Genomic DNA, 144,179 nt, shown 5'->3' with positions numbered 1-144,179 from the left:
AGATATTTAGAATATTTATTTTAAATTTTGTTATTTTGTTTATATAAGTGTATTGCCTCTATGAATTCTAGATAAGAAAAATTAATGTACCCTATGGGAGCTAGATCCTCCTTTGTATGACGTTGATTTGTCCTGTATACGATTTTGTTGGCAAATAAAGGATATTATTATTATTTCAACAGTTTTATGCATTGGCCGATTACAATCTACAAAATGGTTTTATTTCTTCATGCATAAGAAAAAAAGACGTTCAAAGAAAACGAAACAACGCCGCTACTAACAAGCAGTTTAGTACTGAAATATACCTTCGACATAAGCGAGTGTGTAAGATATTTTTTCTCAAAACCCTTGACATAAGTAACAAAAGGTTTACAACGGTTTGTGCAATAACGGATATAAATCGCATATGCGCCAAGGACAAGAGAGGTATAGGTCCTGGCAGAAAAATGGAATCTGCACGTCGAAAATTAGTAGTGGAACATATCCAAATGTTTCCTAAGTACACATCCCATTACTCAAAAAAATCAAATTTAAACACCCGATATCTGGTATCAGACCTGAATTTAAAAAAAATGTATAGTTTGTACAATTATAGATTTCACAGTCTTATTCCTCTTAAATTTAAATTTTGCCTTATCTCGAAGTTTTATCCTAAATTTTACATTCTGTGTTATCCATGGAAGATTTTTTTTCTTTAATTTGAGGGTCTTTATAGGAGCATAAATGTCCATAAGCAAATTAATATCATTACAAAAATGTACTTTGTCATCAACATTATCCAAATCAAAAATATTATGCCAGGGGATCGATTTTAAAGAATCATAAATGCCCAATAGAATAACATTCCTTAAATCTTCCACAGATTCCACTTCCTCATTTACAGTCTCCAAGCTGAAAGATGCATAAATCAATTCGTGATCAGAAATGCCTGACCGTAAAAAGAATGACAAGAATAATCAGAGCTACATATCACGAAACCACCCCCTCGCTGCGATGCAATGAAGAGTTTCAAATGCCCTACTGGCGGAGTGAGACTATTCAAACAAACATTATAGAGGTGAAGAGAAAGAGAAGAAGATTTCAGAGAGAGACAAGAGACATGGAGCTGCGAGAAACATACAAAGAGTGCTACAAGCAGGCAAAGAAGGATCTAACATCTAAAATAAGAAATGCTAAAAAAAATCATGGGCAAAGCTATGCGACGAACTCTTTGCTCTCTATGCAATAGCATAGAGAGCAATACTACTCCTGGGAAAGAATCTCATTACGGATACATATTTAATACAGAATTTAATTTCAAATTTCACTGCCCTAATTCCGACACGTGCAGTAGGTGTGATAGCTATGCAAATATTATTAAACATTCTAAAGACGAAATTAAGATCAAGGAGGTAAAAGTACAACAGGACCTTTATCATAGAAAAGCTGAGAAGGCATTAGTACAGCCAACTCCCCACACTACTACCCACTCTACTTATAACCACCTCAAAAGTTTTTTATCTTAGGCAACTCTGGACTTATAACTTCTGTGTACATAACCTGGTAACTGGAAAATCGCATATGTATGTTTGGAACGAGACAGTTGCATCGAGAGGATCACAAGAAATTGGTTCATGTTTGATTCATTTTATCAATGAAGTTCTACCTCCAACTATCACTAAAATAATAGCTTATAGTGATTCCTGTGGTGGACAAAATAAAAATATAGCAAAATTATTTATGGTAAAATCTACTAAAATTCAAGAGATTCATCACAAATTTTTGGATTACCAGGAAATTTCATTTTTAAATGCAAGGCACCTACTTCTTCTAATACATACTATTGGCCTATTGAGGATTCATACAAAAATAAAATTTTCTTTAAATTTCCTGAAAGTGACATTATTAGGAGGTCCGAATGGCTTAAAATACTTGGTTTAAGCCCAACCTCAACAAGGTGTTATTTATGTCAAAACCATTTTGATGATATTTTATTTACTAGTACTATACATACTCATTTAAGAAAGTGTGCTTTCCCAATTGCTGGCCCAAGTATTATTCAAAATGCCCCAGTACTGGTTGAGGCACAAGTACCTTGGGAAGATACATTGACTTTATTACCTGCTATCATAATCCAGCAATCTCAATATAATGTTCAGAATGAACATAATTATGCTAGACCACTTTTTACTAGGTCTGACGAAAGGTATCATCAGTGCTTTGCTGCTAGGAAGTACCAAAAGCACAATAAGTGAAACAACTTCCATTCTACCAGGTCACTACTCAAAGAGGTACCTCACCTCGATAAGGTGGGAGTAAGATCCACGGATTCTCCTTGAATATTTAAGAAAAAGGACCGATGACATCTAGAATTTAGGGTATACATCAGTGTTAACTAATTTTTAATATCATACTCTCCATAATGAATATTTTAATTACAGGGTTAGTTTTTATATATTACCACTCCCCTAACATTTTTGGGTACCCTCTGTACAAAAAAGTAGGTAGTAAACGTAAAATTTTTATGGCATATTTTTGAGAAATATAGTTCTTATGTCTATAAATAATTAATTTATAAATTTGATAAATTGTAATTTTTGTATCATATCCTCAAAATGTAGAAAAAGCAAAATACATACCATGGACAGTGTTGTGCTAAAGCAGCACAAAAACAAATTGTATCAGGATCCCTTTTAAGACAATAAATTATAAACTTACTTTACAATTGACTTTAATTCTACCCCTACCCTTGTTAATTTGTTGATTAACAAGTGAAATTAACATTGTTAGTATTAAGCATTTAATTCTCAAAATAGGATTTAATATATTATACTTAAATCTCTAAAATATTGTCTTACATAATTGACCCATTAAATCTTTTTTTGATAGCGTATTGGGCTGTAAAATCTCTTTCACATTCTCTAAAAATCAATGAAAAAGTGCATTATTAACAATTTATTTTGAAGGGCGTTAATGCATTAACTTAACAGCTTAAAAGCAAATTTGATGAATTTAATGTCAAACAACTAACGAATTGAATTAAAAAATGTAAAAAATAAACTTAAATTACATACATTATCACTCTTAGCCTCTTCAAAAATTAAATTAATACACTTGCATTATTTCATAATTTTTTAGAGTTTGTGATCGAGATTCACAGCCTTTACGCTGTTAAAAATTGATTTAATGGGTCAATAGTTTTAAATTTCGCGCCATTCTAAAATTTTGAATATCACGCCTTTCTTTTCTATGACGGATCGGTATTACAGTAGACTATTTTACTGACTGTGACAAATGTCAATTATTTTAGTTCGGTTAGACCGCAACCGTACGCTGCAATCGAGTTTAGGGTAAAGATGGTGCCTACTTGTCACTATAGGATTGAACCCTCTCATACTTTTAATTACTCTATGGGTTAAACGTAAAATACCCCAAATTTTTATACCAGAACACTGGATGACCGTCATACAACAATCCTCTAAAGAATTTACAGTCCATGAGATGACAAGGGAAAACTTATAGTTTTGCTCAATTAAACCAAATTATAAGTGACTCTAAAAATGATATTGATAATCATGTAATCAGATGGAGGGAAAGTCAGTACTTCTTTTATTCAAAAGAGGCAGAGACATTTTCTTTTAAACACAAATCATTATTGGATCCAATAGTGCTATTTTATACATGTCTCTGTCCTTGCAAAACAACAGGTAGGCCAAATTTAAACTTTAGAAATGCATTTTCTTTGCTAAACGAAAGGGCTATAAAAATAAAAGAAGCTAAGTGGAAGAACTTACAATCCTTATTGGAGTTTATTCCTCCAATATATCACGAATTCTATAATAATATTGAATATGAAGGAAAGGGCAAAGGAAAAAGTAAAAAATAGAAAAGTTCTGGTAGTAAGGCGGCTGTTCCAATAGAAAAAAAAAAAGACATTAGCGGAAAAGCCAGAAGAACAGTTACCAGACACAAGTATGGCAGATGACGATGAAGAAGATACCGAAGATGTAGACCTGTTATTATATTCAGATAATGAATAGTGTTTCATTTATGTGTTTGTCTTAAGAGATTTTGGATGTTTAAGTTGAATAAAGAGCATTCTAAATCACTTTTAGAAGTATAATTATGTATCCAAAAACAATTAAAACGTTTAGAATAAAGTGGGTATAAGTACATTTTTAAAAATTTTTAAAAATTTATTTATTTATTAACGGAATCCATTTACAAAAGTATTACATAGCATACCCATACAAACATATATATTAAGATACAAAACTATCTATAAATCAGTGAAAGGTGTAGATGAGTTAATTAATTAAAGCCCCTATGAAATAATATTCTTTAACTGCCCTTTAAAAGATGTTATCCTAGAGTCAAAAAAGTTTATCTGTCCTGACAGACCATTAGCACTTCGAGCCATTCGTGTAATTGGCTCATTAATGCCATAATTGGTATGGTGGAATGGGACTGAAAATATTTCTGATTGTCTATTCAATCTGGAAGGCACCCTAAGTTTAAAAAGAGACAATAACTCGGGACAATCTATAGTAGCATTTAAAACCTTATGCATAAAACATAAGTCGAGTAATGTTCTTCGTGACTCTAATGTGGGTAAATTCAGGTTATCCCTGACCCACTGATAGTAATACTCCTGTCTCCTGTAACCATATCTAAAAGCCGCCACCCTTAAAAATTTATTTTGAGTTTTTTCAATCTGCTCAACGTAGCAGTTATATGACGGGAACCACACAATTGAGCCATACTCCAAAATGGGCCTAACAAGAGAGCAATAAAGTAATCTAAAAGTAAACAAAGACAAATCAGTTGTAGACCGTTGGATAAAACCCAGCATTTTCATTGCCCTACCAGTCACCTGATTGATGTGACTTTTAAAAGACAATCTGGAGTCAATAAATATTCCTAAGTCAGAAATCTCTGTTTTGACACCAACAGGATTAAATAAAGATTTAAAACTCCAGGCAATCCTATGACTGACCAGGCAGTCAAGCAGCTTTGGCAACTCAGATTGGTTACACACAGCCCGATAATTGGAAATTTCATTTCTACTACCAGATTTAAAAATGGGTTTTAGAAAACTTCTCTTCCAGAGAGTGGGATAAGAACCAGTACCTAGAGATTTGTTAAAAATGAACAGTATTGGTTTCGTAAGAACACAAACACATTTCTTTAGGAAGAATGCCGGAATCCCATCTGGTCCAGAGCAGAGCTTATTCTTAGAGGAAGTAATAACCTCATAAACATCCTGTGTTGACAGAGTTAAAGTGCTCAGACAAATTGATTTATCAAAATCAAAAGATGGTATGTCATTGACTTGCTCATCCGAATAGACGGATGAAAAGTATTCTGCAAACATATCCGCAGTATCCGAGATATTCATACTAATCCTGTTATTGTATGTCATTCTGGAGGGAAGACTAAAATCAGTTCTTTTATTTTGAATATATGACCAGAAGTACCTTGGATTGCCAGCGAGATTCATTTCCACCTTATTATTGTATTGTTGATCGCACAACTCTCTTAAGTACTCACATTGTTGTCTCAACAATACAAATTCATCATAATCCTGCTGTTGACCACTAATTTTAAACTTTTTGTGAATTTGTTTCTTTCTTATGATCAAACTGCGAAGCTCTGAAGAAAACCAAGATGGAAAAGAAGAACTATTGTACCTCTTTAGAGGAATAAACCTTTCCATTGAGGAATGGATCACATTATAGAAAATTGAAACTATGACATCAATAGATGTCTCTCCCAAAAACAATTGATTCCAGTCTATCCCAGCAAGACAATCGTTAATTGCTATGTAATCTCCCTTACCAAAATCATAAAAATATTCCTCATATATCATATCATCAGAATTTTCTGCACAACAAAGGTCAAAACTAATTGCTGTATGGTGTAAGCTATTCTCAAAAATTTTGTCTATTGCACATTCAACACTAATTAAATCTGAGCTACTAAATACGAGATCCAAGGCAACCCCGTTGGTATTTAGAACCCCATTTACCTGGATAAAGTTACGATAGCTTTAAGATAAAATATATTATACATTTTGAAAAAACAAACTAAACCCAAAAAATAACTGCCATAGTAACAGTTAGACCAACATAAAAGAGTTTTCTACCTTTTTTGCTGACTTTTTAAACACCAATAGACTAAATACAATTTTCTCAAAATGCTTATTTTTATACTTTATTTATTCATAATACGGGAAAACCCCATTAACTGTAAATTTTACAAAGCAATAATATTTACATAAACAACTTTCATAATCTAAACCTACTTAAAAAATTAATACTAAAGTAAAAAACACCTATACTACATATACTAGAAACAACCTTAATAATTTATATGCAAGAATGTAAATACAAAATTTTATGCACAATTATGAAGTAAGTGATCTCTTTAGATGCATTAAGGAACTTATGTTAAACACATCAATATTCGAATTGTTTAACAAATTCATATACCTATCCATAGGATTGTTAATTCCATAGGATGTTCTGTGGATTGGAATGTTAAAGGTTACATTATGGCGCAACCCGTGATGAGGAACATTAAATCGTATGCGACCCAACAGATCAGGGCAATCAATAAGCCTATTAACGATCTTATATATAAAACTAGCACCAGAAATATTACTTGCGACAGTGTCGGAATAGATAATTGACTTTCAATATAAGAATAGTCATGGTTCTCAATAACAGTTAAAGTTCTATGAGCACAATATCTCAGGAATTTATGTTGAACTCTTTCTAAAGCATCGATATGAATCTGGTGGTATGGAGACCAAACTACAGAGCAGTACTCCAATATAGTTCTTACTAGGGAGCAATAAACCCTTCTTGTTGGAGAGACTGAGAAATATGAACAGTTTCACATAACAAAACCTAGCAATTTTGATGCTTTTATAGAAATTGAATTAATATGATCAATAAATGTGAGTTTCTCATCAAAAATAACTCCTAAATCCCCAATAGATGCAACATAATTCAGTGGCTCATTATTAATGAAGTAATTGGATTGAAACCGGTTGATCCTGCGAGTGAAACTAATAACACAACATTTCCTAACATTTAAATGAAGATTGTTTTGTTCACACCAATTATTTAAGCGATCCATATCTGCTTGTAGTAATTCTTGATCCACAATACTACCAACCACCCTCCAAAATTTTAAGTCGTCTGCAAACATCAAACACTGACTATACAGGAAACAGTTAACTATATCATTAATAAATAAATTAAATAATAAGGGTGATGTATGCCCTCCCTGAGGGAGACCTGATGTTACGCTGATAGGATCAGAAAGATGTCCACCTACCCTGACCCTTTGAATACGGCCAGTTAAAGAATTTTTAATCCAACTCACAAAATCAACATGAAACCCTAAGAATAATCTTTGATTTTAAATAAGACATCACACGTTTTTGAACCAATTTTTCAATAATCTTTGAAAGTGTGGACAGAAGGGATATTGGTCTAAAGTTTGATGGTTCAGCTTATACTTATACCCCTTTCATTCTAGCCGCCTCTTTAAAACGGAAACTACCAACATAAACAGCAATTCCGAAGATTAGACGTGGAAAAAACTAAATAACAACCTGAATTTTGTATTAGCCACTCTTTCTGACACAAGGAATTTTGAAAAATTCTTTTATGTTGTTAATGGCTTTTACCATTTGGCAATCTTATGTTGGTGGTTTGTACTTTAAATTTTTGTCAATTAATTTTGTCGTATACTCGTTTTTAGAAAGTAATGTTTTTATGTGAAAACCTAGAGGAGACAGTTCTAAGGCTTTATTTTTTATGTTTTTTATTATGTCAATTTTTTGTTTAAAAGGAACTTTAGAAAACTTTTAGAAAAGGTGGGTTTGTGATACCAGTCTGTTTTAATTGTGTTATTTTTAGTTCTTATAATACATCCAAAAATGATATCTTATTATTTTTTTGCTGTTTCAGTATTAAATTGTAATTTAGCATAAACAGTTTGAACCTTGAAAGGCAGTTGTGACAAGCACTTATTTTGTAGTTCCAACATAATTATGTCGGCACAAACTGTGGAGAGACAATTACCCATTCCCAACCCAAAAATCTGTTTATAGAAATTACTCCAAAATTAAAATAATTATTTTCAAAGGTGAAATTTAATAATTGAACAAGTTGATCTATAGTCAGATTGCAATGTGATTGTATTTTTGACAGTGACTTTTTTATAAGTTGTATAGTTAGTATAGTTATTATAGATAGTTGTATAGTATTCGACAGATCCATTGTCGTGTTTCCACCGGAAATTGATAAACCTCTTTGATGTCTCTTTTCCCATGGTGAAAATTAGACCAAAAAAGAACAAGAAGTCATGTTTAACTAGGGGACTTAAAACTTCATGTAGAAATTTGAGATCACTTCACACATTAAGAAAGTTCACGAATTGCCCAGCCTTTCATCAATATTTTAACTCTTATAGGTCTTTGTATCGACGACTAATAAAAATCGCCAAAAGATCCTTCTACTCAAATTGCCTAAATAAGGCCACAAACAAGTCTAAAGAATGCTGGAAGATTGTTAATGATATCCGTCAATCATACAGCAATTATTCCATGGCAGTCCCTGAATGTTCTACTAGTCATATAAATGACTTTTTTATTGGAATTGCTGATAAAATCCATAAAGATATGGGTTTCCCAACAACAGATCCACTTACTTATTTATCACCAGTATTCAAGGATTATTTTTCTTTATACCTACAGACTTGGTTGAGCTTAAGGAGGTATTAACTTCTATAAAAAATAAAAACTCAGCCGGGGAGGATGGCCTATCTGCCAAAATACTCCTGAACATGCCGGACATCTCTCTGAGTGTCCTTGTTGAAGCTATAAATGCATCATGGGTTATGGGCACCTTTCCCGCTTGCCTAAAATCTGCTAAGGTTATCCCAATTCATAAGACGGGCAGCCTCGCTGAACCATCAAACTTTAGACCAATATCCCTTCTGTCCACACTTTCAAAGATTATTGAAAAATTGGTTAAAAAACGTGTGATGTCTTATTTAAAATCAAAGATTATTCTTAGTGGTTCTCAGTTTGGCTTTCAAGAAAATAAAAACACAAATGACGCAATGTTTAACTTTATGAGTGATGTCTACTGTCAGATTAACGGTGGTGGAGTTTCCGCTGCTGTGTTTTGTGACTTGTCGAAAGCCTTCGACTGCGTCAGTCACGAGGTTCTGCTGCGGAAGCTCTTCCACTATGGTTTTAGGGGCTTGGCGGCGAGTTGGTTTTGTTCATATCTAAAGGGTCGTCGTCAGAGAGTGTGTGTGGGGTCGGAGTATTCTGAATATCAATCTGTTGCCTGGGGAGTACCTCAAGGGTCGGTACTGGGACCAATACTTTTTCTCCTATATATTAATGACCTCTCCGACTTAATATCCAGGGAAAATTCACGCTCTTTGCTGACGACACCACCGTTCTCTGGCATGGGTATGATACCGACTCTTTGAGAATAGCCATGTTGGCTGATCTTCAACTTATATATGAGTGGTTCAGGACAAATTTACTATCATTAAATCCAGAGAAGACCAAACTAATTTGTTTTACAAATAATCGTAGTCTTGATAATATTCTTATTGCTAACTGCCCTGTCCCGCCTTATTCTAACAATAAGTTTTTGGGTCTGGTGATTGACAAGGAACTTAAGTTTGAAGACCATATACGGAGTCTCAGCAATAGCGTTTCTGCGGGTTGTTTTGCTGTTAGGGTGACCTGTCGGGAGCTTGGCATGGGGATTGGGAGAGCCGTGTACTTTTCCCTGATTGAGTCCCATCTCAGGTATGGTGTCTGCTTTTGGGGTAGTGCAAGCAACTATCTTCTACAGATGTTGTTTGTTCTACAGAAACGTGCTGTGCGTTATATATGCGGGATATCACCTAGGGAATCATGCCGACCATATTTTATCAGGGAGGGCATTCTTACAATCTACTGCCTATACATACAGGAGGTGGCATGCCTTGGTAAAGAGATCAATTTTTTATGAAGGTATAAAAATCTTTAACTACCTACCAGAAGACATTAGAGAGGCAAAATCTCTCATCAAATTTAAGTTTCTCTTGAGGAGATTTCTGAGTGGTCGAGCTTATTACTCTGTGGCTGAATATTTCAACGACAATCAGATTTTAATTAATTAAGGGAGACCTAGCTCTTTTCCTAAACTGTTTGTTTTAAATGTTTTTCTTTTTTTAACCCTAGATGTTGAACTGTACTTAGTTAAGAAAAGTTAGATATAGTTGATTTTATTAATTAAAAAAAAAAAATGTAAATTTTAACTGTTTAACTTTGATCTGACATTGTAACTTGTATTTTTAAATATAATTTTAACCTTGTAACTCTGTCTCTTTAGGATTAGGTGAAGCTTTGTTTATAACAATTTTTTGTTCAAACAATAAAGCATATTTGAATTTGAATTAGGTTAGTTGGAATATTGGTAAATAAGGACACCACATCTAGCAAAATCAGAATATGACTTGGGGGTATAATGAAATTCTGTATATAATATGTGTATGGGGTATAATAAGTGTTGAGACTAATTCAAAAGAATTTTTGATATACCTTTCATTTTTCTCAAAAGCATGCTGTAATAAATTAGCAAAATATTTAGGGAGATTATTTAGCAGAGAGCCTACAAAACTAACTATAGGCAGAAGTGGATGGTTTTTTTTGTAAGAAAATACATTTTAGGGAAAACACCATTTGTGCGTTTTAGTTTTTTTATTATTTGAAAATTAGATCTTGGATGTTATTTCAACTAATTCATTTAATTAAATTTGAATATTAATTGTAGGATCTTTAGGAAGGGAAATATAAGTGTTATTGTCTGCTAAAACCAAATTTGCTTTTGTTAAAAAATCATCATTTGTTAAAGCAACAGTAGTATTTCCTTTATCTGCTATTGTAATTATTATATTAGGGAATTAGGGTGTTCTTCTAAAAAACATTTGTTTTTTTAACTTTATTAGTTAAAATTTTATCTGAATTATGGGTAACACAACAACTATTATTTTGGTGGTTTGTTATGATATTAATAAGTTTATTTCTATTCTCAATTTTCAAATTTGCATCACTAACTTGGTCTAAAATATATTCATCATTTGTTGTATAAGAAATATTGAACTTCTTGCCAAGACTTAAAATATATTGCACCTGATCAGGAAACTCAGTAAATGTTAAATTAACAAACCATTTTTTATTAAAATATTGTTATTTTCACCATATATTAGTTTAAAACTAAAACTCAAACAAATTAATAAACTAAATCTCTTGTGCTGAAAGAATCTCTTGTGTGAATGAAAGATATATTAAGTTTTATGTTATAATATTTGAAAGTTCAAGAAAAAAAAAACACTAATTATGTTATAATTTAAATAAGCACCAATTACTTCCATTTCAGTGCCCTGAGGATGTCCTAATATAAGCCAAAATGTTGATAGTATTAAAATCTAAAACCAAAGTTTTATTTCACCCCAGATCCAACTCACTAAGCAAGAAGCATAAAATAAATAATGTGTTTCAAAGAAAGTGTTTTTATAGTACTTATCAATGCAAAGTGGCAAAACAAATTAAAAAAAAATACCAGTCAAAAATAAGTTATAACACATACAGGATGTTTGGTGCATCATGTGCCAAACTGAATTCAGTGATTGGGGAATTTGGCTACCTCTTCAGCCCTCATAAAAAAATCTTGCTCAAACAGATTTTTTTATACTGGGTTTTAATGGTTTTGAGTGAACATTTATTTAAAAAACATTCAAAATTTAAAAGTTGTTAACTTTTACTAAATTTTATTTTCGACCTTTTATTTGCAATGTTTAACGCTTCTTTTGAAACTAAAATTACCCGCCAACGACATCTAAGCTTAAACGTCAACTTTCGGTTTAAATTAAAAAAAAACTAAAAGTGATCATGATCTCCCAATTTTTTTAAAAACATCTCTAGTCTGTTTCCATTCCAATGATGTGCAATATGTCTTGTAATTGGTAACATAACTAATTTTCAAATTTACTAAACATCTCTCAGTCGCAATTTTCTAATATTCAACAGGTGAATAAAAACAAGTTTTTGTCTTAATCAGCGATTCAAAGCAGGGAAAATGACATTAAAAAACAAAAATAGCCTTTTAAACATTTATTTCATCATTTACAAATCCTGCTCAAATTGTTCACCTCTGTTTCGAATGCAGGCCCGACATCTTTGTCGTATTTCTACAGTTGTAGTCCGAAGTCCATTACATGGCGCAGTAGCCATGTAATCTTATTTTTTAGTTGAGACATCATTGCCTCTGCTGTCTAACGTGTGTGCTAGATTTCTGTACTCCACGATTCTTTCATTCGGTTGTATTTTCTCGTTAAGTTTTGTTGTTTTTTGTTACGTTTTATTAAGTTTCTGTTATTTTTAAACTTTGTTGACTATTTCGTTGTTGCAATGGCGACATACTCTAACGAAGAATATGCGGATATCATAATGATTTATGGTGAGGCCCGTGGTGTCGCTCGTGCAGCGCAACGGCTTTACCACGAACGCTTTCCTGGTCGACGATTGCCTGGCCGCAGAGTTTTCCCAGACACATACCGGCGATTACGCGAGACTGGGAGTGTCACTCTCCGTGAACCAAGGGGACATGTTGTGCGACATAATGTTGAAGTGGACGAAAGAATACTGGCATTATTTGAAGAAGAGGACACAAGAAGCATTAGAGATGTGGCGGCACAACTTAATATTTCAATATGGAAAGTGTGGAAGGTCCTTCGACAAAACGAAAAATATCCATTCCACGTGACTCCTGTTCAAGGTACGTAGTTTACGTAGTTATTTGACATTACCTTTGTTTAGCAGGTAATGAAAATTATGACGTCACTTTTAGCAATTTAATGGATATTATGTTATGACATGACACACTTGAAAATCTTTTAGTGCAATGATTTACTGCTCCAGAGGAATTAAAATGATTTTTGTTTGTTGCAGGTCTTGAGGGTGGTGACTTTGACAGACGAGTTCACTTTTGTCGGTTTTTGTTACACACAGATGTGGAAAATCCTGATTTTTTAAAAAGAATACTGTGGACGGACGAATCTAAATTTACCAGAGAAGGGATTTTTAACTTACACAACTTGCACCACTGGGCACCGAAACAGGAAAACCCACATGCCAAAAGACAAAACTCTTTTCAATATCGATTCAGTGTGAACGTTTGGGCAGGAGTGATTGGGAATCAGGTAATTGGACCACATTACCTACCCGATAACCTCAATGGCGATAATTATTTAGAGTTCCTGCAAAATGATCTGCCGGAATTATTGGCCGAGGTGCCCGTGTTTAATGAAGATGTGCCATATTGCATGGCCGCCACGTTCCCCAGGCTTAACTACAATAGATTTTTATGTCTGGGGACGTGCCAAAGAGCTGGTATATGCCATAGAAGTTCCAACGAGGGAGGTACTGATACAACGCATAGAAGCAGCCTTTAATACAATCAAAAACGAAATACGACTTCGGACTACAACTGTAGAAATACGACAAAGATGTCGGGCCTGCATTCGAAACAGAGGTGAACAATTTGAGCAGGATTTGTAAATGATGAAATAAATGTTTAAAAGGCTATTTTTGTTTTTTAATGTCATTTTCCCTGCTTTGAATCGCTGATTAAGACAAAACTTGTTTTTATTCACCTGTTGAATATTAGAAAATTGCGATTATGTTTAGTAAATTTGAAAATTAGTCATGTTACCAATTACTTTTTATGACATATTGCACATCATTAGAATGGAAACAGACTAGAGATGTTTTTAAAAAAATTGGGAGATCATGATCACTTTTAGTTTTTTTTTTATTTAAACCGAAAGTTGACGTTTAAGCTTATTTTTTACTGAAAAAAAATGTTTGCAGCGCTGTAAAAAAACACCTAGATGTCGCTGGCGGGTAATTTTAGTTTCAAAAGAAGCGTCAAACATTGCAAATAAAAGGTCGAAAATAAAATTTAGTAAAAGTTAACAACTTTTAAATTTTGAATGTTTTTTAAATAAATGTTCACTCAAAACCATTAAAACCCAGTATAAAAAAATCTGTTTGAGCAAGATTTTTTTATGAGGGCTGAAGAGGTAGCCAAAGACCTCCCCAATCACTGAATTCAGTTTGGCACACGATGCACCAAACACCCTGTATAATATTAGTAGCCCAAACTGCATAAATTACCACAAACTTTAGGTAAAAGTAATTTTTCCATCAAAATAAAAACAACCTCAAACTTGGCTAACCTTGAATGTTTAACATGGGAGCTCGTTTATAAATTGTGGGTTATGGGAGCATGCAATAAAATACTACTCTTCGCTAAGAAAGTATTCATGTTAAGATGAATGGCTATACTTACCATGAAATATTGTGCCTTACAACTTAGTTTCCTTTGTTTTTTTTTTTGTAATGATGAATTTTTTGTAAATCTCATACATTACAATATTAATTACAACATTACATTACATATGTTACAATATAGTAATGAAAGCCGCTGAGTGAAGAGTAGTGTTTTATTGCATCCTCCCATAACCCACAATTTACAAACTAGTTGCCTAATCTAGTGAGATAAAGAGTAAAAAAAAAATTAACATGGAACTTACCCTGTAAAAGGTAATATTTTTGTTGGCAGCAGTAAGCAGCTGCTCTCTTACAAGGCATTGTCCAAAATCATGTTTGTTCTGTATTCGTATAATCTTCTTCACAGTTTTTGGAGAAACTCTTGGAATTTCAAGAGCTGTTTGAAGTTCAAACAATATTTGTTGATACTCCTCTGAGTGGGTTGGCACTTGTTTTTGATCTCCATCAAATGGGCACCAGTAGTTTGGTGCATACTTATTTATCATGTCCACCATAGACATTTTTGGCCTGATTTTGGAATCTATAATGTGTTTAAATTGTGAAAGAAACAGAAACTAAATATGAACTTAAAAAAAGGGTGTTTAATACCACTTTAAACTTGATTTATTGCTGAATTTTATATATGCACTTTCTATTCATACCTCATTCTAGGATCAGCAATTCGGTTATTCCCCTATAAAAATACAAGACAAGTTTGCCAAACGACTGAACGTAAATATAAAGTATTTTGAAAAATGACAATGTCAAAAAGTTTAAGACTTAAAGCCACTTATACATGAGCGAATTGCGAATGCAGCTGCTGCGACATCCCCGTCTGCCTCTGTAGTCACAATGACTGTAGATAATATAGGTAGTATAGGGCGTATGGACCATCGCTATTTTGCGTTTTTATTATGTTGTGCTGAACATGTTTCACTTTTAATCAAAAAAATTCGTGGCGGAGTTGCAGTACACTGTCAAGACAATAGATCGCTGCAAACATTAAAAACTAGTTTAATTGCAAAAATGGGCAAAAAATATAATATTGATCAAGCTAAAAAATTTAATCCAAGATTAATCATAAAGGGAGTGCGTTTAGAAGGGTTAGATACACCGGACCAAATAATAGGCAACATAACGTCTTTAAATGATATCTCAGATTTAGCATCTGAAATCAAATATATTACCAAGTTAAAGCAACGCAATAACAAAATAGACCTTGTGATTGAAGTTTGCCCGGCACTTCGTAAGCGCCTTCTAGGAATAGGATCGGTTTTTGTGGGATGGAGCAAGTCAGTTGTGGAGGACTATCTGCGTGTTATTAAATGTTTTCGATGTTGTGCATATGGTCACACCGTAAAAGACTGTCGCGAACAAAAAGACACTTGTCCCAAATGCGGAAAAAATCATAAATTGAAAGAATGTATTTCTGAAGAAAAAATGTGTATTAATTGTGTTAAATTAGGTTCTTGTAACAAACATAATGTAAAGTCTATCTCTACTAACTACTATAGCTTTGATCAAGATTGTCTTTCCTATCAGAAATATCTTTTAAAGCTTGGATCTCAAATTAATTACGAATAACTTTTTTTACTGAGATAAATAGCTATTTTTATAGTTTATTTTATATTTATAGTTTATAAGAAATGGCTAACAAACAATTAAATTCTCATTTAAATGTAGCCAATTTAAATATTAGATCTTTATTGCCAAGTTTTCCGAATTTTCTCAATTTTGTAAACAATAAATATGATATTTTGGGTATAAGTGAAACGTGGCTGAATGAAAATATATTAAGCAGTGCGGTTTCTATGCCAGGTTATAATTTTTTTAGAAAGGATAGATTAGACAGAGTTGGGGGTGGTGTTGGCATCTATGTCAGGTTAATGTTTCAGTGCGAAATTGTAAATATTAATGTTAATAATGTAAACTTTGAATTTATGCTCCTAAATGTTAGAATTGGTATTCACAATATTGCAATACTTATAATATACAGGCCCCCTAAATCGAAAGCGTTTGAAATTATAAATTTCCTGGAAGAAGTTGTTCCACATCTTTTAGTGACCTATGATTATTCAGTAATTCTCGGAGATCTAAATATTGATATGTTAAAACCTAATTCATTATATTCTATGCTTAACTCTTTTGGGTACGTACAATTAATAAATGAACCAACTCGTATAACAAATACTACTGCAACATGCTTAGATCCCATTTTTATCAATACTAAAGATATTTGTCATAAAAGTGGCACCGTTGTTTCAGGTTTAAGTGATCACAATCAAATACCTTTCTGCACTTTAAAATTAGTAGTTAAAAGACAAAAACAAAAATTTATAACCATCCGCAATTTTAAACATTTCAATGAGATATATTTTAGGATCGATTTATCACAGATTTACTGGGATAATATTTATTATCTTGAGGACATAAATAAAAAAGTTCAATATTTAGAACAAAATATTAATTATTTATTTAATATTCATGCACCCTACAGAACTATAAGAGTCAGTAAAAAACCAGCTCCCTGGTTGACAGACACCTTAAGACTTATTTTAATGGAACGTAATAAGGCTTTGACTAAATACAAAAATCACAAGTGTTTAGAAAATTGGAGATATTACACGGAGTGTCGTAATTTTGCGTTGGCATCAATAAGACGAGAAAAAGCTGCATATCTTGCAAGCTTGGAGAGTGACAAAACTGGTAAAAAACTTTGGAAAGGTCTAGAAACTTTAAATATTAAAACAACCAAGAATAATAACGAGCTGCCGTTTAATATATCTGATCCAAATCAAATAAATGATTTTTTGTAAGTGTTTTTAATAAATCTGATAAATGTGTAACAAAATTAACTTCTACTCAAGTAATAAATTTACCTACGATAATTTTCATTTTTCTTTAGTAGACCAAAGTACTGTCGAAAAAACTATAAAAAATATTAGGTCCAATGCCTCTGGTGTGGATAACATAACTCGACGTATGTTACACTTATGTCTCCCTGATATACTGGATCATGTCACTCATATTATAAATTGTTGTTTGGAGGTAGGATATTTTCCTACGGCCTGGCGTGAATCAGTGGTATGTCCGATTCCCAAACCCTGAAGTCCTGAAAGTATTCAAGATTTGCGTCCGATAAGTTTGCTTCCCGTAATCTCCAAAGTTCTCGAAAGAATAGTCTATATGCAGCTGTCATCATTTTTAATGTCAAATAATATCCTCCCTTCCCATCAATCTGGTTTTAGGAAACATCATAGTACAGCTAGTTCACTTCTAAACGTCACCGATAATATCATGCGAGCTCTTGACTAAAAGATTTCAGCCATTATGATAGCTCTTGATTTCTCGAAAGCATTTGATGTCATCGATCATGATTTGCTTGTAGCGAAACTGAAATATTATGGCTGTAGTGAGGTTGTTTTGTCCTTTTTTAAAACTTACTTATGGCGTAGAACACAGAAAGTGAGGGTGAATAATGAATATTCTGCTTCGAAAAACATTATTTCTGGTGTCCTACAAGGGTCGATCCTAGGCCCATTATTATTTCTTATATATACTTCAGATTTACCCGGTCTAGTTGAAGATTCTGAAATACATCAGTATGCTGATGATACTCAATACATACATTATTTTGACTCTGCTAATTTTGATAACGTGGCTGATACTATTAACGCTGATCTGAACGTAATAAATCAATTTTCAAAAGAGCATAACCTTGTCATTAATCCTAATGAAACAAAAATGGTTTTGTTTTCAAACCGAGGATCACATAAAAATATAATGGAAACTGTTCACATTCAATTGGATAACGAAACTATTTTGTTCTCTGATGCTGTGAAGGTTCTGGGACTTACAATAGACAATTCTTTAAGGTTTAAGGAACATGTTAATACTCTTCTGCAGAGGTGTTATTTACGCATGCGTATGCTTTATACCAATAAACACATTTTAAATTTTAAAACTAGGAAAAAACTTGTAATGGCTCTTGTTTTATCTATTCTAAATTACTGCCTTATAGTTTATTATCCTTGCTTAGACCAAATAAATCGTTACCGCCTGCAACGCGTGCAGAATACTTGCTGTAGATTTATTTTTAACCTCGGAAAGTTTGATCATGTATCAGACTCTATACTTCAGTTGAGGTGGTTAACGCTACCTTACCTATTCAAATTCTTCACTTCTACTTTTCTTTATCGATTATATGTTAGTCAAAGACCTGAATATCTTTTTGAAAAGTTAATACCAAGAAACCATGTTCACACTCGAAATATTAGATACAATATCTTCACCATGCCGCACCATTCCACGGCTTTATTCGAGTGATCTTTTACTTATAATGCCGTTAAGTTCTTTAATACTTATAAACCAATATTTAATACTTCGTTAAATGTGTATAGGAAATATTATAAACTTTTGTTTTTAAATCAATCCAAAATATAGTCTAGTGTTCTAGAAGATAAATACTTTATATATACTTGTTTCTTTTTTTGTTTTTTTTTTCTCGTTTTCTCCATTTAAACTGTGAATGTTAGGAAGGTTAAGAGTTAAAGAGTAGCTTTAAGCTAATCTTCGCCTTCTTGGCAATGTAGTATTAAGTAATATTGTAAGATTAGTATTGCTTTTTTTTTATAAAGACATATTATTATTATTATTATTATTATTATTATTATTTAATTAACTAATAAATGCTAGGAATGTGCAGACTGCAGAGCTGGGGTAAAAGGCTTGGAACCGAAAACAGTCTGAACCTTAGCTTTTTTCAATTAAGATGATTTATTTGTTGTTAATAAATTCGCTATTAGAATAGATGTATCTGGATTTTCCGTCAGTCAGGAGGCATGTCAGCCACATAACACATAAGAATATATATTCTTATGTGTAATGTGATGTCAGCGTCATGAAACTTGATTGGCGAAAACAAAATTTGGATGGACGTCGGCCATCTTAGGGTTACTTAACGTTGGGTATGTACCGTTATCAACTGTCAGTACTGAATTTACTGGACGTCGTTCCGATATTTGTTTCAGTTTACTGATTCAGTACTAAATGAAGTCATAAATGCGTCAGTGACGTCATTAATCTTTACTGGTTTGACTGGGGATAAAAGGTACTGTAGGTACAGTAAAATCGTTGATTGAATATTTGGGAAGATACGCAACCTTATGGGCTAAAGCGTGACCGCAAATATGCGTGAAAAATAGATGGCGATTCTCTCCAGTATGCGCGAAAATAATTTCGTCCGTCGCTTCTCATTAGTAATCGGCCGATCATCCCTGAGTCGTGTGGGAGAGTTTTTGCACAGGTTCGTGTTTGCCGAATTGCAATTTGGTAGTTTTAAAAAATTTTCTTGGATATCATAATCACAAATAGATAGATATATGTAAATGTGTTTAGTTTGTGAGACGATGGCTCCTTTAGGTAAAATTAATCAGTGTGCGTATATTAATTAAGATTTTGATTTATAACAACCTAAAATGGGAATCTCAAAATCTTATTAGAAAATCTTTAAAAAAATCTAATTATAAACCTCACAGAAATTTATCTATTTTATCTACAAAAATCAATCTGAACTCTTAAAGATATTGTCTCTTCATGTCTATGAGAACCATTTTCTCTTTTTCTTTTTTTTACTTTAAGAAAATTTTAAATCAATATATTATGTTTATGGTCTTTAGTGTTTTAAGTATTTTCAATAATTGTTTTCATGATGAAATTCATTCATGAAAAAGATAAAAATAAAGCCTAAAAAGCCTTTAAAATTATTGAGAAACTGGTTATAGTACGAATGGTAACTTTCCTAATTAAAAAAAAATAACATATTAAATGAATGTCGAGTAATGTTTTCATTCCTGGAGAGATTATATTTGAGATTGAAGAAGGTCACTTTGCTGCAGCGGTATTCTTCGACTTCTCTAAAGACTTTGACTGTGTCAACCATGGAATACTGCTCGGTAAGCTTTCTAGATATGGGTTTAGGGGAGTTGTTCTAGAATGGTTAAAATTTTGTTTTGTTAGACAGAAAAAAGTTTGTTTAGCCAAATAACAGTTTGTCTGAACTTTGTGTAGTAAGCAGGGTTCGTTTCTCGGTCCTATTTTATTTCTATTGTATATAAATGACCTGGCGTCTCTCCAGATAAGAGGATTCTTCACTATTTTTGCAGATGACACCAATATCTTATGGGCAGACAATAATAAAAGCACATTAACAAGAACAATTTCTAAAGATTTATTAATGATTAAACAGTGGTTTGATGCTAATTTGTTGTCTTTAAACATAGATAAGACTAAATTGTTAAGTTTTTATGTTCAGAGCAGTTAATGATTCACAACAAAGAATTGGAAGTGAATAATTTTTAAAGATTTCTTGGAATTGTTATCGATCATAAACCTAAGTTTTATGGAGATATGTCAGGAGGCAAAAACTGGCTAAGACGATGTTATGCTGTTAGAGTGGTTTTAAATGAACTGTGATTGATATCTGCAAAAACGGTCTATTTTTTTTTTGTCGAAAGTTGGAACTTCCTTTCATACAAAAATACCTACAGTATGGAATAACATTTTGGAGTTGCATTAGTAAACGGCTTTTTGACTCGATGTTTGTTTTTAAAAAACGAGCCATTAAATATATGTGTCATAAATCCCCACAGGACATGCAGACCCCTATTTAAAGATACTTTCCTTGTGTTGCTTGTTTATTGTTGAGTCTGCTTGCCTAATATACAAAAAATATAAATTGTATCTTCAAAATAATGGCTCCTTAAAACATTATAATATCAGAAAAAATACAATATTCCAATGCCCATCCCGAAAAGTGAAGTAAGAATTCTCTTATTTACTTGAGCATAAAAATGTTTAATCATTTTCCAAATGTCATAAAAGTCTCTAGAAGTGCTCCTCGCTTTAAAAAGTCCTTAACAAAACTTCTTAAAAGCAAGTGTTTTTATAGCATTAGAATTTTTTGAAGATAGTTAGGAATAGGCCAATAGTATATAATTAGTTTTTAGTAAAAATGTAAAGGTTAGAATTTGTGATGTTACTCTAAAAAATTTTTAAGTCGTCTTGCTTTGAAATTGAAAATACATTTTGTGTTTATACTAGTATATTGAACCCATTATTGTATATTGTTTTTCAATTATGTGTTACTAATATGTCGATTAATGTGCCTATTTTATATCATAGAAGTACCATGTATTTATGAATAAAGTATGTTTTGAATTTTTTGAAATTCGAAATTGTATTTAAAAGAGAGAGAGGTATATAATATTTAATAGGAATGATTCCAACTACTCACTAGAAATTACCTCGTTGAAAAAGTAATTAAAAGGGTTATTCAAAACTGCAAGTGGCCAACATGGCGTCGACAAGAAGAAACAAAGTTGATTATGACTCTCTAAAGAAGGAACGTCGTATTTAAAAGTTAAAGATGTTAACTTGTAAATGAGAGAAAGTGTTTACAACAATGTATAAATGATTTTATTTTATATTTTCAAATAACGCCAGAAAAAAATAAAAAAAAACATTTTGCCAAATTTCACCTTTTTCCTGAATATTAGGAAGTATTTGGCATTTTTCCAATTTTTAGATTGCATTTATTCAATCATTGCATTTATATTGCGCAACTTTCGCCTAATTAAACCATTTACTGCTCATCCTTATTTTGGACATCCTGTATAATCGCGATGAGACCCTTCATACTGTTAAACAAAATATTTGTTTTTTTTTTTTATTAACTTTTTCTAGTTTTAAGAATTAGTAATTAAGTGTTTGCCTGTATTGCAAATTAAAATGTGGCCTATTTTCTATATTTTATAGTGTTGTTACACCCTTATTCAAAACCTTTTAAAGTTTGCGATTTTATTTTTATATTAATTGCAGTTAAAGGTATCTATTTTTCAATATTTTTGTCCAAAAAAAGTGTACTTCACAGATCTCACTACCCTACACAGTTTTTGAGATATTGGCTGGTTTCACAAACCCGTATTGTCAAAAATCACATTACGGGCTACTTTTTGCAAAAAATTATTGACTCTAAAAAACTATAGTACCGTATATAAATATTAAATCTTTAATTATTTAATTTACTCTTTATATTTACGTGAAACCTACCTATATCATCACCTTTATTTAATATTTTTGTTAATTTTCTAATTAATAGATAAAAGCTTATTGAATTTTTGTTTTGTTTTTATTTATTTATTTTTCTCTCAAAAAAGGATGTTGGTAAGTAATTTATTATTTGTTAATAAAATTTAAGTTGTAAGAGATAGCACCTTCCAATACATTACTTGACCACCACATTTATCTAGTTATTTATGCGAGATCACAGCGCATTTAAATATCGGCAATAACAAAATAAATAAAAGCGCTGTTATCATCATCGCCCTTGTCTTAAAAAAATAACAAAACAGCCGGGCGCCCAAAGATTCCCGCGTCGTTAAACTGCAAATGGTCAATATAGCGCCGACAAAGAAAAACAAAGTTGATGATGGCTCTTTAAGACAAAACGTCGTATTTTAAATTTAATGGTGTCATCGTATAGGCGAGAAAAAGTGGTCACAATAATTTATTCATTTAATAAATACTTTTGTCATATATTTTGAAATAACGCCAGAAAAAAAATAAAATGATTTTGCCAAATTTCAGTTTTTTGCAAAATTTAGGAAGTTTTTAGATTTTATTATAAAAGGACACTATATTGCTCAACTTTCCTCTAATTATACCACCTCTATTGACGTCCTGTATAACCGTGATGCGGGGTCTTTAAACAAAATGTTTTTTTTTGTTACTAGGTATCTTTTTATAGTTTTAAGTATAGTTGTAACAACTGGTAATTGAGAATTTTCCTGTGTCGCTTAAAACTTAAAATGTGGCCTATTTTCTATTTCTATTAACATCCTCACTCACAACCCCTTACTTTACAGATCTCACTACGCTGCACAATTTTTCAGATATTGAATCACATGACAAAATGGGTTACTTTTTACAAAAAATTATTGATCAAGAAGTTATATTACCATCGATATTAAGTCTTATGAATTATTTCAATTATTCTTTATAATATTTACGTGAAACCTACTTATATCTTAAAATGTGTTCCACATATTTTTTGTATATTAGTTTTTAGTTAATTAAGTGCAACGGGCTTTTTATTTAAAAACTTGACCGTCTTGAACAGAAAATGAAGGAAACATAATGTTTGTTGGAATTATAACTTGTATTAAACTTTGTTGGTAATTTTGTAAAAATAGCTTTTTATATATATTTTTGTATTAATTTTTGTCTCAAAAACATATTTTGGTAAGTAATTATTTGTTTATAAAATTTAACTTTTAAGACATTTCAATGTGCCTCCACCCTTAAGTATATCACTTATCACTTGACCACCACATAAATGACACCGTGTTGCATGTTCAAAAAAAATAATAAAAACATAGTCGGCAGCATCATCCCATATCTTAAAAAAATATCCAACACGGCCGCGTAACCGGGGATTCCAGCGTCGTTGAAAACCTGACTCAAAGAAGCCAAAAGCCAACTGAACTAACCAAACTGAACGGCAATCCGATAGTCGACCGAATACACTTTTTAACACAGGATTGCGTATCTTCCCAAATATTCAATCAACGGTAAAATAGTGGGGGAATGTCAAAACTGTCAAAAGTGTTGTTGATGTTGATTTCTTGAATCTTCTTGTTTACGTTGTGGGAATTATTTTCCAAGTTCAAAACATAAATTGTTCAAAATAAAAGCTATGGCTATGAGCCCAATAATGTAGCAGCCATGATAGTGGCAAACACCGTTTCTCTTTTATTATTAACCGATGATGAGAAAGATGAACTGGACCAAGAAGACTTTTATATTGCCCAATTACAGGCTCAAGGACAGGCCCGTATTCGCGTTCCAAATTATTTGGAAAACGTGATAAACCTATATTCCGAAGAGGAATTTAGAATGCATTTCAGGTACCTAGGTACAAATTCAAAAGATAATATAGTATATTACATTACTAGTGAAGAAAGTGATATTTTTCACTCAAGTGGTGATGTTTTTGAAATTCACACGAGTGTATGAAATTTACTTTTTTCATGAGTAATGAAAAAAGTAAATTTTTTAAACACAATTTTTCCTAAGAGCACAAATTTGCGCTCTTTAGCCCTTTAAAATTATTTAGGAAACTCTAAGTAATTATGCACATACTGCACTGCAGAAAGTAAAAGGCACAAAAGTACATGTGTATTTTACTTTCTCACAGGCGATATGTTTGTTCGAAAGTAAAAAGTACATGTGCGTTTTACTTTCTACAACCGTGCGGTATTTGGAGCTTTCTACAAAACAAAAAAGTGCAAAATTAATCATTTTCGTTTTATTCATTTTATTAACAAAAAATTTTATTATTATTATTTTTATTATAGTATTTAATTTTAAAATTTGAATTTCGCGCCTTTAGATATAACGTCATATGTGTTGACAGTTATTACGTTTTGTTAGGTTGGTAGAAGTGATGGAGAGATAAATTATGACGTGACTCGATTATGGCGAGACGCATTAATTGATGTATTTTTAAAATTATGGATTTATTAGTTGAGTTTTAATTGGTGTATTAGTTTAACTGAATAAAAGGCCATTTTACAGTTCAGGTGTGGGGTAAGATAAAATCTAACGGTCAAGCGACGACGGTATCATGGATAAAGGCAGCGCAAGAGAAAACAATTCCCAGAATGAAGACGATTCTGAGAATTACATAACACAAAATCTTCCAAATCAAGGTATTAGTGAGATTGGCGGTGAAAATGTGCATGCAATTGCGATGGATGACATAGTGCAGGCTACTGTTCGCGCTATTATGTCGTATGAGCGCGTCAGACAGCAAAATAGTGTTCCATTGTCACAACCTCATGAAACTTCCCCTACTTTTCATAAACACTTTTCAAATGCTGAGATTGCTAGTTTGTTGCCTGAATTTGCTGGTTTTGGTCAAGACATAGAAGTTTGGCTGCAGAGAGTGGATGCTGTCAAGAATACTTATGATGTACCCCTTCAAGTGATGACTCTTATTGCTGTTGGCAAATTTGTGGGTCAAGCAAAGTCCTGGTTTCACTCGAAAAATGATTTAGTAATTATGCTATGGGATGATTTGACTGTTGAGTTAAGACGAATGTTTGGTGCTAGGCCTGATAAGGTAGCTAGGATGAGAAAGTTTGAAGGTAGGAAATGGAAACGAGGAGAGAAGTTTTTCACTTATTTCCATGACAAAGTTTTATTGGGCAATAATGTGGGTATTTCAGAAGAGGATTTAATTGAATATATTATTGATGGTTTTACCAATGAGACATTACAGTCCCACGCACGCATGAAAGACTTCCACACACTTGATGAGTTGCTACGCATTATGTGTAATGTTAATATTATAGAAAGGAGCAACCCAACCCAAGGTCAAGGTCATGTCAGTTCTAGAGACAGCCTCAACCAGTCTCGCCCAAATCCAAATCCCCATCCTAGATATGTGTCCCAAGCCTAGAAGAGAGAAAGGTTCCTGTTTCAACTGTGGCAAGCAAGACCACCAAGTAAAGAACTGCCCGCAGAAGAGGAGCAGCAGAGTGGCTCCAGCAGACTTGACAACAAATACTACTATGGTTATTGGTGAACAGGCAGTGTTAGAGCCATTTAGAATTCCTTTTCAGAAGAGCCCTTTTGTCCAAGCTCTATGATGTAAAGTCCACTAAAACTATAGAAGTAATTCATAAACTAGAAGATTATTTCCGGGTTTATAGTCGTCCTTTAAGAATTGTATCTGATCGTGGTTCCGCGTTTACTTCTAATGAATTTTCTGACTTTTTAAAAGAAAATAATATTGAGCATGTTAAAATTGCTACAGGTTCTCCTAAATCGAATGGTCAGATTGAGAGAATAAATCGTGATTTAACCCCTATGTTAGCTAAATTAGCAGAACTTAAAAATAAATGGTGTAAGTTTCTTCCAGAAGTTGAATTCGCGATAAACAATACTTGTTGTCGATCAATTGGGACAACACCTTCAATGTTACTATTTGGTATTAATCAGAGGGATCCAAATGATGATATTCGATCATTTTTAGACAATGCCATTAATTCTGATAGAGATTTAAATCAAATTAGACAAGATGCTATGGAACAAAATTCTAAAGTGCAAGCATATAATAAACAATATTTTGACAAAAAACATAAGCAACCCTATAATTATAAAGTTGGCGACTATGTAATGATAAAAAATATAGATGTTAGTCCAAGCATAAACAAAAAACTTATTCCAAAGTTTCGAGGGCCATATGAAATTAAGAAGGTTTTAGAGAATGATAGGTATTTAATAATTGATGTTGAAAATTTCCATTTAACTCAAAGGCCCTTCGAAGGTGTTTGTAGTCCAGATAACATGAAATTGTGGTTGCATTGATATTATGATTAAGTTTGATGCAATTGCCTATTATGCCTTAATATTTATGACTTCTAATTTTATGTACTTATCTGATTTATGATTATGCTATGATGATTATGAGTTTCCAATTATGAGATTATTATAAGTAATATTCCATTATGTTATGCATTATTCATGTATTTAAGAATATATGTGAGATTATGCTTTAAACTGAAATTATGTGCCTATTATTATGGTTTTGATTATGTCTAAGTTATGTATTACATTTCTGATTATGTGTGATTATGATATCTTTTGTAAGATTATGTTATGAGAAATTATGTATTATTATATAGATTATGGCATCTTTGAGTTATGTATAAGGTTTAATTTTTATGTACTATCTATTTTTAATTGTTAAGATCGGGTCGATCTTTAGTCAGGTTAGGCCGAAACTGTAGTATTTAATTTTAAAATTTGAATTTCGCGCCTTTAGATATAACGTCATATGTGTTGACAGTTATTACGTTTTGTTAGGTTGGTAGAGGTGATGGAGAGATAGATTATGACGTGACTCGATTATGGCGAGACGCATTAATTGATGTATTTTTAAAATTATGGATTTATTAGTTGAGTTTTAATTGGTGTATTAGTTTAACTGAATAAAAGGCCATTCTACATTATTATTATTTTATTATTATTTAAATTTTATTTTTTAATTTTTAAAATTTTTTTTTATTCATTTTATTAACAAATGTGGTCTGGTTTTAATAAAGTAAAACACTGTACCGGAAAACAAAACAGAAACAGGTAATTTGGTTTTATAGGTTATGTTGTGGTTGTGAAAACAATGCTGAAAACTGTTCCTTTTTTGGAGCGAAACAGCACGCTGTATAAAATCGAAACGGCAAATTACAGTAAAATCAGCACAGTACAATCCTGTACTGACAGTTGAAAATGGTACATACCCGTTATAAAAATTTGACAGTAGTGATGTTATTGACATTCGTGACAGTTTTGACATTGAGTTTTTTTATTTTTAGTTTTGGGAAAAGTAAATATGTTTTGGGATTCTAAAATTACGACTCGACACGAAAATGAAAACCTGGTATGACTATTGATAAACAATCAATGAAACAAATACATTTAAAAAAGGATGCTGAAACATTATGCACGTATTAAATAAGAAGAAGGTATATCGTTTCCACCAGACAACAGGTTCATGAAACTTGATTCGCCAATTTTGCCAATTTCGCGGAATCTTAGGGTGACTTGACATTAGAAAAATTTGTAGAGATGTTAGTGACACTCTGAACAGTGTTGACGTTGACAGTTCCAGGTATTACTCTTTTTTATTTTTAGTGCTGGAAAGGCGTCGCTTCGTGGTCGCGATTCAAGAAAAGTTTTCTAGATTTGAGTTTTTTGATACCACAAGTATATTTTTTGTAACTTAAAAAATATAAAAAGGAAATGTGTTGAAAAGAACAAGTATTGATTAGAATCTGTTTTAATCAAGTGGAGTACCAGTAGGTAGTAGTAGTAGTTTTCTCAACTTCCGTCCTAGAACCAATTGTCTTAGAATACAAATTTCCCGCGCTTTATTGAATTCACACTTGGTGCCGGATTTGACCACGCTTTCTTTCAAATCTCATTGGTTAGACGGATTGCCAATAGTTATGGCTTACAAATGTCGAAATTAGTTCGAATTATTGCTCTTTCAGTAGAGGGCCAAAATTTCTTCGCGTTAACAAGGCAACCCGCATTTTCTCTATATTTGTGTTTTGTGCTTCGGAAGGCGTTGCCTCGTGGGTTAAGAAAAGTTTGTGGAAATTAATGGCTTTCTATTTACTGTAATTTCTAGTTTCAAGTTTGATTTTTTGTACAATTAGGATATAAAAGGGCATGTGGAATTTGGAATAGAGTAAGTTTTCTAGACATAGGGTTCTAGAAAAAAATAGGTCAAAATTATCATATAAATATTGTGTAAGAATATCTATGTTATTAATTGTCTAGGGGACACATTTCCTATAAGCCGTATGTTAAAACAAATTATGGAGATATGCCAGGTCAGTTCATTAAAGAATTGCAATAACTCTAAAGTTTGTTCCAACCATTTTGCTACTTCAAATTATAATAATCCTGATATTCCCTCCCTGAGTCAAGGTATAACTTCATCGACAATTCGATAGTCTCCGCTAAAACATCAGGTTCTGTTAGAACCCAGTTATTCTTCATTTTTTCCCAAAACCACGAAAATCATTTTCAGATTACCAACTTGTTGATAATAAAATTCAAGTTGCAAGTTCAGAGATTGTAGACACTAGTGATATATCCGCTTCAATTACCTCATCAGGTGATGTCCATTCAAATTGTTCGCCATCAATACCATCAAGGAGCTCTTGATACAATATTCCCACAAGTATTATTGATAAATTTATTTTTCTCTTAGAGAATAAAAAAAAGGCATGCTAAGGCCTGTCTTTCAAAAGATAGCTTAACTCGTGAGTAGAAAATTGGTATAAATCGAAAAGCAATGTATAGTGTTCATAAATCCACCATGAGCAAGTTATCTAAGCTGAAAAAAGAAAGAGCATATATTGCTTCTTTAAAGTCTCTTTATATTGATGGAAGGTTTCAGTTTCTAGAAGAGAATCTTAATAAAGTAAATAAAGAATTCATTAACTCTAAATTGCTAAATGCAAATCGTCCACCTTCTAGTCACAGGACAAGCCTTTGCCCTCTCAATTCGTAAATGCACTCCATGGCTATACAAGTATTTAAGCCACGTTTTTATTAACTAATTAATTACCATCTCTAAGAACTCCTAAAGCTATATTCTCCAATATACCTTTCAATTGTGAACAAATGAAACCAATTTTGGAGCACCTTAAATTGCAGGCAAAGTCTATGAGTGAAATAGATCGTTGTTGTGCCTTCATGTTTGATGAAATATCTTTAAGCTCTGAAATATCTTTAAGCTCTTTAACCAAGCAAATCATGCTCTTGTATTCATGATTCAAGGCCTTAAAAAATCAATTAAAATGCCAGTGTCCTATTTTTTACACAGCTTACAGTTAAAACAGAGGTTTTAAAAAACCTAATAATTAACTTCATTAAAGACTTGCACTCGATTGAGATGAAGGTCTGTGCAACTATGTGTGATTAAGGCAGTTAGTACTGCCATATAGCCAGATAACGAGCTAATTCATATGACTTTATTGTTAAGGGTTAATCTATTACTTTAAAATATAATGCTGTTAAACAACTAGTTGAACAATACATAATCCTATCTTTTTTGACCCAAACCAATGCAGATTATACCAGCAACTTATTAATATTAATAGGCCATGTCGTCTATAGGAATTATATATTTTTATATTAATTATTGTTGATTTTTCCAGTATATATAATTTATATATAATTTATAATATTTTTTGTTAATTGGTTTTAGAGAGTTTTAGGTTTAGTTTATATATTATTATTTTATTTTAAATTATTAAACTACATTTTACCTAATATTTTTTCTATGTTTAACTTAAGAGAAACAATGTTAAATATGATACTATTAGCTTTCCAATTGCTGTTCTTAACATATGACATTAGAATACTTGAAATCTTGTATTTTTATTATTTCGAAGATTAAATAATATAATTTTTGTTTACATAAAATCATAGAGTTGTATGTGTTTTATTTTCATACCTGTACTTTAAATAAATATTTTTACTAATTAAATATTCTTTTTTGTATATCACATATGTGTATCAATATTACCTGTGGACATTTTTTGAAGTAGAAAAAGTTGTTTAATGGTACAAACCTTTTTTAATTGTTTTGGTTCTAAAAGTTAAGTTTACAAGTTATATTATATGCATATTTGCCCAATTTAGGAAACTACTAGTACTATTAGTACCTCAAATTACACAGTCAACCGGTGTTCTGCTTGGTTAAAATAGATTTGTATAAGGTAAATTTATTTTTTTTGTGCAAATTCTTCCTATATTTTTTGTAACCTACAAAATTTTAAAAGGAAATGTATTGGAAAGAACATGTATTGATCACAATCTTTTTTAATCGAGTGGAGTACCTGTAGGTTGTGATATGTAGGAGTTTTCTCAAGTTGGGTCCGTCTTAGAGTTCGAATTTTCCGCTCTTAATTGAATTCAAATTTGGCGCTGGATTTGACCACGCCTTCTTTCAAATCTGAATGGATAGACGGGTTGCCAATAGTTACGGCTTACAAATGTCAAGATTAGTTCAAATTATTGCACCTTGAGTAGAGAGCTAAAATTTCTCCACGTTAACAAGGGAACTCGCATTTCTCTATATTTGTGTTTTGTGGTACATGTAAAATCGCCCCATGAAACTTGGCCATAGTGGAATTTCGGCCAGCAGCCATGTATAGATTAATATTTCTTAGATAGGAAACTCCCATAAGAGCCAATAGGGGTAGTACTAACCGGAAATAATAATGGGTTTGTGACGTCATAAAAGCGGGTAATTCAAAATTTGATTATGGCGCCAAATTTGAATTTTGCTCTACTATACCGTGCGCTTAAGATTAGTAGGAAATATGTAGTTTTTTCGGAAATTATAGTAGCCAGACTAAAAGAGTGTTAAATGGAGACTTTTAATGTCCTTATATTAATTAATATATAATAAGTCGTCGATTTGTCACATTTTATATTTGCGTACTATAATTTCTAAAAGACCCATATATTTCCTACTAGATACATAGGTCTGGGTTTAAGAAATTAAACAAGAATGATTCACAAAATTTATTACTATATCATAAGAAGAGATTATAGCAAAAAATTTACAAGTCATACAAATAAATTAACGTACACGCTTGTTAAAATATTAAATAAAATATAAAAATTCTTCTAAATTTCATAATGTATAAACTTACAACTTAATTTAATTACGAACTTTGTTGTATGAGGAACAAACTTTGTAAATTAGAATTTATTCAGGGTATTACAAAAGCTTATAGTAAATGTATAAAGGTCAATAAAAATTTAATAAAATCACCAAGAAATTTGCCGCATACTCAACTTACCTATAATGTTCCTTAGTAACTATTATAAATTAAATAACTATCAACAAATTAGCAATGAAAGAGGCAACAAGTAAAAATTATAGCAGCAGAAATAAAATATAATATAAAAATTCACAATTTATACAATTAAAATTAACAGTTATATATACATGCTTGTTAAAATATTAAATAAAATATAAAAATACTTCTAAATTCCATAATGTACAAACTTACAACTTAATTTAATGAAGAGCAAAGTTTGCAAAGTAGAATTTATATAGGATGTGACAAAAAGTAAATGTGCAAACACAATAAAAATTTTATAAAATCATCAAGAAATTACCCCCAAATCTGAATTGAAAATTTCAGACTCCAAGATTTGTATAAAATCCAAAATTGCTCATGCATTGAAACTGCTGAACTTGGCGTCGGAGTAAGTTTTGACATTGAGGCTGTCAAAAAGATCTCTATACGAAACAAGATGAATTCTGCTGCATATTGAGCTTCACTGGGTCATTTATTTTGGATTCTAATATCTAGAAATAGAAAGCATATTTTGAACTATTAATTTTCCAAATCATTCAAAAAATCAAATTTTGCTATATTATTTCCATTTATGATTCTATGGTACGAGTATTATTGGGTGCAGTTTTTAACTTTCAATTCATCAGAAGTAGTCAGTTCTTGATAATCGTGATCTGAAAAAAGACACTTTTAAATGCAATGTCCTATACATATTGGACTCAAAAAAATAAAATGCTATTATTTTATTGATTTCGAATATATCATACAAAATATCATTTGGCCACACAACATAGGTGTTAGTCTAAGAGGCACATTACTAAGTTAAGTATAATATTTTTTTACTACGATAAAGCTAAATTATTAATTAAAGAGCGAAGTTTGACCCAAACAGTTTATCATTAAATTTAACTTAAGCTTGCACCTCTGATGGGGTCACGTGTTATAAAGACTATTCTAACTTACCTTGTACGCCTGGGAGGTTAACAGAAGGTATAGTATCGGGGCTTAAGGCCTCTCCTTGAATTGAGCATGAACGAATGAGGAGTAAGTAAGTTTTCACATACATAGAATTTCAAATAGAATTCTTTATTATTGAGATTTTCATGGTTTCAAGGCTTAAAAATCTGAAGCCAAGTATTAGACATATTCTGCGTATTAAAAAACCAGAAAATCTGTGTCTTTTGCTCTCCACAGATTTAACACAGCTTCGTTTCCTTAGAATTCATTTCTTACTTTTGTTGTCTACATTTGCACTGGCCATTTCCACAAAAAAGTTGATTGCAATAACTACTTATGTAAATGCAATGTTACCAATGTCTATATTCGAGTTAAAGTTTTCACTGTTTATTTCTCTGTTCTTTTACAACAACACAATTCACTGCATTTTTAGAAATTTTCTTTTATCCTAGTACCAGTACATCTAAATGAAAACTAATCACAACTGACACAAGACCCTGAACTAAACACCTGGAAAATTTTTGTGCAAAATATAAGAACAGACGTTAAGATTTTTTGCAAAATTTGATAAATAAAAATCTGTCTATAATCGTCTGCAAGCTAAAGAACTGTGAAAAATGTTCGCATTTTATATGACATATCAGATACTTGACAGTCGATGTAGTCTCGAGGAGATAATTTCGCTCTTTTTCCGCCATCTATATGTCGATGAGTAGAAGCTTTTTCAGTGTTCCGTAAATTGCGCAAGCTTTCAAGGCCCTAAGAGCGACAAGTGACAAGATTTACAGGTATGACTGTCGATAACATTATCAACGTCAATATTAGCTGTTAATATCAAGTCCTAGTGATTGATGGTGACGCCGCTTTTTCTAGCCATTGGAACTACTAGCTGTCAAGTGTCAAAAATAAGACCGGAATGTGCTATGATTTTGATTTGAAGTCTTTCTTACTTTACATTCCCTATGCTTTCGCGTCATCCTTCACCCAGTCAACACATGGTCGTTCTTTGTCCTTTCCTGTCCTTTCCTATCCCTTGCTTTTGGCGACAACATGCAATTAAAAATTAAATTTTGTGAAAGTATCAATTCCACTTCCGCATCGTCCTTCACCCAGTCAACACGTGGTTGTTCTTTCCTTTCCCATCCTTCGAAACCCTTTCCTACTACTTGCCAATGGTAGCTGAACCTATTCACGCCGCGCCGATAGCCAGGCCAGATGATGCCGGATGCATCGGTGGAGAAGCTTCACCCTGAATTTCAGGATTAAGAATTGTTAAAATATATCGGGGAACAGGGTACATAGCCGACGGTTTTCCCAACCAGCCATCTTGTATGCGACCACCACTTCACTATACTTTTAGTAGTTGAGCCTACTGGGATGCTAAATTTGCAGTTGCTAAAGCATCATAGGGACCTTATGGATTGTGAAGATTATGGCTTAAACGAAAAAAAGTGAATGTTAAGTTTGTCATTTTGGTGGGGAGGTGAGCGTGTACAAATCTTCAAAACTGTAAAAAAAACAGTTACATGGAAGTGGTCTAGCGTGTCAGATTTTCATACATATAGTCATCTTGATGTCCTGGTCGTCCTAAATAATAATCTAACAATTATACATTGAGAAACATTGTTAATATAACAATTAGAAATTGTTTTTAATTACTGGATGTAATAAAACAATATACATTTATATTTTTTCAATTTTATCATTTAATGATATAAAACTAGATAGCAAAATCTTAAAAATAAGAATTTTATTCTTCATTCTCACTGGATTCATCTAAGAAGTTGGTTTCCACTTGGTCAATTTCTTCGTCATCTCGTGTTTCTGTAAGCAAACATGGTTATGAACTTTACAATGTTTTATTTATTTTATATCATAGTATTAAATGAAAAATGTACCTAAATGTAAAGTATCTCCTAAAATGTCAGTCTAAAATGTGTTATGACGATATCTTCGATGCTTCTGGAAGTTGGTTACCAAGAAACCAAGTCGGTTCTAATTTTTCATCTGCAGTTTATTGCAATTTTTGCAGTTTGTGTAACGATCATACTCGATATGATACGACAGTACCCAGTTATTTAGCTCAAAATAAATGTTGCCGTAGGTCTGATTGGCAAGGTGACAAATTACAAGCGTCGTAATTACGCACATTTAATAAGAAGGGTTGAGACGTATCCGATGCTTTATTGAATATTTCCATCTTAGTGTGGTTGATATCAGCTAGTTTTTTTATTCGTATGAAGGACAGATAAAAGATTCCATGATAGGCAATATCAAAAGCTTAAGATCCCAAATTTGCAAATGCTTCATGAAAAGTAGCAGATCTCATCAAAATATCAAAAGGCCTTTGTTGCTTCGCCTGTAAAAAGCTGGGTTATAATCACATCCTGTGAGTGCTTGTGAAAGAAGTAGGCCTAATTGAGCAGAAAGAGCGGCACTATCGGTAAATCGGTGTGCATTACTGACTCCACGATCAATCCAAATTTTTCCGAAGCTTTATTATGTGCCATGTTAGCAAATTACCCTGATATCTGTATCGGTAAGTACTGATGGTAACAGTAATGTCTTCTTTCATTTGACAAGCAAGAAATACAGGTTTTGTATGCCCTTCTTCATGATCGGGACAGTTCATGATCCATAATTCGCGGAACTTTATTGTCGATAACATTATATGCATACGTAACACGAATCTTGATTCAGAAATATAGTGTTGTTACCAATTATCGCTTTCATTTCCTGGTCAGCCCAAGGCTAAAGTAATACTGTATAAGATTAACTAAAGCATTCATGTATTTTAATGTATTTTACATCTCCAAAGATTTAAATTACTAATGTATTTTAAATCTCTGGAGAAGTTAGAAATTCTAATTTGTTAAGAACCAGCGATATAGAAATCATTATTATCCGAATAGCCTCTAAGGGTATACACACAATCTTTTATTGACAGTGTGAAGTAACGATCAAATACAGTGTACCCTATCAGCTAAAGGATTTATAAGAGATTGCAAAATCTTTTCCGATAAATCCCCAAAACTGTGCGGAATTTGCTCAAAAGTATTCTTGTTCCATTTCTTCAACTATTTTTCTAGTTCTCGAATCAGTATCGATTTTGTAGTCTTATTAATCAAACAATCCCAAAGAAGAGCCCAGCATACTGAAGTGGCTCTGTAAAAAACTTAAATAATATTTCACTTGTGCATTTTATTATCATGCAGCACACTGATAAGGAGTGTATGTCATATTATCTTATTGATTACTGTAAACCAAATAATCCTAATCTAAATTTTTAAGAGGACAAGCAACAAAAACAAAGAACCCGTCCTAGAAACAAGCAGTAAACATATATAATAAATAAATAATAATAAAAAAAAACGACTTTATTTTATACTCGGTGAGATTCAGCACAGCTGTTGCTAGCCGAGTATTCATAGCAAAAACAAAATATAAGATTTCAATAATTACAACAACGTCGAAACATACAGTAAGGTAAATTAAATATTCAAATAAATAGAAAATACAACTGAAAATAGTCCCTAAAAAATCTACAAAACAAAAAGTAAATCAAAAGCAAAAAAATAAGGCAAAATTCTCTCCAGAATCCACAAGACAAAAACAAGTGATTAATCAAAAAAAAAAAAAACAATAAATAAAATAAATAAAGTGATTAGTATTTAGAAAAAAGGTAACTTTTATACTTCTTTTTAAAAGTCGAAGTTGATTGATTAAACATTTTTATGTTTCCAGGTAAATGATTTAATAAATTAACAGAAGTATAGCTAAAGCAAGATTTAAAGAAGCTTCCCTTATGCCTTGGAATTTCATAATAGTCTCTATATCTAGTATCTCGGTTATGAAAGCTTGATCTAGGTGTAATTTTTGCAAATAGATAGTTTGCGTAATAATATAAGCAAATAATATATGCATTTCTATCATTGCAATGCAAGGACAACGGTACCCTATCACTGTTTTTTCTTAACATTCAATCTCTGCGACACAAGACAAGTGAATTGAGCCTATTGTTGCACGATATGTGTGACCCTAATATTGGAATGCTCACTGAGCAGTAATTAAAACCATATGAACTGTTTAATGTAAGTACCTAATTATGTAGTACTGTCGAAGTCTTGCATCGCATGATAGATCCATGATTTTATTTCATAACGAATGTTTAAAGCAGAGCTCTTTTCAAAAAATAGATAAATATTATAATCTATTTAGGGAGTCCACTTTTCAGTTTACTATGATTTATTAGAAAACCAAAGATCTGTATGTTATATGTATTTACCGTTTATCACTATCTGACTGCAGTGAATTTCTTTTTAGTCTAGAAACCCTTTAGGCTCAAGTACCATGCTCCGCTTTTATTATACTTTCGGGCGACTTTAACATCAATTTTGAAGACCATTTTCACACACCGATTAGGTTATTTGCTAACTGCCTTTTATCTGCAGATGCATGTTGAGGCTTACACTCGTGTAACTCAGTATACTGGTAGTATTGTTGACAATGTGTGTTCAAACTTACCAGATAACATTGTAAACTTTATAGCTGCTAATTCTGTCTGATCATGAGTTTGTATTGTGTAAGATATGTAATATTGATGGCAGCCACTATGTTGTACCTGTGAATCGCTTCGACCGAATATTAAGTAGCTATAACTTGAATGAGTTTTGCCGTGGATCGCCTCTTGTCAACTTGGGGACTATACTGACCACATTAGATCCAATATCTCAGTTTTATAGTAGGCTGATTGATCTCTTTGATACTTCTAACAAATCGAAAGGGAGCTGAAAAATCATTAGTGATATTACCGGAGTCTGTAATAACCAGAGATTGTCAATCCCTGAAATAGTTGCTGATGAATTGAACAACTTTTTTTCAACTGTTTCTCCCACCTTGGAACAAAATATCGATTTGCCAATAGATCCATTTTCTTTTTTGCAATTTCCTGTATAAAATTCTGTTTTATTTTAAATTCTACTAGTTTATCTAAAGTGAAGGAGGTTTTATACTCCATCAAAAATAAAAAAAACTGCAGAGGAAGATGGTATCTCAATTAAGTATTAAGTGTTTACAAGCTTGCAAATACTGCATCAACGGTATTGGCTGATACAATCAATGATTCATGGAAAACGGTAGCTGTCCACCATGCCTAAAGTTGGTTAAAGTTGTTCCAATTAACAAAACTGGTGCACTTGATGATCCCTCAAACTTTAGACCAATATCGCTCTTGCCTACCTTGTAAAAAATCATGGAAGTATTGGTAAAAAAATCGGGTATTATCGTTTATAAGACACAATAATATTTTAAACAGATTTCAGTTTGGTTTCTAACGGAACGCTGGCACAAGTCATGTACAACTTTCTTCATAACCTCTACTGCGCAATTAATGGTGTTCTGCCGCAGTGTTTTATGATTTGCCAAAAGCATTTGACTGTGTCAGTCTCGAGATTCTATTGCGGAAGCTACCCCATTATAGTTTTAGAGGGGTAGTTTTCTTCCTATTTGGGAGGGCATCGCCAGCGTCTATGTGTAGGTTCTAAGGAATATCACGTCCTCATTCGGGGAGTGTTCAGTCCTGTTTCTCCTGTACATCAATGATGTAAAAAACCTCGCTGTACAGGGGAAAATGGTGATTTTCAGATGGAGACATTGTTTACGCTTCAAAAGCGTGCCGTGCGATATATCTGTGGAGCTAAGCCGAGAGATACCTATCGTCCACTATTTATAAAAGAATGTATAAGTACTTATAATCTTCTGCCTTTATATGCAAAAAGTGGCATGTATAATTTATAAAAATATACATAGATTCATGATAATTAATCCAAGATATCCTACTTGGCATCAGAAAGGTTTACATCTCCCAATAAATTTCAACATCAACAATCAAGAACTCAATTTTCTATGAGGGAATAAAGATTTTTAACGACGCCTCACGTCTTGTAAAATGTGTTCCATTTGGTGTTTGTTTTTTTTTTAGTTTGGCGTAAATAAAATATTCATTATTTCTAGACATTTTCGCTAACTATTTGCTTACACATTTACCGATTTCATTTTTTTTTGATACCCTTGAATACAGAATTTTACGCTGCTTACTATGATGTATCATACGATGGGGATTCCCATTTGACATATTAAAGTGAGGTTAGCTGGAGGTGAGGAGGTGATTGACAGAACTTCAGTAAATGCATAATTAAACGTCCCCCTGTATATCTAATTTGACGTGTTTTTTTTTTTTTTTTTTTAAGAAAGTTATGAAGGGTGGATTGTTTTGAAATGAAAACACTGTATATAACTCTATATCTTGTTATGTTTAAAGTTGTTTATATATGCATTTAATTTAACTTTAATATTCATATTTTATTAAGTTAGTATTAAGCTCCAAATATATTGTATTCGTTAAGTCACCTGTACTGTTTACACATTATATTATAATATTATACTGTTTTTTTTTCAGCAGTGGTTAGGTAGAATAGCTATGGTAGACCTCACCAAACTTAAATTTTGCCTCCATTTAACCCACTTCGTATCTTTATTAATTGCCGAGATCCCAATGGTGAGGCTCGAATTCCGCACACCTGTACAACCTGTATATATGCATAACGCCTAATAATATTGGTTTTAATTTAATATATTTTCTAACATTTTAGAGAATATCAACTCAAAACCCTAAACAATTGCTGACGGGGTTGGAAACAGATTGTTCTTTTGTGTTTTAATATATTTTGTAAGAAATGCTAATTTCAATTTTGTTTTTCGTAAGAATGGATTTATAGACAATGTAATTTGTTTTATTTTTGGTAGCTGATATTTATTTGTACTTTTTAAAAAATATTATTTCCCATAAATAGGTGACTCTTGCAAATGAAGAACTACTTATTTATCTCATTTTAATAAAGCAATGGTTAAAAATCATTATCCATGTCTAACAGATACAGATTCAACTGTGAAGAACATTTTTAATCAATTTAGTAGATTTAGAAATTTTAACTTCACTAAAAAATATATTGTGGCAAATTCCAAATAGAGGAAGTAAGTTCTATGCTATTTAAATGCACAATGTGTCAAATTATAATTTACCCCAATAGACATCATTTAATACAAAAATAAAACCAATACCAAACCAAGTCTGTAAACATTAAGATTTTAAATAATAAAACCAAAAGGAGGGGTCAAATACCCCACTGTGGATGTAAAAGGGGCAATTCGACGTGGCGTCTCGCCAGCACCTGCACATCTAAACCGGGAAATAAAGTTTTTTGTTTTTTCTGCGTCTGGCCCTGTATTTCTATGTTGTCGACCTCAGCTGACTGTCTACAACGTTGTCGTTAATTTGGCGGAATTTTCTTTAAAATGGTTTTTCGATTTAGGATCATTTTATTACATGGTATAATCCAATTTTTGGCAAAGGAAAATTTGCTTTGTGATGTAATCCCCTAGCTTATTCCATAATATTGTTTTATTGTTTTCTATAAAAAAAAATAAATAAAAGCCCCTATTAAACAAGTAAATCTATTTATATTAACAACATTATTTCAGTAATGTTTAAATTTAATATTTCCTTTACCTTCATACTTAAGATTATATACTTATAAAATTTTTTTTAATATTACTAGTATTATGTAACTCCTTAAGATAGGTAACTTTGACTTCATAAATTCTAATATAAGAATATAAATATATTAAAAATATTCTCATGTTACAAGATCTAAACGATAAGATATTTTTTGAAAAGAGCTCTGATTTAAAAATTCTTCATAAAATAAAATCATGGATCTACCATGCGATGAAAGACTTCGACAGTACTACATAATTAGGTACATTAAACAGTTCATTTTAACCAGTGCTTAGTGAGCATTCCAATATTAGGGTCACACATATCATGCAACAATAGGCTCAATTCAGTTGTCGTGTGTCGCAGAGATTGAATGTTAGGGAAAAACAGTGATAGGTTACCGTTGTCCTTGCATTACAATGAGATGATAGAAATGCATATCCTTCTGGGACCTAGCGTCCATTTAAATGGACATGCCAGTTTTATGTTTCCAGTTTCGTTGTATATCTTTCGTTGTATACCTCGCATCCACTTCGTTGGACACTTCGGTGCTGCCTCCCAGTCCGATTCGGTCGACTTTAATTGTGCACATGTCCTGGGTATCAGTTGTTTGTTTTCTGTTGTGATGGCGGCTGCACGTGGTTCTCGTTATGATGGTATGTAGCCTATTTTTTAACGTTATATATATGTGATAAATTTTTGTAATGATTTTTGTGAAAGTTTTTATTTGCAAATGTTTAATAGACAAATTTAAATAACATTACAATAATAAAAAAATTAAATAAGTTTTGTATTAGCCTAAGTTATTCGCGTCCATTTAAATGGATATTGGGTCTATCTCATGCACTTTTTCAATTAACTCATAAAATTTATTTTAGGAATTTTTGGCAATCAAAGAGTGCTTCGGCCAGGGGAAGATGACGAAAAATGGAAAAATTGAAATTGGAGCAAATACTAAAAATCATTGGAAATGATGATTCTGACATTGAAATGTCTGATGATGAAGAAGAAATTCAAACTATGGATAATTTAATGGGGAGAGAAGAAGAAATAATTAATGAAGAACTAGTAAGCAGCAGTGAGGACGAAGAAGAAGAAGATAAAATTCCTCTTAGTGTCCTGAGAGAAAACTTAAAATTGGCCAAACAATCTGTGGATCCTTTAAAGCGAAAGTCTTGGAGAAGAGATGTTACTTTTGCACCTCCAAATTTTGAAGGCCCCTCTAGTGAATGCAGCGCAGAGCTCCGGTATGATTGGACTGCAAAATCATATTTAGCCATGTACTTTGAAGATAAGTTATTCCAAAAAGTGTGTGATTGCACAAATGCAAGGTACGTTGAACTTAAAGGAGTATCTCTTAAATTGACTCTTAATGAGATTAAACATTTCTTTGGAATAGTTTGATGTCTTGTCTAAAATATCCCAAAATATGTACTGGGCAAAAACCACTAAGGTTTCAGCTATTGCAGATACAATGACTCGAGATAAATTTTTTTGCCATAAGAAGTAACCTTAAAATCGTCATTGATGGCAGCATCGCTGAAGAGGTACGCAGGTCTGACAAATTTTGGAAAGTACGTCCTATTATAAAAGCAGTATGGCAGGGATATTTGCAGCTATCTAGAGAGAAAGTGGTTGCTGTAGATGAACAGATGATCCCATTTACAGGGACTTGTAAAATGAAGCAGTTCGTTAGAGGACAGCCAAATCCACAGGGCTTGAAAAATTTTGTTGTTGCTGCCCCTGATGGTCTTGTCGACTTTGAATTATATCAAGGAAAAGATACTTTTCCAGATGATTCTGTAAAACGACTTGGTGTTGGACCTTCTGCTGTTGTTCGCTTTGGAAGGACATTATTTCCTGGAAGTCATGTGTACTGTGATATATATTTCACGACAATACCACTTCTCGAATATCTTCGTCAACAAGAGAAATATTGTACTGGAACCATTATGAAATCTCGTGTACCAGCGGCAGCAAATTTAACTTCGGAAAAAATGATGGCCAAGATAGGTAGAGGCAGCTCGGAACAAACTGTAAGACAAGATGGCGAAATAGTAGTTGTACAATGGTATGATCTGAAATCTGTACTTTTGGCATCTACTGCTCTAGGAATTCAACCTAGCGATGACTGTAAAAAGTGGTCTAAGAAAGACTCTAAATACTTTCAGGTTAAAAGACCTTACGTTGTTGCTAAGTACAACGATTGTATGGGAGGAATAGACTTGATAGACCGAATGATTAGCTATTATAGAATTCGAGCCAGATCAAAAAAATGGACTGTAAGGGTCATTTTCCATTTCTTTGATCTAGCAATGGCTAACTCATGGATTTTTTATCGAAGAGATAAAAAAATATTTAAAATCCCTCCACGCAAAATACAACAATATATAGATTTTAAAATCGAAATTGCCACTTAACTTTTGACAAATACACCCAATCCACCAAGTGAAACCCAAGAAAACATCCAAGGTGTAGGTACTAGAAGAAATGCTGAGGAAAATATCTTTGTCGATTCACCGTCATCGTCATCAGGCACCGAAAGAAAACGGAAACAACACTTTCCAGAAATTGCCACAGTCTTAAAAAATTGGGTTGGATGTAAAAATGTGCCAAAAAAAACAAGTTTTTTTGTAATACATGCAGCACATTTTTGTGCATTACTGGCAACAGAAACTGTTTCATGGAGTTTCATAGCACATAAATTTAAGTTTACATTTATTTTCTGCGTTTTCATAGGTTTAAACTAAAATGTTATTGAAAAAAAAATTATATATTAGGAATTTTTGTTTAGGTTAAGACCCAATGTCCATTTTACGATACATGAACGTCAAGTGTATCTGTCAAAATAAGAAAAAAAAAAAAAAAAACAGTTATTAGTAAACAATGTTTATTTATGTATTTTTTATTATATTTAAAAGCCTCACAACCCTAACTTAACAAAAATAAATCCGGGTCCCAGGAGGATATATTTTTACTGCTTGTTTCTAGGACGGGTTCTTTGTTTTTGTTGCTTGTCCTTTTTAAAATGTAGATTAGGATTATTTGGTTTACAGTAATTAATAAAGTACAGTAATTATAAGATTACATTCCTTATCAATTACACTCCTTATCAATACGCTGCATGATAATAAAATGTACAAGTGAAATGTTATTTAAGTTTTTCACATAGTTTGCCACTTCAGTATATTGGGCTCTTCAGTATGAATTGGTTAAGTATTGAGCGTTTATGAAACAGAGGAGGCGATATTGAAATAGCATTAGTGTTACTGATTTTATTAAGGCGCTGTAGAACTGCTTCTTTATTAAGGCGATTGCCCAACACAGATAAAAACATATATATATATATATATATATATATATAATATATATTTTTTTTACATTACCTTAGCCCTTACATACTGATAACTGTTTTCAGTTTTAGGTGTGTTACCTTAACTTGATTGACGCACATGAAACTAATAACATCCGCTTAACATGAGATTTCTATGTGGGAATATTATGTAAGCAAAAATTTTACTGCACATGTCAGCCAATTGACATAATCGATATTTGACATGCAAAATTACGATAAATTATTACTGTCTATTATATGTAGCTATGTACTACTTTTTCATTTTTGTGACCCTACTGCTTTAAACATACAGAGTGTTTCAAATTAGACTCTCAACATGGCGATCTCGAAATCTATAAGAGATACGAAGATGTTTAAATTACGGCAAAGTGAGAACTTTTAAGCCTAGCAATATGCCGTTTAAAATAATAAAAAATTTCGAATGGTTCCGAAGATATTCGAAAAAATATGAAATTTTAAAAAATCGATTTTATTTTTACCTGAGCTTATTTTTTATGTATTTTCAAATAATTTGCACTTTTGCATTGTCACTTTTTTCGTCCTACATGATGGATTTTTAGATTTTGAATACGACGTTTCATCTTTAGCCAAACATCATTTTTCTGTTTTTCTTATAGGCGCCATATTGGATTTTTACATCTTTAAAATCTCTGCAAAATTACCTTCTTAACGATGTGTCACAAGTAATATTTATTTTTCGAAAAAACCCGAATTTTTGGAAAAAACGTAATTTGCCGCAGTAGGCTGTGAAAACTGTCAAGACAATATTCAAACTGTCATATATATCATGTTTTTAATAATTTGTATGATTTGTTAGTATTGTAGTACAAAGTGAGGGATATTTTACTAATAAATTAAGCAATTATGGTTTAAATGAAGAAAAGCGAAATATGATTAAAATTTATTATAGATACGATAGAAATGCCAGAAAGAAATCCAGACGTCAGAAATGTATTTGTTGATGTATCCGGAGCGACAGCAACCGCATACTTTACTTAAAATCCCCCACATAATACAGGACAAGTTTTTAATTATCTTACAGAAAGGTTTGGTGACACGTGGATTGGAAATAATGGTCCAGTAAGATGGCCGGCAAAGTTTCCTGATTTGAATATTTTAGATCGATTTTTTTGGGTTATTAGATACATATTGTGTCCGGAAAAAAGAGGCCAGTCCGCCGGCCACATATAGGGTGGACCAAAATAATGCGACTTTCGTTATGCCATTTTTTAATTGGGCGCTCAGTATTCAATATACAGGGCGTCAAAATGAGAAATATAAAATCGCTTTTTTGAAGTAAGTCGAGTGTTTCATAAGATATTAAATTAAAATTTAGTGTGAGGTGTTTTTTGGAACGAGAAATTGAAATCCGTTCACGGATCCGTTATACCTTGCAGAGGGCGCCACCTGCGGTATGTGTTAAAAATACCAAAACTGTTTTGTACCTCTGGATAATAAAGTTCTAGTGAAAAATTATCATTATCCAAACTTTTCTTGTAAAAAAAGTATTCTTAGTAAATGTCGGCCTAAGAATCCGTTTATTAGATATCTTAATTTTAAAATGTAGATACATTTTAACAAGTTAACAAAATAAACCTAAATTATTTTTTTCTAAATTAATGCTAAATTACTTATTATAATAAAAATCATAGAATATTGACCCTAAATTATTTGTTCTACGTGACCTCCATTCATTTGTATACACATAGAAGCCCTCTTTATTAAAGAATATCTAAGGCTTTGAAAATTATTTGGTTTCAACCTGAAATGCTCTCCAGCTGCAATGATTCTTTCCCTTAAATGATTCTCGTTTAAAATCGAACCCATATACACAAAATATTTAATTCCCAGACTGAAAAATCCAAAGGTGTAAGGTAGGGCGAACGGAACAGGAGCATCTCGATATCAATCAATCCAGCGATTGGGAAATACTTGATGTAAATAGTTCCTAACATTTATAGCAAAATGAGCCGGAGCACCGTCGAGTTGAAACCAAAGATTTTGTCTTAAATTTAGAGGCAAATAATCAAGCAAATTGGGCAGTATTTATTGTAGAAACAACAGAAATGAATCACCAGTCAAATTACCTTGTAAAATGACAGGTCTTAAAAGAAAGTTATTCACAACACCTGCCCACACATTGACTTTTAAATTTACTTGACGTGTGTGTGTCTCAACTATGGCCCTAGGATTCTCATCAGCCCATATGTGTGCGTTATGGATATTTGTCATGTCGTTTCTTGCGAACGTGGCTTTGTTAGTAAATAGAATTCCCCTTATAAAATCCACATTTCTATTATTTATGTCACATAACCATCTACAAAAAGCAAGTCTTGCCTCGGGATCGTAGGGTAAAAGACCCTGTACTTTTTGAAGATGAAATGGGTAAAGTTGTTGACTGCGTAAAATATTATGTATCTCGGTTTTCTCAATATTTCTCACCCGTTCAGCCAAAACCCTAGAACTAATGTTTGGTGGTTCTTCGACAATTCTTAAAATTTCTTCCTCTTGCCCTGGTTGAACCGCACGAGGTCGGCTGCAATTACCCTTCCATCTTTCGCTGAAACTTTCAGCCTCCCTTAGGCGGTTAATCAAATTTAAAAAATATTTTCTTTTGGGATAAAATCGGGTTGAAAATATCTGGGCATAGCGGCTAAACTAGCATTGGAGTCACATTTTCCTGGTTGAGAATTGACAGGTATTTAGTGTTTACAATAATATTTAAAACTTACTAAACATCAAAACCATATCCGCCATTTCGAAAAAGGGTACATTTCTTGGTCTATAAGCCATTATGGTTTTATAAGTTGTAAGAAAACACACCAAATACAAATATGTAATTAAAATAATTATACAGGGGTACAAAAATGTTTTAGTATTTTTAACTCATGCAATATATCGCAGGTGGCGCTCTGTGCAAGGTATAGCGAATCCGTGAACGAATCTCAATTTCTCGTTCCAAAAAACCCCCTCACACCAAATTTTAAATCAATATCTTATGAAACACTTGAACTTCAAAACTATGAAACACAAAAAAAAGATTTTATATTTCTCATTTTCACGCCCTAGATATTGAATACCGAGCGCCCGTAATTAAAAAATGGCATTATTTTGGTCCACCCTATATGTGGCCGGCGGATTGGCCTCCTTTTTCGGGACACCCTATATTATCAACACTAAAGAATCGAATTTATGCGAGGGGAGAATTTCAAAATATTGAGGAGATGCGGTTAATTACTATTAGGGAGTGTAACAGATAAGTGGATGAGAAATAAATCGCGCGGTGCTCAATATTCATAAAAGAGTGCAATTGTATCTTGATACACAGGGACAACAATTTGAGCAATTAATTTTATTTTAAGATAAATGTTTTTTGTTGTTAAATTTAGTGTTTTTTTTTTATTTATTTACCAAGGGTTTTAAGCTCAATATGAAATAAAATTGTTAATAAAGTTTTCCTAGTTTTGTTTGGAGTAAATAGATTAATTTAGTCTCTTTTGAAATATTTACAGCAGTTCGAAAATATTAAGGGTGTAGCCCAGAAGTAATATGTGCACTACTATTTATAGGGTATTGCATTGCTAGTATTTCTGTCTATCTTGTATTGATAACGTGTAACATATATTGACAGATTAAATATTCTTTTGTCTGTTTAGGCTGTGCATAAAACACACCTCGGCAAATTTAGTTTTTTCTAAGAACAAATATTACCTGTGATATATTATAAAAAGGGAATTTTGCAAAGATTTTAAATATGGCTCCTATAAGAAAAAACAAAATTGATGACGATTGAAACCCCGTCATGTAGCACGAAAAAAGTGGCAATGCAAAAGTGCAAATTATTTTCAAATCGAATAAGATATAAGTATACAAACTCATAAAAAAATTATCGATTTTTCAATATTTCGTATTTCTTTGAATATCGTCGGAACCATTACAAAAAAGAATTTTTAATTTTTTTAAACGGCATAGCTATTGCTAAGCTCAAAAATTCTCAACTTTGCCGATTCCGAGATCCTCATATATGTTGAAGGTCGCATTTGAATCACCCTATAAATGTAAATATTTTTTTATAGTCACAATTTATAGTTTAATATTTATAATTATTCGTTATCTAACCTGTCTGTCATTTATTTTTGGACTTCTCTGTAATTTAAGTTATTACTTTATTTAGCATTTTTAAAACCCTAGCTTTGTCAATAGAATTATATTATATAATTAAAGATAATATGCTTATGCTTATGCAGTCACCGTATGATGCCTAATAATTAAATATGTATTGAGATGAATGTAAATTGGATTTTTTTCCAGTCTCTTTTCATTTAGATTGTGTCATATCACTGTACTGGGTCAAGTCTACACTTACATTTTCGTTTCGCATTTAACAAGATATACCTGTATCATATTATTTATATTCATATACATATATTGGATCTGTTTCCTCTCCTGCGCTTCCCTGATTCAGTCCATGGCCGGATTAAGGTTTAATGGGGCCTGGGACTAATAAAGGATCAAGGGGCCCCTTATAAATAAAATGCAAAAAATATTATTTATAACACTACATATATATTACTTATATAAAAGAAACAGTTTTTTTGAAAATAGGAATATTAAAACACCTTTTCGTAATTTCAGTTTTACAAAATCTTCTATTACGTCATTAAACTCTAAATCCTTTTCTGAAAAAAGCCTAACTCTTTTTTCACTCTTTATCTTAGAAACAGCTGCTTTTATTCACAAAATTCCCAAACTATCCTCTGACACTGGCCATTTGACTCGTCGTGTAAATGATGTTCCCCTACCTATTCCTACGTCTTCCCTTACCAAAAACTCATTAATTTACATAAGTAAAAAAATTTACAATCATGTTCCTCTGTGTGTTAGACATATATCGGATATTAAGAAATTTAAAAGAGAATTAAAGTCGCTTTTATTTTCTAAGGCATATTATAACCTGGATGACTTTTTTAATGATAGGTTTTAACCTTGGACATGTTGGAAAGTTTTCTTTTTTTCCTTTTTTCTTCTCTAGTTTTGTCAATAAGTTTACCTTTATTTAGTAATTGATTGTTTTATTTAGTTATCTTTAATTTAAGTATGTTCAAAAAGTTATGTCTTCTTGTGTTTAATTTTGTTCATTGTTTTGTCAATTTTTGAAATTGTATTTGTGTTTTGTTTTTTTAGCTTGTAGGATGCTTGTACACAAGATTATTCTTACGTAATATAGCACATTTTCTTTCTTTCTTTCTTTCTTTCAAAACGTCCCTTTCTAAACACATGAATGTTAAAGAAGACAGACGTTCCTCCTGCATTGTGGCTCTATATTTATTTTTTATATAAACTAGCTTGGAAAAGGAACGTTCAGACTCACGATTTGCTATTGGTATCGATAGAAACATTTTCAAAAGCGTATATACGTTAGGAAACATGTCAATTAATTGGTGTTCTAAAATATATCTTAAAAGATCAAGTGGATTGCAGATTTTTTCGGAAGAGGTTTTAAGAAGTTCCGAGAAAAATACCAGCTCATCTGTTAAATTAATATTTAGGTCATCTGCGTACACGCTTATTACTTTTGCAGAAAACTCTTCAACTTCTGATTTAGATAAACATACATTAGAGCTGAGTTTTAAAATCAAACCAAACAACTGGGCAAGATCTGAATATGCATTACACCGTCGTTCTAATTCATTGACCAGCTTATCTACTATTACTAAAAATGACTGCGTACGAAATAATTCTCTTTCATTCAATAATATTTCATTTTTACCGTTCGGGTATTTTTTTTTGTCGCTTTGACCTGCTCATAGAATACTCATATTCTTCCTGTGGTAGTAAATTTTTGGCTTCTTCTTCAAACAAGTCAAATTGGTCTCGGAAACAGGAAACACTTCTGATTAGCCCTTTTAAAATGTTTTCACCAAACAACAAATCCAGACCTGGCTTTTGAAGTATATTGGAAGCTTCCCCAAAAAGTCTTAAAATTTTGCTCCAAAAGGTATCCATTACAAGAGTCTCCATTTTTATCATTTGTTTAGAAAGTCCCATGGCTTCTAACTTGGTGTCTTTTTTTTCTGATGGATCATCCGACATCATTTTTAAGCAGCTGTTTTTTTGGACATTTGCTTTTTTTGCCAATATTATTTAAAAGCAAATGCCATCGATGTGTGGAGGACCCAAAAAAAGCATACAATTTTTGCAAAAAATTAAAAACCTTTGTAGCATCAAGGCAATTGTCCTCAGCACATTCTCCAACTAAATTTAAAGAGTGTGCAAAACATGGCACGTAAAAAGCTACCTTTGCAATTTCTTTTATATATGCTTGAAGGCCATTATACTGCCCCGACATATTACTAGCATTGTCGTATGACTGTCCACGACAAAATTTTAAATCCAGCGTATTTTTTGTCAAAAATTTTATAACAACCTCCGACAGGGATTTACCAGTATGACCAGTATGAAAATAGTTACAAATCCTAAAAATCTCTCATATACTTGCCCACCCTTTTCACTAGAGCAAAAGCGGATAATTATCGATAACTGATCTACGTGCGATAAATCTGGAGTCGAATCCACTATTATTGAAAAATATTTTGATGCTATTATATCTTCTATAATCTTTTTTAGTACTTTATCGGACATTATTTGGAAAAACTCCTCGCAGATAGTCTTAGACAAATGAGAAACAGTGCCTTTACCTTTATTCCCATAATTCTTAATATGATTATCTTATTAAAAGGATCAAATTTGGCAATTAGTTCCAACATTCCCATGTAAAGACCATTAGATGGTGACCCAAAAAACTCATTATCACCACGAAAAGGCAGACCTCTTTCTACCAGAAATTTAATTACAACTATAATTCTTTTAAAAACATCAATCCAATAATTATTTTCTTTCTGAAAGGCTTCTGCAATAGTTTTGTCTACTCGTTCTTTTAAATTAATTCTCAAAGAAGTTTATTCATACAAGTCCTATGCTCTTTGCTGTTTTCGTGTAGTTCGATTTTTTCAGGACCCTTTTTCCAATCTGAGAACCCACAACAAAATGAAGCACTTTTGTTAAAATTAAAAAGTTTGCAAGAAAAGCAGCAAATATTGCCGGTGCTGGGAGAATATAAAATCCACTGCCTCCTTACCGTTTCCCCGTTTACCAAAATTTTGTATACCATTGATATTCCAAATTTTCTATTTTGGGATTTGTACGATCTTAATGAAGCTTTAAAACTTTTATTAGAGTCAAAATTTTGAAAATATTCGACTCCTTTTTCCAAATAAAAATCTATTAAATTATCGCTAATTATCTCTGGCCATTTCGCCGGATCCTTATTAGGTGGCAATAAACTACGTTCAAGGGAAAAGGTTGAATCCGATTTACCTGTTGAAGGCCCTAAAATAAAAATATTAATTGAAAATGTAAAATTAATTTTAGGTACCATTAAAACTCTGGAAAATTTTAACCCATTTTTTTAAATAAAAAAAAAATTAAAATTCTTTAAAAAACTTTGCTTTAAATTAAATTAAGTAATACCTGATTCTGCTGAATTTTCTTTTAAATTTCCATCTTGCGAATTATCATCATTAGTGCCGCTTATTATAGTACCATCACTACTCTTAATGTTTGCGTTTCCTAAGTCAGAACTATTTTCAGTGGAATCCTTTTCAATTGGAGGTTTAGGTTTACTTAAAAAACTTGTTATTTTGGGCAGTTTCTTTACTCTTTCTAACTTTTCCTCGGCTGCCTTAAATAATTATTTTTAGTTATTCTCATAAATTGAAGCCATGCTCTTTATAGCAATATAGAACTAATCAAACTGTACTTACTTTTCTTTTTTGAGCGCCGCTTTTGTGTCGGCTCAATTTTGATTGGTTACTATCCATTATGTTGGCACGGGCCACGGGCACCGAATTAGAATAAATATATCAGTGTTCAAGTTCAATGGGTGCGTAAACGTATTTTCTATTGTCTTCCTCTATAATATTTAAAACACATTTAACAAATTTAAAATAAAATGATTAGTGTAAAATGATAAGCAGCTTTTATAAATCTGTGATCCCCACTTACCACACGACTCAGAACGCAGCAACGCTGACTATTTATTTATAGCTAGGCTATAGCTTATAAGGTCAAAAGTAAAAAAGTTAATAACGTATAATCACTGCTTCCAACTTCCAACAGACTCAAAACTCTCCCAAGAGCGGATGCGAAGCTCTGAAACTATACAGAATAAACCGATACCAATAACGCAGCGTCTATGTATGTTTCATCAGCGGCTGCGGTATTTCCCCTAGATCTGAAATCAATCAGATCTCTGGATAAAAAGCACTGTCTAAAACAACATCAAAACAAGCCATAGAAAAGGAATAATATAGAAAGAACAAAGATGCCTTTAAAAAACTCGAGCGTCTCGCCGCAGGAATAATTTTAGTATAAATGGTTTTGTAAAAAAACAAAGAACATCGAAGCCTAGAAAACCAGCAATACCAATAAAAAGCAGATCCAAGTATATAATAATATAAATCGTAAATTAAAATAAGCAGAAAACCTAAATAAATAAACACCTGCAAAACTGCAAATATAAATTCTTTTCAACTCCGGGTTTATTGCCTATTGACCAAATTGTTAAGGGGAAATGCAGGCGTCAAAAATTATTGTTTTTAGCCGGTTTTTTAAAATTTAATAACACAAAATCTAATAAAGTTAGAGTCAGTCTGTAAACGCATTTTGATAGATAGTCTTTTTAAGAGTGCTGGAAAGTTACGTATTCAGTGGGGCCCCTCTGAATGACGGGGCCCGGGGCTCCAGCCCCTTTAGCCCCATGGGTAATCCAGGCCTGATTCAGTCGCTGCCTACCCCTGCCCTGTGTACATAAATATAAATAAATTGTATTTCTTTAATTTTTTTTAAGCTCTCACTATCAAAATGAATCGAAAAAATATTCTTACCTAAGGTTTTTTTATTTATTTTTTATTTTGTTTCCTTTCTTGTTGCTTTTTCTTGAGGATGTATCACTTAAAAATGCGTCTTGGAGAGGTACTTTTGAGAAACGGTTTTTATAATCGAGATGCATTCCTATTTGCTAACTTCACTTACATCATAAGTACAACTGTTTTGTAATTTTTGATATTGGCAAATAAACTTTTTTGAATTTGAATAAAGCATTTTTGAGTTTGAACACAGGTATATTTTAGTTTTTTGTTTACTTTTAAAGTCCGTTCCTGAATCTTTTTTTCAGGTACTTAGATAAGATTTTCAGATTTTTAATGAACATTCATATCATCCGGCAACGTGGCTTTTCCATGATGTTTTTGTTTGGAAACAGTCAGGCCAATAGCAGCATCGAACTGACAAAGATCTTTTACGCTATTGGCCAATCGCGTGTCGCCTTTTTGATTTTTGAAGGACATTCAACCAGTTCGAAAACCGTGGTTCATGTGGCAGTCGGTTTTGGGCAAGAAAATCGCTGAATATTTCGACTGTTTTCTTGGAAAATTTTCGGAAAACTTATAGAAACAGGTAAGCCTTAAGCCTAGATTGTCACTGCAATTTTGTAAGTTTACATTTAAAATCTTGCTTTGTTTTGACATTTCTGCTTGCCATTGTTTGATAGCGAACAGCTGATTTCGGCCAAAGCCTCTGATATATTTGTGATTGTTTTGATTCCGTTTCCGAAATAACGTCGTTTGTTTTTAATTCTAATCGCGTCGAATTGCAAAATTGGAGTTGCGACTGTTTTTTTGTGTTTTTAGATACGCGGATTAGCATGTGACGCTATAATTTTTGGTAAATATAATCTCTTTGTTCTAGTGTTATTCTCCATATTAATATTAAACATGTCTGCCTTTATTGACTAGAAAATTGCGCTTCACTTTTCAAATTTAGGTCATTTTATGCATTTTTCATTGCAATAAATTGCTAATTACCTCAAAAAAATGTTTATTAGGTATCACAAGCACCTCTTTACTATATAAATCTAGTTGTCACTCAATTATTTTCTATAATTTACACTTTTTTTCGAACACCTTATATGGCAATTTTTCACAACATTTATTCCCATTTTTTAAAATAATTCATGTACTTATGTTAATGGGAAATGTAAATTTACCATGTCTATGTATTTTTAGGTTTCCATGAACTGTGTCATGGAGAAAAATCAATAATTGTAATTTTTCTTTGTTTGGATGAAAAGTTACATTTTTCATTACACAAGCAGTTTGATCTAGGACATTTTTCCAAAAATTTATCTACTAATAAAATTGGTAAGTTTTTTGTATTTATTTACTATAGGAAATATTTAATGCTATAATAAAAAAGCCATTTATTTTATACCCCAATATGATTGACTTATTACAGTGTCAGCTGATTCTTATCACACCTGCATTATTTACTTTTTTATTAAAGCAAAATTGCAACAGTAACACTCCTATTTTTATTGGCAATTTAAAATACCAAATCAACATATATAAATAATTATTAGTTTGGAACCTATTTAGATAAATGTGTATTTTCATAACTTGTAGGATAAAAATAAAATAAGTTAATTTTTTTTAGTTAATTATTTGCCAATTTACAAAATTATTTCTTATAATATAAACTTCCTAATTAATTGCAAATAGGCAAGTTACCCAGAAGCATAAGTAATTTATGCTTGTAAGGGATAAGAAAGGGTTATGTAATAGATAATTAATAATTTTTCATAGTTCCAGTCACTTTTGGGTATAGTGAACATTTATTGGGGTATATTCAAATTCAAAAAAGTAGCTTTATTGTGTACTTATTGACAAAGCCTTATTAAATCTAATTCAGTAAAACTTATAATGATAATAATAAGCCTTTATTTCCAACAGGCAACTTGCCCAATAACAGGAGACAGTTGCAAAATAATGAAAAATATAGTTAAAAAAACACACAAAAATAAACCTAAAAGAATGAAAAGAAAAGAACAAAAGTAAAGTAAAGTCACAATCTCAAAAGTTATCCAAAAAATTAGAATAAATAACTATTAATATGATATAAAAACCCAATTATAAAAGTTTAACAAGATAATCACATATTCAACAAAATTAAATTAAATTAACTGCAATATACCTACTAACTATAACATAAACACATGGGTCTTAATCCCAAGAGTAACGATCCACCAAGATATTGACAATCACATGAACTGGAGAGAAATTTATATCGCACATGTGACAGATCTGATTAAATATAGCGCGTATTGTATATAGTGGCGATTTCAACAGGATGTTAGTATGAGGCCTTGGCAGAAAGAATGTTAGGGGATGTGGGATGTCTAGCATTAAGCCTAGGCACCATGAAACGTACACCAGAAAGAAGTACAGGACTATCAATGAATCCATTCAGTAACCCATGCAGGAATCTTACAGAGAAGATCATTCTTCTGAGATGTAATGGATGTAGATTGAAGCATCCCAATAGTTGCCGATGATCAAACCTCTTACCAGATATATGCCATCCTGCCTGAAGGTCAAAAACTTCGCAAATCTAAGCTGAACAGATTCAAGGAGACCAACATGATTCTGATAGAGTGGGTTCCATATAATGCAGCCAAACTCCAGTTTTGATCTCACAAAGCCACAGAACAGCAGTCTTAATGTAGATTCCAAAGTAAAACTCTGACAACTTCTAATTATGAATTCAAGCCTTCTCAGGGCTGACTTGACTATGTTGTTGAAGTGTGGAACGAATGTAAATTCAGAGTCAAAGGTGATACCAAGATCAGTAATTTGCTCTAATCTACTCAAAATAGTATCATTAATAAAGTAATTAAAATTTAAGGGTGTTTTTGATCTAGAGTAACTGACCACACTACATTTAGCCGCATTCAAGCCTAACCTGTTAACAGCGCACCATACCTCCAATGTATTTAGACAGTTCTGAAGAAAAACACAATCCTCCAAACCATATACATTTAAATATAGCTTCAAATCATCGGCAAAAGCCAGCCTATGACAAGTGAATGACTCAATCAAGTCATTTATAAAAAAACTAAACAGGAGCGGACCCAGGTTCGAGCCCTGTGGCACACCCGACGTTACGTTAAAAGGTTTCAAATTTAAAGCCCTCATATTCAACATATTGAGATCTACCAATCAAGTAGGAATAAAATAAATTAAATAATCTCCCTGAAAAACCATACTGAGTTAATTTATGCAGCAAAATATAGTGGTCTATCCGATCAAAGGCTTTTTGGAAGTCGGTATAAATAACATTGACTTGATTATTAACATCAAGTGATTCACAGATGTGGCTGGACAGACAGGATAAGTTAGTAACACAAGATCGCCTGCTAAAAAATCCATGCTGGTCTACAGAGATGAGTTCTTTTGCGTGACTAAATAGCGACCAATTCAGGATAATTTCGAAAATTTTTGAGAAGTTACAGAGTAATGAGATTGGCCTGTAGTTCACGATTTGATCAGAGTCTCCAGCTTTTAAAATAGGTATTATTTTAGCAGTCTTCCAAATTTCAGGAATTTGTTCTGTTGACAGTATTAAGTTGAAAATGTAGGTCAGTGGATCAGTCAGGACACCAATGCAATCTTTAACCAAGAAACTAGGTACACCGTCTACACCAGATGTTAACTTATTTTTGAGTTTTTTACTAGCCAAAATAATCTGGGAAGCATCAACGTTGGAAATGTCAAAGTGAGGCACATTATCAGACGTCGACGAATGGTTAATGACATTTGATTGTATAAATGCCTCACCATACAGTGCAAAAGCATCAACTATGTCTTGTGGATCTTTAATTACCACGTCATCGGGTAGCCTCATCATACCAGGAATCCTGGTGCCAGCCTTCTTAGAACCAATAAAATTCCAAAAGCTAGATGGGTCCAAAGAAATATTCCTTTCTGTGTTTGATATATACAACTTATATTCATTGCGTATTTGTAGTTTGATAAGGCGTTTAAGAGAATGGAATTTATTTTGAAAGAATGGAGAATTGTACATTTTAAAGTCCTTGAAAGCCTTTTCTTTCCTATAAATGTTCTTAATCAATTCTCGAGAATAATATTTTGGAAATCTTCTTTTACATTGCTGCTTAAGAGGAATGTGTGCGGCAAATATGCCATTCAATATATCATATAGGGCTCCACATGCATCATTAATGTTAGAGGATAAATACACAGTAGACCAGTCAGCTTCAAGGATCAAGTCATAAAGGAGGTGGAAGTTGGCCTTTCTAAAGTTAAAAGAATGAGATATGTTTTTATTAAGCTGAAAATTATGGACATGTTGGCCTGAGACAGTAAAATCAATTGCCATATATATCCGAATATCACCATTTAGTTCCTTATACCAGCAAGACACACACCATACTGTTCTGTTTATCTTTTTCATTTCAGTTATTTTGTGTATTTCAACATGTATATGTCCTGTGGAAAATTTATTGTTTTTGTGTTTGAACAAGAAGTCACAGTTGGATATAAGTATTTTACTATTTTTAGTTTTTTTTTAATAGCATCAATTTTTTTTTAATTTTAACCTATCTTTTGTTTTTTTACTGCGGAAAATCAATTTTATTTTTTATGTATTTTATTGCCTTATTTTTCTTTTATTTATTAATTTGTGTATTTTTTTCTTTTTTATATATTCTGTTTTTTCTGAGTCTATTGCTTTATTTTATAAATGTACATTTCTTGAATATTCCCATTTAGGAAATACAGTTTTGTTATTTCTACCCTTTCTTGAATTGAATTAAAAAAAAATAAAATCATTTTTCGATAATTGTCATAACTAGGTAGGGAACATAACAATTTGAAATCCAAAACAAAGTTTTTCGATGACATATAATGACACTGACTGATGCTAAATGTTCTTGCTGGTGTCTATGTAGTATTAAGTTTGTTGAATTTCATTAATCCAAATATATTCACAATAATTGAAGATAGTATAAACATTACTTTGGCATGACACTGACACCAAGAGATTAAGGAATATTGTTGATGAAGATTTAATTCTTGTAAAGTCATGGTGTGAATCTAATAGATTAACTTTTAATATTTCTAAAACTAATATTTTAACTTTTAAATGTAACCTTGGAACTGTCACTTTGCAAAATGAAACAATAAGTCCTTCTGAAACATGCAAATTTTTGGGCCTGACGATTGATAAGCAATTAAAATTTGAAAATCATATCTCCTCTTTATTAGGGAAGTTATCATCCAACTGTTATGCTATTAGAGTAATAACACATTCTCTGGGACGTGATGTGGCCAAAATTGCCTACCATGCTCTTATAGAGTCTTATCTGAGATACGGTATTGTGTTTTGGGGTGTGTGCTCTCAGTATTTGTTCAGTTCTCTATTTATTTTGCAAAAAAGAGCCATACGCTATATGTGTGCAGCTCCCTTTCGTAGCCCCTGTAGGCCATTGTTTTTAAAACACTCTGTCCTGACATTGCCATGCCTTTTTATTTTAGAGACTGTTTGTCTTATCCACAAAAAATATCGCCATCAACTTGGCCCCCCCTCCTCGGGTTACAATCTCCGAACAACCTTCTCTTTACCTCTACCTATCCCAAAAAGTGAGCAGATTAAGTCCTCTTTTGTATATGGGGGCAGAAGGCTTTTTAACCACCTACCCCTTTATATAAGGCTAATAAATTGTGAAAAACGTTTTAGGAAAAATATAAAGAAACTCTTGCTTGCTAAAGCATTTTATTCTGTAGACGAGTTTTTAAATACAATCTTTTGACAGTGAAGAATTTTGCGCAGCGTAATGTGAATTCTTACTACCCTTTCTTTGGGTGTGTTCTATATTCTATGTATGTAAGAATTGTTAAAATTTTTATATTTTTGTAAAAGATTATGTTGTCAACTATCTTTAAGATTTTATATAATGCTTTGTTAACAACAGATGATGTTATGTAACAATAAAGCTATTTTTGACTTTGACTTTGACTTTGACTTTATATAAAAGTTATTAAAAATTCATGGAGAATTGAAAATCCAAAGTGTAACGCAATATCTTATTTTCGAATTACTCTACATTATACGGTTGTAGATTGTCGTGTCCCTGCGTTTTTCCGAAAATATACCAGGCAACTCACAAGTAGGGGTGCAACCTTTTGTTGGACCACCCTGTATATTTTTTATAAAGTGCTATGAATAATAAAAGTAAAATATTAAATTTCAGTCAACTAAAAATGGGAAAATAATTTTACTCATGTTTTTTTTGTGCCCTACTATTAAAAATAAGAAACATCTATTTTTAGCGCTCGATATTTTTTTCAAACAGCATCGTAATGGGAACAATTACTTTTTAGACATATATTTTTTTCAGAATATAATCTTTATTTATTGAATTATAATCTTACAAGTTGCAGTTGTTTTATCAGCATTTTTTATAGAAATATGTGATAATATGCTAGGTATCCTCCTAATTGCTTAAAAAGCAAAAAAGTTATTGTGTTTGTGGTATGGGTAGGAAAATTTAATTTTAAAATTTTAGAAAGCGTCCATTAACATTGGAATAAGTTTTAAGTCTTACTTTATGATCATTGTAATACCATTAGTATATTCCCAGTTCTTAATGGGATATAAATCTGATAACTGTGAAGGCCACTGCAAAACATTGATATTATTTTTCTAAGCCAAATTTGGATTTATGTTTGGGGTCCTTATTGTTATGAAAAATATTTTTTAAAAGCATTGCTTAATTCATCGTTTAATATGTTAAGGTATTTAATTTCACTAAACTGCTACTTGAAATTAACTCTTCAATAAAAACACAAATTTAAATGTGCATAAACCGAAAATTTCACTTGTATATCCTTGAATATAATGTCCTGAAAATAATCAATTATTTTAAAATGTTTGATATTAAAAATAGTTCAATTAAAAATTTAATTATCATTTTGTTATAAAAAAAAAAACAATGATTAAAATAATTTTTTTTCTGAAATTTGAGATCAAAACAAAGATTTGAAAATATCTACGCTCTTTTAATAAATCAAATATTAATTGGACAATAGCAATATAGCTATAACCAAAAATCTTCTCTGAAACACTACAGTAGTATGTAGTGATAATACTAGTTTATTTCAATTTTTTATGGGTCTCACTAATAAATTTGAAAACTACGTAATTTTTGAATAATATTTAAAATATTATTTATTTGCCACACTGATATACAGGGTTTCAATTTGAAAACGTACCACCCTCAATGTTTTGGTATCTGTAGAAAAACTAAAAATATGCAAATACAGGTGAAACTTATTTTTAAGGGGGATATAGAAATAAATCTAAAGGCGATAAGTCGGGTGGTTTTGTGCCATTCTATTGCTCCTCTTTGACTAATCCACCTATTAGGAAATTTGTCACTCTCTAACTGGAAGAGTAATTGTGGTAGAGCTAATTAATGAGATTTTCTTTAGTTAATGACGGTTTAATAATAGTATTCCCGATAAAACTAGACAAACCTAAGACTTTGGTTTTAGAAACGTTAATGTACAAAAGATTTTAATAGCACCAAGATTTAATGAGGACTAGGTCATCTTATTCGGTTTTAATAAACCAGCATTTTCTTAATCTTTTAACAGCAGATCTAATGACTATAGAATTGACGAGACTATAGAATTTTACGAAAACAACAAATTCAGCGCATCGAAAAAATTAAACTTTCCATGTGTTCTATAGAAGATATTCATAAAATTATTTAAAGCATAAAAACGAATGCTTGTGGCACAGATAAAATCATGTTATCTATATAAAAAAATTGCAGCCCATTTATTGATCCTTACATAACTAATAATATTAACAGTTGCATAGAACAAAATTATTTTCCTCAAATTTGGAAAACTGCAATAGGAATACCTTTACCAAAAAAAAACAGAGACCTTTAATGACTTGCGCATTATTGCAATTTTACATGCCATTTCGAAAACAATAGAGAAAATATTATACAGCCAGATGAACTCATATTTAAATGATAATGGTATGATCTCAGAATTGCAAAACGAGTTTCGTAAGGGGCATTCCGCATGCTCCGCCTTGGCTGTGGTAACTGATGATATAATTGAGGCATTGGATCATGGACTTAAAAGGATTCTTATACTATTCGATTACTCCAAGCCCTTTGACACTATAAATCATCGACTCTTGTTGGCAAAGCCAACAAGAAAAAACAAAACCCCCTTGCCTATCCATCTATTTGGAAAAGTAATATTTAAATAATCACGCAGCTCTCGACTATAGTGCGGAAGAATAGAGTTCTTGAAACCATACTTGTCTGTAGTTTGGACCGGCCAAATGTCTAATTTCAGGAACAGTGCGAAGCATTTACTTAAATACTTTAATAAATTCAGGTTTCTCTCGATAAAGTACAGGTCATTTATGTGGATTGCAAATATCGCAGCCCATACATTAACTTTGTGGTGATACTGAGTAAGCACTTCCCGCATCCATTGTGGATTTTCATTGGTCCAGTACCTGAAATTTTGGTAGTTTAAAATGCTATGAAGCATAAGCGTAGCTTCATCCGAAAACACAATGTTCATCCGAAAACTTAATAAGGTCTGATCTTGCTTTTGCCATGATTATTTCACGAAAAATTCGACGTTCGAATTTATTTTGTTTTAAAATCAGTTCAACTGATGATTTAGGCATGCCAATTTCTTGAGCGTTTTTTCGCAGCAAACTGTGGGGGGGTCTTGTCGACTTAAATATCTCCGATTTTGCAATATTTTAAAATTGGAGCATAAAGAGTACTTTGAAACGAATAGATTAAGAGAACAAAATTTGCGGATTATTCACTTAGGGCCAAATTACGGACCAGCTGGTAAAGTTCTTGTGTGTTATCAGACAGATAAATTCTATCCTCTCGGTAAACCTATCAATAGTTGTAGGAGGAATTATGAACCAAATTTTAACCCGTTGTTAGCTAGCAGAAGGTTTACAGTTTGGCAACAACATAATTGTTGTGGCCGGTATAATAATCTTAAGAAAAAAAGAAAGATTAGGGTTATGAATATCCGGTCCTGAGAAAATAAACAAAAATAATGGAAGTGTTTGGTTTTTAATTTGTGATAATAGTTATAGGTACTCATATACTTGTTTTGTGCTAAACATTTGCATTTTTGCTAATTGTTTGTAAGCATCCCACCAGACATTTGCCAGTGGATTTTAGAAACTGTATACTGTGCAGTGAATTTGGTAGAATTTTAATCATTTTTTTTTACATTATTTTTTTAGAGGATGTCTCAATAACCTAATAAAGAAAGAGGTCGGTAACTTTTCTGAAAAAGAAGTTATTTTGCTCTGTAATTTACTAAGTCAATATGGGGCTACAATTGAATCAAAAAAGACTGATGCAACATCTTGGAAAGAAAAGATCAGGGCTGGGAAAAAATTGACAGCAGAGCTTAATGTAAAAAACTCTGTATTAGGGGTGGTTCGAACCCTGAATAATCTTCGAATAAAGTATGAGGGTATAAAAAAATCTAAGAAAAAAAGTAGCCAAGAACAGGAAATATTTAAAACTGGTAGCTGGTATTTAAGTACCACCTCAAATTTGACGTTTTTATATGGGATTTCTTAGATGTATGTTTTCTTTTCATTTCTTAGTCACATAACAGTGGCATAGTCAGCAAAGAGAGGCAAGTGAGGGAAGGGTGTAACCTTAAGTTGGGCATTATCATATTAAATAGAGAGAAATAGATAACCAGATAAAAAATAACAAAATACTCATACGGATTAAGAGCAAAATTTAGAATATTACACACAAACTTCTTGCAAAACTATGCAAGCTCCAACTCTTTGAAAAATTTGAGGTTATAAATTTCCTGGTAGACCTTTTATACACTGCTTTTTCCTCTTGTTAACTTATTCTACTGGTAAGAAAAAATTATTCTGCTGGTAAGACAAACAAGAAGTTCATAATTCAATTTTTAATGTTACCAGCAGGATAATTTTTCCAGACACTTTACCAGCCGGTCCATAATTTGGCCCTTAGGACGCTAAAAAATAATATTTAATTTCTTTATATTATGTCAAAAAAGACGTCTACTCTAGTCTATTTGATGATCGAAACTCGTTACTATTGATAATTACATTGTCAAACTTTTGACGCAGTCAAAATGTTCTGGCAGTTGCCAAATTGTGTATATTTTCTATAATAAACATAACTATTTTTCTAAAGCTCAATGTAGGTAATAAGAAACAAGCATATCTAAAAACCATATCCTATATAAGAAGAGAAAACACGAAAGACATCTAAATCTATATGCCAAAATTATTTTAGATTGTTTTTACATTGTAATAGTGAATGGGTTTAACATATCCTGCTGGTAAACATATTGGTACACAAGCAAAAAATTCATACCCGCAGAGGTTCGTAGCCTCCATATTTTCTAACATTTTAAGATTCTATTAATATAAATAAAAATATATAGAGGGCTCGTAAATGTCGAGCACATGGGGGCCTTAAGCCCAATCCCTCCCTCAACATCCTAACGCAAAATAATTTATCCCAACCCATCCTATCCCATCCCAACACACACGAACACGGGGGGCTTACGCCACCAGTGTGCTAACGCAACCTAGAATCAACCCAGTACAATTCAACCGATCCCAAAACACTAAAAAATTCATATAGAAGAAATACAAAATTCTTTAATCAAAGAACATGTATGGCGACGCTGTCACCTCGCGGCGTTATGTCAAACGTCAATAAAAAAGAATAATAAAGGAAGGTGCATGAACCAAAGAATTAACAGAAGTAACGGTAATCAATTAGAATCTTTTTTATTGAAAAACCAACATTGTATACTTAACACCAACATATCCACAAGAATCACACCATATAGTCCTCGCGATTTGACATTACCAGCAATGACATCCGAGCCTTAGATGGGAATGGGATCTAGTACAATCTTGAACTGGCTTCAGCCACCACATCCCAACAATAGTCAAAATAAAAAAAACAGCAATAGAATAAATTTAAATTAATACAGGGTTAACACAATAACCAAAAGAGTCTTTTATAAACCAGGCTGGAAACTATACCATGATACAATTTTAAATGACATCTTAGACAAGAACAACCCATATGAAGAAACTAGCTGAATGCCCGCGGCGTTGCTCGCGTGAAAATAAAAGAAAAGTCGGAGAAGGCCTCCAATAGTAAATGAAACCCACAATACACAAAAATAAAATCGGAAGCCACGGCTCAATGATTGTACATGCAACCCACAATGCACAAAAATAAACTCCGAAGCCTCGCCTCATTGATAGTACATGCAACCCACAATTGCCACGCCGTTTTTCTTGAGGTCAAGGGGCGCGATTAATATAATATAATTAATAATAATAATATAATTAATAAAGACCAAGACACAAATAATCTTAAAAAATGATTCGTTAGATGCAGAGCGAGCGGTAAGACTGAGTCGAGTCACCTCTCGGGTATCAGTCTCGCATGGACCCGCCTTGTTGTTATGTCTACCAAGATATAAATAATACAGAGGCAATTTTTTAATCGTATTTATTAATCAGTTTTATGCCGCTATACGATATAACACCCCTTATCGGTGGAATTTTAAAAAGTTCGTTCATATCCGGGGCCTACATTATAAAAAAACGTTGTTGCAGTTCATTTTTTTTTCCTTAAGTTGATGCCTGCGACTCGTTGGTGCGGGCAGTCTCCATTCAAACTCCGAAGCCACCCCCTTAGTTCTCGAGGTCACGGGTAACAATTTTCCCATTTTTTACCTGTTATCGGTGGAATTTCGAAAAATCCGTTCTTATCCGGTGACTACATTATAAAAGGAACCCGTTGGCAAAATTTCACGTTTCTAGCTATTGTAGTTTGGGCTCTGCGATGATGAGTCAGTCAGTCAGGACAAACTCTTTTATATATATAGATACAACAAACATTACACAAGGCTGTAGAAAGAGCAATACCACAAACACAAAGTACCAATAAACCCAAAACAAGCAACCCATGGTGGGACTCAGAATGCACAGAGAGGATAAATAAAAGAAAAGAAGCTGTAAAAACATATCCAAATAACATAAGCACTGAAAATCTATTAAACTTGAAAAAAACAATTCCTAAAACACGAGATTCTTAAGAAAAATTAATCTATTGACTTCTGTGAATCCTTGAGCAGAAACTCTAGGCATAATTGATGTTTGGAAAAAGGTTAAAAAATTCTCGCGAAAATATAAGAATGAAAGATCCGCGAATCCTACAAATGAAATAAGGGAAGAAATAATCTACAAAATGGCAAGCATAAATATACAACCAACATTTCAAATGGAAAAATGCACAAAATTTAAACCTTTCACCATTTATGAGCTGAACATAGCCATAAGAAACAAAAAAGACTCAGCTGTTGGCCTAGATGAAGTTTCATATTCTATGATAAAAAATGTACCACAAAGAACCACATCAGCAATTTTAACCTTATACAACAATATCCTGACCGAGAAAACCCCAATAGCGGAAAAGCTAAAAAAATATCTCATAATAATTATATGCAAACCTGGACAAAACCCAAAAATTGCCAGAAGTTACCGGCCAATAGTCCTCTCATCCTGTATATTAAAAATAATGGAAATCATGATTAAACAAAGAATTGAATGGCAGATGGAAAATTAAAAATAATCTTCAAACCGGCTTCAGAAAAAAATAGGAATACAATATAGCTTTCATAACATCATATATAAACCTAGCATTTACGCAGAATATGGTGCCACAGCTGTGTATCTGGGCATAAAAGCAGCTTTTGACTTCATAGATATACACAAACTTTAACACATAACTACAAGGGGTCTCCCCCAAGGGTCCCCCTTAAGCACTATATTGTTTAATATTTACCTGTCGGAACTCTACACTATATTTCCAGGTGAAATTAAACTAATGGGATATGCAGGCGACCTAGCAATTGCCGTTAAAGGAAAATCGCAGAAAAAAAATTAAACACTAAACACCCAAAAAATCAATAACGCTCTTAAAACTATTGACAACTGGTTAATAAAAAATAACCTAATATTGGCTCCAGAAAAATGTGATTTAGTCAGGTTTAGCAGGGGAAAAAGGGAAGACATCAGGGATGAAATTAAAATTGGACAAAAAAATACATAATTTCATAAAATTTAGATACCTGGGAATGATAATGGACTTAAACCTAAAATGGACAAGTCATATAGAACATATCACTAATAAAGCAGAAAAAGGAATAAACATTCTAAAAACTGTGCAGAATCTGGTGGGGCTGAGACCCACATACTCTCCAAATTGCTAAATAAAAAAACTTAGGACTAGTCAGATCACACCTAGACTTCGGAGCTTTTCTTCTTAACCCCATAAACAAAAATAACCAAGAAAAATTACAAAAAGTGCAATATCAAAGTCTAAGGATCATACTAGGGTGTATGAGATCAACCGCCAAAAACGTACTATTGGCGGAAGCAGGAGAAAAATCATTAGAATACAGAAGAAGATGGCTGGGAACAAAACTTCTATCAAAAATCATCTGTATGAAAAACCACCCACTCGTTAACCCCATATTAAAATCCATACAAATACTACAAATGCAAGACGCAAACTATTGGCGAAGAAAAAACATCCCATATCTGGTCACAGCGTTAAACTATTTTCTACCATGTTCAAAGGAAACATCACAAACACGACATATTATCCTGCTTTACGATAGACGTGGAATCACAAATTGAACCTATACCAATAGTACAGCTAAACTTACAAAAAGGAGACAACAATACAAGGCAAAAGTTTGATGACATCACAGAAGAATTGCAGAAAGAATACACAATCATATATTTACACGGATAGGTCGAAAAAAAATGGTAAAACAGTATTTGGTATACATTGTGAGATATGTAACCACAACTTCTCATTTAGACTATCAGATGAACTTACCAGGTGAAGTCGCCTGAGAGGGAAAATGTTCGGAGCAACAAAGTTAAAGATCTGGACTGGGACAACGTGCAAGCCTTTATTAAAGTGCCGACTCAGTGGAGACCGCGCATTGGGAGTGGAGGCGTAGGGGTGGGTGATTCTGGGGTTGGCGAAAAGGGACTGCTCAGGCCTACTTGCCGAGCTCTAGCTCCCCCACTCTTACTACTACTACTACTACTACTACTACTACTACTACTACTACTACGTACTACTATGAATTTAAAAAAAACTCACTCACGTCATCATGTGCACAGACTCAAAGAGCGCCATCCAGAGAATAAGCAAAACCGACATCGATCCCACAAGACAAATTACAACCTTAAACACAAAAAAACATATTAACGCAGCTAAAATACAGGGGACTGAAATATTAACTAGCATGGGTACCAGGTCACTCTCAAATAAAGGGAAACGAAAAAGTGGATCAGCTAGCCAATATAGGAACTATACTCAATAGACCGAAAAATACCCCCCTAGAAAGTCAACACACAAAACACAACATATCACAAGGACATGAACAAAATTAGAACATGAAAAAAACTGGAAAGGGGTATAAAAAAGTACAAGAAAGTTTCCCAAAAAATAAATGGCACTTGAAGGTCAATTACATAAATCGTAAATACATTACTACCATAACAAGAATTAGGACATTGCACTGCCTTAGAGGCCAACACCTACACAGAATTGGAATAAGGGATTCCTCATTCTGCGAGTGTGGCCAAATCGTAGACTTAAACCACTTATTTTTGGAATGCCCTATAAACAAATTAGACAATATGGACATGTATGAGGAATTCAGAAAACTAAAACCAACGCGGCCACTAAGCATATACACAGTTCTAGGCAGTATAAACATTCAAATAGCTAACTAACTAAATAATTAACAAAATTAAACTTTGACTCTGCAAAATGTAAATGGAAAGTAGTAAGAGATTGAAAAGGAGAGCTCATTGGGCGCCTCGGTGTACAGACCGCGACCAACAGTACGGACTACACAGTCCGCATGACGAAAGATTTCACAATCAATAAATCAATAGGGGGGGGGGGGGGGGCTGAACACTGAGGAGCTCATTGACTCGAAAGAGGAAAGTAAGAACCAATATACACTTGATTTGACCTTGATATAGACTAAACCGAGGATGAAAGAACCAACAAACCAAAACATGCTAATAGGTAGAAATAGAAAACCAGAGATGATTTTTTTAATTGTTTTTATTGATGTTTTTTTTCTTTTCTCACATTTTTATCAGCCAGATAGAATCTTATTCATTTGTCTAGAATCAGACAAAACCCTATACACTAATCAAATAGCGCTGGCTAATTGCGACACCACACAGAAGCCAAGAACTCAAGACTGAACTGAACTGAAGGAAGGTGGAAGGGAATTTTGTTTTTGTATGAAAAATAAATTTTTTAGACTTAATTTTGTTTTAAATAAAATATGCCTATATTTAATATTATTTTTAATTCTGACCAAAATCAAAACAATAAATAATACATTATAGGCGTCTTCGGTATGTTTTTTTACACGAAAATAAAGGGACTTAGTTACAAGAAAAGGTAAAAACAATTTTTTTTTATCTTATATAAACAATTTCCTCTTTTTGATAATTTTTTATGCATAATTTCATTAAAATTAAATAATTTTTCCAAAATTACAAAATTCTTAGTTGCAAAATAATAAAAAAAGTAAAACTAGCACAGTTCAAATCTGAACCCAGGCCGCCCGGCTCATAGTTCACTTTCATTACCATAAAGTCATGAAGCGCTTGCGGCGAATATTCGAAAACGAGTTCATATCGTACATAGGTGCTCATTGTCATGTGCTATTTTTTATTATTTTATTAAAGAAAATGTTATTCATCCTCCAATTTTTTTTTGCTTAAAATAGTCCAAAGAAGAATAACTTAACTATTTCATACTCAAAAATGTTAAAAATTGCAGACACCTAAAGTCGACTAGAACCCTGTGGGAATTTTCAACGAAACATTGTAAAACTTCCAAACTTCCTTTATCATTTGTTGAGGATTTTTGTCGACCTGATCTAGTTCTTTCTTTAATGATGCCAGTTTCGTCGAACCTCTTTACTATTTTCTGAGTAGTTAAAAAGGAATTGGATTTCGATTTGGAAATAAATCATTAAATAAATTAGGAACCTTTTTATGGTCTAATACGATCTCCATAACTCCTTATTATGTAATTTTTTCTCTTTCATTTAATTGAGCCATTTTGGACAATATTGAACTTAGCGAAGATGTCAAATCTATTAATCAAAGTCAAACATGCCACCTGTGACACAAAAAAGTACCAAAAGGTGAATAATTTAGATTTTAAAGCCTGGTAGAGTTTTAAAAAATTTGTAATTTTTTTAATTGTTATTTCGAAAACAGTTTAAGATTGATATTGTTATATATGAAATGTGCGTTTAGAATTTATCATAGAATCCAAAAATGCATTAATAAATGATAAAGTTGACACCTGCGCAGTCTTCTTGATGCACCCTGTATATTTTACGAGTGCGATTTGATATAGAGGTATTGCTCTATTTTACCAGGTTGATACCGAGATCTATTAGTAAGTGTTTAATTTGTTTGTAACTTTCGAATTTTCATATTGGTTATAAAGGTTTTTCAAGATTTTAAAATAAGGTATAAGGATGTAATGGGCCAAATGCGTGTAAATAAATTGTATTTTTAATAATTATAAGATATACCCCCTCATTAGACAAACAACTTTTCGCAGTAAGTTAAAATCATGCAAAAGTTACTGAAAAAAACATTTTTGAAAGGTTACATACTAATTATTAAAGAAAGATTAAAAAACATATGTTTTGGTTTTAATGTTATTCAACTAGAAATAAGCTCGACGAGTTTTATTTTAAAAAGTAAGATTCAGTGATCTGATCTGCACCGGTGATGCTATATACAGTGCGTGTCAGCCAAATGGAATAAATTAGCTAATAAATAGATGGGACCGTGTCCTATACCTACCTATCTTTAACTGTTTCGGAAATATTAAGTAAAATTCAAAAAATAACATATAATACTTCTTGTCCATTTAGGTCTTGGTAATGATAAAGCAAGCAAAAACTATTTCAGCATTCTTTTTTATTGATATGAGAATAAAAAAAACTAAAAATTGTTGTTTACTTTGGTTTAAAATGCCAGACTTAATGTTGATTCATGTTGCATGACAGAAGTAGTCGTCAGTGCTATAGTCGTTAAAATTTCATTAACTACAAGCCAAAAAAATGGTTCATTTGACAGAAATGCACAAAATAACAATTCTACAGTTGATTGGCTATGGAGATAATACACGGACGCAAATGGAAGTAGCTCTCTTATTTCACGAAAAAATTCCATATTTGCCGCCTTTAAACCAAGGCACAATTAGTAAAATAGAAATGCAATTCCGCAAGCTGGGCCATGTTAGACAGGTCAAAAAAGCAGCTGCCAATGCAATAAGTGAGGATACCAAATTGGCTGTTATGCTTGAGTTTGAGGAACACCCACATACATCTACTCGGAAAGCAGCCCCTGTACTCGATATTAGCTATTCATCAGTTATTAGAATATTAAAAGAAAACAAAATGCATCCCTATAAAATTATACCCACCAATGTATTTTTGTGAACAAATGATGGCAATGTTAGACAGCAATGTGATCCAATTAGAACATGCTATGTTTTCAGATGAGTGCACCTTTACTCTTCACGGTCATGCCAATCGTCAAAATTGCCGCTATTGGTCCAGGGAAAATCCTCGCTGGACGAGAGAAGACAATACTCAATACCCTGACAAGTTAACGTGTAGGCAGGAATTATTGAAGATCAGATCATAGGTCCCTTTTTTATTGAGGGCAATTTGAATGGCGATAATTATTTAGAATTGCTTCAAAATAATGTAGTGCCAACGTTGTCCAACTTGTATCCTGATCCAGGAAACCCACAAGTTCCAGCGAATATGATATGGGTTCAACAAGATGGAGCACCACCCCACTACCAAACAAATGTCCGGCAGTACCTCAACCAAATATTTCCAGATCGGTGGATAGGGAGGCGAGGATCGATGGAATGGCCAGCACGGTCTCCCGATCTGACGCCATTAGACTTTTTCTTATGCGAATATGTGAAAACTATTGTATACAAAACTAAACCCACTGACTTAGCTGACTTACGACGACGAATAACCCTGCCAATTAGATCGATCACACCTGAGATGTTGAATAACGTTAGAAGAAATTTCTATTTACGGGTAGGGTGTTGCCAAGACGTTCGTGGCGAGCATTTTGAACATCTCCTACATTGACATTATTGTTTAGATTTGTATTATGTATCAGTTTTTGAATATGTTGTAACAATTTTCGGCAAATAAATCATTTTCTTTTCTAAATGTTAATTTTTTAATTTTACTTAATATTTCCGAAACAGTTAAAGATAGGTATAGGACATTGTATACAAAATATGTCTAAAATGATCTAAGGAATAATTAGTGTATGTTAATTAAAAATTAATTAACATACAGGGTGTTATGTTTAAACTAAGCAAGTTGGTCTTGCCCACCGTTATCTGATACTCCCTGTATAAAAAGTTTTTATGAAAAAAAATGCGCAACTATAAAAACCAAATCGAACACGTCGAGCGTTTTTTCCAATATGCTCCCGTCTATTTATTAGCTAATTTATTCCATTTGGCTGACACACACTGTATACTTTTAATGTAACATTCACCTCGAAATACCTTAAATAATAATTTTTATTTCAGGAAAATGCTATAAGATAGCATTTATTTATTCATTTATCAAGACTCCGATTTATTTCCTAGAAAACGGCAAATTTCTCAATTAAGTATTTATACAACAGTTGGCATAACAAGGTGGCGACCGGGAGGCAGCGTAGTAGCCGTCGATCTGTCAAGATGGCAGTAGATGGATCCAAATTTCAGGTAAAAAAACAATTAGATTACAAATTTGATTTTAATAATGGGTCAGATCGATAAAAAACTACAAATTGTATACATAGAAAGTATTTATAGTATAGGATATAATTAGAATATACAGAACTATTTTGAGTTCTTATTTGATTATTATATTATCTGTTAGAAACAATTTATCGTATCAATAATCCAATATAAGAGAAATCATTTACTACGCATATTTAATTTACAAACTATTCATTTTTATAGTTTTAAACGCGTTAGTGATATTCTGTTGAAGTGGTGAATTTGTAGGATTCTTTTTCCAGTTAGTGTTTTACTACAGTTGTTAAAAAGAAAAATAAAAAAATAAAAAAAAGTATTTTTATTCTTTAGTTAACCAGTATAGCTTGGTCGTTACATCATAAAATAATAATACAACACATTATGCTTACAACAAAAATGCACATGCATGAAATAAAAAACCTAGTCTCCAATTTCAGCATTTTAATTTTATTAAATATTTATCTATGTCTTATATTTCAAGCACTACTTTTACGGTGCAGTGTGTATACCATTTTATAAATTGTGTAAATAATGTGGCATGCGTCAGCATTGGTGCTATCATATAAAAATATTGATATGATTTTGTTAGATGTAAGGAATAGTTTTCGCTGTAATATTTTATTTTTTTAACATTAACTGTATAACTCATAGATCACAAGGGAGTCAGACGAGGCCCTGATAAACCGAAAACTTCCAAAAGAGCTGCTCCTTAGAATATTCTCATTCCTTGACGTAGTCTCCCTCTGCAGGTGTGCTCAAGTATCGAAAGCCTGGAACGTCCTTGCTTTAGACGGCTCAAATTGGCAAAAAATCGACCTATTTACTTTTCAGACAGACGTAGAAGTAATAAAACCTTTCTTTAACCAAACTTCAAATGTTTATTAAAAAAAAAAACACATATTTTAGGGTCCCATTTTAGAAAATATTTCTAGAAGATGTGGCGGTTTCTTGAGGAAACTATCTTTATTTGGATGCCAGTCAGTTAGGGATGGCTCAATGAAAACCTTAGCTCAACTATGTCAAAATATTGAAGATTTAAACTTGCAGGACTGCAAAAAGGTAAGAGTTTTTTAGATTTCTATTAAATTTAAACTTCCATACAATAATCATACAGTAGTACAGTATGGAATTATTATTGACTTTTGACTTTGTCGCGCTCTATGTTAAGAAAATACAATTGTCACCGTTAATTTTCTTCTATATAGTGCTGATTAATGGCAGTACCACAACTTTGCATTGAATAATCCAGGAACTTTTGAAAACAATCATAATTTTTAAGTCTGCCTTATGGGACGTAATAACGATAGTCAAATTTTACGTAAAATATTACAAAGTTACAAAATTTACGTCGATAGTTTTACTATAATTCTACATCTTTTTTGTTTAACACTTTTCACTATAAATTGTCAAATTAGGATAGGAGGGAAGGAGGAAATTTATACAAGTATTTGTAATTTTGGTTTCGCACAAGCGAATTTGTAGAACTTAATATCGTTTAAGAAAAGAAGTTAGGTAGTTAACAGAAATTAATTTTCTAATCTGATTTTCTCAATTCCCTCAACAGAGGGCGTTATTTAAAGAAACTATCTTTTCTGATTCATTAATTATTATTAACCTATTGTCGTAATGATGTAATTTTAAAGTTTTTGTAAATCCATGTTTGGTCCCATTCTCATGTATCTTAATTCGTTTTAACATTTTAACCTTGTCTGAGGCACTAGATCTATAAGATATATTGACGGAACCCATTAATTTGTTACCCCTGATGGACATGTGCGAAACATGTCGGATTAATATTTTTTAAATAAATTTAATGGAGGATCACCGAAGTATCTTTAGTTACCCATTCACCTATTAACTCCACTTGAAAAAAGGACTACTTCTTCAACTTTTTTTAATTTTCTGGAAACTTAAGTCGAGTGCCATAATTATTATATCATAATCAAAAAGTAGAATAATTAATATGCAATAAAAAATGTAAAGCTTCCCTTAAACTTTATTTAGGCTTAGCAATAGTCCTAACCATATAAGATTTGAATCGTGTTTAAAAGACAAGTAAAAAACATCAATGAAAACAGAAAACGAGTTTTAAATCTTACGTTTTTTATTCAAATTTATTTTACTTTTCGTATAGCAATTTATCATTTAAAATTAGTAAAATCAGCTAATATTCAAAAATCAAAAAAAAAAATTAATAGAGATCTCTTACAGTCAATTGTATAGTTTAGTAATTTTAGTTATTGTTTAAAATTCAGCCATGTTTCATTGGTTGTCTGCTTGTAAGTAGTTTTAGTTTAGTTTTAATCGTTACCCGAATATGCTAACATTGTTAGCGAAACAGATATCGACAGTAAAATAAAGAGGTTTGGTTAGTGGTAAAAGTCTTTGGGATATAATTGAATAAGTTATCACACAAGCATCCAGCACAAGGTATTTCTATTCTCTTTTTTTTGATTCACTGAAGAAGTTAATATATAAGTAACAGATATTGTTTTTAGGTCTGATGGCTCTTTTGATATCAAAAAATTAAATTTAAGCTCTAAAAAATACAGCATTGCAAAAAATGTTGAACAATTGAAATTTTATATGAAAAACAATTATCCACCAATTTTATTGCTCATGCAGTACATTATATTGAACTTAAGATTTGCAGCTTGGAACTATGTACAGGGTGGTGCGATTTCGACTGTTTTAACAGAAAACTCGTATTTTTCGAACAGATAGAAAAAAATTGACTTAGATGTCATGAGTTGAAATTTTGTAAAAAAAAAATTTAAAGTTATCAAAATTTTACTATGTCAAACTGTTTGGCCGCTAGGGGGCGTTTCTTGAATTTGGTCGATTTCGGTAAGTAGCCATAACTTTTTTGCTATTAAAGATAATTGACTTCTGAAAACACTTTCTCAAAGTACTTTTTAATGATAAATATTTTTATGTTATATATTTTTATACAGGGTACTTCATAAAGTTGATATTCCAAAATTTTTTTTTTATGGAACACATATTATTTTTTTTATAAATTCTTAAAGCCCTTGAAATCCTCTTTTCAAAAATATATAACACCATATCTCTCATTTTAGCTGTTTCCGATATTACATTGTCATTTTTCCATTTTCCAAGTCTTTTAATTTTTATAGAAGTAGGCTATGGAAAAATTTACTTCACTTAGATTATAAACTTAATATTTTTCGACATATTATAAAAAAATAAAGCAATTAACAATAATTTCTAGGCATATTTACAGAGTTTAATAATAATTATAAAGTAATATTACAAACTAGAACCATTTTTTTCAAAGTAGGTGTTCAAACTGAACACCTCCTTCTCGAATACATAATAAACACCTTTTTCTAACTGATTTACAAGCGTTTATAAGCTCAAGAGGTCTAATAGCACGAAAAGTTTGCCTAGTCGCTACTTGCAACTCTTCCCGTGTTTCGATAGTTCTTCCTTTAAAAACTAAATCCTTCAATCTCCCTCATAAAAAAAAAATCTAACGGCGTTAGGTCGTAAGACCTAGCAGGCCACAATATAGTACCAATCCAATGATCCCGAAATTCCTGATTTAAAAAATCAGTCGTAATTCGTGCGTTGTGCGAAGGATAACCGTCTTGCTGATAATACGTGTTTCCAACTCTCGCTAATGGTAAATTTTCCAAAAATGGTGCAACATATGTTTGTAAACTATTTACATAATCTTGGGCAGTCAAAGTTTCATTAAAAAAATGAGGACCTAAAAATCTACCTCGAAAAGTTGCAACCCAAATATTGAAGCCCAGCCGTCCCTGCCTGTTCGCGCGTACTACAACATGTGGGTTTTCTGTAGTCCAGTAATAGGAATTATACCTATTATATATTCCTGAAGTGTCTATTCGGCTTTCATCTGTCCAAATAATGTTATTATGGAAGTTCTCGTCCAATCTGCACTTATTGACATACCAATCACAAAATGCAATTCTTCTCCGAAAGTCGCCATCCTGAAGGTGATGAACTTTCCTAACCCTGTAGGGTTTAAATTTGTGCTTTTTAAGCGTTTTTAAAACTCTGGTTTTCTCAACACCTATTTTCTCTGCTACTGCTCAATGAGACTTGTTAGGATGATCTAAAACCTCACCTATTATATTAAGTTCCTGAATTTCAGCTTCAACATCAACAGCATAAGTTTTGGGCCTTGGCTTTTTAAAACTTCCGTGCTTCACAAGATTTAATTTTAACACTGGAAATATTCTTTTATCTGGTTGACGACGTTCAGGAAAGGTATTTAAATATAATTCACTGGCTGCCTCGGAATTTTCATTAGACAGAAAATAGCACTTTAACATGTCAACTTTTTCGTAATTTTTATATTTTTTTTTTAATTCTCTAAATATTTGAGCACTATATAGCTCTAAATACAGCAAATTCAAATATGTTACTGATAGGAGAAATAAACAATTTTCTATCTGGCTGTCACATATGACATGTGCTGTTTTTTACCAAAGCCTACTTCTATAAAAATTAAAAGACTTGGAAAATGGAAAAATGACAATGTAATATCGGAAATATCGGAAACAGCTTAAATGAGATATATGGTGTTATATATTTTTGAAAAGAGGATTTCAAGGGCTTTAAGAATTTATAAAAAAATAATATATGTTCCATAAGAAAAAAAAAATGTTGGAATATCAACTTTATGAAACACCCTGTATAAAAATATATAACATACAAATATTTATCATTAAAAAGTACTTTGAGAAAGTGTCTTCAGAAGTCAATTATCTTTAATAGCAAAAAAGTTATGGCTAATTACCGAAATCGACCAAATTCAAGAAACGCTCTCTAGCGGCCAAACAGTTTGACATAGTAAAATTTTGATAACTTAAATTTTTTTTTTACAAAATTTGAGCTCATGACATATAAGTCAATTTTTTTCTATCTGTTCGGAAAATACGAGTTTTCTGTTAAAACAGTCGCATTCGACGACCCTGTACATGTTTTAGATTTTAGCAAGGCTTTTGACACCCTAAGCCATAAAATTTTTTAAGTATTATCTGAATATCTATCTGATTATCTAGGAATAAAAGTCGAGCAGTTTCCTACAATGCCAATTTACCTAGTTTTTAATCTGTTATCACCGGTGTTCCGTAGGGATCCAGTGGGCGTAAAAATTTAATAATTAATTTTTGAATTAAAAAAAAATCGTTTTTTTTTAATTCAAAAATTTTTGGGTGCGAGCGCTTTTGTTTTGTAAATCAAGAACCTCTAAAAACTAGCGCTAAAAGTTTTAAACAATGGTATTGTTTCAAAATCTTTGACACGCTGCCATACTGCGAAAACTCAAGTTAGCAATTTCAAACTTGGCAGTTGTAACTGGAATAAAAAGACCATTAAAATAAGCTCAATTATCAAATCATTTGACCGCCACTCCTATTTAAGATTTTGAGGGTGGTTGCAACCCCCGCCAAGGGGTTGATGTTAAGAGGTTGAAAGTATTAAAAAAAATTGCCCCCTAAAATCAAAAATCGACGGGTCTGAGCATTTTTAAAATTTTTTTTTAAAAAAAGGTCCCTAAACTTTGCTGAACTGTTTTCCATGGTCCACCCTGTATATACAAGCTCACTAAGGCTTTCCTATCTTGTAAGCACCAAATGCGCCAAAGAAACTCAAATATTTTTTTTCCTTATTTACAATGGACTTGCGTCGTATTTCGACGGCCATCCAATCTTGTTGTTTATTATGGACCTGCAGTTTAACGTGGGTTCCGAACCACGTGTGTTTTGTTTATAAGACAAACACAAACAACCATGCTCATGCCAGGATTCGAACCTGAGACCACACAATCGCATCGTGAACAGTTTGCCTACGGTGCTACTTGGTAAGCTCTAGTATATTTCTTGACTTGAACAAATATATTTGCCTTTCTATATATTAGACAATTATACAGATATATTCTACAATCAGGCTGTAACAGCAATTAATTTTGCCTTAAATGTATTTTCTAACAAAGCAAAAATTCACAACCTCATAGTTAGCCTTAAAAAAAAACGTTGTATGAGTAAGAATAAATAACGTACGATTACACTATAAGGTTGTTTTATATTACTTAAATCTTGGCCGTATTTATACATCACATTCGATTTCAACCTGATATTCATAATACAGGGTGTCCAACAGTCTACCATGAAAATCTTAAAAAATAAATTTTTTAGCCAAAAACGGTCGAATACGTCAAATTTAGTATTAAGAGGGACATTTGGTAGAAATTGCGTTTCTCTGACGTCATCCCCTCGCTCCCCAGAGCCCTCATGTCAATTTTTTTAAATGGGAATAGGGGTCGAGTGATTTTAATTCGACATTGAATTAAACGTAATTTCATTCGTAAGACCTAGTATTTCTAACTTGTTTTCTAACTTGAGGATAGCAGTGTAAATGAGATTATTGTAAATTCTTTCAAAGAGGAAGGAAATATAACTAAACGCCTAAGTTTTTGAAACCATTTTTAATAGTCAAATGGGAAAAAAAGTATATAGACTAAAATCACGGCGATTCAAATATACGAAATTGTATCTGAAATAATATACTTAAGTTGAGGTTATTTAATTGTTCAAAAAAGTAAAGCCAACTTGCTTAAATTTGGCAAAATTATTAATATCGCTATAATATTGTTATTTTTAGACTCAGGCCTTTAGTGTAAAAAAACTTTTTTATTAAGAAAATTATTGTTTTTTTAATTTATGTAAAAGTATACAGGCGATTCTGTTTAACATTTATTACATTTTCTCTAAACCCGAAGTCTAATTTCTTTTCTGTCTTCACCATTTTAATCAGCAGAAAAAATCCTACTATACTCTATTTCAGAAGTGTGTAGAGCAATAAAACCTCATTAGGTATGCAAAAGTGGTACCTGGTGATCCACCAATATTTTATGCCACTACCTTAGTTGGGTATTAGTTTCAATGTAAAATTCTTTCTTTTCAGATGACAGTATTCCGTTGATAAGTAGAAAACTTTTATGGACAACGTTAAAAAATATGGATTTTGCCTGGGAAAAGCATAACCGCAAAGCACTTTTACTGGAGAGCGACGAAATTGTTTGTTGGAGACGACAATACTTGAGAAGTATCAAGCAGTACCGCAGGGAGCAAAAGAAAGTTTTTTATCTTGATGAGACGTGGATTAACGAAGGTTATATAGTCCAAAAAATGTGGCAAGACAAAAATATAACCAGTGCTCGCCAAGCTTTCATAGAAGGCCTGTCTACGGGTATTAAAGTACCTTCGGGAAAAGGAAAAAGACTTATAATCACACATATTGGAAGCGAAGAGGGATTTTTAAAAGAAGGTCTGCTAACCTTTGAGTCGACTCGCACAGGAGATTACCATTAAGACATGAACTCAGACGTTTTCGAGGACTATTTTGGTGAAATGATAAAATTTCTTCCGGCTAATTCGGTGGTGGTTATGGATAACGCAAGCTATCATTCACGGCGAATAGAGAAGACGCCAACTTCAAGTTGGAGAAAGCAAGAAATTATCGATTGGCTGACTGCAAAAGGTATTGCGTTTGAAGCAAATTTGATAAAAAAAGAACTGCTGGCAATAGCAAACTTACACAAAACTCGTTTCATGAAATACGCCGTGGAAGATATAGCCGAAAAATATAATATAACTGTACTGCGCTTACCGCCATATCATTGCGAACTAAATCCTATAGAACTGATATGGGCGCAGGTAAAAGGATTTGTAGCAAGACAAAACACGACTTTTAAAATGAAAGATGTTAAGCTACTGTTTGATCAAGCCATTACGGAAGCGACACCAGAGAATTGGCGAAAAGCAGTCCAGCATGTAATTAAGCAAGAGGACAAAATGTGGGATCTTGACAACCTCATCGATCAGACAGTCGATCCTTTAATTATAATGTCAAGAGGTGATGACAGTTCGTCAGATGGCGAAGAAGACTACAATCTATTATAATTTAAAATTGTTATACACTGTTCAAAAAGTGCCAGATCCAAAAGTGACATTTTCAACTGTTTTACTCTACATATTATGTTCAATAAATTTGTGAAAAAAATATATTATTCCATTTAAACAAAAGTAACTTTCTAAAATAAAATAGCATTTATACTCTATTTCAGAAGTGTGTAGAGCAATAAAACCTCATTAGGTATGCATAAGTGGCATCTCTTCTTTCTAAGTTTAAGTTTTAAAGTTTTATAAGTTTTCTACTTATCAACGGAATACTGTCATCTCGGCCAAGCTCCATTAAAATTTTGTCTAGGGTGGGTATTTCCTTTTTAAAATAAAAAGAGTGAACTTTTCTTCGAATTATACATTTAGCATTTTCATCAAGGACTTTTGTAGGTCGTCCTGGCTTTTGCTTGGGAGATTCCACTTGACCTGCTACTTTTCTTTCCCGCAACAATTTGAAAATGGTGGACTTTCCAATTCCACTCATTCGAGAACATTTTTCAACAATTTCTTGCACAGTAAAACTAGGGTAATCGTGTTTTATGCAATCATGTACATTTAAAATAATAACTTTTTCACTCAGCGATAGTGGAGAATTTTTAGTACATCTTTTCGTTGGACTGAATACCTCCATTTTTTAAATATTGAGATAATAATATTGTGATTACACTACAGCGTAGCAGTGACTACTAACGTTTAAAATATGATTTAAAAGTATTTATAGTCTGTATATATTACCTGACCCCATTTTTGCATGTTACAAAGCGTTAAAAGATAGGTACCTATACAAAAGGATTAAAAGTATTTATTTAGTATTTAATCTCTTTCAAAATAAAGACATTTAATCCGTGAAAATTAAATTCATAAATATTATAAGTACCTGCGCCTATGAACTACCACGAAATGTAGCCAAACAGAACGGAATTCCCCAGTTTATTGCTCTATACACTTCTGAAATAGAGTATAATTTAATAATTTATACCAATAGTGCCTACTTAAGTACTCGTGCTACTGTGGAAGCACCTTGCATTTTATCATTTAACTAATATGGTTTTAAAAAAAAAAGTGGTACATAGAAGGCCCTAATTAAACTGTGTGATCAAATTATTAATGGTTTCAACAACAAAAAGAAGTGTATGGTTATTTTTCTTGACTTAGTTAAGGCCTTTGACATTGTCACACCGTTTGTAGCTAGAGCGGCCTAAGAAAATGGGAATAAAAGGTCTTCCTTAAAAACTGTTTAAATCTTATTTGGAAGATCGCTAATAAATGAAACTTTGAGTCAGAAAGAAATCACTATGTAACTGGATACAAAAAGTTCAGTCTGTAAACTGATTCTTTCTTGGCATAAAATTATTATTTATTTATATTTACTTTTATGGTAAACTTACATAGGTATTGGGTTAAATTAGGGTCATATTTACAACTTTCTTCTTCTTATTATCGCTATTAATATTATTATTATTTATATATTATTGCTTTTAAATGTTAGTCAGCGGAACAAAATGCGTCAACTTTTCTAATTTAAGCCGACTTCATGGTGTACATACCATTTAAATTCAGTACATTGTTACAGTTTTTTTTTTATGAGCATAACACTTTAACTCAATTTATTTAAATTTGAAATATTTTAATATAATTTAATAAAGCTTCTTTCATTTATCAAAGTCTCAGATTAGTGGTTATAAAAGTAGAGAGCAAACAGGGTTTGGGCTTATTAGAAAGGGTAATCTCCATAGAAAAATCAACCATAATTGTATAGGTTTCAATAATTATAAAATTTTGATCCGTTTAGAAAATAACCATGTTTATTGTAAATGTATTTAAATGGCAAATATATGTATAAATATATCAAAACAGAATATAAACATTAATGAATAGGATATTTTGTTTTATAACAGTAACTACTTATTAAGAATACAATTCATATTAAAGCATAATCTTGACTAGGTTGATATTGTTGGTACCTTTTTCTTGCATTGTGAGGTTGTACAGGTGTCTGATTTCTTTCGGTTGCTTTGGTCAATGTCGTTCTGAAAATTAGAATGAGACTTTATTATGTGTCATGTCTGCAATAGTCAGTTGAGCAAAATTTGTTGCTCTTTCATTTAACATAATTTTATGGTAGGAAAGTTAGTGAATCTTCATTTCAATAAAATTGTAAACAAAGTAACTGTCAAACCCAAATATTGATTTTCTTCTCAAGACCTCTTTAAGTTTTATTGTGGCTGGTACATACTTACAGTACTACTTATTTCATGCAGTAATTGTCTATATTTTCAGTAAGATTCCAAGGTTGACAGATGACTTAAACATGGTAAAATCTGGAGGGGAACTATTTCGACAGATTTGGGTTAATGGGTCATTTTTCAGCTGAGAGTTGAAGACTTCAGCCGGTTTCGCTTTGAGCGGATTTACAAAGGAAATACCTTATCTAGGTCTGATTTTTTTTGTGAGTTAAATTAAAGTTTTGCCGAGGGCAGTTTTAAAGAAACAGACTAAAGAGTTTTTAAGGCTTCCTGTGTTATTTTGTCATAAAAATTCCAAAGAAAGGCCACATTCCAACCTAGGTAAGTTGCACATGGCACATGGTCAGTTTATTCTTATTATTTTTCTTATAACCCATTAAATATTTGCATTTATTTTATTTTAATTTAAAGTTTATAAAGACTCCAACTTTTTATCCAAATAATATCCAACTTTTTAAAGCGAAATTTTAATAAAAAATTATTTTGCTCACCTTAGAAATTCCTCAGTTCGGTCTCTCACATGTAGTTTTGTTTTTAGGCCTTTTCTCTCTTTTTCTCTTTCTTCTTCTTTTCCGAATTGCCCCCTTTTAACTACCACTTGGGCTTCCTCATATATTAGTTCAATTCATCACTGATATTGTGAAGGATTTGATGGAATTTAATGATCTGAGCCCCATCGATTACACTTGAGCTTCTTCTGGATATCCTGAAATCCATCATAGGGTGTAGTACTGGCTGGATCACTTTGTCCAACCACCACAGAAGACACTGTCCTTCCTGAGACACACCAGGTAGGCCCCATGACCGTCTAGTCATCAACCAGGGTGAGAACAAGGATCACAGGTATCAGAGAATAATATAACCATTTAGAAGTGCAAAACAAAGGTCACACACATTATTTTTGCCATGTTAATACTCATTGAATAACTTATTTCATACATATTTACTAGTTTTACTTTAAGTTGTGAGGCACCTTGCTGCCATAATCTTTGTTGGGAACTAAGTGTATACCTATTATATGCGAGGTATATTATAAATTGTACCATATTTATTTATCCATAAACCGCCGATCACTTTATTTAACTTTTTTTATCACTTTATTTAACTTTTACAAATTGCTTAATTCTAGTGAACTTGTAGATTTCATATGATTAATATCAGTTTCTATATTTAGCCTTTGACACACACACATTTAAACTTTGATAATTAGAGGTTAGGTTATTTGTCTGTATTTGTCTGTAATATACTAAATCTGAATTTACGGATTACCTTTTAATACTTACTTTTGCTGACCTAAATTAATGGTGGTTTAAATTATCTAGAAATATTTCCTGCTTTCGGTTCAGGGCCATATTAAGGCAAAATTTTGAGGGTATCTTTGCACGAGGGTAGCAAAGCAGGTGGCGCTTATAGATATATATTCAGTAAAGTTCACCCACACCACTCTCGTGAGCTAGCTGGAGGCAATTTTAAACCCCGGATACCCCGATTTTGCCATAAGCCACCCTTAATTTGATTAAATAATTTAATAAAAAACAACAATATTCATTCTATTTTTTTTTTCTGTAATAACGTAAACTGATTCTTTCCGTAAACTTATCCTATTTTTTTGTATTAATTTAAATTTTCCTGTATTTTATATTTTAATTGTCATGTTCGTCTTTTCCTAATAAATGTTTTTAATGATTTTATTTATTTGGTATAGATTTCCGATGCAACATGTAACGCCCTCTCGAAACACTGCTCGAAGCTGCAAAAATTAAATCTGGACGGTTGCGCTCTTATCACCGACTTTGCACTGAAAGCTCTGAGTGACGGCTGTCCAAACTTGACTCATATCAACATTGGTTGGTGTAACATAGCTGAGAATGGAGTTGAAGCCTTGGCAAGAGGTCAGATCAGATGACGATTAAATTTTGTAATATTTAGAATAGCAAATTATGATTTGTGATAAACATGCCATTAGATCTTTATAGATAACATAAACATCTATTACTTTTTTTAGGATGTCCAAAGTTAAAAAGCTTTCTAAGCAAGAACTGCAGGATGATTAGTTCGAAGGCAATCATATGCTTGGCTAAATACTGTACGCAGTTAGAAGTTGTAAATTTAAGTAAATGTGTTGTAAGTATTACTTAAGGTTTTGTTTGAATAGTTTTATTCAAAAAACAAATCATATTAAGAATATTAGAGATGACGCGATTCAGGCCCTAGCAGAGAACTGTCCAAAATTACACTATCTCTGTCTTTCTTACTGTTCCATCTTAACGGATGCTTCACTAATAGCGCTGGCCCAACACTGCATCTTGTTATCGACGCTTGAGGTGGCCAGCTGCTCGCTTTTTACTGATGCAGGATTTCAAGCGTTAGCGAGGGTAAGCCATTTTTTAGCATTGGTATTATATTATGTTGCTTATGGGGTCTTGTTGGTCGGTTGTATTTCGGGGCATGGGGCTGGGGTTCTGCGGCATATAATCAAAATCGCAATTTATTAATTTTTGATGGTCCATAAGACCGGTGGGAGTTACCAGAGAACATTTGAGAGGCCTCTATCTGTTACTCGTCTTAATATAAAATCTCTGAATACTGGGTTTGATGCATTCATATATTATATGAATTACTATAAATTTGACATAATTGGGCTTACAGAAACATCGTTTCTGTAAGCGACTTTATGTGTTTTGACATGAAAATTACGAATTTTGTGGTGAATTTAGCATTTTTTATATAGAGCATTAGTTACACCCTGTTACTTCGGTAAATTACAACATATTTTTTTTGCCTAATGAGTTATGGCTAAAAGGACTAGAAAATCTAAAAGGTAGGTCAAATTTGAATAAAAAAGGTACTCCTGTTTATTTCATGTAACTATCAGTTTTTAAGTTATTTGCATTTTAAACATTCAGCTAAAAAACATCTAAGCCACCGTTATAACATTTTTTATTATTTTTATATTTTATATACTAATTTGATTTGTTCTAATTCTAGAATTACATCAAGTTTTGGTATATTTAATTCTCTATATAGAGTGTTTGTACTAGTTAGTCTATCATAATTGAATAAAATTTTAAAAACTTTATTTTATAAAATTTGAGGTGCATTAAAATTTAGTTTACCGCATGTATCCCAAATTGGTATTAAATATCTAAAATGCGAGAGAAAAAAAGCTTTATAAATGTTAAGTTTTGTTTTGTTACTTATAAAAGATGTACATTTGTATATAATTGGAATCATTGCTAAAATTTTTTTGATAGATGTTCAATGTGTTGTCCCCAATTCAAGTTAATGTCTATTATTAAGCCTAAATATTTAATGCTGTCTACTTTTTCTAATGACGTATTAATATTGATGTTAAAATAATTTTGAGAAGTAACATTTTTTTGCGTAAATAACATATATTTTGTTTTAGTTGCATTGATTTTTAACCTATTATAGTAAAGCCATTGTATGTATATATTTAAATCATTATTGACTAAATTGCACAAATCAGTTTCATTTGTAACTGTGTATAATAAGACAGTATCGTCGGCAAAAGTACCGTGCCTGTAGATTTGCAAGTTTAAGACAAAGTACATACAAGAAATACAATAAGGAACCTAAAACAGAGCCTTGAGGAGCTCCATACCGTAGCCGATCGAGAGTTCTAGCCGTGACACTGGTTTCGAGGCGTCAAAATTGAAGCCGAGATTTGGTGGCGCACGCCGTACAGTGGAACGAAGTGGAGATACCGCGGGACCTAATATTTTACATTTTACAAGATAATATATTTTTTTTATTATTATGTATTTTTAGGTATATGACAAATGTTTTAAATATTTATTATTATTTATTTTATTGGAAAAATATACATATAAAACGGTGTTTCAAATTCGTCTACCCTCAAAATACGAAAATGGATAATTTACCCCAAGGTTGCACATTATTTACTTATAAAAGAATATGCCATATAAAATATATATATATATATATAAGTATATATATATATATATATATATATATTATGTGGTTTTGAAAATTATTGAAAAAAAAACAAATTTTCAAAAACTTATTCTTGACACTTTTGTGGGTTGGGTTGGGTTCTTGCGTTTTCGTATTAATCTTGGTTGCTATGGGAAAGTTTTTTTATTGCTGTATTACTTTTTCGTAAAAATGTTAATGCCGAAAATAAAATTAGGTAGGTACCTACGCCAAATTTTAGTTGCTTTTTTAAAAAATCGAAAATTTGAATGATTCCGAAGATAATCAAAAAAAATTAAAAATCCATTTAAATTTTTTCTGAGCTTAAACAGTAGCACAGTAATGAGAAATTCGCGCAGCTCTATCTCCCACAAGATACATACATACATATTAATATTATTTTTAATTGTTTTAGAGTTTTTACTTTAAATGGTTGGATAAGGTTAAAAACGAGGAATAAATTAATTATTATTCAATAAATGCTATAAATTGGTTTTATTTTATCTAATACATAATGGTATATAAAACCATAACCAAAATATTCTTAATAGTTATGGTAAAATAAAATATATAAAAAAAGAAAAACAAAACATACATATGGTATATGAAACTAAGCGCATTGGTTACGCTGTTAATATTTTAAGTTTTTTACAGCCTCGTTTTAATAATCCTTATTTTAAGTTTTCTACAGCCATTTAGTTTTTATTATTTAACCTATAGTCAATATTTTAATTATTCTTACTCTTATAGCACATAATTACAAAAATATGTATTAACAACAATCAAAACATTTCTATACTACTTGAACACCATATTTAAAACAATATCTAAACAATAATAAAAACAAGACATATATATTCTATACAAAAATAAATAATGTATTTAATTCCATACTGTCATACCGTTACTTACTTTTCAGTTTTTTTACAGCCCTTTGTTTTTTATTTACCTGACTAGATTGAAAAGTTGAATTTTTACTTTTACAGTAATTATTTAAAAGAATGTTTGCCATATGAACAATACATTGTTTGAATATTTGATTCCTATCATCTCCGCAAGAAAAAGAAGAAATTGGAAAAATGATTTTATATTTTAACATTTTTATGGACAAGCTTTGTAAAATACCCCTTTGAGACTTGAATTTTAAGAAAAGCGATTCGCATGTATCACTAATTAAAATTTTAAATAGTAAAAATATATTGGAAATTATTTCTACAATTATGTCTTTTGGCCACTTTAAACCTCCCCGATCCAATTTATCAATGTAGGAAAAATCTGAACTTTCTGGATAATCAATATCTAATTGATTTTGAAAGCAAATAAATAAGGTGCAATCTTCACATTTTATTTTTGTATTAATACTTCTAGCAATATATCCTGCTATATAAATTAAAACCCGTTTTTCATTTTCATTTATAGTTTCGTCATTTGTCAACAATAAAGCATCAAGAAGAAAATCGTCAAGTTCTGTTAATTCTTTAATATTAAAATTATCTTGAGTATTAAGATCAAAGTTTTTCAAAGAAAAATCGCCATTGAGTGAAGATTTTAATTTTAAAACGCTTATTAATTTTAATTTTCTCTCGGATTCCAAAACTTGAACTACTGAAATATGGTAATTAGCCCCCGACATTAATCTGTACTGTCCAAATCTACCCTCTAAATCATCGGTTTGAAACTTTCCCAGTAAGACATATTCAAATTTTAAATCGTTTATCAGGTATTTACACATGTCTGACAAAGCCTTACAAGTATGTGTTAATGAAAAGTGTGTTTGATTTGAAAGTTTTCTATTTCTTGTACTCTCTGGTTCACCCTGAATAGTTAATTCGTTCCATAGTTCTAACCATTTAATAAAATTTCTTAAAAATATAATATTTTTGTCAAATTCTGGATCTCTTATACAATCATAATGCGAGTCTCGAAAACGTATACCTTTAAATTGAGATTTACAATTTAAGATTTTCCACCATTTTGAAATTAAATCTAAAAATTTAATGGTTCCACTCACTGTAGTTGGATTGTCTTTATTATATTCTTGTAATGCAGCAATATTTTTATTATCAAAAAGCCTGACGTATAAGTTAACATTTTGTCTTTCTATTGACGAAGGATATAACACTTTTCTTGAGAGCGACGGTGCTAATTTAACAACCCGATTTTCTTCATAAGAAAATTTTTTTTTTTAACTATTTACACATGCCGTTATTTTAGTTATATTGGCAACTTCTGGAAATGTTTGTAAACTTTGCATATCATTGGGAATATCGGGCAAAAAACAAGTTTGTAGATTATCCTTTTGATTTTATCAATTTTTTCTGATGGATTTCAAAATGTGAACCGTGTCAAAAAAAATAAATACTTTTTGAGAGACATTTGTATAGGGATTTAAAAAATAGGTTTGTATTGTACCACCGCAAAGTAAACTGAACATGTTTTTATTAACCGCATTATTGTCCGAAATAATGGCAATTACATGGTAGTCCATATCTGTCAGAAGTTTTAAAATTTTCTTAGTTAATTCATGTAGAATGTCGCATTTAAGAGTTGAAATAGGAAATAAGCCAACCATATCTTTATGGTGATGAAAATAAAGATGATATCATAAATGCTTGAATTGTCGTTGCTGGTATCATTTTTTTATCATCACCTAAATTTGAATTATTATTCGAGGCAAAACCCTCTATTTTCCCACTTTTATATGATATGTCAGACCGAATATAAATTTCGTCTAACATTAAAACGACATATTTTTCTCTGTCGGTTAGGTTCTTTTTTTTCTCTGACAAATATTTAAGATGACATTCATCTACACCTACATCTATTGGACCCTAATTTTAATAATAGTCTTTTTAAATGGCGGGGACTGGGAAGTATTAATGTATTACTATCCCTTAGTAAAAAATATGCCCCTGGAAAGGTTAAAAAAATAGTGCTGGCCCAAATTAATGTTTCCGGAGAATACACCACTTTACTACTTTTCATTAAGGTTATTTGCTCCCTAACAAACTTCAATTTTCTTATAATATTATGCTCTTCAGAATTTTGTTTTATTAAAATATCTTGTAATATTTTTTCAATGTAAGTAAAATTATCCTCAAAATCATTCTCTGGTAAAACCTGAATAGAATATTTTTGGACAAAATTTAAAAGATTTAATAAAATAGACCACCTATTACATATTTTCGATTTCCCTAAAATGCTATTTAATTCACTATTGGCTACCTCCCTATCTTTATAAAAAAAAGTAGTTTTAAAATTTTTATTTATTACTACCCCCTTAAGAATAACTGGCAAACTGGTTAAATCACTTTCAGTAACATAAAAATATTGATATGATCAGTAGATATTTTAAAATTAAAATAATTGCTAAAATTTTTTTGAACTATATGCAAAATACTACCTGTTAGTTCTTCAAATGTATTTATACAATCTTTTTGCTCCTTATTTTCTTGATTTATCATTTGTGGCTCAAGTTCTAACTCCTGTAAGACCCGTGATTTTTTTTTGTAGGGGTATGGGTTGTGAATGGCTGATTCTCAAATATTGTAGGGCAGGCATCTTCTGACAGCTTTACTCTTTTTCGAGAAACCTTTAAAATTGTTCCATCCTTCCTAGCCACTATATCCTCACGAATAATGACACGTTTAGAAAAATGTTTTATGCAGATCCTTGATGATTCTTTTATCACTACGTCGTCTCTTTCAATGCCTCTAACCATCTTTTCCTTTGATCCGGGTCATTGGGAAAACGAAAAATGGTAACTCTCTCGGTATCTTTATAATTGCTTTTGCACCCAGGAATGCAGCAAGAGGTAGGCATTATTCTAAATAAAATTAAGATTGTAAAATGTAAGTTAAAAATAAAATTGTTAACTTACCCACCTAATTTAAATACCGAATTTTTATTCTTTTTAAAACTCAAAGCGAGTATCAAAATAGTTTGGTAGTTTAAAATTTTAAATGCGTAAGCTTACTATAAACTACAATAATAACTGCAGTAAAATATTATTTCGAATCAACGCAAAATATGTCCCCAGCGCGGAATTTTTGCCATCGCGATGCGGTGGTCGCCCCGCATGATTTCGGCTTCTGTTGTGAGGTATCGATGGAAGCGGGGATAAGTGTCCAGGCTAGAACTATCGATCGGCTACGTCCATACTCATTAGTTAAACTAAACAAACATATTGGGTTCTATTGTACAAATATGATTTTATTAGATTGTATGCCACTCCTCTAAATCCTAATTTATATTATTTTTCTTATATCCACCACAACAAAAGCCTTATTAAGGTCAACAAACACAGCAAAAATTATCTTTTTATCATCCAGGGCTTTTAAAACGTAATCCACTAGATCTACTGTAGCACTTAGGGTACTACTATACTCTACAAAGCCATATTAAAATTTATCTGTTTCAGTAAATTCGTTAATGTAACACATCATTCTTTTTTTTTAACTTTTTCGACAATTTTTTAAATACACTTATGACAGAAATTGGCCTATAATTATTCATATTATCTTTACAACCAGACTTAAAGATTGGGCACACTTTGCTTATTTTTAATGCTGTAGGGAATTATCTCTTATGTTCAACATATTTAGTAGTTCTTCAGTTATCCATTCATTATTTTTACGTATTTTTAGTTCCTTTATTTCATGGCATTCTTCTTTGCATGTTGTGATTCCATTAATAAGTTGTTCAAAAGTCTAAATATTGTTATGGCTTACATAAATGTCAAAAGTATTAGAACATTTTTTTGTGATCTATGGATTTTACTTTATGTGTTATTTTGGGTTTGAATGTTTTACCTATGCGTATTAAATTAAATGTAAATTCGTGCTCGGTTAAGGGTGTACTTTCTATATTAACGGGGTTCTCAGCATTAGAAATAATATGTTTACTGGACTTATCAATTAAAATATGGTCTATAATTGTTTTTAAATTATTTGTGATACGTGTGGCATTGGTTTCAGATATGTTATTTACAATTTTAAAATAACTTAACTCTAACATATTATTATACAGTTTTACTATGCTACAATCATCTAACAAATTTATGTTCATATCCCCGATTATTAAATGTTTTTTTTGGATGTTTGTTTATTATTACTTCTAAATTGTTGATAAAATCAGTACTTTTATATGCTGGAGGTCTATAAATTCCGCTCACCTTAACACCAATTTCGCCCACAGATACACATACCCAGTTACACACATCCTCCATAGCCGATATTTCAACCTATTGAACTTTATATCTTCGTTGATATATACAGAAACTCCTCTCCTACTGTCTACAAGAATGAACTGCTTGGGAGTTATTTAATTTGTAAAAGTTACTTTCTTCGTATACCGACTTTGTATGTTCATGTAGGCAACAGAGACTTTATTTGGTGGGACTGTTAGTTTTTTAGTTGGTCCTTATTCTTTACTAAAAATGTCTTGCTGTTTTCGTCTTTTCTGAGTAGAATATTGCCATTATTAATCCATAAAATTTATATCCTTTATCGGCTTTATATTGCCTTGCAGCCTTAAAAATTTCCAAGTTGGTCTTTGTTCAAGTCATGATTCATATAATTTTTTTTACGATCTCCAAGCCCCAAGTCGGTTGATGTTAGGGTAAATCTTTTCTTTTATTTAAGTAATCGAGATTTTTGTTGATCATCTGAAAAAATTACCTTTATAGGTCGACATTCAGAGGCATCAGTCTCTGTGGTACTCTTACCGACTCTATAAGCTGTAAATTGATTCCCTAGAGGATGCAGATCTAGCTTTTCTACAATTTTATTAATTACCTCCTTTAAATTTTTATTTCGACTTTGTGGAACGTCTTGTATGATCAAATTATTATTTAAGGTATTTTGCTCCTGGGTATTAAGTTGATCCTTGATCTTATTAATCTCCTTTTCGAGTCTTGAGTTTATTTCTATTTGTTCATTAAATTTGTTCAGAAGTGCATCATATTTCCTATTCATATCATTCAATTTGTTCATCAGGTCTGCCAGTTTATTTATCACGTCAGCATTACAAACAGTTGAACTTACTGGAATTTTGCAGCTTTCACAAATCCATGGCTGAGAAAATTTTCTTATTTGTTGATAGGCCCCTGCTGTCATTTTAATGCAAACTCTGTACACTAAACATTTTTCACACAGTAAACCATCCCGATTTTCGGCCACAGTTTTATTGCATAAATTACACACATTAATTTCCGACATCCTGCTCTTTTTCGGTCAGTGTGGCAACACCGCCGACGTACTTAATTAAATTAAATATCGCACTGGGAAGCCGGGTACTGGTCACTACCAAAATGCGGTTAATTGGAATGTAACAGAAATAATTACAAGTACTGTTTATAAAATAAATTCGGCTGAGCAAATTTGCGAAGTTGTTGCATTTTATTTGCTAGTAATTTATATGAATTTTGACATGCTGAAACTATGATTAATATTCTGAGGATTGTTCTTCATATTGCCTAATACACCGACTATTAAAACCACTATACTCTAGATCTAAATATTTCACACGCCTTTTTCATTTTATCAGATCCGTCTGAGAAAAAAAAACTATCAAATTTACAATTCACTCAAATTTAGAGTATGAACTTACTCTGTTTCTTTAGAAAACAATATCAAGTTTTTAATCTTTCTGAGCTTGTTGCGTAGTGAAAAATGCGATAATTTGGCAGTTCTCCACGGCAAAATTTCTGTGCAAACAATCGATAGTGATGCCTAAATTTATAATAAATTGCCCGAAGAGCATCTTTCTGTTAATAGATGTAACAAAATCCACACGTACGCATCCACATTATTAGAATATTTCATTAGGAAATACTATAATGTATAATATTAACATGCCACATTAATATGCGATCTTCCTTAATTTCAGATTTAGGCTTTGCAGATATCAATTTTTTATTTATTTACTACTTTAGTTTTATATTTATATCGCTTGTCAGTACTGCGGTTCTCTTCATGCGCTGATAATTTTTTCGGTTTTCTGACCTTGTTGAACAAATTGTCTGGTTAATTGCTCATGACTTGGATTTAAGAAATAAACACCTTATAAATTCTCCCAGATCAGGCAGTTTTTTTGATAGGAGTTTTAAGTAGATATTGTATTTATTTTTCGTATAATAAATTATAACCTCGGTTAAAATGTCTTCCTTTTGCCTTGTTATTTAAATTCAATATAAGTAGAAAGAAGTCGTCCATTTTTTCAAAGAGACCTAACAATAACCTGTGTTTCGCTCATATTAAGAGCATCAGACCTGAAAATTAAAAACAAAGAAACTAAATACAATAACAACCTTAAAGTTAGATAAAATTGGTACCCTAAAAATCGACTACAAACAGTACATGCTTTACGGTCACATTATACACACATACTAAATAAAATAAATTCTTAGGAATGTAATACGCCACAAGTTTGTAAAAAACCAAAACAACTAAATTAAAACTGATAAAATACAAAAATTGAAATTATTGTTCTATGCGAGATTCGAACCTACTGCTAGTCTTGAAAAACACGTCAGTTAAGCAATGTTAACTACTGCGCTACCAGGTCCTTGGAGATATTTCTAGTAGAAGTGGAGTATGTCAGGCAATATTGTTAAAAATGAGTCCGGGTTCAAAATTAAAAACGTCGTTAACACAGTCTAGGATTGGGCTTTTCTTGGCTTTGGTGATTTCTAATTTTTCAAGAGGGTCCAGTTTTCTGCTTTTTTGGCATTCATGCACGACTGATACATTATCAGGAACAGTAAAATTGTGGCCCGAGGACCATAAATATGTAGCAAAGGCCGACTTGGTCTCAATAGTACCTAAACTTATTCACCAGGCTCAAATGTTCTTGTATTCTAGTGGAAATTCTCCTGCCTAACTGACCTATATAAATAGCGGGACAATCGGCACATTGTAAGCTATAAACCCCAGATTTAGATAGAGGGTTTTCGATTGAGAATTCCATAGACTTTGCGAACTACTTAAAGAATATCAACATCCCCAGTAATGCCCTTTTGTTCTCCGTAGACGTTAAAAATCTTTTCCCAGGTAGAAGGTATACTTAGGAAAAGATTTTTAATGCCAGAGTGCACAGTCCTGGTAGAAGACCTGCTTAATCTAACTAGCCTTCCAAAATTGATCATTAAAAACTTTATTTCTCTCTTATCGTTAGTCTTAGATCAAAACTTTTTTAAATTCAACGAAAAGTTTTATAGACAAACTACGGGTCTCGCCATGGGCTCTTGTCTCTCCCCCTTCCTGAGCGAAGTGTTTATTGGAAAATTAGAAAAGAAAATAATGGCTAGTAAAATTTCTCAATTTATCATTGCCTATAAGAGGTACGTTGACGATGTTTGTCTCGTTTGGGGAGGTAACGATAATGATTTGCCCGAATTTTTAACGTTTATTAACTTCCTACACAAAAACTTTTACGCTGGAAAGGGAGGTAAATCAATATCTGCCATTTTTTGACTTACTTTTGCAAAGAAAGGACAGTACCATTTCCTTTGAAGTCTATAGAAAACCTACCGCAACGGACAACATAATTCAATTTGACTCTCTTTCTCCTGGACAACATAAATTTGCTGCATTTAATTCTTTGCTATACAGATTATTTAAAATACCTCTGTCTAACGCAGCACTTCAAAAAGAATTTAACATCATAAAATCTATTGCTTTTAATAATAAATTCCCTATTTCAAGCTTAAATAACATTTACTTTAAATATTATAATAAGTTCAAACTCTCTTATCATATTGTCCAGGAAAAGAAGGAACGTAACAAAAACTTTAAATGTTTGCACTTTGGAGATATCTCACATCAGCTGGCTAAGTTCTTTAAGCCCCTTGACATATCTATTGGTTTTAAAACTTCAAATTCGTTAAAAAGAAATTTGGTAAGACCAGTAGATTAACAAGACCCTCTATCTAAATCTAGGGGTTTATAGCTTATAATGTGCCTATTGTCCCGCTATTTATGTAGATCAGTCATGCAGGACAATTTCCACAAGAATACAAGAACATTTGATTCTGGTGAATAAGTTTAGAGACACTGATACTATTGAATATTTATGGTCCTCGGGCCAAGATTTTACTGTTCCTGATAATGTATCAGTCGTGCATGAATGCCAAAAAAGCAGAAAACCCGTCTTGAAAAATTAGAAATCACCAAAGCCACGAAAAGCCTAATCCTAGACTGTGTTAACGACATTTTTAATTTTCTAGTCGATTTTTAAGGTACCAATTTTATCTAACTTTAAGGTTACTGTATTTAGTTTCTTTGTTTTCAATTTTTAGGTCTGATGATACTCTTATGCTAATATGAGCGAAACACGTGTAACCTATTGTTAGAATTAATAAATACTTTTGAGACCTAGACTTTGTGTAGTTCCCTTTAGATTATGCAATATAAGTAATCATTTTACTGGCATTCCTTAGTCACTGATATTTTTTTTTGTTTCTCTTAATCAAAACTTTTAGTTTAGACAAATATGTTAAATATAGATATTTATGATATTACTATAGAGTATGTTTAACAGCGATTTTTATAAAGTTAAATAATGGTTCAACTTCGCCGTTTTTGATTAACTTTTATAGTAAATTATAACACTAACAATAAAATAATAAAAAAATCATCACGCATTAAAATTCTATAAATTAATACCGTTTCAGAGTTGCCGATATTTGGAAAAAATGGATTTAGATGAATGTGTGCAGATCACTGATGCAACCTTAATCCACTTGTCAATGGGCTGTCCTAGATTAGAATATCTGGTAAGTGTTAAAAAGTACATTACTTCCCTTTCTTAATATATTTAGAAAATGAGATTAAATGAGACAATGAGAAGCACTGATCATTTTTGAACAACGAAAATTATATTAACATATAAAATATTATTAACATTTTTACAATAATTTAATAAATATAAAATCATTAATTTTTTAACTTAGTAAGTTAATAAAATATAGCTTTATTATCATATATTTTATTAGAATCAGCAGGGTTCAGAATGCCAAGACTGGTGTTGTCAGAATTAAGAGTATTACTCTCTTCACTTTCCGATCAAGAATTTTGCACCTCTGAGGTCAAAATAAACACAGTATCCTTTTGAAACAATAGAGTTGACAATCTCGTCAAAAGTCTCTACAGGTGTTATGACTTTTACAGTATCTTACAAAGGGTGAGCATCCAAGCTAGTAGGATCCACTGTGACTGAGTCTTCTAAAAATACAACATCTTTGGCTATCTTTAAATTATGGTTACTTCAAATTAAATCAAATCAAAATGGTTTATTTGTCAAAATCAAAAAAATTGTTTGTTATTTGTTACAGTTTTATAGGTCAATAAAAATTACAAGGAAAAAAAAATTATATCCAAAACTCGATATCCAACACTATTTTCACAGTAAGCCACGATGTATTCCTTGCTCTTAGCATCCAATTTCCTTCGTTTCACGTCTGGTATGTGAACATAAGCCCGACACCCAAATATCCTTAGATGGCTTATATTAACCTTTTTGCCAGTCCATTTTTCTTCTGGCGTAAATCTAGGTATTTTTTTTGTTGCAGAACGATTTAATAAATATAGCGCTGTGTTGGCTGCTTCCGCACACATTTCCTTTGGACTATTAGAATCAATCAGCATAGAACGAACTCTTTGAAGTATGGAACGATTGTATCGTTCCGCTACTCCATTCTGTTGAGGACTGTACGGCACTGTCAATTCATGCTTAATCCCACAATCACGCAAGAATTTTTCTAATTTTTTGTTGCAATATTCACCGCCATTATCCGTTCTTTAATTCTTCGTTCTACTTGATTTGCCAGCATACAGCAAAACTCCTTGAATTTTTAAGGAACCGCATTTTTTGTCCTTAAAATAACAAAATATTTTTCTGCTGTTATCATCTATTAAGGTAAATATATATTTTTTACCACCAAAAGATTCAACTTCCATAGGTCCCATAAGATCTGAGTGAATAAGGTCCAATTTATATGACACAACCTCTTTGTCTTTTTTATAGGGAAACCGTTTTCTTGCTTGTTGACCTTTAAGACAACTTTTCTGAGTAAGAAATACCTGTTGCCAACCCATTTTGTAGCCAGTTTCATGCTATAATGGTTAAGATGTCCTAATCTTCCGTGCCACAGCATCTGTGTATTTGAGATACTTGCGGCGTTGACATAATCTGGAATTACATCCAGTTTATATATGCCATCAACATTTGTCGCCGTAGCCACCGGTTCTTCACTTTCCTGATCAACAATTTTGCACCCCTGAGTTCAAAATAAACACAGTATCCTTTTGAAACAATAGAGTTGACAGATAAAAAATTAACAGAAGGATCTGGAACATACTTTACTTCTACATTCCATTTCCCTGCCATCTACCCCTAGTTTCACAACACTATTGCCGGTTCCATTGACACAAAGTTTAGAGTCATTTGCAACTATAATTTCCTGTCCTCAGTGCAAATCAGTAATGTCTTTCAGCAAACTACGATTTCCTGTCATGTGAGAGGACGCACCACTGTCAACATACCAAGCCGATGCTTTCATATTAACACCCAGAGCAGCAGCAAATAAAACACTTTTTCCTCCCCGATTATCCCTATTTTTGCTAGGATTTGAGGATTTATCATGGACTGAATCCTTTTTATTTCGAGCAGGATATTGATTTTTATAATGGCCCTTTTGTTTGCAGCTCCAGCACCACGGAGGTTTTTTTGTATTTCCTGGCAGCTAAAGCATTAGCATTATCACCGCTTAATTTGCCATTTTTCCACTTTTTGTCTTGACAAAGTCCGACGTTATATCAACAGCCGAATTTTCAAGAGCCATAACCATCGGCTCATATTCTTCAGTGAGTCGCTGCAACATTATAACGCCTAGAAATTCATCATCTAGAGGTTTACTAATGGATATAAGGCTGAGAAAGGGCTATAACTTCATTGACATACTCTTTCATGGTACTAAAATTTTCCAATTTTATTGAGCACAAACTTCTTAGTAGTCTTAATCTTTTATGCAAGCCTTTATCTTCAAACGCTTTTTCAAGTGCACTCCATGCATCTTTAGCATTTTCAGCTTGCATTACATGCGGAAACGTTCACTTGTCAAGGGAAAGAATTATTTTGGACAAAGCTTTCTCCTCACGTCGCACTATTAACATCTACAGCCCATTGTCCGGTAATACAATTCCAAAGTCCGTTTAACTTTAATAACGCACTCATTTGAAACTTCCATACCGAATAATTTTCACGTCCTTTAAGTTTATCAATCGACGAACCGATTATCGCGCTTTCGTTATTCGCCATTATATTTTTTTTACGACGATGACACGACTAAACAAACTCAAAACTTAAAAAACTTAAAAAAAAAGTGTCATGCGCTTCTGGGCCCATAACTTTTTAGAATCAGCAGGATTTAGAATGCAATGACAAGACAAAAAATAGTTTAATAAAGTTATTTATTCAAGAAAATATTAAATTAGAAAATATAATAATGATTATACAATGAGCTCCTCCAGACTACTACATTATACAAAATATACTTTTAAAGGCGACACATATTTGCTTAATAAATCTGATAATGCTTAAAGATTGGTAGAAGGCCACTAACCAGAGGATAAAAATACAGAATCCTAAGCTCGGCAAAAAAATATTACAGTAACGAAATGAGAAAACGTTGAGCCCGATAAATATTATTTATATTATTTTGACCTTACATATTGAAATAACAACATATTTGAAGTTCATTGGCAAGAAGAAAAAACAAACCAACAACAATGACAGCAGCCAGAAGAAGAAATAAATTATCAGTACAATTATTTGATCCAAAGTTCAATCATCTCTTCAATACAGGGGGTCTGTGAAAAGTCTTTACAAAAGCCACATATGTGTCAGATGAAAATTAGGGATTTAAGTAACTTTACCTTAGTACAAATTTACTCAGTTTGGACGCTAGCCTGCGTTGAAATGAAATGAGTTTTAAAATCTTTCTTCTCGATTCATTCAAAAATTGCTTATACATTCTCTATTTCCGAAACTTGGTAAATTGGCATTGCTTTAGGGGACAAAGAAAAAAAAATATGTTACAGTTATTATACGGTCCATGAACGTGGAAACGCCAGGTTTTAAGAGTAATAATTGCTTGCTTTAGGTTTCTACGCCAACCAACTTATTTGCTTTAAAAGAAGTACTCGATTCCTCGAACGGTTTTCCAAAAATTTGAAGTACTTTTTACCAAATGTCTCTAAAAGATTTGTCTAAAAAAGCTCATTGCATATTAATTTGTTAGACTAAAATTAGTCTACAGGGTTTCCATCTATAACCTGACACATTTTAACTGCTTATAAGTCGAGAACGGAAAATGACAACAATGTGCGGTTTTCACAGAACTTCATCAATATTTTTAAAGTTTTTTTTGACAGTGTTACCAAGTTTCAAAATTTACCTGAAATAGGAGGAAAAAAATTGATGATTTCCAAAGGCCGATTTCTTAAAAATTTTAAATGTAACACCCTGTACTTTTTAATTTCACATGAAAGTCTGTTAAATCCCCTTTCCGAAAATTATAAATTGTCTTAAATTAATTTTTTGTAGAGCCAATTTTAGTAAATGACACCTTATTGAAAATTTTCCTACAATAAATATCATTCTCGGTATCAAGTGACAACAATAACAATTGTAGCTTGTCAAGGAGGCTGTGAGTTGCACAATTTGTTTTGTGGGCTTCAACTACTGTCAAATCTTTTTAACGTCATTCATTGGGAGTCCCAATAATTTGATTTCTATATGTATTTTTGCATTTTTTAAAGATTTTGAAAGGTTTAAATATGTTTACCACCTGGGAAAAGGTACGTTGCGTGTTATTATTTAGTGAATGCAAATCAGTTACGCAGACGACAAGAAGATTTAGGCTGATTTTTGAAAGGGCTCCACCTTCACGCAATTCTACACTTCATTGGGTACGCCAATTTTCCCAGCAGGGGAACAGTTAAAAGAAAAGTTAGAACAAACTTAAATGCTCAAGATAATCTGTTGGATGATATTTTGCTGGTAAAAGAAGTGTTGTCCTTAAACAATAACCAAATATCTATTAGGAAGATAAGCTCAAACGACAAATATGTCAAAAATTAAAGTACATAAAATTCTAAAAATAATTAAGTTTAAACCCTACAAAATTCAAACTTTCCAAAAAATAAAAAATCGCGCCCTTGAAAAAAGATATTTAATGTGCGAAACACTACTAGATCTTTTTAGAAATGAGCTGGATACCAATTTAATAATGTCTGATGAGGCAACATTTCACATCAGTGGTCGAGTAAATAAGCATAACTGCCGAATTTGGGGAGATGAAAATCCTCAAGTGTATAACGAATTTGAAAGAGATTCTCCTAAGCTGAACGTTTGGTGTGCAGTATCGAAATCTAAAATTTATGAGCCATTTTTTTTTCAAGAAGCAACAGTGAATGAAAACAATTACACCGATATGTTGGAAACATATTTTTTTATCCTCAACTTCAGCAGGATGGAATTTTAGACACGGTCTACTTCCAGCAAGACGGTGCACCACCACACTTCTCCAGGGTCCCAAAGGATTCCTTAGATATTACTTTTGGAAACAGATGGATAGGGCGAGCAGGTCCAATCGAGTGGGCACCTTATTCTCCCGATCTAACAATTCCAGATTTTTGTATATGGGGATATGTAAAAGACCGTTGCTACAATCCAACCCCAAGAAATTTGGATGAACTGCGCAACAACATAGTAAACGTTTTCAACCAAATTACACCGCGAATGCTACAAAACGCCTTCGGCAACTTATTTCTCCGTCTACATTTGTATTCCGAGCAAAATGGGGATCATATTCAGCAGTTAATTTATAAGTTATAAATTAAAATTAATTTCTTCAATTGTTTGTTGTTAAAATTGTTGTAAATAGTTGTAATTTAATACATAGAATAAATAATTTTTATAGACATGGCAATAGCGCAAATTATTTAATTACGATCATGCTAAAGCGATACATAGGCAATTACCAGAAAATGTTCATCAATCACCGAATATGTATTCTAGGATTATTTTCAAAAAGGTGTCATTTACTAAAATTGGATCTGTAAAAAAAAATAATGAATTTAAGACAATTTATACATTTTCGGAAAGGGGATTTAACAGGCTTTCATGTGAAATTAAAAAGTACGGTGTTACATTTAAAATTTTTGAGTAATCAGCCTTTGAAAATCATCAATTTTTTTCCTCCTATTTCAGGTAAATTTTGAAAATTGGCAACACTGTTAAAGAAAAACTTCAAAACTATTGATGAAGCTCTGTAAAAACCGCACATTGTTGTCATTTTTCGTTCTCGACTTATAAGCAGTTAAAATGTGTCAGGTTATAGATGGAAACCCTGTAGACTAATTTTAGTCTAACAAATATGCCATGAGCTTGTTGCAGGATTAATTACGCTTTGGACGGGATCTGGAGAATCCTAACTTTTATTCATTTGGTTAAAATATTTAAAAATGACTTTATTCTAAATTTTTCTTTCAAAACTGAGACACCCACCATAATTACAATTGCCTTCGACTCTTAATGGAATTCGCCAATATTTTTCATTAAACCACTATCAATATTATCACCATTTTAATTCTTTGTTATTGTTTACAATATGCTGTGCATGGAGAAGATTTCACGGCAATTGAATTGGTCAACCGGTTTACTAAAGCGGACGCCAGTGGCGCCGCGTGTCGAATTATTACGATTTGGCCCGTAATTGTACTTTCCACTAGGCACTCTATGGTTTGCTTATTAGTGACCTATGTATGGGTTTTGGTTGGGCCCATAGCGGCTAAACCCATAAAGTAACGAGTGAAGTTCCTCAATCTCCGGTCTTGCGCCCAGACGTCTTTTGGACTACTACTTAAGCAGTTCCGCGACGCATCTGGGGGTCTTTCCCTGCCTTAGTAGTGCCGAAAGGTAATGGTAAATGGAGATTTTGCGTGGACTATCGAAAACTAAATTCTGTTACGGCTAAGGATGCTTATCCGATCCCTTTTATTGATAGTATTTTGGACAAATTAAGAAATGCAAAGTATCTTACTTCGTTAGATGTTAACTCTGCATATTGGCAAATCGAGGTTGATGAACATTCACGTGATAAAACTAGTTTTTCTGTCCCTGGTCGGGGACTTTATCGATTTAAGAGAATGCCATTTGGGTTGACGAATGCCCCTGCAACTTGGCAGCGATTGGTAGATACCTTATTGGGAGCTGATTTGGAGCCACATGTCTTTGTTTATTTAGATGACGTAATCTGTATTTCTGAGACTTTTCAGCAACATTTAGAGGTTTTGGAAGAGATTTTCCAGAGATTTCATAGAGCCGGTATAACACTCTCTCAGGATAAGTGTAAATTCTGTCGATCGCAAAACCCATCTGGCAAGCCGTCCTGTTGGTTCCTTCAGACTATGAATCCATTTCAGACTATGATGATCTGTGATCACTTTAAAGGAGTATCCCTCTAAGTAGGGTCGTAATTTCTCGCAAGCATAAATAATGGCCAACAGTTCTCTCTCTGTGGTGGAAAAATTCCTCTCTGCTTTAGACAGAGATCGAGATATGTAACAGATAACATGTTCACCATCATCAAACTCTTGAGATAATACAGCACCGATCCCATACGCTGAGGCATCAGTCTGAACCAAAAAGGGTTTCGAGAAATCAGGACAAGTAAGTACAGGAGCGGAAACTAACGAATTTTTGATGTTCTGAAACGAATTTTGACATTCTGGGGTCCAGTTCCACTTTTTGTGTTTACAAAGAAGAGCGGTAAGGGGAGAAATAACGGTTGAGAACTGAGGAATAAAACGCCTGTACCAGGACGCCATACCGATGACACGTCGGACTTCTGTGGTGTTCTTTGGAGTCGGAATGTTCAATACGGCTGTCACTTTATCCGGGTCGACATGAAGTCCATCTTTATCGACAACATATCCTAAATACTTAAGTTCGGATCGACAGAATTTACACTTATCCTGAGAGAGTGTTATACCGGCTCTATGAAATCTCTGGAAAATCTCTTCCAAAACCTCTAAATGTTGCTGAAAAGTCTCAGAAATACAGATTACGTCATCTAAATAAACAAAGACATGTGGCTCCAAATCAGCTCCCAATAAGGTATCTACCAATCGCTGCCAAGTTGCAGGGGCATTCGTCAACCCAAATGGCATTCTCTTAAATCGATAAAGTCCCCGACCAGGGACAGAAAAACTAGTTTTATCACGTGAATGTTCATCAACCTCGATTTGCCAATATGCAGAGTTAACATCTAACGAAGTAAGATACTTTGCATTTCTTAATTTGTCCAAAATACTATCAATAAAAGGGATCGGATAAGCATCCTTAGCCATAACAGAATTTAGTTTTCGATAGTCCATGCAAAATCTCCATTTACCATTACCTTTCGGTACTACTAAGGCAGGGAAAGACCAGGCAGATTGTGATGGCTCGATAATATCGAGTTGCAGCATGTTATCAACCTCCTCATCGATAATCTTTAGAGTGGCGGGTGAGTATCTATAAGGGCGCAAACGAATGGGTTGGGCATTACCAGTATTAATCTGATGCTTCACTAAATCTGTTCGACCAAGCTTACCACCCATTAAAGAAAAGTATTTTGAAGTCAATTTATCCAAGGCGGATCGCTGTTCGGGGGTTAAAGTTTCCTGAGGAATAATGGCTTCAGTGATACAGATGTCCTGAGACGGCACACCAAAATACCAACAACCATTTTGCAAATCAGGAACGACACCAACAGTTTTCCAAAAATCGGTACCCAATATCAATGGACAACTCAATTTCTCCACTACCAAAACACTGCAAACCGCTACCTTATCATACAAAACAATAGGTAAGTTAATTGCGCCAATCACTTTACTAGAACTATGATTTCCAAAATTGCACTGAGAAAAAGGTGATGATAACAATTGTATGTCTGAACGTTGTAATATATTCCATATGCTTAAACCAATAGCAGTATAAGGTCAATATCCGATATACTCCGGCTTATCATCCCCAGGCCAACCCCGTGGAGCGTGTGAATCAAGTCCTTAAAACCATGTTAAGTTGTTATATTGAGGATAATCATAAGAATTGGGATCGACTTCTACCTAAGGTTGGTTCTGCCATAAGATCTTCGGTGCATGAAGCCACCGGGCTCACTCCCTATTTTATGAATTTTTCTAGAGAATATATGCCCTCGGGCGACCAACACAATAATAGGGATGTTCCCAGTATCACGGTTGGCGACTTTATGGCACGTTCACGTGAATTAAGTAAAGTATATAGGGACGTTGAGGAAAGACCCCCAGATGCGTCGCGGAACTGCTTAAGTAGTAGTCCAAAAGACAGATCTTTTAGAGACATTTGGAAAAAAGTACTTCAAATTTTTCGAAAGCCGTTCAAGCAATCGAGTACTTCTTTTGAAGCAAATAAGTTGGTTGGCGTAGAAACCTAAAACAAGCAATTATACTCTTAAAACCTACCAAAAAACCTCCACGTTTATGGACCGTATAATAATTGTAACATGTGTTTCTTTCTTTGTCCCCTAAAGCAATGCCAATTTACCAAGTTTCTGAAATAGAGAATGTATAAGCAATTTTTGAATGAATCGAGAAGAAAGATTTTAAAACTGTCATTTCAACGCAGGCTAGCGTCCAAACTGAATAAATTTGTACTAAGGTAAAGTTAGTTAAATCTCTAATTTTAATCTGACATATGCGGCTTTTGTAAAGACTTTTCATAGATGATGATTGAACTTTGGATCAAATAATTGTACTAATAATTTATTTCTTCTTCTGGCTGCTGTCATTGTTGTTGTTGGTTTGTTTTTTCTTCTTGCCAATGAACTTTAAATATGTTGTTATTTCAATATGTAAGGTCAAAATAATATAAATAGTATTTATCGGACTCAACGTTTTGTCATTTCGTTACTGTAATATTTTTTTCTGAGCTTAGGATTCTGTATTTTTATCCTCTGGTTAGTGGCCTTCTACCAATCTTTAAGCATTATCAGATTTATTAAGAAAATATTCGTCGCCTTTAAAAGTATATTTTGTTTAATGTAGTAGTCTGGCGGAGCTCATTGTATAATCATTATTATATTTTCCAATTTAATATTTTCTTGAATAAATATTCATTGCATTCTGAATACTGCTGATTCTAACAGGTTATGGGCCTAGAAGTGCAAGACACTTTTTTTAAGCTATTTACGTTTAATTAGTTTAGAGTTTGTTTAGTCTTGTCATCGACGTAAAAAAATTTAATGGCGAATAACAAAAGCGCGATAATCGGTTCGTCGATTGATAAACTTAAAAGACGTGAAAATTATTCGGTATGGAAGTTTCAAATGAATGCGTTATTAAAGTTAGACGGACTTTGGAATTGTATTACCGGACAATGGGCTGCAGATGTCGATAGTGCGACAAAAAGTGCGACGTGAAGAGAAAGCTTTGTCCAAAATAATTCTTTCCCTTGACAAGTGAACGTTAGAACGTTAGAAAGAAGATGCATGGAGTGCACTTGAAAAAGCGTTTGAAGATAAAGGCTTGCATAGAAGATTAAGACTACTAAGAAGTTTGTGCTCAATAAAATTGGAAGATTTTAGTACCATGTAAGAGTATGTCAATGAAGTTATAGCCCTTTCTCAGCCTTATATCCATTAGTAAACCTCTAGATGATGAATTTCTAGGAGTTATAATGTTGCAGCGACTCACTGAAGAATATGAGCCGATGGTTATGGCTCTTGAAAATTCGGCTGTTGATATAACGTCGGACATTGTCAAGACAAAAAGTGGAAAAATGGCAAATTAAGCGGTGATAATGCTAATGCTCTAGCTGCCAGGAAATACAAAAAAACCTCCGTGGTGCTGGAGCTGCAAACAAAAGGGCCATTATAAAAATCAATGTCCTGCTCGAAATAAAAAGGATTCAGTCCATGATAAATCCTCAAATCCTAGCAAAAATAGGGATAATCGGGGAGGAAAAAGTGTTTTATTTGCTGCTGCTCTGGGTGTTAATATGAAAGCATCGGCTTGGTATGTTGACAGTGGTGCGTCCTCTCATATGACAGGAAATCGTAGTTTGCTGAAAGACATTACTGATTTGCACTGAGGACAGGAAATTATAGTTGCAAATGACTCTAAACTTTGTGTCAATGGAACCGGCAACAGTGTTGTGAAACTAGGGGTAGATGGCAGGGAAATGGAATGTAGAAGTAAAGTATGTTCCAGATCTTTCTGTTAATTTTTTATCTGTCAACTCTATTGTTTCAAAAGGATACTGTGTTTATTTTGAACTCACGGGTGCAAAATTGTTGATCAGGAAAGTGAAGAACCGGTGGCTACGGCGACAAATGTTGATGGCATATATAAACTGGATGTAATTCCAGATTATGTCAACGCCGCAAGTATCTCAAATACACAGATGCTGTGGCATAGAAGATTAGGACATCTAAACCATTATAGCATGAAACTGGCTACAAAATGGGTTGGCAACAGGTATTTCTTACTCAGAAAAGTTGTCTTAAAGGTCAACAAGCAAGAAAACCGTTTCCCTATAAAAAAGACAAAGAGGTTGTGTCATATAAATTGGACCTTATTCACTCAGATCTTATGGGACCTATGGAAGTTGAATCTTTTGGTGGTAAAAAATATATATTTACCTTAATAGATGATAACAGCAGAAAAATATTTTGTTATTTTAAGGACAAAAAATGCGGTTCCTCAAAAATTCAAGGAGTTTTGCTGTATGGTGGCAAATCAAGTAGAACGAAACATTAAAGAATGGATAATGGCGGTGAATATTGCAACAAAAAATTAGAAAAATTCTTGCGTGATTGTGGGATTAAGCATGAATTGACAGTGCCGTACAGTCCTCAACAGAATGGAGTAGCGGAACGATACAATCGCTCCATACTTCAAAAAGTTTGTTCTATGCTGATTGATTCTAATAGTCCAAAGGAAATGTGAGCGAAAGCAGCCAACACAGCGGTATATTTGTTAAATCGTTCTCCAGCAAAGAAAATACCTGGATTTGCGCCAGAAGAAAAATGGACTGGCAAAAAAGTTGATATAAGCCACCTGATGATATTTGGGTGTCGGGCTTATGTTCACATACCAGACGTGAAACGAAGGAAATTGGATGCTAAGAGCAAGGAATACATCGTGGCTTCCTGTGAAAATAGTGTTGGATATCGAGTTTTGGATAAAATTTTTTTTTCCTTGTAATTTTTATTGACCTATAAAACTGTAAATTTTGACAAATAAACTATTTTGATTTGATTTGAAGTAACCATAATTTAAAGATAGCCAGAGATGTTGTATTTTTAGAAGACTCAGTCACAGTGGATCTTACTAGCTTGGATGTTCACACTTTGTAAGATACTCTAAAAGTCATAACACCTGTAGAGACCAATTTAAACATTTTCATTCAATTTGGGCCAAGCTGTGTAAAAAAAAGGATTGTGATAGAAAAAAATCTATATTAAAAAAATTGAAACGTTTTAACTTAACTTGGCTTCAATTAATGGATTTATGTTAATTAAAAGTGTATGTATGTGTTTATGCAGTATCGATTTAATAATATTTTGTTGCCTTAAATCTAAAATTTCTAAATTACTAAAATTTTCTGCTTTTCTGTAAGCTTCTAGTTTAACTTTTTTGACTTTTCTATATTAACTATCTTTTTCCACGTTTTGTCATATACAATTTCATCTAACCCTCATTCTGTAAATAAGCAAAATAAGACTTAAGTTCTAAAAATGATCGCTCTCACATGTAGGATAAAATGGTGAACAGTGGGTTACACTACAAAAATAAATTTCAATAATATCTCTTCGTGGGAACCTCATTGTTTTTGTGTTTATTAAACAGGAGATTTCTTAAAGACATAGTAATATTTAAAGATATGATGCTTGGACCCATTTTAAGAAGAAAAAACATTGAATGTGTGTCCTTACAAGTCCGTTTTGAGATACAGGGTCGTAAAGCTTTTTAAAAAATCAAGTTTCTTATACCTGACATTATATCCGTGCATCTGACAAGTATTTTTTTTAGTATTAGAGATTCATTTTCGAATAAATCTAATCTAGTAATGTGCTTTTAGTCAATCCACAAACATTTTTATACCTCATCGGACGGAGAAAGAATTGATCCTGAAGTAAATCGATTCTTATTTTTTACGTGAAAGTGAAAACCAAGAGATGAAATGTACTGAAAAATTAATTAGACGTATTTTTTCTCCAAAAATATTTAATGAAAAACCTGGAAGGACGCCTCTGATAAAGAAAATATAAATTGTGTACATTAGAAAATGCATCTTGATGCATAGAAGAATGTATCCATGTACCAAATTTCATTTTCTCATACGAGAATCACATATGTCTCTAATATTATCCAGCTATTATAAAAAAAAAAACATTTTTATATTAAACCTAACAACATGCCAACTTTAAATTTTTTAAATAAGCAATGGACATAGAAAACCACATGAATTGCCTTTTAATGCAATGTTAACCGTTCAAAATTAAAAAAACTAAGAGTTTTTCAGAGTTAACGTCAAGGATTCATAGACTACCAAATTTTTAGAAAATTTGGTACTCTATTGCGGGGTTATAAAATTCCACGTATTTCATATTGCCGTAAGTATTTGTTTTTTATTATTATGGAAAAGAGGGGGACGTCTCAAAAAATAAATAAAATAGTAAACAGTAAATTAAAGTAAAGAAATAAAATTAAAAAACTAAAATCATACAAATTAGATTTCAAAATAATTAATTAACATTATAAATTATTCTAAATTGAAAAAATAGGAAAATTGAAGAATTGTATTTTTTTTTTAATTTAGGTTTTAAACTTAAAAAAAAATATTTTTTGTGGTAAAATCTAGCTGTAGCTAAAAAATTTAGTATTTCTCTGTATAATTCCTTTTGTTGTAACGTTACGCATTTTCGAATATGGGAAACCCTTAGAACATTAAAAGGCTAGAATTAGTAAACAACAACTTTGTTTGAGTTCAATATGTGCACAGGGGCAAGGGGGGTATTTTGTTTACAAACATATTCATCCATTTTCTGTTGCCAAGTTTACATGCATTTTCAAAAAAAAAATTTAAGCTATACAAGGTGTCCCCTTTTAAATGGTCAAAAATGCTAGAATATATACAGGAGCCATAAAGAAGTAGTTAGAGATAGGACAGCGATAGTAGGAAAAGAGCCGTTTCCAAAATACAGGATGTTGAGATTTAAAAAAAAAATAGATTTTTTTCCTTTGTATTAAAAACGCTTATAGCGATTTGAATGAAACTTTTAGGTTTTAAATGATAAGTGGTGAGGCAATTTTTTGAGGAATTGCAGGGAATTTAATCTGCCAGGAACAAAATTGCAGCATGTGTATATTAATTTTTTTATAAAAAAAAGATGGGCCTTTGTTTTTTTTTGAAAAAAAAATCTTTTCGTAATATTTTGTTCATTTTTAATAAAACAAATCCCTTGCATTTTTGCGCTCCGACGCACCGTTTTCGTGCAAAAAAATAAAATCGATACAAGGATCCCTCAAAACTTTTATGTCGCAACGAAAATTTTAATATCATTACAATAAAAAATAAATAATTTAACTAAACAATAAACAACTTAAAAAGAACAATTGAAGCAATAAATAATAAAAAACGATTTAAACAATAAACAATTCAAACCAAATGCTCAAAGTGTCCTCCATGCATTTCCACACATTTTCTGCTCCTGTTGACCCAAGATGTACGCGAGCAAAGACCCCTGGATGGTTTCTCAGAAAGTCCGCAGCCACCACAACTCGAGCAACTAGGTCTTCTCTCTTGGTTACAGGTGTTGCGTAGATTAGATGTTCCATGGCGCCCCAGACAAAAAAGTCTAAAGGTATCAGATCAAGTGACCTTGCTGGCCAAGGGACCGGACCACATCTACCAATCTACCTGTTGTTGTAGTTCTGATCTAAGAAAGCCCTTACAGTATGAGCGAAATGATCTCTAATATTCTGTCTGACAACATTATTTGCAATTAGGTATGGTATCTCGATCGCCTGTAAAAATTGACATGCATCTCCTAAAAAAATTGACTCATATACCGTAAAAATACAATAGTAGGTATGCACCGACACTAAACATAACAAAAACATGTACACACTTTGTTATTATTATTTATTTTATGGAGATTACCATAAAAAACTGCCTAAAATTTTCGGGAAATAAAAAGAAACTAATTAAATAAAAATAATAAAATAAAGAACTCTGGCTTGTTTTGCTGATTTTATTTTTTTTTGCAAAAAAACGGTGTTTCAAACCACAAAAATGCAAGGGCTGTGTTTTGTTAGAAATAAATAAGATATTAAGAAAAAATATATATATATATTTTTTTAAACCAGTTAGTACTTGTTCTTTTATAAAAAATTTAACGTTCATACAAGTCCGTCCCGGGACAATTCAAATTACTTGCAATTCCTCAAAAAATTGTCTCACCACCTATCATTTAAAACCTCAAAAATTCATTTAAATCGCTTAAAGCGTTTTTAATACAGAGGGAAAAAACGTTTTTTTTTTTTTAATTTCAACACCCTGTATTTTGGAAACGAGGCACCGACCATCGATGTCCTATCTCAAACTACTTTTTTATGGCTCTTGTATATACTATAGCATTTTTGACTATTTGAAAGGGGACACCCCGTATATAAACACATATAATAATGTTAACTTAACTTATTGATGTTAGATTTTGGCTTAGAAATAAAAAATAGAAATAGATATATGTTATTCTAAGCGCAAAAATAACAGCTTCAAAGCAAAAAAATTATTAACATTCTAATTCCTAAAACCGCTTCTAAAAAATTTGATATGGCAAAAGCTGATGTTATGATGCGAAATGTTATCTTGACAAAGGAAGTTCTGTGTTTTTTCTTCAAATGTTGGTTAAAAAATGAAAAAGGTTGAGTCATTTCAGTGTTTTTGTGAACTGTTACGATAGTAAAAACTTGTGTCGTTTATGCCGCACCATGGGAAAAAGGCGATTTAAGCCGATATTTTCACAAATAAATACCGATATTGTCATAACATCATATCAAGGGACAACCTTCGTCATAAACCTAGAATAATAAAAACTTATTAAGAAATCTGTAATAATTATAAAATATTTTATTTCCATAAAAATACTTTTTATATCTATTAATAATAAATACTTATCATGTAAATATTCTTTGACGACGTCACTGGTAAAGATTACTTGTGTGGGTAGAATCAACAATGCGATCGAGCGGCGATGCGATGTTGTTGCCTTTTTCTCTAACATACATTATATACATTTATTTAACTTTGAATGTTTACTTCTTTATAGAGTATCTTATCAGATTTTATGAAAAAAAAAACTTCATATTTTATTAAAGAAGAATAGTATTGTTTTGCGCCTGTTAAAATAAGTGATAAATTTTTATATTATAAAGTGTGTTTTTTGCCATTTTTACATAAGCATTTGGCATTATTGCATCAGAGATGTTACAAGCAAACAAACTGCCCATAGTTCCACGGTAATGCTAGTTCTAGCCTTTCAATGTTCTAAGGGGACACCATTTAAAAAAAGTACTTTCTAAAAAGAGATCTATTAATTTAGCTCCTCCTTTATTAAATTTTGATATACATTTAAACAAATTTGTTATACCTTTTCAGCACTGGAAAACGAACCTGTTATAATTGTTAAATAATCAATATACCCTACCCCTACATTTTTTATTAACCTAAAATCACCTGTCATGCTATTAATAAAGTAAATTGCCCTTATAACTTGAATAAGACGCAGTTAAAATTAAGAAAAAATTATAACACTGTGTCCGTATAGAACATACAGTGGCCGCCTAAATTTCCGCATAAGTTCGATAAAAATTAGAGACATGATTTTTTGAGAAAACGCTCGGACCCATCGATTTTTATTTTAAGTTTTAAGCGCATTATTTCACATAAATTTTTGTATACAGGGTGGAACAAAAAAAAGATATGACGTCATCGGTCATTTTTTTAAATGGAATGCTATATTTTTTATTGCATTTATGAAATATAGACGAAATTCCAAGCAAGTTTTTTTATAACACACCTTATCTCAAAACTCAACTGTTTCATAATATTTACATTTAACTAACAAGAAAGCAAGTTAGTACGTCTATTTACAAATTAAGATAAAATGCAGGATAAAACGTTATAAACTGTGAAAACTCTTATTAATGTATCAAGTGTTCAAACTGATCCCCATTTACTTCTTGGCAGAAAGCAGACGGTTTACAAACTCATGTAAAACATTATCAATTATTTCGGGTGATATACGTCTAATTTCATATCTAATTCTATTTTTCAAATCTTCTACGTTGTTTGGCTTCTCAATATAAACTTTACTTTTTAGATACCCTCATAGAAAATAGTCGCAGGGATTTAGATCTGGTAACCTGGCCGGCCACTCTATTGGCCCTCTTCGTCCTATCCATTCCTAGGAACACTGTATCCAAGTATTTACGGACATCTCGAAAGAAATGTGGCGGTCCGCCGTCTTGCTGAAACCACAAATTATTTGTCGGGACAGCAGGGTCTTGTTCGTCTGGCTAAAGGGCAGTCAAAGCAGAGATAACATCTTCTTGAAGAAAATTCAAATAGCGTTGTCCTGTTAAATTTCAAAAAATATGGCCCTATTAATTTATTTTCCACGATACCAGCCGAAACATTAATAGATTACGGTACTGTGTATGAGCCTCAGTTGCCCAGTGTGGATTTGACACGAACCAGTACCGACAATTTTGACGATTTACGACACCGTTTAAACAAAAAGTTGCTTTATCTTTATTTATGGTATTCATTTGCTTTTAAGATGCGTATTACTGACGTTCCGGCTATATTATTATCAACTGAAATTTGTGAAGTACATTGTTTGGATTTTCTTCGACGGAGAGCAGAACGTTTAATTTTGTTTCTTCAGAAATTTTTGGACGACCTTATCTTGGCAAATCCCTAACATGACCTGAAGTTATGAATTTGTGCTCTATTCTACTAACTGTTGACTGAGAAATAGGATGGTTTGGGTATTTGGCATTAAACAGTTCACTTACTTCTTTTTGCGTGTGCACTCTATCCTCGTACCCTAGCATCATCAAAATTTCAATTCGTTGGGTTTCCGTTAAATTAGCCATAATTTATTTTGATAAAAACTATTAATTTTCGAACTGACAGTGACATTCGAAAATGGAAAATCTTTACAAATGCAACCATGGAAATAGAAACAATTGGCAGTGTTTATAACATTATTTTTATCCTCGATTTTACCTTAATTTGTAAATAGATGTACTTATTTGTTTTCTTGTTATTTAAATGTAAATATTTCGGAAACAGTTGAGTTTTGAGATAAGGTGTGTTATACGAAACTTGCTTGGAATTTCGCCTATATTTCATAAATGCAATAGAATATATAGCATTCCACTTAAAAAAATGACCGATGACGTCATATCTTTTTTTTTCCACCCTGCATACAAAAATTTATGTAAAATAATGCGCAACTTAAAATAAAAATCGACGGGTCCGAGCATTTTCTCAAAAAATCATGTATCTAATTTTTATTGAATTTATGCGGAACTTTGGGCGGTCACTGTATGTAAAACCTATTACGTGCTCGTATTATGGTCTATTAACGGCCACACGAAACGTTTTAATTTGAGTATTATTTCGTATAATCCTTTAAACCCACTTTTGGTCAAAAAAGGCAAGCTGGGACAGAAAAAAAACCAGTAAGTCCATTTAAGTAAATATTCACGCGTGCTTATAATTTTAGCGACAATTTGCATTATTTTTTTTTGTTACGTTTGGTTGCTATGTCTTCCAGAGGGAAAAATTGGGTTAATGGTGTGTTAATGGCACTTGCCAAAAATATTTGTACCAGTTTATACAATTCAAGATTAGATTAACATATTTAGACTGAAGTAAAATCTGTATTGTTGTAACGAATTCATAATGAGTTACTTATTTTATTTGGTATTACGTCACTTATAGCAAAAATCAATTTAGACATTACTATCTCACAAGCTCAAAAATTGAAAAGAGGAAAAAAATGGACTTATTCACGTATTAAAAAAAAATGTGAACTCAAATCTATAATGATACCGCTCGATATACTTAATTTAAGTTCAATAAGTTTTAAATACAATAATTTACTTGAGGTATAATATATTTTTTTATATACCTAAATATATAGGATTAATAGATTAAACCTCAGCTTTGGTTTAATCTATTAGTCTCTGATCTCGTTCCTTCTTTTCAATATCTTACCTAACTTTGTCATGAATATTAAAATTAAAAAACGATAAAAACAACGAGAAGAATTACTTTTTAAAAAATACCTAATTTGAGCTCAGCTCCTAGGTATATAAAAATATTATCTATTATACCTTAAGTAAATTATTGTATTTAAAACTTATTGAACTTAAATTAAATTAAGTATATCGACCGGTATCATTATAGATTTGAGTTCATATTTCTTTTAAATACGTGAATAAGTCTATTTTCTTATTCTTTTGAACTTTTGAGCCTGTGAGATAGTAATTTCTAAATTGATTTTTGCTATAAGTGACGTAATAACCAATAAAATAAGTAACTCACATTTAGACTGGCTAGATCGACAAGAAATAAAAACACAAAAAGCCAACCATACAATGTACAAATTGTATGGTTGACTTTAAGTTAACGACCTAAAGACTTTGTCTAAAAGATTACTACGAATTAAAAATAAAGATACTGAAGAAAATTTTATTTATTTAAATACTTGCCTAATATCCAAGAAAATAGGTGAATGATTATGAAATTGTCAAAATAATATAGATTTTACTTATTTGTAATTGTAGTTATTCAAAATATTTCGTAATAAATGTAGGGGAATCAACTTTATAAATACTAAGTTTGTAAGAATTTCTTTATAGACACTGTCCCATTGTGAACTGATAACGGACGAAGGAATCCGACACTTGTCTATGTCTCCTTGCGCCGCAGAAAACCTCACTGTCCTCGAACTGGACAACTGTCCTTTAGTTACTGATGCTTCTCTGGAACACTTGACCTCATGCCATAACCTGCAGAGGATTGAACTTTATGACTGTCAGCTCATCACTAGAGTAGGAATTAAAAGACTCAAAGTAAGTGACGTTATCAGGTAAGGATTTCATTTTAAAAAACAGAATCCTCAAAGGTTATAGATCAATTCGTTAATATTTTTCTTTAATTCGTACAGCACAATGTTTTGATGGTTTTTATAGAATCTTATTTCTTTTTGAAGACATTACTAAAGAATTTTTACGATTGGCTTAATTTTTATTTCATATCAAGTTTAATGGTTATTGCAATGGTTATTTTAATGTTGTACAGGGTGGCCAAATTAGCGAAGTAAGCTGCTGTATATCAAGCTGTTTACCTGGCAACAATGGGATTTTTTTTTAATTATGCATATATGGCCATGAGAAAATTCTGGTAAATTATTGCCAAGTTTCGTATTTTACCCCTAGATGTCTAATATTTTAATAACAAAATTTTACATCGTCACAAAATTTCCTTATGATGCACATACGAAAACGAAAGTATATTTTTTTAATGTACTTATATCTTTTTACAATATCTTTGTACACTGTGTCCCATTTTAGCTATAATGGCAGATTATCTTGCTTAATATTAAAGGTAGCACCTTGCGGTCACAACCTTGTGCCGTCAAACTTTTGATGTTGCAAATAATTTTTCACAGTCATAAAAACTGCCAAGAGATGAAAAACAAACATAATCAGTTCAAAAAATTGTTTGATGCCCGGAATTCATGATTCGTACATTTAATAGTTTATTTTCAAAATAGTCTATTTGCCATCAAGTGTATGTGTAGATCGCTGGAATAAAATTTAATATTAGAATCTTAAATTGTACAACACTCGAGACAAAAAGGACTGTCCCGCGATTTTAATAACCGATTCACATGGGTTTCTACCGATACTCATATGTAGGCAATTTAGCTACTTGATTGTCAATACCTTCCTTTAATCCCACTGAACGACCACCTAAATAAAACCCCCTATTCATGAGGCAGCTGAAATTACTCAAACTTTTTTCTAACTAATAGATCATATAATAATTACTGACTATTTGAGCATCTTCCGGTCAGCTACGCTAAATCTCAACATTTCTTATCATACAAATACAAATAGTTTATTGCGTTTTATACAAAAATGTTAACACTCGTCAAAACTTATATATGAATAGACTTCCAAATTAGTTCAAATTAAATTTACAATTAGCTGTTATGATTTTGAAAATAAAAGGAACAAAATAGGCACTTATTAACACATAAATAGTCGAGAAACATTAGGCATAAATAAAAATAATAATATTATTTATACTAAGGGTAAATATATATAAATTGACATTAAAATCAGCTAGACTTGTGTGAATAGGTGACATTAAGATCAACAAGTTGTTGTTTATTGTTGATTCTAGTTTGCCCACAATAACACCTACAATTTAACCCATGTTAAAAATAATTCTACGCTCCTATTATAAATGTGTTTTAATTATAACTAAGAAACCTAGACTTAGTGTCCTGAGGATGACTTCATATAAGTCGAAACGTCGACATTTAAGTAAACAGGTTTCTGTTTTATTTCTGACCCCACCCAATATTTCAATAAAATTTGTCGACATAAAGGCCCTCCTTTGGTGGGAATAAAATAAATGTATTAATTTCGTAATGTAACTTTCTTGCCTCTTAAGCTTTACTCGTATCTAGCTTTGTTTTGAGGAAAAAAATAAAAATCTGTGCCTGGCCCTATTAAAACAAATACTAAATTCGCATCGATTATTGAGATTCATTTAATTTCTTTTCAAAATTTAACTTAGCCTAAGTAACAGATACATACAATGGCAGATTTTCATAACAAATGCTGGAAATGACTGCCTCCTGCGGCGATACAACCCTCCATTCAATCCATACAACCCTCCATTTCAATAGAAGGAACTGGTCCTGCATCATACACCAGGTTTTTAACATGGCTCCAAGCTATTGGACCTGCTCGGCCGATCCAGCGTCTGGAGAATTCAAAGTCTAAATTTTCGCCGACAGTTATTCGAAAATGGGAAGGGGCTCCATCGTGCATAAAATAAATATTTTTGCGAATATTCAACGGCACATTCTCCAATAAACCGGGTAAATGATTCTATAAAAAGTCCAGGTATGTATCACCATTCGGGGAAAAATAAATGGACCAATTAAAAAGTTTGCAACAATCCCTGCCCAAATATTCAAACTGAACTGCTCTTGGTGGTTCGACTGTCGTGGAGATTTTCAATTTTTCAAACATGGATGTTATGGTAATTAACGACCCCATCGCGGGTAAATTGGGCTTCGTCCGAGATGAAAAGTTCGGATTCCTGGCACAATTATTTAGTATCCATCTTGCGAAGTGTACCCGCTGAGGAAAATCTCGTGGGAGCAAACCCTGCACGAGCTGATATGGTATGGATAAGAACTATTTTCATGTAAAACCCTCCAAACTGTCGATTGACGAAGGTTGAAATCCCGTGCAATTTATCTCGTCCTTAACGCAGGATTCTGCTCAATAAGTTGCAGAATTTCCTCTTGCGTCATCACATTGCGGACTTCACGCGGCCTACCAACATTCATTCTAATAGTTTGAAATCTTCCAAATTCTCGGAGATGCTGATGAGAGTTGCTGAAATTTCTGCAGTTGGGCAGCCGACAATGAGGAAATCTTAATGAGTACATCCTACGAGCTTCAAGCGCGTTTCCATCAGCCAGACCATGAACAAAACTAATCTCTGCAAAGTGCTCAAATGAAAATGGTTCATTTTCCATTTTTAAAAGAAAAGTTAAATGAAGAACAATCACACAAAAAAAATTAAACTGACTGTAAACACCAAAACGTCAATAATGACAAATATGTCATGGTTATGGAGAAAAACAAATTACTGCTAACAAAGGTCACAGCCCCCTACTTACTCATTTGTTTTAATAGAGCCAGGCACAGATTATTACCAAATTTTATTTAAATCGACTGAAAGGATTTTAAATAATTGATAAAAAGCCCATTTTCTTAAAAAACTTTTACACTCTATATCTAGAGAACGAAGCAAGTTAGGCTAGCTATTTTTGGCTGGTAAATATGCTCTTGAAATCTTTGCACTCAATTTTGAATCACCCTGTATATGTAAATGTAAATAGGTTGTAATATTTTATTATTTTTATTTAGGTCTAATGATTCCTTTAGGGGCACACATGTAACCTATTTTCACTCAACTTGTAAATTCCTTTTAATAAGCTTTTGGAGAAAAAAGTTGACCATTTGTAGACACTTTGAATAAACAACTTAGATCGGGATATCGAAAACTGTAAAAGATACAAGGCTGGTTAAATGGAGGCTACACATGATTACTGGAAATGCTGAATGTAGAAAATCTATTTCATCAAGACAATGGGTCCGAAAAGCCACGAATTATGATTTGAACTGCCTCACCACACTATCTACATTTTACCAGAAGAAGTTGGCCACAGAACTTCTTTTTGTTCCATAATTTAAAAATTCGGTCAAAGGATATTTTCTTCAAATGAAGAAGCCATCACATAATAATTTTGGGTCTACCTGCATTTTGTCTTAAAAATTCAAAATGTTCTTCGATGTTTATGAGGTGCACAGTTTTCTGTACTTCCAATATTGACGCCCAAACTTAAATTAAAGAAATCGGGTAAACACAACACAGCGCCGATAACTAAACTAAGTAGCATTTTTTAATAAAAATATATGCCACTTAGAGAGTTTTCAAGTGGACCGCGAGTTATCAAATTTCACAAAACCCAAGGAAATGTCTAATACTTGTTTATTTATATAATTACTTGTTTATAGGGTTAAAGGGATGGGAGTATCGTTGGAAGAAGTGTACGCCTACAAGAAGACAGTCTTGTACCTTTGTTAGGTCGAAAACGTTTTGTACCACCATCGTATCATTAAAAAGATATTGTAGTGGTTATTAATGTTATACAGGTTATTAATGTTATTCATAACCCATAGTATTTTTCATTGTTATTAATAAAATGTTTTCAAATTACAGAATCACTTGCCTAGTATCAACGTGCATGCCTATTTTGCGCCGGTCACGCCCACCCAAACTGGAAACACCACTAGACAACGATACTGTCGATGTTGTATGATACTCTGAGGACGGCGCCCCTCGCACGGCTCCCCGCCTGCTCCATCGTAAGATGGATCGGGCCTAAGGCGTGACATCACGCTCAAAGTTTGCCAGTGCCGTACTTATGTAAGACGTAAATTTTAAATGTTGCTCTAGCGTTACGGAGCTTTTGGACAGCTAGTCATTAGACTTTTTAAGGGATTTTGCACTAGTACGGCATCAGTTTTTACATCTTAGCGGTTAAAATTAAACTTTTGGGGCCAGTCAGGGGCAATTATTCGAAATTAATAATCAATATGTATATTTTTTAGTTAAGGCAAAAGATGGCATATGACTTATGAAAATGCGATAATAGGATTTTTTTCATTTTTCAATTAATTAAAAATAATATTTGTTATTTAATTTCGATAGCTTTGGCTTAAAATAAAGGTCGATTAAACTTTAATTTAATCGTACATCGACTTACATGGGTAGTAATTGTAGACAGTTATATTTTAAACCTTTTTTTGTCTTAGAAATTTTTTTTTAAATTGAGTAGTTTTCGAAAGAAATAGAATGAAAAAAATTTTTGAGTAAACCAAAAATCATCTATTCATATACATCCTTTTTGTAGGCTTTTTTGAGTTCTATACGTTGAAAATGTTTGAAACAGTGAAAAAAATAATTTCAGGACGACATTTTGGAAAAAAATAATTTTAGGTGATTTTACGGAAAAGATCCTGGAATAAAAATTCTAGGCAATTTAATCATAAACATTTTTTGTTTCGGATAGTTTTCCCTAAAACCCACAGTTTTCGCAAAAAATTTATTACAACAAAATTTTGAGTTTTCCAAAAAAGTACGGGGAAAGGGATCGCAACTTTTTGTTTTTGGGCCTTTCATCGATCAAAACTGGTTTTAGATCGTCTATAACAGTTCTTGTAAAATCTTTTGCTGTTAATTTATCCGGAAAGCTCATAATTTTATATAGTCAAATGCATTTGCAACGCAAGTGTCTAAAAAGTAAAACAAAAATGCAATGCCGCCATTTGTTGCTTTTACGGTCTATTTTATAGCATCTAATAGTTGATCAAACTTATCGACATATTGGAATTGTAAGCAGTAAGTGCTTTCGGACTTGATATTTGCATAGTGGTTCTATTTTTTTCTTTTTTTCTTTACAGTTAACTTCCGCATGGTCGTGTTATGATAATTTGATAAAATGCGTATAGATCTTTTGTGTTCCATTTTAGTGCCAACAGTGGCACTAAAATGAAAACACAAAAATTGGAACATAACTCATGTTCCAATTAATATCATCTCTTTGAACCTACTTCTGCTATTTGAACTTGGCTAAATACTTGCGCGTCAAATTTACTGTTCCATCTGCTTCCACGTTGTTTCGAACTTTGCCTCAAGTCAATGCTATTAAAAAAATTGTCAAAACATGATTTGATGGTTGTTGTTTTGGCATATATTGTTTAATTACGCCTTTTCTCTTAAATTTGATTATTGATTACGCCCAAAACTTCACTTGATAAAAGGGCATCTTTTAATACTTTTTCTCCATTTTCTTACAAAGTCCTTACAGAGTTATCGTTTTTTACAGAGTTATCGTTGATATGTAGATGTCCTAAAAGCCAACCAAATCGGTTTTGTGGCATGAAGGAATTAATATAGCTGTCGTGAAGATCAGGTGCACTAGTCCAGTAATCTTTATAACTTGACTGATGCCTAATACTCATGAGTAAGTGTATTCCTAAAAATATATTTGTTTCATTAAACATAGTTTTTTTGTATGATTTTTCTGGTATGCATTTGTTTTTGTATCTGCTTTGCCTTTTTTTGCATTTTTTCTTGAAAAATTGATAACGGGTCATCGTCGTCGGAAGAACTTTGGCTGATATCGATATCATTTAGGTTTGTGTTGTCATCAATATCTGTGTTCAATTTTGAAACATCACCAGGCGGCATGAGGTATGGATATCAAAGTTCTTAGGCTCTTTCCGGCTCATTTTCGAAAATAATCATTGTGTGCCATTTCGTAAAGAAAAATATATATTAAAAAAAATAAAAAAACCTACCAGAGCGGTGGCACAATTGTTACACGATCATTAAATTACAATGAAATTTCTAATTATAAATATTATTGGTTGGCAAAACAACATTTTGTACTTACTTACTATAGCATTATCTGGTGGCGCATAATGAGCGTTATGGTTTAAATGCTTCATAATTTTTTAATACAATTTTAAAACCATTATTTTAAAATAAAGTCTAACCTGGAAAATTACGAAGGTGTCCTCCATTTTGTGCTTCACAAAGTAGAGCTCTTTCCGAAACATGTTGCAGGCCTTTTCATTACGAATATTATTTTTCAATTCAGGGATGATCTTTGGCCTATTATATTCTTCCTTTTAAATAGACCCAAAGCAAAAAAATTAGCAGTCAATTCCGGTGAACGCGGCAGCCAATTAAAATCGCTCCTACGCGAAATAATTTATTCGCCGAAGATCTGCCGTAACACAACCATTATGACTCATGGAGAACGGGGCGTGGCACCATCTTGTTGAAATTCAGGGTGGTTTACCATAACTGATCTCAAAAAAAATTTCAAAATGTTACTGTAGTGAAAAGCATTGATGGTAACGGCAGCATTTTTGAAGAAATATGGTCCAGTGATCTATTCGGACGATACGTCACACCAAACACTGTATTTGAGTGGGTACTGCTCTCGGTAATGAAGTACTCTTGGATTCTCTATAGCCCATATCCTGCGATGTTGTTTGTTTATAAATCCATTTAAATTCTCCTGTTTTTTTTGCTGCAACGCAATAGCATCAAGCCAAGCAAGTTGTGCAAAACGTCTCCTGGTTGATGTTTCTAGACTTCCATACTCTCCGTTACAAGTTCAATATTTTCGGCGGTATGCACTGTACGTGGCCTTCTAACTGCAGGGCGGTTCCTAACTGAGCCTTGTTGCGACCAGGCAATTTATTGTTGGCACTGAGGGTCTAATCGGAACATTAAAATATCGCCGATATGCACGCTGCTTCAGAATCCCTGAGTTTCCCCTTTTAAAAATAAAATTTAATGATTTTTTTCGTTGTTCTATTGTGTACTGTTCCATCTGCAAATCCCCATCCTTCTTTACATAATTCTGAAGTAAAAAAATACATTTTAAAATAAAAAAGTTATAAAGCATTTAAGCCATAACGCTTATTATGCGCCACCCTGTACAAAATATGTCGCAATATTTCAATCAAAAATCAACATAAATATTATAATGTTTAAAACTACACACACGAATTTCTTGTAAATATAGACACAAATATAGATGAATTGAATTGAAACTCTTTAAAATGAATTAAGGTTTATTGTATAATATGATAAAAACGTAACAATCAATAAAATTTAAATTAATTTCTTAGCAAACCAAAGTTCAAATTTCAAAAATGAAAATGTTAAAGGAAATTTATTGCCCTACCAGAAGATGCATATTGAAAAAATAAGGTTAAATGCTTTTCTCGCTAAACGGTTAAAGTTATACTGATGGAATTTGTATATGTTCATGTAAGTATACGAGTCAGGATTTTTTTTTCTATTTGAAGCCGCGTTTATTTATGTGTGTGAGAATATAGATTCCCAGTATATTTTGAGCAGTCTGCTATTAATTCATGTAGTCTATACTCTATTTCAGAAGTGTGTAGAGCAATAAAACCTCATTAGGTATGCAAAAGTGGTATCTGGTGATCCACCAATATTTTATGCCACTACCTTAGTTGGGTATTAGTTTCAATGTAAAATTCTTTCTTTTCGTTGATTGCAGGTAGTGCCACCCGGTTTTGGGTCAATTTATGAGTTTTGCCCATTGTTACCCACTGATAAACATTGAAAACGGTTCGCCAAAGGCGTGCAACTGGGACTTGTTTTTTACCTTATAATTAATGTACTTAAATGCTATTTTATTTTAGAAAGTTACTTTTGTTTAAATGGAATAATATATTTTTTTCACAAATTTATTGAACATAATATGTAGAGTAAAACAGTTGAAAATGTCACTTTTGGATCTGGCACTTTTTGAACAGTGTATAACAATTTTAAATTATAATAGATTGTAGTCTTCTTCGTCATCTGACGAACTGTCATCACCTCTTGACATTATAATTAAAGGATCGACTGTCTGATCGATGAGGTTGTCAAGATCCCACATTTTGTCCTCTTGCTTAATTACATGCTGGACTGCTTTTCGCCAATTCTCTGGTGTCGCTTCCGTAATGGCTTGATCAAACAGTAGCTTAACATCTTTCATTTTAAAAGTCGTGTTTTGTCTTGCTACAAATCCTTTTACCTGCGCCCATATCAGTTCTATAGGATTTAGTTCGCAATGATATGGCGGTAAGCGCAGTACAGTTATATTATATTCTTCGGCTATATCTTCCACGGCGTATTTCATGAAACGAGTTTTGTGTAAGTTTGCTATTGCCAGCAGTTCTTTTTTTATCAAATTTGCTTCAAACGCAATACCTTTTGCAGTCAGCCAATCGATAATTTCTTGCTTTCTCCAACTTGAAGTTGGCGTCTTCTCTATTCGCCGTGAATGATAGCTTGCGTTATCCATAACCACCACCGGATTAGCCGGAAGAAATTTTATCATTTCACCAAAATAGTCCTCGAAAACGTCTGAGTTCATGTCTTCATGGTAATCTCCTGTGCGAGTCGACTCAAAGGTTAGCAGACCTTCTTTTAAAAATCCCTCTTCGCTTCCAATATGTGTGATTATAAGTCTTTTTCCTTTTCCCGAAGGTACTTTAATACCCGTAGACAGGCCTTCTATGAAAGCTTGGCGAGCACTGGTTATATTTTTGTCTTGCCACATTTTTTGGACTATATAACCTTCGTTAATCCACGTCTCATCAAGATAAAAAACTTTCTTTTGCTCCCTGCGGTACTGCTTGATACTTCTCAAGTATTGTCGTCTCCAACAAACAATTTCGTCGCTCTCCAGTAAAAGTGCTTTGCGGTTATGCTTTTCCCAGGCAAAATCCATATTTTTTAAAGTTTTCCATAAAAGTTTTCTACTTATCAACGGAATACTGTCATCTCGGCCAAGCTCCATTAAAATTTTGTCTAGGGTGGGTATTTCCTTTTTAAAATAAAAAGAGTGAACTTTTCTTCGAATTATACATTTAGCATTTTCATCAAGGACTTTTTTGTAGGTCGTCCTGGCTTTTGCTTGGGAGATTCCACTTGACCTGCTACTTTTCTTTCCCGCAACAATTTGAAAATGGTGGACTTTCCAATTCCACTCATTCGAGAACATTTTTCAACAATTTCTTGCACAGTAAAACTAGGGTAATCGTGTTTTGTGCAATCATGTACATTTAAAATAATAACTTTTTCACTCAGCGATAATGGAGAATTTTTAGTACATCTTTTCGTTGGACTGAATACCTCCATTTTTTAAATATTGGGATAATAATATTGTGACAACACTACAGCGTAGTAGTGACTACTAACGTTTAAAATATGATTTAAAAGTATTTATAGTCTGTATATATTACCTGACCCCATTTTTGCATGTTACAAAGCGTTAAAAGATAGGTACCTATACAAAAGGATTAAAAGTATTTATTTAGTATTTAATCTCTTTCAAAATAAAGGCATTTAATCCGTGAAAATTAAATTCATAAATATTATAAGAACCTGCGCCAATGAACTACCACGAAATGTAGCCAAACAGAACGGAATTCCCCAGTTTATTGCTCTATACACTTCTGAAATAGAGTATAGCTACTTTACCCCCAATAACGTTTTTTTCGACCTTTGGACGCCTTTTGCTTCTAAATAAACTCTAATGGAGGGTCATGTCGTTTTCAATTCGTTACATGAATACAAAATGTTATTATCTAAATAATATACCCTTACTTTAATGTTTACTAATCTACCTTCATAAGTAGTTACCTTACGTAAACTTTTAAACGTTAATATGAAGTGTATCATCATGCTCATTCTCTCATACTTGCAATACTTGTAGTGGAATCTTTTCAAAAACAAAGAAATTATTTTATGCATCTTCATAAGAAATATACTTCTTTTGCCTAGAATATACCTCAGCTGGGAGCGAAATAATACGCTGTTGACGGCTGAGTACCAAAGACAGAAATATACGAATAGTCCGACTAGAAAGTTGCACGATCGGGAATGTAAAAGATAAATAAATGTATTGAGGAAAAACTATGTATGCTTGCAAATTTTTGAATTGGAATCATATGTTTCTGTTATTATATAGGTATTTTTTAAAATTTGTGAGAATTATGAATTTATAATGTAATACAGGGTGGCTTAAAATATTTACCCTAATATTTGTCGTCAGTTTAGGAATTCACCCTGTTTAAAATATAACATACTAAAATTTTAGTTTCCTAACCCGACATTTTTACTATAATCTAGTTGTGATATGCGTAGGATGTTAACTGTTATTTATTGTTATACACAATGTATATTAACATAGATTTTTTGACTAAAAACTTTGGTATGACATAATCTGCTGTGATTTTTAGAATTAATAGTATTGTAAGGCAGCATATTTTATATCGATTTTCGGCTTTTAAACTTTTTAGTTATATGCAGACCCGTATCTATATGGAGGTAAGTAAAAATTGACCAATATGTAAAACTAAATTTACAAGTTTATTTCCGGTTGATTTATTGTACGAGAATGAAAGCTTCATGTTATGTAGCAAGAAACACAAAAAACTCTAGATTTTAACAATCTTTGTAATTGGATTTTTTTTTTTAAATCCTGACTGTTTTGTGGAAGCTGGATCGTTACATTTAACATGCGTTTATTACTGATAAATCCATAAGTTTGAAATTAAAAACTAATAACTTAAATTAATGTACTTCTTAATACGACAACTACATTTCGTTGAATGCGGCGCATTTAAAAGCCACGGCCTCGAAGTAGCAGCTAATCGCGGTTGCCAGTGTGAGATTTATTTCTCGTAATGATATTTCAACTCTACATACAGGACTCCTTGAAGGATGCTAGAAACTTTCAATATTAAACACCATATGTTGTCTCTCACTCTACAATTTATTGTCTTCGCGGAATTATTGTTTTTGTTGATTCGTTTCATGCTCGAAAGAAAATACATACATTTTTGTAACTGGTCGTTTAACCCATTGGCTGCTCAACATAACCTATGCATTTCGCCCCCACGCTAAACAACTTTTTATTTTCAATCAACAAAAAATGTATGTAAATCGTCTCTTTCCTCACATTTGCCTTGCTAAAATTTTGGAATTTTCTATACGCCCTTTCCAATTTTCCATTTTTTAGGGTTTTCTCTGGAAAATGCTGGGTAACAGTTTCTTGTCCTAGAACACGGGTTTTACGAAGTTCCACCCCAAGTAGATACTCGATAACCTTCAATCTAAAGTTGTAAAGGTAAAATGAAAATCCTTCCGTCTCCTTCCACTTATTTATTAAACATTTAGTTAATTTAAAATTCCCTACATGTTTCGGACACAGTGGTGTCCATCATCAGGGGGTAAAAGGTTTAAAATTGGTAACAGGCACACGCCCCAGGGTCTGATTACGTATCAAAAACCCTCCATCATTATTGTTTTAATTTTAAATTAAAAACAATAATAATAAATGTATAATAATACTAAACAATAAAAAAGCACGTAAATTTGCATAATTTTCTGATTCGATGGATTAATATTAAAATAAAGCGCGAATGTAATTAAAAGTGCTTTTCGTTTATATCTGTCATGACGCAAATCCCAGGCTATTTTATAATTTCCATCAGTTACTTGAATTGATTCTATCAATGCCAACGCATCCTTCTCCATACATGAACGGAAATAATAAAATTTTTGAACATCTGATAACGTCGCATTATCTTATACTAGATCCTTGAAACCATCCCTAAACTCAATTCACGCATCAAATGTACCCGAGAAATTGGGCAGTTTTAGCGCTGGTACCTAATTCAACAACTTGCGATCGAGTTTAAATCGGCGCCGAACCAGTTGAAGATTTCTGTGTTGGCAGACCAGGTGAAACCTGTGCATCGAACCCGCTTTTCCACTGTAGCTTTGAAAAAGCCCGAAACCTTGATGCAAATTTTTCCCATTAGACATAATATTAAGTCTCAAATTATCACGCTATTCATATTGTAAAATAATTTCGTCATCTTTCCATTTTAACAGCTCAATTTCATATTGTTTACGTATAATTCCGCTAAAAGTCTTTTTATTTTAAATAGCCTTGCCTCAAGTTCTCTTGCAATTTCGTCGGTGGAGGACGTTGTGCCAGAATAATGAATATGCCTAGTTAACACCCTTAATAAAACCTCTTTCTTTCTTTAAGACGTAGTATATACTCAATTGAAACATGGGAATAACAATGGGAACTGAACACCGGTACGATGGTAGAAAACACTCACCCAACTCTGGCACTATGGCGGATGTCGTTGCCGTTCAATCGTTTGCTCGTTGTCTTTAACTTCACTATCGCTTGCACTTGCTAATTTTCGGTATTATCCGACTCGTTTGGGCCAAAATGTTTTGTGGAAACTCGATCGTTATATTTAATATATGTTTATTACTGGTAAATACATAAGATGGAAATTAAAAAGTAACTTAAATTGTACTTGTTAACGACATGAATGCGCTATGCAGTGTTGCCAGAGAAATGTTTGTAAATGTACTAGAATACTGACCCAAAATGTACTAAATTATGGAACTTTCATAAGTAAGTCGCAGCTGAGGAAAAGCTGATGAAACATCTAAAAGGCTAAAATATTTAGCACCAGATTGTTGTGAAAACTATGACTCTTGTGTAGGAATTTTAAAAAAATTTTGTCTGACGGCTTTATTTAAATTCCTAGAATCCATGCAGATCCTAATATCATTGTTTATTTATTTTACCTTTAACCCTGTCTCTTAAGGCTAGAGGGATTTTCCATAAGGCTTTTACTAATAGCATTTTCAGACAAGGAAATGGAGAATTCTTTCTAAGGAGAATTCCAAGAGATTGGCAAGATGACAAACCTAGAATTGAGCAAGGTTCCTTGGAATCTAATATGTGAAATAGTATATTGTCAGTTTAATCTTCAAACTTATAATCTAAACAAAATTTCCCTAAGGCACCAATTTTATGGCCTGAATAGGAAAACAACCTACAACGCTTAGACAATTTTTCTCTTGGAATTTTTAAAGCAAGGTGTTAACCATAGTTCGACTCTCTACTTTCATTGTAGTCTGAACTTTAGAAAGAAAAATGTTTTTAAACCACTCAGTAGCATTAATGTCTGAATAGTCCACACAACATAGCCACTATTTTGTTCAGAGCAGTCAAATTCACTTAAATAGTCTGTATTATAAGGCTTACTAGAGTCTTCCTGAACTTCATGTCTATTTTGCATTTATGACATTGAATCCGGTCCTCGTCAAATGTTTGATATATGATTCATAGATGTATCATTTGAATGCTGTTTTATTTTAGGACTATTCTTTGGAGGCTAATTTTCTTTTTGGATTGTCTGGCTTTTCTTGTCTCCAAATTTTATTATTTTTTGTTGCTTTATTTATCTCTAAACGAGCGGCTTTTTCTCTTTATGCGGCACTATAATTTGATTCATCGTCGTGGCATTTTGATGGCATGTTTTGCTTTCTTGAGCTGTCGCTGAAGAGTTCGAAGTCACAAGGTGAACTTCTGCGTACTGGGTATCTCTTGGGTATTGGTTTTATTTAAATTCTCTGGAATTTCTGTCACCCGAGATGGCAAGACGTCTAAATCTGAAATTACATGCCTGTCAAAAGCATATAATGGATGAATAGCCTTTTTGTGCAATCTCAAGTCGAGCACACCGTGTAAATTCTTGGGAGACAAGTGCTGAAATATCAAATTGTCAATCTTATGTTGTATGTAGTGGAGTGCTTAGCATGTGAATATTATCTACCCGTGCAAAGAGAATAACCTGCAGATCTTTGTGGCTGCTGTGGAATTTGTTAAGGTCCTTCGCAAAATGCTTTAAGCATATTAAGAAAACACTGCTGTCTATCCAACAGTTTGGCTGAATAACACCCATTGCTTCTTATGGAGCTCCAAATATCAATCGACCATTCATTCCAATTGGCTTTAATATTAAAAGAGCAGGAATGAATGAGCCAATAACATTCATTGATACCATAACTGTCACATTCTGGCCTTGCTCAGCATATAGCTCAGCATATTGCCTATTTGTTTCTTACCCAATTGTGCTAGAAGTTTTTGGGTTTTTTGAACGCATGATACACCAGTTTCGTCTGCATTAAAAATAGAGGAAGGCGATAACTTACAGATGTTTATGAGATTCTCCAACTTATCATAAAACAAACTCACTCGAATTTATTCCAGTTATGCAATATCAGAAGTGAATCGAACGGCTGTAGCCGAACTTGTTGCCTTTGGTAACCGTTATGATAGATCAGGATGTTGATTTAGGATGTCATGGTAGAAATCCTTTACAGCTGTTTTTTTATATTAAGGAAAAAGTCCATTTGGAAGTGGAGTTAATATAATATTGAAAAGTTAGTAGGGGAAGTCTTAAATTAAAAGACTTCCCCTACTAACTTTTCAATGTTTTATGTTTAATTGTCAAGTTTTCTGCCAGATCAAAAGCTAGTCTAAGAAATTCTTTCTTTGTCATTGGCATCAATCTGCTTTCCAAGTCTTTGACATACTTGACTAACAGATCGTGATAGTTTCTGGAAAAAGTTGATGCGTCTGCCGATTTTTTGTTTTGTTTTATTTTTACTTCCAAACCTAGGCGAAATTGAGCAAATCGGTCACTTGGGTACTGTTCGGATAATTAAACCTAGTCGCCGCATTCCGAATACGGTGGTTTTCCTGTATAAGGTACCTCACAGCCTTAACCATCTGCTTCTCTGTCAAGCTGCCCCTTGTTTGTTGTGCGCTTTCGATTCCCATATTTATTCTGAAACAACAAGAATAATGATGTTAATTTATTGCCAGTTTTTTTAGTTTTATAAATATACTAGGCTCAAAAAAACTATTTTTTGCAAAGAATAAATATTTTGCCGGACTGGTCAAAACTGCATCTGACCTTAATTTGTAATTTTTACTAATACGAACGTATTTTTTCTTGGATGTATCTTGTCCGGGACTACCCAAAATGCATATCTTCGTCAAAGCTTTGTGTGGTTTAACTACGTTGAACCACACAAAATATGTTTTTTAATTAACAATTTACAAATATTAATTATATAATTTTAAAATTGTATAATAATTATACGATGGATATCTTGCGTCTGAGGCAGCATAGGTAGCGTGGCCGAGCGGTCTAAGGCGCTGGTTTAAGGCACCAGTCTCTTCGGAGGCGTGGGTTCGAATCCCACCGCTGCCACAACTTTTTAATTTTTAATACCGCAAATATTTGTTTTTTACTTCCGATTATTATAATGGGCACTGCCAAAGTTATTTTTACATTTTTTATTTTTAAAGGAAAATCCTATTGATGCATGTTTGCGTGATTTATTAATGAGCTGCCTTGCTCGTGTTTTTATAGCACTTCTTAGTGTTTTCGTTGCCTCGTTTAGGGCTTGTTCAGCAAGATGCTTCAGATTATGATAGTGAAGGGATAAACAACAAAAAAGTGGGAAGGCAAAAGACTTGTTTATTATTTTTTTTTTTAATTATGTGTCATAATCTGGAGAATCAAGGAAATTTTTTAGACCCTTTGGTCCTCTGTTGAGGTTTAAAAAGTTAAGTTATTTTTTCATCGTTTGTTAAATCAAGGTTTTGTGTGAATTTTATGTGAAAGTTTTTAATGCTCGGGTCTCCGGATTTTATTTTTAGATCTGTTCTGATTTCTCTGTTTCTTACAAACCACGGAGAAGATGAAGAGTTTTACTCTGGAAAGTTTCTAGTTCCTTTTGGTTTGTTTTGGCTGATGCCTTAAAAATATTTGAACCACTAAGAAGTTTAGGTCTTATTATTTAAACGTTAATGATTTTTTTCTTTTTGAGGGATAGTTTGCTTTTGCAGCTCAATAGAGGATATATAATATTTTTGCTGTTGCTAGAGGCGTTTTTGTGGTATGGTTACTGTCGTTAATTTTAGTGTCCAGTGTCATTCCTAGGTATTCTATTTCTTTTTTCAATGGGATGAGCCCATTTTTAATTTCAAGATTCCGAAGAGGGAAGCTCTACCGTTAATAAAACAAATAGTCTCCATTTTCTCCTCGTTAATAGCGGCCTCTACACGTAACGTTTTAACCGCGCGCCTGCGGATTGCGCGATTGCTCGCATGCAAATTTGGACGGTCAAAACTGTGGCTCAAAAAAACTCGTAATTTACCAAGAAACTCTTGCGTTTGGTTAAAACTGTTTGGAATGAATAGCGAGCGTAAATCCTTACGTGTAAAGGATAAATCGCGCGCGATTACGTGACGCGTGGAACGAGACGTGGAATTTGTATTTTTTGAAAAGGTTTAGGATATGTTTCCTTTATATTATTTAATTTGTATATTCAAATATGTCGGTATCTGAGGAAAATAAACGTATAATTGCTATAGTGGCAGCTGGAATGGCTATGATGCCCAAAAAATCGAATAAGCGGAAGCGTAGTATTTGGGTTAAGGATTACCGGTAAGACTTATGTTTACTTTTTTATATGTAACGTTTGTAACTATTACTTCGTTTCTTCATCAAAATAATATTACAGGTCCCTCTATAATGATATTCCATTAATTCAACATTTGTGAGAAAACTATCCTGAAGATTATAAAAATTACCTAAGAATGGACAATTTTTGTTTTGACTATTTGCTGAATTTGGTAAAAGTGAGAATAATTAAAAAAGACACAATCATGAGGAAAGCCATTGGTGCCGAAGAAAAACTAGTTGCTACTTTGAGATTTTTGGCCACTGGGCGTTCCTATGAGGACTTAAAATTTTCCACAGGGATATCTGCACCAACTTTAAGCATTTTAATACCACAAGCCTGTAAGGCTATATACGAGGCATTGAAAGAAGAACATATGAGGAGCGCGCAAGCAAAAGCAAACAAATGCCTGAAATAAGAAACTGAGTTAAAGCGTAAAATGTTTTTGTTTGAATTGTAGAGATGTTAAAAGATGCAAACAAATAAAAAACCGATTCTGTACCATTTAGCAACAAAATAAAACTAAAGAGTTCAAATTATATTTTATTTTTAAAAGATTTTTTTGCATTTTTATTATCCATTTGTTTGGTTTTGATTGGGTTTAACATAATATGTTTGTTTTTGATTAGACTATTGAATGAGATATTTGCTTTTGTTTAAACCATTCAATTTTGCTAAGTTATATTTTATTGTTTTCGCAGGTTCCCAAAGCTGATAGTTAAAATTAATCTTTATAATAAAACAAAACTTAAGCAGACACAACTTTATTTATCTTCAAATATGCACACCAAGATCATTGTCTAAGCAGTTACATTCTGCGATATCTTCTTCTGAACTTGCCGATACTTCTGGCAGGGTTGCTCCATCATCAAGGATGTTTGAATACCAGTTTCTAGCAGAAAAACTTTCACATTCTCTCCATGTTTCACATATGACCATGTACTAAAACATAAAAACGTTTCCCTTTTTTTTCTTTGAGGATCTTTATTCGCTTTAAGTTGCTAATATTGTCTAAATTACGATATATTGCGGAAAGTACCACAAATTCGAATATTTTTTTCAAGAAAGTCTAATAAGGCTGAAGATATTTCAAGTGATCCCCTACCAGCCTGATCTTCTGTCCATGTATAAAAAAATGGTTCTTTGGAGGATTGGTCAACAACACAGAAACAGTAAAAACTAATTTGACGAGAATAAAACGCTTGCTGGATCGGTGTCTTTGGTAAGGGCTGTACTTGTTGCAAAATAAAAGCTGCAATTTATTTTTGTTTGCAACATCTTTTTCACTTTTTATTAATTTATTTGCAGTGATAGCCTCGTGCAGTATGTACAAACATCGCAAGCAGGCGATTTAAAACCAATGTTAAATTGTGAAAAAATTCTCTGAAACATTGTCCTAGACACCTGAAATTCAGGAGCAATAGATGCGTTATAGATTGCACGCAACTTATTTTGCGTCAGTTCACTATGCAAATAAATTCGTACAGACGTTTTTCTATTATAATGTGATTCGCTACCTTTTAAATTTCCTATGTACTCTTGCGCTTTTTCCTTTTTTTTTAATGATTTATGGTCAACACGATCACCTCCTCTCCTTTCTGCAATGCACTCTCCAGATTTCATTAATTTGCAAAGGTTATTTAATCTATTATTTTTTAAACAAGTCAAATGCATAAATAATTTTTTACACACAGTAACACTTTTTCCTGTCTGCGTTGGCACACAATATTTAACGTTAAACGAGTGAGGTTTAACTCGACAATTTTTTTGATGTCTATGTTTCTTTTTAATATCTGAGACACTTATCCAATTCGCAACTTTGTTATCTTGAGCAACTTTACTCCCACACGATTGCAACTTTCCACGAATTACCAAGGCCAATCACCAGGACGAACTTTACTGCATGAAAAGCGTGCTGAATTATGAGTACATCCCACAAAAACCTTGGAGGTCTACAAATCCGCGCTTTTTTTGCTTGTTCTCGCTTAGATTCTTTCTTTTGCTTCTTTCTGCTACCTTTTGCTGCTTCCCTTACTGTCACTGAAGCCTCGTCAATCTCCTCCATGCCAAAAAACTTAACACTCACACTTTTATTTACTTAAATAGGTACTTTAGAAAAACGTACTGACTACTGTTTCAAAACAAAAACACGTGAAAAATAAAAACATCAAACGAACCTCTAGCCCCAAAGCGCGTAAATCAAACTTCCGTCACCTGATCAATTTTACCGGATTCTGATTGGCTGGTAACATATGTTTGCTTTTGATCGGGCGCTACTTGAGCATTTGTTCGTTTTTGCTCAGGCCAGCAATGTTTAACATATGAAATGGTCCGGATTTATTTGCTTTTGGTTAGGTTACTTTGAAGTTTTGTGCATGTGGCTACCATTACTAAGCGATCCAATATTTAACTCATTTTTTTAAATTTGATCATATGTTTGCTTTTGCTTGGGCGCTCCTCATATGAAGGTAATAATGTAACGTTTATTACTATAAACATACGAAAAATACAAGAATGACAAATTACAATAATTGTATATTCTCATAATAATGTTTCACATTATTTTGCAAACTGTGTTCTATTTCTACTTCACTACTATTTGAATATGACGGAAATGTTACTCCACCAGGGCATGGTGTAGGGGTCGGTACGTACTGATTTTGAGACGTTGATGAGCTTGCAGATGAAAAACTTCTTAAGTTGCAAGAGTTTTGGCATATATCTGTATTTTCAGATAATTGATTTTTTAATCCTTTTAATAGTGCAGAATTTATTATGGACTCTGCATATAGTAATTGATCAGGTTGCATTCTTTGTAATTTTTTGGCAATATTACAACCTATGGCGTCAAATTCACTCATATTTTTTTGGGACGTCAATGCCGTTGTGCAGACTTTCATAAATTCATGCTGGGTCTCCTCAATTGTTCTTTTATTTATTGGTTTTTTAATAACAAGTTTCTAACGAAATTGCCTTCATTTTCTTCTTCCTAAAAAGAATAAAATATATCTTAAAACCTTATGCTCAAAGAGAATTAGACGAGAAAAAACGAATTTTTAACTACAGATTGTCGCGCGCCAGAAATGTAGTGGAAAATCCATTTGAAATAATTGCTTCTAGATTTTAGATATTCCATAGGCCTATTACTATGAAACATGAAAATATTTGTTATGTTGTTCTGGCCATTTGTGCCTTGCATAATTTTCTTCGTAATCGCTCCACTTCTTATGTTAGTGCAACAACTTTTGATAGGGAAGACACATCACATAATTTGTTAAAAGATGGTGACTAGCGAAATAATTCAGTTAATATTACAAATATGCAAGTAGATCTACAAATCCAACATCTGCATCAAAAGAAAACAGGGACAATTTTAAATCGTATTTTAACAGCGCCCAATTCCTTGGCAAGAAGAAATGATTAAGTTGGGAAAATGTTAGTATACAATAAAATATGTTTGTTTGGAAATAAATAATACTTACATCGTTTTTCTGTTGATTATTATTAGGCTGTGACGTAGTAAATACGTTAATATTAGATTCTTCACCATATTCAGATTCTATCAGATCTTCGATACCATAGCACTGGTGTATATAAATCATCTTGCGACATTCCAGACTTTTTGCTATCCTTCACTTTTTTTAACTCTTTTCTAAACGGGGATCGTTTTAGACTTCGTTATTAGACTCTTAGAATTTTTTTAACAACAAAATCTTTGTTGGCCTTCGGAAACACAGCTTCTTTACAGAATTTAACGAGTTTATCATAGGCGACATTTTTAAGATTTCGGTTACTGTATTCCTTGCTTTTTATTTGCCAAAGGCTTGGATATTCTCGGTAAATATTAATAAAATCTGTAACAGCTTCTTTGCTCCAAGAACGACCATTCCGACATAACGCGCTCCCAAAAGAAACAGTTCAACTGGAACAAATATGTATTGTCACACTGGGGGTTGGCCCGGTCTAGGACAAGGCCGTTTGACGGTTACAAGTATGTAACTGGGACTTTAAGGTACGCTTTAGCATTGAAACAAAATATATAGTTCACTAAATACCTTGTATTAACAGCAAAATATAATTATAACGATTTAAGTGCAGTTACCCAAATAAAAGAGCTAATTTGACAAGAGATAAACTAAGATCGACATAATAGGATTAATAATTTAAGTACATAGGAATGTGTAGAGAATTCTATAATTAAAATGAAAGTAATGTTACGTAACTTAATAAAGTGACAATAATTGTGATCTTCTTCGATATGATAAAATGTTGTACTTACATTATTATTATTCTTGGAGCAAACATTTCACAAAGCTTTTCCGCACTGCTTTCGGTTACCTCCTCTTGCCCGAGACCCGGTCGTAACTACCTCCAAGTTTCGTTCGTCGTACCCTAGTGTTCATTTTCTTTGTCAGCAGAATTTCGGGTTTTTTCCAAACCATCGTTCTGTCGACAAGGTACTTTTGCAATCTTTTTACGATGGAAATGACTTGGACGATGGAAAGCTGGCCTCCAGCTTTATTGTTAACAATCGAAATCATGATCGAAGAAGACCCAGAAGAAAAAAAGATAAATTTACAATTAGTAAGATCAGAACAACAATGTACCTAAATAACATATAATTAATTAGAACTGAACCCTAATTATTCATTAAATTTTAACTACAATTAAAGTAACTATCGCTTTTGATGTCCACATTTTTTAAGTCTTTTACCACAAAATACAAATATAACTTCACTACGTAGTATCTGAACACAAAATGTCTTCAGCATCCGGATCCGGTCCATAAGGTGGCGACGCGGCGGCGTTCATAGCGTTGTCGCCTGCCCCTCGTCTGGAACGCCTACAGGTTTGACGCCTCCATGTGTCGTCCTAGGACACTTTCACCCATGTATGTCTGACTCCTCGTCTGGAACGCCTACGGGTTTGACGCCTCCATTCGTCCGTTGGCAACCCTTACGACATCACGTGACACCCCCTTGTATGCCTGACTTCTCCCTTGTTTTGTACCAGTCCTTCAACGCCGTCGGTTTCCTGGAGCCTGTAGGCAGAGACTCCTTCATTGCAGCTGCTGTGGTGTGACAAAACTTTTTGGTTTTTGTTTTGTACCTTCTTGACCATTTCCAGTGAGCTCTCCCATAAGCTTACTGTGTTTTACGGATGGCCCCTGCCGTATCTTCAGCTGAATCCATGATTCGTAATGTTGGCATCCCCTACTAGAGATCATAGGTTGAACACTTCAACCCGCTGCTGGTAGCGTCGTGAGTTCGGGCAAATTTGGACTTTGACCATTGGCGCAGTGGTAACTTGGCATATCCTGTGATGGCCCTAGCTCTGGCATCACCCTGTCTGCGATTGGGATGGTCAGGACTGACAAGGCAGTGCGCGGATGTAAGGTGTTCCTGTTTGGCTCTGGTTCTGGTTCCATCGGCTACTGCGTGTGGTTCTGGTAGGAGCGTACCATTATTTTCTATTCAGGTCGAATTTGTACGTGTGGTATCTCATGGTATGTTTACATGTAAAGAAAGAACAAAGTGTAAGTATGTGCTATTATATGGTGCTTAATGGTTTTATATTTAATCATTTTGATTTTAAGTTAAATCTTTATATTATATCTTGAGAAATTGTTGACTTACTCGCAATTTTTGTATTATATATTTTAGGATAATTTAACTCATAATCAAATTTTATTTATTTTCCTTTGTCTCAGATCTTTTGAAGTTTCTTGTATTTCGAGTTTAGATAACAAAGTGTTTTATTTACAGAAAACCCAAAAAAAAAATATTTTTTATTTATTAATTGTTTATCCCCGCTCTTCTAAATAACTTTTATTTATGTATGTCTTTTTAACTTTTATAGATTATTAATTAGACCCTTTCTTTTACATTATTTTTAATAATATGTTTCCTTTTTAGCTTCTACTTAAATATTTATGTGTCTTAGGCTCTATCTTAGGCTGTCCCTCGCCTACCGGCGATATATTTATAATATTTCCCCATTATCATCTCATTTCAATAAATTTCATTTCGAATATGTATATACGCGCGTAAATCAAAATTATTTATACGTTTTCTGATGTGATTTGCAAATTACTATGATATTTATCCTTAAATTGTTTAAATTGTCATGACTACAATTAAGGCTTAAATAACATGGTGAACTGTATCATCTTCAGAAGGGCCCCAGTATATACCAACTATATGTAAGCTTACGTAAAATAATAAGTAATCATTCTATTTCAATGCGTTCTATACTAGCATCTACTTTTTTACCAGGGGACAGTGATAAAAGGCTAGCACTATTTTTTATATCTAGCCGGAACCTTGACATGGCGTTTGGTTCGACGCTCGGTTCGGGGTGATTGTCTGGGTCGGGGATTGAGTATAATATTGCTTCGTCAAATGTTTTTGCACTTCTAATGGACATGGGATTTTGGGTTGTAACTGAATTTTTTGGTTTGTTTTTGAAGTATCTGAGCGTTATATATAAGTAAATAAGAATAGAAGGAAAAGTAAACATGAAGTGTAAATTATTATATAGAGAGCCTCGTGATTAACACTTGTTGAGGGGCTTTTTTCATGACAGTCTATTTCTCTACGTATTTGTGGAACTGCCGCTACTATTGCTATTCTATTTTGTTTAATTAGGATGTACTCTACCAAGATTGAAATAGTTTTGTTCTAAATTAGAAAAAATTAGTCCCCGTAAAAGCTATGTGTATCACCATAAGTGATTACATTTGGATAGTTTTTCTCTACTGATTTTAGAATATTCTTTAAGATGTTATCGCTGGATGTGAGGTTAAGATGGGGTATCTCTAGTGTCCAATTTGTATTTAGGCATTCAGAAATGTTTTTGTAGAGTGGTGGGGTACTAATAATGTTGGGATTGAGGATATAGGAATTTAAATTTGACCAGGTTGCAGGTATTATGTGGGTTGCTATTGCATTGGTAGTGAAGTTTTCTGGACACGGGAAATTTTCAGGTATAATAATTGCATTGCCTACGCTGAGGTGGCATTTACATGGGAGGATAATTTTGATGGAGCCTTGACGTACTAATATCGTGTCTAATTTCTGAGGGTTACTTTTATCATAATAGATGGTCATTTAATTTCTGATATTGTCATCGATGTTGCTGAGTGGCAGTCCATTGGGCAGTATTGGCTTAGTTCTTTTACTGTTGCCCCTTGATATAGGATTTTCGCACATTCAGGCCCTTGTAGGATGTCTGCTGAGAATCTGGGTAAATAGCATAATTTATTTTGGTATGGCTTACATGCATGATGGCCTGTCCCCGATATTTGTCTTAAGTCGCTCTCGTTATTTCCGTTTTTGGACACTGCAATGTATAGCGGTTGGTGGCGTATAATACAGGTCTGGTTATACCAAACAAAGGGTGTGGTTATTAACTCTAGTAGTTGCCAATTTCTATTTTTCTTAATTATTGGAATTTTTATGTGAACATATATACTTGATTTTGTAAAGGAACGGTCACATATGGGCATTTCGAAGTATGCTGCTAGTTCAGATGTAGGGATGGCCAGTCCTTGTTCTGAATTTGCGATTTTTGACTCGAAATCCTCCAGATCCCTTTTTAGGACTTGCGGGTTGACAATTTCTGCTGGTATTTTATGGTGTCTACATGAATTTATGATAGCTTGTCTTCTGAGAGCCCTTACTAGTAATACCATCCTTTTTAGGTTTAGATATCCGTTATAGAGGTTTGTCATTATTAGTCATTCCTGTTCGTTTGTCGTGTTTGCCACCTTATCTTCCAGTTGTTTAGTGAACCTCTCTATGCTGTTTATCCTTAGCTCCGTGTCCGAGAACGTTGCTGCGACTAATTTCTCATAGTCTTAAGTGTTTGGAGTTTTCGCTCATTTGTTTTACGGTATCGGACAGATCTCGTCATCTGAGTTTTCGACCATATTTAGTTTTTGCAATGTTGCCACTCCGCAACACCATGATAATCCTGAGCCTATAAAGTCTAGAGACCTCTTCGCTCTCTTAGAATATTCGTTGTTTCTTAGTGGTGCTATGCCCTAGTGTTCTTTAAGTAAAGTTAATTCTTTGAAGAATGCTTTATTTAGTCCATTTATACTATTTATTACAAAGCATTCGTTCGTTTGCAATTGGCTGCATTTGAGATTTCCTACATCCATCGTGTGGTCATCGGTATCCTCGGTCCATTCCGTTTCAATGGTACTGTAGCTTCATAGATTCTTGTCGCTGGGAGTGGTTTCCAATAAGCTCCCGCGCTTACCTCAACTCTGTAATCTTGTTCTTCCTTCATGTTCTGCGCCTGATTTAGCATCATAGTGATTAACCTAATAATAGCATTAAAATATATTTTTTTAAATAATAATAATGGGTTGCAATATTAGTAAAGAAACGGTGCAATCCAAAATTAATCGAACAGAGCAATATATCATAAAATTATTCGAAAATTAACGAAACTTTATCGCCATTTAAAAAAAAAAAAAGTGTATAAATTTAACAACGTCGGCAAACAAAATTTTGCGCTTACCAACTATCAGTTTAATCTTCGAGCTAAACCGAACGGCTTCCACTTATCACCAAATAAAATCTCTCCCACAAGGAATGTCAACACACTACCACAATTCAAACAACTCTTCGTGATACGTCGAGACATATAAAAACTCATTAAACGTACATTAGAAGAATAATGCGTCTCCGTTTCATGGCAGGATTCGCACCTCCAGACACTATGATATTCTCCTATAGTCCGTAACTAACTAATAAAACCATAAATTAAACATAAGTTAATAAGCGCTCTTCGATAAATTCGCAAAACTAACAGTAATTGGAGAAACATGTACCAACTAAGAGGAAGTTTTACGTTACCAACAAAGTCACTAATACGTGATGTATAAAACTTTTAATTATGGGAAAATAATATATATGTATATAATTTATATATATAATATATATTATTTTATTAATATATCGATGTCTTGTCACAAGTAAAAAACCTACAAAAATATACAAATAAATGTCGTTATACTGTTAACGCTAATGAACGAGGACGGCATGAAAATGAAAGTAATGTTACGTAACTTAATAAAGTGACAATAATTGTGATCTTCTTCGATATGATAAAATGTTGTACTTACATTATTATTATTTTTGGAGCAAACATTTCACAAAGCTTTTCAGCACTGCTTTCGGTTACCTCCTCTTGCCCAAGACCCGGTCGCAACTACCTCCAAATTTCGTTCGTCGTACCCTAGTGTAGATTTTCTTAGATTTTCCTAGTGCAGAATTTCGGGTTTTTTCTAAACCATCGTTTTGTCGACAAAGTACTTTTGCAATCTTTTTACGATGGAAATGACTTGGTTATTTCATCATGCAATCAGGAAATTGTTTATTACACAATTATTGGGTAAATGACCTGGTATACCGAACGAATATTTTTGAGTGATTTTTATATTAATAAAATAAAATTTAAAATGTTTTTTAATGAATTATCTTGGTTTGACAGTATATAAAATAAAAACATGATCTTTTTATTTCGCTCAGTTAAAACCTTACGTGTAGAGACTTGTCGTCGAAAATCGCGCGTGCTTGTTCAGAGAGAATCACGCGTTAATTAACTCACTAGCTCGAAGATTTTCCTTTTTAAAAAATTTATTTTACAAATAATATTACATTAGAGCTTAAACTACTTCTAACGTATTCAACTGACTGACTAAACAATGGGTAAACAAAGAATATATAAACATGCAATATGATATGCTGAGCTAAGGGCTTTCCATAGAGGTAACTCCTCCCTTGTTAGACAGAACTACCACTTCAAAAGGGTAGTTGAATTGGAGGGCTGGAACTGATGGCTTCTTCTTCTTTCTTCTTTAGGCAATAAATCTTGGTTCTGTAGATAAATAATAAATATGTACAAAAAATAGCAATTAGTACATATATGAACACGGTCCATAGGCTTGGTGTTCTGGAAAACTCTGGATACGATGAATAATCAGGAATGGATTCGATCCGGTTTCGAAAACTTTGTAGTTCATCCAGCTTGATATCTTGTAAATGAAGACTCAAGTTAAGGATGGGCACTTCTGTAGAAACAGACTGGAAATCGGGAAATATTATTGGTTGTTTGTCCACGTCGATTACTTTTTGGAAATTAGTGATCGATAGGTGAGCGACTTTGAAGTTGCATCTGCTGGGTAGGTTTAACAGAAAGCTTCCAGATAGTCTTCGAACTTCCTTCTGTTGGTGACAACTCAACTGCACCATTTCTTCTTGAGGGAGTACAACGATCCAATCAAATGATTGATCCAGTTGATTGACTATTGATTTTGTGAGACTAATATCAACTTGTGGGCATAAGGTGGAGTTGATAATTTTTGGGGTTTCAAGTAAGCCTACTGCGCAAGAATTTTGGACTCCGAGATCTTTCAGGTCATCTTTATCGCAAAGGAAGGTTCCAGGTTTAACTTTTTTGCATGGGTCCTCTCGATGAATGTAGTGCCATTGATTTTTTATTAAATATTTACTTCGCGGTATTACAACCCTAAACAGACTCTGATGCCTTATCGGTAAAGAATAAAGATGATAATATTCAAATAAGTTAGGACTAATTATAGGGATTCGAAGCAAATATACAATTCTATTGTTAAGAATAAAGCTATCTACATTTATAATCTTTTCAAAATTAAATATTTCTTCAAAAGTAACTTGCAAGGGCATACTTGAAGTTCCTACGATTTTTTCAAGGTTTTTTAATTCGGTTAAGAGATCTTTCATATTTACAATGCTGGGATGCATTAATCCAAGCCTAGAAAAGGTTAAAGAGTTTTCAACATCTTGCAACACTGCATCAATTATTTCATATAAGTTTATTATTTGATTTAAGATGTCTTTTATGAAAAGCTCATATTCATGTCGTGTTATAGCATTTTCTACAAGTTGATTTATATGTTGAATTTTGATCGCAAGAAGGTTTTCGTTATCGCTTATCTTATTAATTGTAGCATTAAATTTTTTTATAATGCTTGTTGAAAGAGAGTTTTGGTTTAATAAGTTAGAAGCCAATTTATTTTGATTTTGTTGCAGTTCTTTAATAAGTTTATCATAATACTCGCCATCGCTAGCATCTAAATTGCCTGTAATTGCCTTAAAAATAGATCCAGCTACGTTTATTATGCCTCTTTTAAATCGTTTAGAATTCGGGATTAATTCTCTTATTTTATTTTCTACTCTTAACTTAATTAATTGTAGAATTTTTAAATAATTACTTGTATTATTATAGTAATCTTTATGAGTCATTAAAGCACTTGTTACATTTATCGTTTGATTATTTAATTTATTTATTTCGTCAAGGATGGGGTTAAGGTCGTAGTAATGTATTAAAGTGTGGGTGTATTTTGTAACTTGAGCTGTTCCTAATCTGTACGGTAAAATTCCTGGGTTATCTGCTACCTGCGTTATCGTAATTCGGTTGTCATTTGCGAGCACGATCGTCGCAGAGCTGAAAGAGAATAATTGTGCTTTTAATCAAAGCTGTAAAGTTTTTTTAGTGGGCGTCTTAAATTGCTCATATGTATTTTACCGTGATTTTCGGTCGTTATTGTTTTGCGGTTTTCATTTACTGTTTCAATATTACAGGGTTTTGTAAATTTATCTGATAATTTTTGCCTTTGATGTTTTTTTATATACACACTTTGATTAGGCTGAAATAGCTCGGGCCCATCGCGTTTTTCATTAATTTTTCTAATTAATGTTTCCTTATTTTCAACAAGTTTTTTATTTAGATTTTCGTATAAAAGACGAGATTTTTCTTTATGGGAATTTACATAATCCGTTAAAAGAATTTGATCCAATCTTATATCAAAAGGATCACATGGAGAAATGTGTCCACTTATCACTTCTATGGGTTTAAATTTGGTTACCGAGTGAATGGAATGATTATATGCTAGTAAAGCATAAATCATTTTTTTAATTATAGGGGTATTTTTAAATTCTTGATTATTAAATAAACGTATATGCTCAGATAAAGTTGAGTGAAGTCTTTCAATAACTCCATTTGACTGAGGATGGTTAGGTGAACAGAAATGTAATTTAATTTTATGTAAATTAAGAAGTTCTGTAAAAATAGTGTTTTTGAACTCAGTACCGTTGTCAACTATTATTTGTTTAGGTACACCGTGGTGACAGAAAAATATTAATAACTTGTCCACAATTTCTGTTGCAGCTAAAGAATTAAGGGGGTACGCTTGAGCGTATTTTGAGAAGCTATCAATTATTGTTAAGAATTTAACTTGTTCTAATGTGTAGGTGTCTAGGTGTATTATTTCGAAGGGTTTCGATGCTGTTGGCGTTACATTCATTTGCATAGTGACCGGGTTTCGTTCGTATTTACTTCTTTGGCAAATTTCGCAATTATTTATATATGTTTGGATTGT

At 32.6% G+C, this 144,179-nt stretch overlaps 2 protein-coding genes and 1 non-coding gene across 7 annotated transcripts; all 3 read left to right on the top strand.

Moving 5' to 3' along the window:
* Window positions 1–12,228: 12,228 nt before the first annotated feature.
* On the top strand, window positions 12,229–13,638 carry LOC126736473 (uncharacterized). The gene is made up of 3 exons (XM_050440853.1): window positions 12,229–12,839; window positions 13,013–13,263; window positions 13,316–13,638. The coding sequence occupies exons 1-3, from the start codon at window positions 12,473–12,475 to the stop codon at window positions 13,619–13,621; spliced, it is 924 nt and encodes a 307-aa protein (XP_050296810.1). The 5' UTR covers window positions 12,229–12,472; the 3' UTR covers window positions 13,622–13,638.
* A 39,448-nt stretch (window positions 13,639–53,086) lies between these two features.
* LOC126736790 (F-box/LRR-repeat protein 20) lies at window positions 53,087–140,215 on the top strand. 5 transcript variants are annotated; one of them, XR_007660772.1, is made up of 12 exons: window positions 53,087–53,231; window positions 53,840–53,974; window positions 71,428–71,607; window positions 72,295–72,486; window positions 72,550–72,702; window positions 83,550–83,736; window positions 83,850–83,968; window positions 84,028–84,219; window positions 95,475–95,576; window positions 114,829–115,058; window positions 119,006–119,212; window positions 120,675–140,215. XR_007660772.1 is itself a non-coding variant. In XM_050441328.1 (11 exons), the coding sequence occupies exons 3-11, from the start codon at window positions 71,581–71,583 to the stop codon at window positions 119,103–119,105; spliced, it is 1,302 nt and encodes a 433-aa protein (XP_050297285.1). In that variant the 5' UTR covers window positions 53,087–53,231; window positions 53,840–53,974; window positions 71,428–71,580; the 3' UTR covers window positions 119,106–140,215. The 5 variants fall into 5 exon arrangements, 3 of the variants coding, with proteins under 3 accessions (XP_050297285.1, XP_050297288.1, XP_050297286.1); XR_007660773.1 differs by having other exon boundaries at window positions 53,088–53,231; window positions 114,829–115,041; XM_050441328.1 differs by having other exon boundaries at window positions 119,006–140,215.
* Trnal-aag (transfer RNA leucine (anticodon AAG)) lies at window positions 130,407–130,488 on the top strand. Its single transcript has one exon. It is a non-coding gene; the product is annotated as a tRNA-Leu (tRNA).
* Window positions 140,216–144,179: the final 3,964 nt, after the last annotated feature.

This window comes from Anthonomus grandis, chromosome 5 (assembly GCF_022605725.1).
Source record: "Anthonomus grandis grandis chromosome 5, icAntGran1.3, whole genome shotgun sequence".
Classification (NCBI taxonomy): domain Eukaryota; kingdom Metazoa; phylum Arthropoda; class Insecta; order Coleoptera; family Curculionidae; genus Anthonomus; species Anthonomus grandis.
The sequence above is the reverse complement of the archived record's forward strand: the minus strand, read 5'-3'. Positions and strand labels throughout refer to the sequence as shown.

Excerpts from the sequence above, each read along its gene's own strand:
- LOC126736473 (XM_050440853.1), top strand. The coding sequence starts at position 12,473 with ATGGCGACATACTCTAACGAAGAATATGCGGATATCATAATGATTTAT. Across the intron at positions 12,840-13,012 it reads CCACGTGACTCCTGTTCAAG|GTCTTGAGGGTGGTGACTTT; the intron begins GTACGTAGTTTA and ends TGTTTGTTGCAG. Across the intron at positions 13,264-13,315 it reads CAGGAGTGATTGGGAATCAG|AGTTCCTGCAAAATGATCTG; the intron begins GTAATTGGACCA and ends ATAATTATTTAG.
- LOC126736790 (XM_050441328.1), top strand. The coding sequence starts at position 71,581 with ATGGCAGTAGATGGATCCAAATTTCAG. Across the intron at positions 72,703-83,549 it reads ACTTGCAGGACTGCAAAAAG|ATTTCCGATGCAACATGTAA; the intron begins GTAAGAGTTTTT and ends TATTTGGTATAG. Across the intron at positions 83,737-83,849 it reads AGTTGAAGCCTTGGCAAGAG|GATGTCCAAAGTTAAAAAGC; the intron begins GTCAGATCAGAT and ends TACTTTTTTTAG.